Raw genomic sequence first — 141,748 nt, 5'->3', positions numbered from 1 at the left:
CAGTCCTCATTGCCAGCATCAATTGATCTTTGGTAGCCAAGATGCAAGCATTACCCACCTGTTTCGCCATGTACACAGCTCTCGTCGCCAAGTTCAAAACATCCTCGAGAGCGGCCCAGATGAATATCTTTTACAAACTCCGGAACTTCAGGTTGGATCCGGATGGTCACAATGCTGGAGTGGCATCTGTTCTACGGGATCTTCATGCGGAGTGGATGGCGGTGAATGTCGTCTTTGGTATCAATGCTTATCTCGGTTTCGTCTTGCAAGCAGCGGTAATGGACTTGGGAGCGGCCTACAAGACAGCTTTTGAGCTACGGGTTGAACAACTAGTTCAGGAAGACAAGAAGGGAAGATGCCCAACTTTTGAAGCTATCATGACGGCTCTCGATATCTGCAAGGACCAACATAAACATGCGGTTGATGCGGCGGCGAATGCGGGCTCCAGTTTCACTTCCCCCAATCTACGGTGGGCCGCTAAACTAAACTACACCAAACTACACAAATCTACGCAAGTAAAAACTGCTAAAAAAGCTAGATGGGTGTTAGTGTAGCGCCACAAACATCCCTCTGGAGTAGTGCTTTGGCTGTAGTGGAGCACAATAAGGAACACTACGCTGGTAGATCTGTGTAGATTTATTTAGTTTAGCTTAGCGGCCCACCGTTGCCCCAATCCACCAACAGCCCTGCAGACCTCGGCGGCCGAAACAGATCACTTCGACGTTTCAGCTTTTCTCGCCGATGTGGACAAGTCCAAATGGGTGGACGCACTCGATTTCTATGCGCTGACTGCGCACAAGTGCTGGCAGTGCGGAGGCAAGAATCACTACGCCAAGAACTGCCCAGACCGCGCTCAACCCGGTCAGCCGGACCGAAGAGTAGGCCACCCCATTGGCACAATTGTCGGGACAATCTATGGACGGCTTCCCAGCGGTGTTTCACTTGACTCAGGCAGATTTCCGCCGACCAGTCTACCCCCCCTTGAGAAGTCAAGTCCATGCGCAAGGCCTTGCGGATCACTACCGGCCAAGGTATCAGTCCAGCGCTTGACCCGACAATCAACCAAGCCGCCAGACCAACTCCACAACGGCAGCTCAAGGCAATGGGGGGGTAACGGCCCACATCGTTGAGGTCAATGGTCTCCCGGACAATCTGGATGACCTGGACTTCCACTCTATGGCACTAGGTGAAGATTTGGTGAGTGAGGTTGTGATTTTTGACACTGGTGCCTCTCACGGTTTCACGGGTTCTAAAGCTCTTCTCCACAATTTTTGACTTCTCCCTAAACCCATCGGTGTATCTGTAGCTACCAATGGTGCCGGGTCATCAATCACCGGGGTGGGGAGTCTGAAATTTCAGGCTCCCAATGGATCTGTTATTGTCCTCCGAAAAGTGCTTTACTGTGAGCAAGCTAAGACCACGCTCATATCTATGGCAGCGCTCCGAAAGGCTAACGCATTTGTTAACTATGACAATGCAACAGACAGCTTCCAAATATCCCGTGAATCCGGTGTGGTACACAAAATGTGAAAAATCAAAAGTTTTTCTCATGTACATACAGAAGGCCTCAAGATACCATCAACTGGACACCATAAATGGACTCCACGGCTAAATTAACCCCTATTCCCCACTGGAAGCATCACTGGAGCCCCACTCCACTGGAAGTTAAACCCTTTGGACAACCTGTAGCACCCAGTCAACCACCTGTCAGGCGCCTCAAGTCACATTCCCTGCACCATTCTATCCCCACTACATATATTGGTTTGGTTTTGTTTGTTATGTATATTACATCATGCAGCACTGCCCCTGCAGGCTGTGCCCCTTCAACTGAATGGTTCCCCGCATTCTAGTTCCTTCTAACTCCGCTTTGTTTGGTCTTATTACGTCACCTGATCATTCCCTGCACAGCTTATGCACCTCTTGCATAAATTATGACATCATCTGGCACAGCCCCTCCTCATGTATGCACCCCTTGCATAAATTGTACACAGCCACTCCCTCTTAACTCCCTCATGTTGTACAGCCCAGGCCAGCTAAAATAACTCACTCAGGAGCTTCCCTGGAGCCAAAACCCCTCACATTTGTCTATATAAGGAGCTCTCTCCCCCCCCCATTTGTAGTTCCTCAGTTTATTACTCATCAAGTTTTATACTCACCCATCAACCAAAACACTTACGTACCCACTCAACCATCTTACTTACATATAACAACCCTTACATACTGAATAACAACCTTTTTATACTGTGTCACGAAAAACTTATCTTGAGCTAACCACTCCTATCACTTATTAAAACTTGCCAAGCTTACCTTGGTGGGTCTTGTAGCTGGTAGTATAGAAGGGCAGAGCTTGCACCTCCTTCATCCCCTTCTCCACTCAGCAAAAAGGTTTCACAACCACTTTTGAGTCTTACACCGGAGAACTACTTTTCAAATGTGTTTCCAAGCCAAAGAAGAATCGGTGGTGCATGCCATACCCAATGATCAGATTGGATAGGCCACTTCAAACTCAGACTCCGATTTGCCACGTTTTGTTCTCCAACGTCCAGCCTCCTTTTTCACCACTCCCCACCAATCTTTCTAGTCCCTGCAACCCAACCATTCCTGTCTCCAGTTCCTTTTTTCCCTCTGTCCCATCTTCAGTTTCCGTTGATAAGTCTCTTTCTCAAAAAATGCCGAGCTCTCCTGTTTTATGCAGCAATGACATATCCATTATGGCTTCCAGAACTAATGTGTCCCACCCAGAAGAGGTTTTTAAGGAACCACTTGGCCAGGCAACTGACTATCAGTGGAAACCTGAAGCGCTGACCAAAGATGAGCTATGATTGCTCTATTATCACCGGGCTTTTGGCCATGCAAGTCTACGCCACATCAGGAGGATGATAAAGCTAGACCTTGGCAATGGCCTACCACAAGATATTCCAAGTGGAAAGATTCATTGTCATGTCTGCGCGATTAGTAAGAGTACGAGAATTAACCCTTTAGCCTCTACTCTTAGGACAGTAGAACGAGTGGACGTTCTTGCAGCCAACCTGATGGGCCCATTCCAGGTGGACTCGATCGATGGAGGAAAGTACCTGCTGACCATGCGGGATGTTGCGACAGGTTACGCTTTCATTAAAGTGTTGAAGCAGAAGTCAGAAGCAAACCAACACATTATTGACACTATCACGCGCCTGGAGCAAGCCACCGGAAAACGTCTTCAAGCCCTTTGAAGCAATAACGGCGGTGAATTCGCCAACAAGAAGCTCAACGACTTCCTGACGTCCAAGGGCATTGCAGCGGAGAAAGTGCTGCCTTATCATCACTATCAAAACAGCGTCATCAAAAGATTCAACCGGACGGTAGCAGACACGGGAAGAACAATCCTCATCGACAGTCCTCTGCCGAAGGAGTTCTGGAGCTACCCTTTTGTCTGGGCTACGTATGTGCTTAACAGGTTACCTAACAAGGCAAGCGGTGATAAGACGCCATATGAAGCACTCTTCGGAAAGAAACCACAGTACAATAATTTCCGCGTTTTTGGCAGCACGGGCTACGTTCACATACCCGAGGAGAAGAGGAAGAAACTTGATGAACGCTGTGGAACTCCTAAAAGATCAGGAAAGAGCTGTGAGGGGAAATAGTCAACTACACTACTAATAATGTAGGAGAGGCTACAGGTGCTGGTGAGGCTGCCCTCTAGACTAACGCTGATGGAGAGAGGGTTACACTAAGAAAAAGAAAAGGGTGTGGCTGATGATTCTCTTTGACTTAGATGGCTTTAACACTTTATGAGTCTGAGGTGTATCAATCCTACTGAGTGAGAGAGGAGAAGTGAGAAGGGGAAAAGCAGAAGCTCTTGGGAGTCACTCTGAGATGGGTAATGAGATATATGCTGGGGGATATATTTCTATGGTGATGAAAGTGTATCTAAGTGTGATGTGTAAAGGTGCTACAGAGGGGATGTAGTAGAAAGTGCATGATGGGGATACAACATCTAGAGGGGTGTTTATATATGTGAGAAGTACTACAGGGGGGTGATACATGATGAGCACATAGTAACAATATCTGAAGATGAGCAGTAATGATGAAGGCGCAATGACCAAAGAGTGTACATGAAAGGTAACTATGTAGAAGATGAAATAATGATGAGCATTTGATAATAACTACAAGAGCTATGAAGGAATGTACTGCTGATATCATATGAAGAGAAAAATGAGTAATGAAGTTATGTAAGATCTGCAGTCCTATGTAGCTATGATACTAATGAATGATGTATGTAATAATGCTAAGGATATGTATGAAGAAAATACCTGCCAAAACTATACATGCCAATAACTGCTGATCCATTTGGAAATCCTAGGTGAAATGAGTGGGTGACTAGGGGTAAAATGGGGTGTAGAATCTGAATATGAAGTAATAATGAGGTATTTATGAAGGGTTTAGGTGATATGAGGGTGATAGTATGAACAGGAACAGGGTTACCACAAGCTCCCCCAACTTATTGTCTGTCCCCAGACACTGAGAGGAAAAGAGAAAAGAGATGAAGAAGAGAAATTTGGGGAAAAAAAAAGAAGAAATAAGGAAAAGGAGTTAGTCCAATCCAAGGAGGGAAGTAGTTATCCAACCAAAGAGGCCAAGTCCAAGAGGTCCAAATCCAAGGAGGGAAGTAGTTATCCAACCAAAGAGGCCAATTCCTGAGAGAGGTCCAACCAAAGAGGGAAGTAGTTATCCAACCAAGGAAGTCCATCCAGTGTCCAAAAAGAAGTCCTGAGAGTACAATCCAAGGGTCCAATGTCCACAAAGAAGTCCATAGAGTCCATAAAAGAAGTCCAAAAGTCCAAGTCCAGAAGAAGATAATTATAAAACTAATCAACTATATAAAACTGAATATCTCAAACACTATGAAAAACTAGAAGATCCACTATATAAGATAATACTAGAACTAAACTACTGAAAATCTAAGCTTATGAAGAAGAGAATTGAGATAGGGGGAGTGGACAATATACTAACTATGTGTAGTACACCAATTATGAAGACTAAAATCTAATGGCATATCCATAGACTAGTAAAAAAAGAAGACTAAAATCTAATGGCATATCCATAGACTAGTAAGACTAAAATCCAGTGGGTATCACTGAACTAGTAAGGGGGGAGTGAGGGATGGAAGCTTAGACCAGAGGATAGGCAAGTATGAAGATATATGATGAAGCTAATGATAATTCAGAATGAAGAGTTGAGGTATTTATATATTTAACCTGAAAGAATATCTACTGTTGTCCAAAGAAGTCCAGAAATCCAATGTGGCCATGTGACTTGAAGAGGGTTGAATACTTGAGAAGAAAGTCCAGAATTCCTAGAAGAAGAGGATTTTATATGGGGTCCAGAGTCCAAAGGTCCAGAGTTCAAAAAGAAGAAAAGAAGGTTTTTAAAGCAAAGGAAGGGTGACCAGATTTTATATGTATGAAGTGGGTTTTATATGTAGGAATGGTTGGAGTATCTGAAGTGAGAAGGAGTCCCAAAGTGGCAAAAAAAGGAAAAAAAGTAGACCAAAGTGGCAAGTAGAAGTAGTCCAATGTGGCCAGAAAGGTGAAGTATATGTTTGAAAGATTTTTATGAATGAAGAATAATCCTAGTGGCATAAAGAGGAGTGAGGAATTTTTATCTGAGGTAGTGCTCATGAAGAGAAGGGAAAAAAATCTGAAGAAGGATTGGGGAAGGAGTGTAATTTCCAGATGATAATAACAGAAAAAATCTTGAAGGGATATGAAGGAGAGTAATTTTTAGATTAATAGAAATAAAGGGTCTGAAGGGAGTTGAAGGGGAGTAATATTCAGATTTAATAGGAATAAAGGGTCTGAAGGGAGTTGAAGGAGAGTAATATTCAGAAAAGAAAAGAGGGGAGTAAGTTCCATCCATGATTATTTTATTTTCCTTGATCCATAATCCCTTATCAGGTTCCCCCCCCATTATGAGGTGACTAGAGGTCCTTATTTATACTAATTTTATTCCTGAGGATGTTGTTGATGCTCCATAACAACGCTGATCCAGTTTTACTTGATTGGGCGCGGCTGTGGCAAGTCTGTTCCTAGGCGCAACGAGTAGATATCGCCAATCTTCGTTTTAGTCATCCAAAACTCATGGGGTAAGGGAATAAAGAAAAGAAAAAAAAAAAAAAAAAAAAAAGAAAGGAAAAGGAAAAGAAAGGGAAAAGAACTCAAAAGGAAAGAAAAATTAAACCGGGTTGTGCACCGGCGTTGAAAAGAGAGTGAGAAAACAACCAATCCGGGTCGCGCACCGGCGTCGAAAATGAAAGTCGAGCTTTGACCTAACTTAACACAAGTCCCCCCTGGTGGGAGCGCTGTGGCTGGCGGCGAAGCCGCCCCTCCCGCAGGGAGGGACTTGTGCATTATCCCAAATTTTATGCGGGAGCAGAAAGTTCATTTGGCTGAGAGGTTTTTAAAAATTTTATAGCTCCTCCCCCAGCCTCTCCACCAATATGCCCTATCTGTACCCTATGCTACTTTTCTTTCTCTACATTTTGGTCTACTCAGATTTTTTCTATCTCAATCTGTTGACCTTTTCAAAAGATCAAAAATGCACAAGTCTTCCAAATGAGGCTCCACTTGTTTGGGACTCCAGGAGTTGTTTTTCTGGCTACAAGATAGATAAGTGGCTCAAATTCCTTGCAAGAACAGAACCTACAGCTCTGTGTATTCAGTTTTTCTATATTGGTTGGGATTTTTAGTGTAGCAGATCCTTTCTGCTCCTGCTTAAATCAAGACATAACTCATAAGCCTCTCCTGCGGAGAGCCCTCCGGGCGGGGTTCCCCGGACCCTCCGTTCAAGAGGCTTAGTTAAGCTAGAGCTTTGACTGCTCATAAAATCAAAACCGTCCGATGGAATTCGATAAAAATTTGATAGAATGAAAGGCCAGAGGGCAAGGAAAATTTGGCGCTAGAAATCAGCCCGAGTTGTCGTGTGCCGGTAACGTTCGAAAAGGAGAAGTCCGTAGGTCCGCGGGGCTAAGAAAATTCAATCCACGCCTTTTGAACGCTTGTATCTTTTGAACCGCTCGATGGAAATCCAAAGGTCCACCGCCAAATGAAAGGCAAGACCCCAGGAAAAAGTTTGAGCCATACGGCGGCTTTGGGAAATGAGCGCCGATACCTTTTCTAAAAGGATTAATGAAAATCCGGCCCGAGCGCGGCCGGAAGTAGAAAACCAAAGGAGAACCCGCCTGGATCGTGCACCAGAGTCGAAAAGAGTGTAGGGTCTGGGTCGTACACCAGCGTCGTCCATAGTTTCTTGAGCCCGTAGTCCTTGCAGAAATCGCCGAACTGCCCATTATTTTTCCCTAACTCGAAAACCAAAGCGATGTCTTATCTTAATCCTATTATAATTGAGGATAGCACTATTGAAGAAGAGCTGTTTCGTCCCCCAACTCCCAATTCCGAAGAAGACGCCGCCGGTATTCCAGTAGATAATTCTGATAACAGTGTTGATAATGCCAAAGACCCAGCCGAGTATTCCGACGACAAAGTTGATTATAATGGAGTACATACTCCTCGAATCCATCCCACCATGCCTGCTCAAGCCGCGTTTCCGGCCGAGAACATTCCTCTGCGTGGGGCACAGAACTTTTACCATGCCATGGAGCTTGAGTTCGTCGAATTTGCCACCGCTACTCATAGAGACAAGGACGCCGTTCGAGCCGCCAAGGAACGCTTCTTTGCTCAGTTCAAGGAGCACTACAACCGAGTAAGTTTTTATTTATTTATTTTTAGAAGTAATTTTTAATACTAAAACGAGTTAATTTCTTTTTCTTTCTTTTTTTTTTTATTTATTTCTTATGTGTAGATGATTGATTTATCCAACCTGCGTCCTGGTGACCGGGACGCCATTGCGAGATCCGACTTTGAGCGCCAAGTGCGCCAAGCTGATAATTTGCGCCTGCGCTGCCAAAGGAACCGCGCTAGCCGCCGCCTACGTCGTGAGAGGGAAAGAGAAGAGGCTGCTAGGAATAGGAGAGAGATGAATAGGGAAAGAGATGAAGAGGAAAGAAATAGGAGAGACAGAGAAAGAGCCAGAGAGAGGATTGATGATTGTGAATGATACTAATGAAATTTTATGTTGTGATTATATACTAATTTTTACTTATTTATCTTTTTTTTTTTTTTTTTTTTTTTTTTTTTTGCAATTAGCCTGGGATCCTGTAGAGTGGGCCAGATTTAGAAGGGAGGAAGGGAGATTTATCTAGGGATTGATATATATATATATATATATTTTATGGTATGTTTTCAGAGAAAGAAGTCCTAGAATGATACTTTTTGACATGTGTTGATGCATATCTTCTGGCCAATTCAGTTCCATCCAGTTCTTCCAAGGTGTAAGAGCCTCCAGGATTTTGAGTTTTTATTCTGTAAGGTCCATTCCATTTATTTTCAAAGAGTTTCCCAAATTGGGAGTCCAGAGATTTATTGTATACTAATACCAGTTCTCCAGTTTGTAGTGGTTTTCTTGCTGTCTTTTTGTTGTTCCAGTAATCCACAGAGCTTTTCCTGGTGTCCATAAGGTGCAAATGTGCCTGCTGAAGAATAGTGTCCCTGTTTTCCAATTGTTGAGTCCTGGCCAAAAGAAGGTCCTGAGTTGATTCCACTGTGGTCCAGTCTATTCCAAAGAAAGTTTCCAGTTCCAAGTCTATGGGTAAGATGGGTGATTGTCCAAGAACCAATTAATAGGGAGAGTAGCCAGTTGATCTTTTGGTGGATATTCTGTCTGCGAACAATACTAAAGGTAAATAAGACCTCCATTTCTTGCCTTCAGTTCCACACAGTTTGACCAAAGTGTCCTTGATTGCCTGATGTCCTCTTTCTACCATTCAATTAGCTTCAGGATAATAGGGTGTTGTGACTTTTACTTTGATACCTGCTTCTAGAAGTGAGTTTTGAAATTGTTGTCCAAATTCTGAGCCTCCATCCACCGTTACTGACCAAGGGGCTCCATATCTGTAGATCTAATTTTCCAAGAACCAGTGGGAGATTTTCTTTGCCTGTATTTTCTCCAGTCCAACAGCAACGGTGGGCCGCTACGCTAAACTATCCGTAGCGTGCGCTATCCGCTAGTTTAGCGTTGCGTAGTTCCTGACACATTGCCGTTAGTTGTAGCGCCCGCTACGGGACACTACGCTACGCTAACGGGCGCTAACAGCGCTATCAGCTTTTTTAGCGGTTGAATAGCACTGCTAGCGCTGATAGCGGCGATAGAGGCCCTGTAGTTTCAAGGGGTGCCTGTTAGCGGTAGCGGGCAATCACTGCCCGCTAACGGAAAACCCTGTCATTTGTAGTTTAGATCCGCTACGCTGCGCTGAACTACGGACTAAATGTAGCGTAGCGGCCCACCGTTGCCAACAGCTTCTATCCATCCAGAAAGGTCATCTCTAGCAATTACCAAGTATTTCCATTTACCTGCCTTGATGTGTACTGTGTCCAAACTAACTCTTCCAAAGATTGTTGATGATCCAGTGGGCTTCTTTGGTTCCATGGGTAGTACTGAGTTCCTCTTTTGGCAAGCTTCACAAGATTGGACCCACTTGGTAACTCCTCTTTTAAGTCCTGGCCACCAAAATCTGAGTTTAGTTCTTCTGTAGGTTTCTGAAATTCCTCTGTGACCAAGGGTTTCATGGAGAGAGCTGAGGATGGATTTCTGTGCTAGAGGGGAAGTGACCACTATTTGGGAGAAAGGTTTGTTGATCCTGTGTAATACTCCATTTGAGAGAAAGTAGTTGGCTGATTTGTGCAAAATTTGTCTGAATTCCAGGGTGCTGCATCCAGGAGGTTTGTTCATGGTGGCCAGGTAGTATTCCAAATGTTTCCAAATTCCTTGTTGAAGAGACCTTACCTCCTCCCCCAACTCAGCTGATGTCCCCAGCAGCAAACCAGGACAAGAAAGAATTCCAAAAGAAGATTGCTTGAGTCCAAATCCAGGGTGAGGTTTGATCCATTCTTCATCCTCATCAAAGCTAGGGCAGTCCTCCTCATCTGGGTCTGGAGGCCTCCTGGAAAGTCCATCTGGTAAGGTGAAAGGTTTTCCTGGGGTGTGGACCAAGTCAAAAGAGAAGAGCTGAATAAAGGCAATCCATCTGTTCATAGGGGCATTAGGTAGAGAAGGGTTGTTGATCATTCCAATAAGGCACTTGGCATCCACCCTGAGTTGAAAGTGTTGGCCCCAGAGCTTGATTTGAAGTTTCTTGAGGATTTTAGAGACCCCACAGAGTTCCAGTTTTGATTGTGAGTATTCTGATTCCCTTTTTGAAAAGACCACTGACTCATATAAAACTGGCCTGTCCAAATTAGCAGAATCCTCCTGGGTAAGAACAGCTCCAGCAGCAATATAACTAGAATCCACAGAGAGTTTGATTTGTCCAGCTTCAGGTCCAAATTCCAGTTTCTTGAGGGTGATATCCTTTCCAATAATCCTTTTAAGGTCCTCAAAAGCTTCCTGGCAGTCCTCTGTCCAATCCCAAGTAGAGTCCTTCCTGGTGAGTTGTCTGAGAGGTGCAGTGATGGTGGAGTAATTTTGGATAAACATTCTGACATAGACACAGATACCTAGGAATCCTCTGACTTCAGTTGGGGTGATTGGGGTTGGCCAAGTTTCTATTTTGTTGAGTTTCTTAGCTGAGATTTTCCTTCCTTCCTTGCAGACAACATGGCCTACTAGATCCAGGGCAGGGACACAACAGGCAAACTTTTTACCAGAGATAGTGAGTCCAGCTTCTTCAATCCTAAAGAGTATCCTTTCCAGAGTGATGGCATATTCAAAGATAAATTTTCTGATTTGGGGGTTGGCATCCAGGGTTTGTCCATTGTAGTCTGAGGTTGGTCCTTTGATTCCTCCATCATCAATAAAGATTCCCATGTGGTGAGGTAATTCATCCTGGAGGATCCACATCATCTGGGCCTGATAAACTGCAACTGAATTGGTGGCTCCTTGGGGTAATCTGGTGAGTTGGAATCTTCCTAGAGGAGTTTCAAAGGTGGTGAGGGGCCTAGATTCTGGTGCTAACTCCCTTTCATCATATCCTCCCATAATGTCTCCAAGTCCATAGCAAGCCCTTCCAGTGAATGAGTCAATGAATTCCTCTGGTGATGGTGGTAAGCCTGCATCCTTGATAGTGACTTTGTTGAGTTTCTGGAGATCATGGACTATCCTTAATTTGCCATCTTGCTTTTTGACACAGAAAATGGGGCTGGAGTAGCTGGAAAAAGATTGTTCATAGAGGCCAGTCCTGAGTCTTTCCCTTACTAATTCTATGACTTGGTCCTTGATGGGTCCAGGGATTGGGATAGGTTTCTGTTGCCAAGGTTCATGGGGAATAACTGGGATGGTGTAAGGTTGTCCATAGGTATGTTTGAGTAGTCCTCTTTCATCTTCCTTGAAGGCCAGGGCTCCTTGTCTGATGGTGATGACCCAAACTAATAATAAATATTCTTGTTCTGAAAGCCATCCAGGGGGTCCAAAGTTGATAAGGTCCAGCCTGTCTTGAGTAATTTTGGAGGTAGGAGTAAAAGGAGGTGGAAATGGAGTTAAAGGAGTTGCATAGGGATCCCTGGAGAGTGGTGGTCTGGCCAGAGGAGGATTAAGAGAAAGGGGCATAGGTTGGTTGACTGGTTTTATCTTTTTTAAGGTTGATTTATATTTTGAGGCATAGGTGGCATAGGTTGGTGATGTTGCTTTAGACAGGGTTCCAGATCCTATTGGGAGAAGCTGAAATCCTGTCCTTGGCCTAAAAAATCCCTGGTGACTAGATTGATTGGAAGGCTGGTTTCCCATTTGTGATGATTAGGCAGGAGGATTGGTACCAAGTAAGTTTGTCCTTTGTCCACCACAGACAGTGATTCCTCCCTGTTTCCATTGTATTTGATAGTGGCTGATGCATCCATTAAGAAGGGTTTTCCTACAATTAGCTGAACTCCTCCTTTAGCTACCCAGAAATGAACAGTCTTGGTGATTTTTCCTAGAAGAACCTCCACTCCTTCAGCAATTCCAGTGATTCCAGTATGGTGGCCTCCAATTCCTTTGAGCTTCATGGGTTTTTCAGTGATAACCAGTCCTATAGATTGGGCCATCTCCTCAGGGATAATGTTGACCATAGATCCAGTGTCCAAGAGTGCTTCAAAAGATTTTCCTCCCATGGTGAGTCTGACATAGGCAAGGGGGCAGGAGTAGTGAGTTTGTCCAGGAGTTTCCTCTTCTTCTTCCATAGCTGCAGAGTTGGCTGATTTGGTTGAATCCACAGAGACCCTCCTGTTGGAAATTTCCTTTTTGAAGGCTTCAGAGGCAGAAGGAGAAGAGGCTAGAAGTTCCCCAATGGTAAGTTCCACAGTAGTTTTGTTGAGCACCCTGTTGACTATAGAATCTTCAATCCCTGGGTATTCCTTGGCTAGTGGCTTTTCCAAGTGGGTTTTCCTAGATGGCTTGTCTGTACTGGGCTGGCCTTGGTCCTGGTTGTCCTGGAATTTAACTTTTGGGCCTGGTTTGGAAGGTTGGGCTGGACTGGGTTTAGGAGGAGTTTTGGAAGGTGAGGTTGCAAATTTGATTAAGTCATCCTGGTCCATATCCATTAGAGATTCCTTTTCATTCCTGGTCCTTTTTCCACTAGTAGTAGGTTCATCCTCTGGGTCCTGGCTAGATCTGGTCCTTTTTCCAATATCCACATCATATACAGTTGGAGAGTCCTGGGCTAGTTCCTCAAGTTGGCCAAAGGAAGAGATGGTGGTTGGCCTGGCAGAATCCTTGGAGAATTGGTCCACTATAGTTTTGATAGGTCTACTGGTATCCCAAGGAATAGGTGTGTTGTCTGGAAATTTGTATCTGTTTCCATCCCTGATGACTAATCCAGAATCCACATCATAGTTTAGAAGAGAGCAAGACCTGGTTCCATGGTTGTTCTGAAAGCAGTAGAAGCATTTGAAATCTGGTTTATTCCTAGGAGAAGGGGTGTACTGTTGGCCAGGGGCAGCTCCAATAAGGTGAGGTGGGGCTGATTTTCCTGCAGTAAGAGCTGCTAATTGCTGTGTGATCTCCTCTAGTTTCTGCTCTGTGGTTTTAGGTGCCTGGGAAGTGGTAATCTGAGGTGGAGGCCTGGAAGGAGGAGCCATGGGTTGAGAGGTGGAAGGAGGGGCCTTGGTTACTGGAAGAGTTGAGTCCTTTTGATCCTGGGGAAGAGCCATTTTGAAGAGTTTTCTCCTTTCCAGGACTGATGCTGAATGGACTTCTCTGATTATGAAGGAGCAGATGGTTGAAGTTAGGGGTAGAATCATTCCTCCATCCTCTGAGGCCAGCATTTCATTGCACTTGATGAGTTCCTTGGTGACAGCTGATTCCAGTTCTGGGCTAAGGGCATCCAATAGAAATTCTCTGAATTCCTCCAGGTGGGAGCACTGTTTCATTCTTAAAAGATAACTAGTAATGACTGAATATTTATTGTTGAACAACCTGAATTCTTCTGAAGTTTTGATTCCTCCAGCCTGGATTGAGTTGTTGATCAATTGAGTGAGGTCCCTCCTAGTATATCTGACCAAAGGGAGTGGGGATCCATATCTGTCCAGTAGCTGCTTCTTGAGGTCCTCCCAGTTCTGGTTCCTGTAAGCCTCCATTTGTTCCACTTCTTCCTTGATGGCCTCCCCTTTGAGAAAAGAAACAACCTGCCTGACCAAATCTATAGAAGAAGCTCCATCAGTTGATCCTACATTTTCATACCTGTTAATAAAGTTTTCAATGGTGAGGTTGGTTCCATCAAAGCAGAGTTCCTTGTCCAAGGGCTTGATTTTGACTCCTTTGATTGGTCCTTTGTAGGCTGGCATCCTGGTTTCCTTCTCCAAAAAGTAGACCACAGAGTGTTTGGAAGATACAGATGGGGCTGGAGGTGTGATTCTTTGTCTGAGTCCTAGGTGAGAGCTTTCTGAAGGATCAGGTATGTTGTCCCTGTACTGGTTGAAGACATTGGGGTGTTGAAACTGAGGATTGTTGGGGCCAGTGCTGCCTCTGTACTGATTGAAGTTGTTGGTAGGTTGAGGTAAAGGGTTGGTTTGAGCTGGATCTTCAGGAAAGGGATTGGCTGGTCCAGCAGGGTGAGTGTTGTTATCTTCTGGAGCAGTTTGGAAGGGGTTGTTGAAGAGAGTTCCTGGGTTGTTACTGGCAGTCTCTCCTAGGTTGTTGTTGATAGGATGAGCAGCATCTTGAGAGTGGATGGACATCTTGAAAGGTAACTGGCTGGGGAAGAAAAGAGTTCTGAAGAGGAGGGAAAAGAAGAGGGAGAAATAAAACTGAAGAAATTTGTTTTTATGGGTTTGTGGTTTTGGGATCTGATGCACTGAAGAGGAATGGAGTGGAAAGGGTTTGTGTAGGTGATAGAACTATGAACTGGTAGTGAAAAAGGTAACTAGGACTAAAATCTAAAGGTAATCAGGCCACTGTTGGGACACCACTTGTGGAACTCCTAAAAGATCAGGAAAGAGCTGTGAGGGGAAATAGTCAACTACACTACTAATAATGTAGGAGAGGCTACAGGTGCTGGTGAGGCTGCCCTCTAGACTAACGCTGATGGAGAGAGGGTTACACTAAGAAAAAGAAAAGGGTGTGGCTGATGATTCTCTTTGACTTAGATGGCTTTAACACTTTATGAGTCTGAGGTGTATCAATCCTACTGAGTGAGAGAGGAGAAGTGAGAAGGGGAAAAGCAGAAGCTCTTGGGAGTCACTCTGAGATGGGTAATGAGATATATGCTGGGGGATATATTTCTATGGTGATGAAAGTGTATCTAAGTGTGATGTGTAAAGGTGCTACAGAGGGGATGTAGTAGAAAGTGCATGATGGGGATACAACATCTAGAGGGGTGTTTATATATGTGAGAAGTACTACAGGGGGGTGATACATGATGAGCACATAGTAACAATATCTGAAGATGAGCAGTAATGATGAAGGCGCAATGACCAAAGAGTGTACATGAAAGGTAACTATGTAGAAGATGAAATAATGATGAGCATTTGATAATAACTACAAGAGCTATGAAGGAATGTACTGCTGATATCATATGAAGAGAAAAATGAGTAATGAAGTTATGTAAGATCTGCAGTCCTATGTAGCTATGATACTAATGAATGATGTATGTAATAATGCTAAGGATATGTATGAAGAAAATACCTGCCAAAACTATACATGCCAATAACTGCTGATCCATTTGGAAATCCTAGGTGAAATGAGTGGGTGACTAGGGGTAAAATGGGGTGTAGAATCTGAATATGAAGTAATAATGAGGTATTTATGAAGGGTTTAGGTGATATGAGGGTGATAGTATGAACAGGAACAGGGTTACCACAACGCGCGTTGAGAGGTTTTGTCATTGCCCACCTAGAGCAAAGCAAAGGCTGGCTTTTTTGGATTCCGGATCAGAAACGTTTTGTTTCTTCCGCAATGGTACGTTTTCCAGCGGACCTGGCGAATGTACCGGTGAAAGCAAAGGACAATACTACCAGTGCCGCGAACCCTGAAGACCCTCTAGCTACTTGATCAAAATTATCAGTAGACTACATCATGAACCTCCTCCATCTGGGAGATTTCTCACAGGAAATCGAAATCGAGAATCAGGAGCTAATAGTTGACAAGATCATTGATCTCTGTCAGTTCTACGCAATCTTGGTGCCGAAGACCTTCAAGCAAGCAATGAACTCACCGGAAAAAGAAGCCTGGTCCAAGGCAATTGCGGTGGAACTGTCAAACCTGGAACAGATGCGTGTCTGGATTTTGAAGCTGAAGCCAGAGGACAAGAAAGCGCTAGGCAGTTGCTGGGTTTTTGCGATGAAGGCGGACTCGAATGGTTCAGGGGTTCGTTTCAAGGCTAGATACGTGGCGAAAGGCTTTACGCAAGTGGAAGGTGAAGATTTCAACGCGACTTTCGCGCCGACGGCAACTTTCGTCTCTCTTCGACTGCTACTGGTCGTAGCGGCAGCACACGGATGGCCAGTTCAAAGTTTTGATTTCGTGGCGGCATATCTTAACTCACCGATTGACAAGGAAGTTTGGGTGAAACCGCCGGAAGGAATGGAAACACCGCCGGGCCACGCTCTCCTCCTGAAGAAAGCGCTCTACGGTACCCGGCAAGCCGCCTGATGCTGGTGGCTACATTTGAAAAATGTCCTGGACAAATTTGGATACTCACCGTTGCAGTACAACAACAGCCTCTATATTCTGTGTCATCCGGACAAAGCAGGGGTTTTGTGGCTCCATGTCGATGATGGTGTAGTCACTGCTTCCAGTCCAGCTCTCTTGAAGAAACTGGAGGAAGACTTGAAAGGGATTCTCAAGATCAAGTGGTCCCATAGTCTTGATTCAATTGTGGGACTCAATGTTACGCGCTCAACACAAGGTTTCCAACTGTTTCAAAAGGAGCTTGTGGAAGGAATCCTCTCTGAACACTGGGACGGATTGACGACTGCAACCACTCCTCTGCCGGCCGGTTTCAATGCAACGACGGACAAAAACGGTGTCCCGGCAGACTCTGGGTGGTATCTGTTGGTCATCGGGTCTTTCAGTTATCTGGCCGTGGGGACTAGGCCAGATATATGCTTCGCTGTGAATTACTTGGCGAGGTTTGCGGCCAAACCGGGTGCCGCGCACTGGAAAGGAGTCAGGCACCTGGTGAACTATTTGGCAGGGAGCAAAGACCAACTTTTATCTCTGTTCCCTTCCCGTGATGCTAAATCTCTTAAGACTTTTGCAGATGCCTCATGGGGGGGCGAATTTTCTAGGTCCCCGTACGGGGTGCTAATCACTTTCCTCAACTGCCCAATCCTGTGGGTGCCCCGGCGCCAGCAATCTGTGGCGTCTTCGACGTGCCACGCGGAGTATATGGCTCTGGGAATGGCAACGCGCCAGACACTGTGGGTTTGACACCTCCTGAGAGATGTTTTAAAAAAAGATTTTGTAGGTTTTTTGTTCTGCAACAATCAATCCGCCATAAAAGTTTCTACCGATGACGCGTCAAATAAGCGGACTAGACATACTGACCGTGATTTTTATATTACAAATGAGGCGCTGTGGTGGACAGATCTGTACACGCGTGGGAATCAGGCTTTTTGCGGCGCATGGCGCGCGCCAGGGACATCAAGGTTCAAGCCAGCAAGACCTCAAGCTCAGCCCTCAAGGCTTCCTCAAGGTTCAATGGCGCGGCGTGGCGCGCTTCCTCAAGGCGTTTCAGGTCTTCTTTTTTATTTCTTTTCTTTTGTTTCTTTTTCACGCTTCTGTTTTCCTGTCAGTTTCCTTTCATTATGTTTTGTTAAATTTCTTTTTTTCATTTGGCGCGCGTTGGTTAGGTTTTGTATGAGGAGGGTTGATTTGTTTTGTTTCTGTTTGTTTGGTTTTGTTTCTGCCTTTTGTCTCGTGTTGTTGTTGCGCGCGTGTGCGCGCTAGGTTGTGATGAGCTGTCTGTTAGATGTCACAAGCTCCAAAGTTTGAGTTCAGTTCGAACTCCGGCTTTGGAGCGGCATGGACCTACTCTGAACCAAAAGAAAAATTCAGTTCTCCATCGAAATTCAAAGTTAGAAGTCTTGGCGCTTTCCACCCGTATCATCCGTTTTTCACACGTCTTCTAAGTTCATTACCCCGCAAAACGCCGATCTCTTCCACTTTACTGGTTTAGATCACATCCCTCATCCCGCCGGCAGTATCCCCGGCTCCCTCTCAAACTCAAAACACCGCCGACGCGCATCTCCAGCCGTCAGAAAAATCAACCCCCCCCCAACGCTACACGACTCACCGCGCTCTTTTACGGCCAATCGTAACCGGAGGGCATACACATCTCAGATTCATATTTTCTTTTCCCCTCCCCGAACTGCTGCCGGCCTAGCACCGGCCAGAGTTCCTCATTTGGTCCCCCGAGCCGGGATCGAACCAGCGACCTCAAGATTTACAGTCTCGCCGATTTGGACGGATTCGAGACGCTTGGCGGTCTTTGTTTTCATTTAGAGTTTCTTTTCTTTTTTTTAGGGTTCAGCGGCGAGGGCAAGGAGACTAGAAGTAAGTCCCTCCAATTGTGCACCTCCCGGGTTCTATCTGCTACGAGTCGCAACATTACAAGCCACATCTGTGAGCCTCGAATCTAGTTCGTTTCGTTTCGTCAGGACATCGTTTTAGAGGCGCTAGCGATGGCCGATGCAACTGCGGGATCGTCGGTCTCAAGGATGGTTAAGATTAAGCCTCAAGACAAGACCTTGGGCTTTGACGGCTCTAATGTGGAGCGATTTCTTTCCGAGTTTCAATTCGCGGCGAAGCTGGACGGTGCGTCAGAGGCCGACATGGCGCAGCAATTACGGTTTTTCATTTGGAGCGCTGAGGTGAAGGACGTTGTGGAGACGTTAGACGGGTTTGATCCGCCTAACTGGGCGGCGTTGAAAGCGGCGATGTTGGCTCATTGGGGCAAGATTGATATCGCCCGGTTTACAACGCAAGATCTCGAGAACCTAGTTCAGGGGTGGAAGGAGAAAGGTGGTGTGGCTTCTGTTGTCGATTTTCAAGAATTTCGGAAGACCTGGCAGCCTATTCAGTCTTATCTGCTGAGGAAGGACCATATTGACTCAGTCGAGGAGATCAAACGCCTTTATTATCAGTCCTTCTCAGCTGGACTTCAGGAACGAATCCGCGATCAATTAATCAAGGATAAAACGATGATTACGACCTTGGATAATCGTTTTAAGCTTCCATCGTTCGAGATCTTGAAGACGGCAGTTGAGGAAGTAATGAAGACTCAGACTGCGCTTACGTTCGAAGGGTCTCGCGCGTCGGTTCCAGTCACTTCTGGCTCGTTTAAGGAAGCAAATGAAGTCATGCAGAAGATCGAGCTCGATCGTCGCCCAAGAGAAGCGCCCAGTCAAGCTAGGGCTCCGGCTACGGTGGACGAGATCGAGCGTATGCTGCAGTCGTTCGAACAGCGGATGGAGCAGAAGTTTACGACGCAGGCGAGGCCGTCAACGCCGCGAGGGCCGATGGTTTGTTATTATTGTCATCGAGAGGGCCACGGTCTTGGTCGTTGCGCTGAACTGCAGAAGGACAAGGAAGAAAAATTGGTAGAGCAAAGGGGGGGCAGTTTCTTTCTCCCCAATGGTGCACTTATTCCTGTCGATTCCTCGCGACCGATCCGGCATGTGGTAGCCTCGTACAACCCAAAGGCAGCGACGGCTAGCGTTCCAGACCAGGAGTTTCGGGCAGCGTGCGGTTCTCTGGACCCTTGGCAACCACCCTCAATTTCCTCGCAGTCGTTTTCTGGGACATATCAGGCGGACCCCGCGAGGAAGAAGCACGAGCCCCCTAAGCCTTTTAAGGCTCCTATGGTTCCCCCTGCGGCGGCGCGGCGACCTATGCGCAAGGCCTCAACACCGAAATCCGGATCGGATACGGATGGAATGGATGCGGAATCTGAGCTGTTTGAGCGGGTGCCTGCGGCTCCCTCTCCTGAAGATACGCCGAAGGACAGCCCAGCCGCTCCTGCGACGTCCAAGACAATCCCGCCGACTCCCAAGGTGCGCTTTGAGCGTGGCATCTCCAAGGACCACCCCAATGCGGCGGACGTGATACTTAAGAAAATGTTCGACGTCTCGGTGCCGAACGTCACGGTTTCGGAGCTCTTGGCGGTGGCTCCTTCGGTTGCGGAAGGAATGAAGAAGTGGGTCTCTCGGCGGCGCGTCGAAGTCGGTGCCGAGGAGATGAAGGTGGCGTCCGGGACCTTGGCGGAGGATTCAGAAGGAGAAGGGCGGATTGATGGGATGAGGCTTTACTCTTGCCCATTGGGTTACATGCCGTGCTTGGTCGGCGATGAGGAGAGTAACGCCCTTCCGCTAGTCGACTCTGGTTCCCAGTTGAACCTAATCTCTGATTCCATGGCTAATAAGTTTAATATCAGTCCGCGCGTGAATTTTAGCTCCGCGGTGTATGGGATTGGAAACCAGGCGTGTGAACTTGTAGGAGTTGCGGAGGATGTTCCAATTCGAGTTGGGAAGACCATCGTTGGCTCGTGTCACTTCTGGATCACGCGCATGGACGGGCCGCTCATCTTCGGTCGGCCTTTTCTCATGGACTTCAATGCTTCTCTCAATTTCGACAATCAAGTCGGCGAGAGGATTCTTCTACCAGATTCGACTGGCTGCAAGATTGAGGTCTCTTTATGTTCAGTTGATTCCGGGCGTTGGGAGCGAGACTTTCCCGGCCACGGACGTAAAGCGGTCCTTTCCCATAAAGGAAAGGCTTGTGAAGACCCGCTGGAGGGCCGTCATTTTTTGTAGACACGGTTGATCCGGGAGGCGGCAGATCTAATTTAGGGTTCCGAAATCTCGCCGCTGGATCAACTGCACATTCAGGAACTCAAGGCCGCTATTTTTCTTTATCTTCTCATTCTCACCAGAAAAAACAGTCAGAAAACATCAAAAAACAGTCAGAAAACCTTCAAAGCATAAAAAAAATCATTTCTTCCGGCTCCTCAGTTCCTTCGACGGTTTCCTCTCAGTTTTCTCCTTTGTCTTTCAAGTTATCTCAAGATTCGGATGCGGTTCAGGGCCCAGAGGCCTCCTTTGCGATGGATGATTCGGAAATAGTGGCCGGAAAGGAGGAAAAAGGTTTGGCGCGAGGATTGGGAGAACTAGAAGTAAGTTCCTCCCAGTTATGCACCTCCAAGGGCTCTACCGCACCGTCAAAAACATTACATGCCACATATGTGAGCCCCACCGTCGAATTTTCTCGCCTTTTCTTCTCAGCGGATCGTTCAGCCTGCCAGTCGAGCCTCCGCAATGAGGAGAAACTAGCGCCGGACTCAATTCATACTCGTCTCCGCGACGAGAATAAACTAGCCGCTATTTCATGCCTCCGCAATGAGGGAAAACTAGCACCGGATTCAGTTCTTTCACGGCTCCGTAATGAGAATAAACTAGATACGTCTTCTGACGTCCTCCGCAACGAGATAAAACTAGTTCAGCTCCGCGATGAGCCTAAACTCCCGAGCCTCCGCGACGAGGTAAAACTAATGACCCTCCGCGATGAGGTGAAACTAGCGGTATATCGGATGGCGGCAGAAGGAGGGTATGTGTATTTTGGGACGACGGAGGGATTGGGAGAACCAAAAGTAAGTTCCTCCCAATTGTGCACCTCCGGGCAAGATGCCGCATCATTGTCGAAAACCCTACCTCGGGCCACACTCGTGAGCAAAGCGCCGGCGTTTCTTTCTACTCTTGCAGAGAAGGCAGCTTTTGAAGATCCCGTGGAGCACCGGACGTGGCGACTGCTGGAATGTGGACTTGGTTTGCGTGCTCAAACAGCGCTCGCGGAATCATGGCGCGGTGGAGCTCTTCTGTCCTTCGCGGCAAAATACAAGCCGGTCGCAAGGAAGATCAAGCCGGTGAACCAGCCCATGCCTCAGAATCTCAACCCCCCTCTTCGTCGTCCGTCTCTCTCTCGTGACCCGTACTGCGGCCTCTCCAGATCATTAGCGGGGCCCTTCGCGCCACAAGGACGGGTGACTGAAGACCGGCTTTCCGTGGTAAACTTCGGTCCTGAGGGGTGGCTGTGGCCAGACGAGTTGAATCTCATCAAAAACGTGTTGGCTGAACGCAACCTGTCTATAGCATTTACGGAGAGCGAGCGCGGATTGTTGAAGGAGTCGTATGGGATGCCTTATATCATACCGGTCGTGGAACACGAGCCGTGGCAAAAAAAGAAGATTCCTATTCCCTCGGCTAAGCTAGAGGAGTTCATCCGAGTGGTTCGCGAGCGTGTCGCCACGGGACTCTACGAACAGTCAACGTCGAGTTACACTTCTCCGGTCTTCTGTGTTCTCAAGAGCAACGGCAAAATTCGGGTCGTCCACGATCTGCAGCCTTTGAATAAGGTTACGATTAAGGACGCGGGTGTTCCGCCCGCTACGGAGGAATTCGTTGAGTCCTTCGCTGGCCGCGCATGCTACGGCTTGGGCGATATTATGGGCGGCTACGACGAGCGCGCTCTAGACCCCATCTCTCGCCCACTTACGACTTTCGACACTCCTCTCGGGCGTTTTCAACTCACACGGCTACCTCAAGGAGCGACTAACTCCGTCGCTGTGTACCAGGCCCAAATGGTATGGATACTGCAGGACGAAATCCCGGATCACGCGGGGATTTTCATCAACGACGGCGGCATCAAAGGGCCCGTCTCTGATTACGACAACGAACTCCTCCCTTGGCACACAGGAATCCGCCGGTTTATTTGGGAGTACGCTACAATACTCGAGCGGGTTCTCTTCCGCATCGAAGAATCCGGGTTAACGGTGTCAGCTTCGAAGTTGGCCGCGTGTGTTCCGGCACTAGAGATAGTCGGACACGTGGTATGCAAGGAGGGTTGCAAGATGTTGGCGAGCAAGGTGAATAAGATCGTCTCGTGGCCAACGCCGGTGAACCCTACGGAGGTGCGTGGGTTTTTGGGAGTCGTGGTTTATGTGAGGATCTTTATACCTAAGTTGTCCAAGGTTTGCCTCCCTTTGCGGCGTTTGACGCGTAAGGACGCGGTTTGGGACTGGACGAAAGAATGCGAGGAAGCCTTCGAGAAGTTGAAAGTTATCGTCGGCAAGGACATAGTTTTGGTGAAGATTATGTACGGCTCCGGAGCGGGTCAGCTGAAGTTAGCGGTGGATTCTAGTTTCCACGCGGCCGGTGCGGTTCTTACGCAACAAGACGCAAACGGGCTTGATCGGCCTGCTCTTTACGAGTCTCTTCTGTTCTCAGACGTGGAATCTTGTTATTCTCAGCCCAAACTTGAGCTGTGCGGCGTAGCGCGGATTCTCAAGAAGATGCAGACTGTACTCTGGGGCCAGCACTTCGAGCTTCAGGTCGACGCACATTCTCTGATTGAGATGATCAACGCACCCAGTCTTCCCAATGCGCCCATGACGCGTTGGGTTGCTTTTATTCAGTTGTTTTCCTTCGAAATCGTACACCGGCCGGGAAAGTCTTTTACCATGCCCGACGGCCTCTCAAGACGACCTCGAGGTGACGACGAGTCGGACCCCCCTTCAGATTTCGACGAAGAGGCACCTCACATCATAGCACGACACTCCTACGCGGTGGCCGCTGAGGAAGCTTATACAGGCTATCAGGAAGGCTATTGGCGCTGCATGGAGCTGTTTCTAGCTACGCTGCTCAAGCCGGACGGGATGGACGCGAAGGATTTTCGAGCGTTGAAGCGCCGGTCGGCGGATTTTTTCTTGCAAGCCGGAAGACTGATGAAGAGGGGAAGTCCTCTACCTCGCATTGTAGTGACCATCCCGGCGAAGCAGCAGGAGATACTGACTAAGCTGCATGAGGATCTGGGCCATAGGGGCTCCACGGAGACGTACCGACGGGTCGCAGAGCGCTTTTGGTGGCCGTCGTTGAAGGAGGCGGTTGTCAGGTGGTGTCGCAGCTGTGAGGCGTGTCAGAAAAAGGACCTCAGGCGCCCGCAGGAGCTGCGCTATCCTACGGGGGAGACGACAGTTTTCGGGCAAGTATCCATGGACGCCGTTCACCTAAAAGCTGGCGGCGCTAAGTACTTGATTGTTGCGCGCGACGATTTCTCCGGTTGGGTCGAAGCCAAGATTCTCAATAATTTGACGTCGGAGGCCGTGGCAGCGTTTTTGCAGGAACATTGGACCATGCGCTATGGCCTCGCGCAAGCTTATTCCACCGACGGCGGCTCTGAATTTGGTGGCGCGTTGGTGGCCATGCTCCGAGCTCTACCCGGTCAACATCGCGTGTCTACGCCTTACTACCCTGAAGGTCAGGGCATGGTGGAGCGAGGCCATGGTCCTCTCAAGGCGGCCCTAGTGAAGCTGGCGGGCGAAAGCGGCAAGAATTGTCGCAAATTCCTGCCGTTGGTTTTGTTTGCCGACCGCATTTCAACAAAACGGACCACGGGCTATTCCCCTTTCGAGCTTGTCTTCGGCCAGCGGGCCGTTCTTCCTTTGGATCTGGAGATTGAATCCTACCTCGGGGTCGACTGGGATTCCGTACGAGACACTGCCGACCTGTTAGTTGCGCGCTCTCGGCAATTAGAGCGCAGTGAGGAGACGCGCGAACTCGCGTACAAGAAGATGATGGACGCGAGGGGAGAATCGGTACGGTATTGGGAGGAGAAGAACGCGTCACGGATCCGGGAGCCGCTCAAACCGGGTGATCAGGTTTTAGCGTACAACCGGTCACTGGAAGTGCAGTGGGGTCAGTTGTTTGCGCATCGTTGGAACGGCCCGTATCGCGTCGTGGAGCAGGTACAAGGGGGCTCTTATGTCTTGGCGGAGCTGGACGGCACGGAGCTCAAGCGCCGCTTCGCCGCGGATCAAGTGAAAAGGTTCTTTTCCCGGGAGGACATTGCTGACCACAAGTAAGTTCCTCTCCAAGTGTGCACCTCCCGGGTAGTTACTACCGCGTATCGTCAAAACCCTACTCTATGCCACGCTCGTGAGCCCCGCGGAGGCCCCCGGTTTGTTTTCCTTTCTTTCTCTAGGACTTGGATTTTCTTTAGGCACGGGCATTGGACGAGCAGTCTAGGGACAGACTGCAAGTCGTGGGTGGATGTGGTGGACAGATCTGTACACGCGTGGGAATCAGGCTTTTTGCGGCGCATGGCGCGCGCCAGGGACATCAAGGTTCAAGCCAGCAAGACCTCAAGCTCAGCCCTCAAGGCTTCCTCAAGGTTCAATGGCGCGGCGTGGCGCGCTTCCTCAAGGCGTTTCAGGTCTTCTTTTTTATTTCTTTTCTTTTGTTTCTTTTTCACGCTTCTGTTTTCCTGTCAGTTTCCTTTCATTATGTTTTGTTAAATTTCTTTTTTTCATTTGGCGCGCGTTGGTTAGGTTTTGTATGAGGAGGGTTGGTTTGTTTTGTTTCTGTTTGTTTGGTTTTGTTTCTGCCTTTTGTCTCGTGTTGTTGTTGCGCGCGTGTGCGCGCTAGGTTGTGATGAGCTGTCTGTTAGATGTCACAAGCTCCAAAGTTTGAGTTCAGTTCGAACTCCGGCTTTGGAGCGGCATGGACCTACTCTGAACCAAAAGAAAAATTCAGTTCTCCATCGAAATTCAAAGTTAGAAGTCTTGGCGCTTTCCGCCCGTATCATCCGTTTTTCACACGTCTTCTAAGTTCATTACCCCGCAAAACGCCGATCTCTTCCACCTTACTGGTTTAGATCACATCCCTCATCCCGCCGGCAGTATCCCCGGCTCCCTCTCAAACTCAAAACACCGCCGACGCGCATCTCCAGCCGTCAGAAAAATCAACCCCCCCCCAACGCTACACGACTCACCGCGCTCTTTTACGGCCAATCGTAACCGGAGGGCATACACATCTCAGATTCATATTTTCTTTTCCCCTCCCCGAACTGCTGCCGGCCTAGCACCGGCCAGAGTTCCTCAGCGCTATTCCAAAAAAAGACAGCACTAGAATGGGTCAGTACAAGGGATCAACTTGCTTATATTTTTACTAAGTGCATGCCGGCAGAAATCTTCACATTGTTGAGAGAGAAAATTATGTCTGCTTAATTTTCTTGGGTTCTATAAGTTTCTTTCTCTTCACGAGTTTTTCCTTTTTTTTCTCTCTGATATTGTTTTTTTTCCTTTTTTTTGTCTTTCTGTCTGTTGTTCTGCGGTGTTTGGGATACCGGGTCTACGGCGAGAGGGGGGGTGTTGTAGCCCAGAGGGCTACGCACTCCGAGACTCGCCGCAGTCGTGGTATCTTCTGCATCCCGGACTTGTGTCCGGGCTGGTGAGAGGGTGAATCCATCTATATCTGTCATTAGAGTTCCTGAGTCACATCAGTACTTAGCATCTGATAGAGAAATACATCTTTCAGTTTCTCCAAACTTTTTAAGGACTCATTGTAGCAATGATGGGTATATATGATACTTTTATTGTTAACGTAACAATTTTTGGTCTGTTAATTTTACCATTGTGAGAATAAAGGATGGTTAGTGGGTAGAAATGACCACTTACAGCCTTCTTCAAGAATATGTTTACCCAGGCTGAGTGATTATTGATGCCTCTGCTCTGCATTGCTATTTTCTGCTAGCCTTCAGTGTTCCGCAATGAGCCTGATCTATAGCATAATAATCCACAAGTGGTAAAGCTCCGCACTCCACAAGCACAATAATCCGCAATAGCAATCAATCAAGTAAGCAAAATAAGGGTCCTGTAAAACTCTTCTAATACTCTTGTACATCTATCAGTTGTAAGTACAGTGATGAGTAGTCCGTAAGATGATTAAAAGGAAAAATAGAAGAGAAACCATGAGCCTCCACCCCCTTCATTTTCCTCTGCCTAGCCCCTGCCAGTTAGTCTCCCACCCGCTCCACCCGCTTCAGCTGTCCAGGCTCACCCACTGGCGCGCTGCTGCTATCATTCCCCCAGTTTGGTCTGCCGCAGTCCAGCCCTGCCCATCTGCTCCGGTCCAAACCCCAATCCAATTTCCGTGGTCCGCAATCCGTGTACTTCCAATCTGTGCATTCCGTCCCCATGCAACTTTCTGTAAGCTTTCTTAATGTGATTTTCTGACATAATCCTCAGGGCTTATTTCACCAAAATGCACTCTGACCTCAGCCGCTTGTGCATTCCTGCCCGCGCTATTGCCAAGTGGAAATTCTACCACGCTTGCCCATATAAATCACCACACCATTAACAGTAACTGAGATGTAATACAATATCACACCTCAAGGAAAAGCAATTTTTTTAATTCTGTTAGGACATCTGCCATGTCAGAAGGACAAATATCAAACACTGTAGTAGCCAGAGTGGCCCATTTGCCCCACTTTACTCCATTACCAGCAGTTATTGTGTTACATTACTATTAATTTCAGTAATGTGTCAAAAAAACTGGCCCATTACAATATGTGCCTGGGCCCTTAATATGTGGTTACTAGTACTGCTAATGCGTGTAGATAGTAAAAACAGAGGTTATGTTACCGGATAACGCTGTTTATCATATAGTATTGTAACTAACCACCTCTGATTTGTAGATAGTACCAAATTGCTGTAGCTTGTTTGAAAAATTCTTTTTGTTGTTGTCTAAAACTACTCAACCAACGCTCTACAACCTTGCTTGATGCTCCAAAGCCTTGGTCAATTCAAAACAGCTTGCTTCAAGTGGATACCACCTCTAACAGCTGCCTACAGCATCCAGACACTGCCCAAGATCTAGATCAAAATCCAGCAACCTCCTACAGCATTGATCAACACTCCTTGGCCTTCAGATACTTTTCCAGCAACCGTTTTGACGCAACACTGGGCCGGTGTGGTAGAAAGAAAAGTGAAAAGTTTCTTTCTATACCATACATTTAATCACACAATACAAACACACATCTCCCCATCAGACTACCAATGGTGTATCCGCTGCGCTGCATATAGCGTAGCAAAGCGGTTAGCGCAGCAATTTTTTGGGTCGCTGCGCTACGCGCAGCGGGCAGATTGCTGCGCTACACGCTTTTTGATTTTCCCGGAAAAAAAATCAAAAAATAGCACGCTAAAGAAGCGATCACGTAGTGGTCAGCGCCGCTTTTCTCTATGCCATGTGGGATCCAAAAAAAAAAAAAGGAAAAAGGGTTTAACATACATAAAAACATGTTTAGAACATAAAACTGTTCCGCTATCCGCTAATTTAGCGGGTAGCGTAGCAAATTTTTGCTTTTGCTGCGCTTTTGCTAATGGCCCTGGGAGGGTAGCGGACAATCGCTGCGCGTAGTGAGTAGCGCAGCGGTGTTCGCTCTGCGCTATTGCTTTTTGGTCTGGTCACGTAGCGGTCAACCGCTGCGCTACGCTAAAAGGCCGCTTTTTTTAGTGTAGCGCAGCGGATACACCGTTGAGACTAAATTCATCACATAGTATCAAGTACCCTTCTATTTCCATATTATTGTGAGAATTCCAGCTTGAGTGAACGGCATCAAACTCATAAATTGAGCAAGACGTCGGGAGTCTCTACAGCTGCAGAATCAGGTGAGCAAACGCAAACCTTTTCCGCAGCTAATAATCAAGCACAGAGTTGTTGTGAAACTGAAGTCATCTTATTGATTTAAAAAGATCCGGAACTCGCCAGCAAGATTAGGCACTTGGAAAATCCTGTCCAGTGATCCCTCATCAAGAGAATCTCAGTTAGCACCAAAGTTAAGCAGCCGAGTTCTCAAGATGAGTTGACCAGATAGTAGCTAACGCTCTATATTTTTGTTCCTAGACAAAATTACTGTTGAATACAACCAGACCACCCGCCCTGATACCGCTCAAAGAGCAGGAAAAATTTTTGGTAAGAGTGTTTCATTGCAATGTCAAAAAGTATAAACAAAATGCCTTAGCTGATGCATTGCTGCCTGGTTGCAGATCATGTTGCTCAACTACTGCGCCGTTTCACTGACACTAAGTGAAGGACAACTCAAGTCAAAAGACTATCTCAAGTAAGGCCAAGCAGAAATATTGAAGAGGAAAGAAATGAACCAACAAGACTGACAGTGTCACATCCCACTCTCACAAATCTTTATCTGACAGATAGCGCTTGGATCTTTCATTTTCCTTTTTTCATTCTTTCTCTCTCAATCTAGTAGAGAGCGGCTCTGGTTCTGCTCTTAGGTAAATATCAGATCCTTAGTTTCTTTCTCATAAAGTAAAATGTAAATACCATTATTACAAAGTCTAATTGGAATAAACTCTCTTAGTTCTTTGGATTCTTTCAGATTTTTCAATTATTACACCAGGGAGGGATTTGTTGCACTCTCTAGAGAGTCCCAGACCATCATTTTGTCAGTTGCTTGGTATGATGTGAGTTCAATATCATCTTTAACTTTGTTAAACTTCCTCCCCAATAGAAGGGTAACTGTAGGTGAAGTTGTTGTGAAATGATCTGTCACTCAATGTCAACACATCATTATTGCTCTGTTGAATTTTTGTGTTTGGTTCATCATGATCACAATTTTGAACACAAGCTTCAATGCACAAAAGTTTTGCCAAGAATGTACCTATCCTTATGCTAAAATATAGCTTTAGCCAAGCAACAGGCAATATTTTTCATTGCAGAATTGTCTCAATTCAAAAACCAAACAACACCACATTATGAAAAATACTTGTCAAGTATAGCAACTTCAGAGGATCAGCCAAATGGTGGATGAATCCTAGTGAGTGACATATTTCAGCCATGATATTATTTGGGGAGAGTGGTTTGGTATCAAATTTATATTCTTAAAGAACAGGGAAAAAGGTAGGAAAACCTGTGTAACATGCAATTTGACTCCCAGAAATACAAAATGTGAAACTACTGGATTTAGTTTTCCCTAAAATTTTTACTAAGTGATGGAACATTCAAGAATTTTAGATTCTGAAGTGCAAATAGCTTATTATCATTTTGGAATGCACACCTTGTATACAGGACTACACATTGTACAATTATCATACCTTTGATTAAAACTTACTGAAAAATGCAGGGTTCAGAGCCACAAATAAAATTGTTCAACACAAAAGGGGGCTAGATTGGTGGATGTTAACGGGAACTTCAATATCCCCTTGCTTCTGAAAACAGCTGGAGAAATAATTCAACAGTTTGCCTGAGACCTCCAAGGCAAAAAGTCAATTCTTAAATGCTGACACACATCTTGGTTTGGGTTATGTATGCCTTTTGTCTTTTAGATTGATTGTCTTCACATATTTTCCATACATATTTTCCATGAATTTTCTCCTGCACGTAGGATTCATTAATCACAGGTAACTTTGTTTCCATGTGCATGGTGCAAAAATGTGGTGTTGATTGCTTTTATCACATGCAACTTAAGTAGCACGGGCTGCTAGATAAGCCTTTGGTACTGCAGACCTGCTGTATCCAGACCACTGAAAATTATTGGCCTTGGAACAGCAGGAGTGGCGCGCACATGTGAGGAAAAGAGTTAAAAAATTTTGTCTGGTGGTTTGAAGGTGGGAACAAGTAAACTATGGGCGCGCGGGTAAACTTTAATTGGTTTTGTATCCCCCTGCATGTCCCCCTGGGAGTGTTATTTTCTTATGTAACGTCCACCCTCAGGTTCGGGCGAACGTGAGGGTGGACATGGCAAGTCGCTGGCACATGTACTGCAAGTTGATGAACAGTGTGTACTGTTCATCGCACTGGGAAAGTCCCAGCTGATTCCCAGTACATGCTGGCAATCAAGCTGGGCGTATCCGAGCCTTGTAGGGAGTATAAACTGCCTACCAAGCTCAGATAGGCCCAGATTGATGACCAGCGTGTGCTGGTCATTGGGCTAGGGCTTCTCTGGCTCAACGACGAGCACAAACTGGTCATCAAACTGGCAGAGGCCGCGCTTGGTGACCAGCATGCACTTGTCATCAGCCCCCTGGCTCTCCGAGCTCAAACTCGGAGTACATAGGTCATCAAGCCAGGGAAGCCCTTGCGCGATGACCAGCACATGCTGGTCATCTATCTGAGATTTTACGAGCTCAGTAGGCAGTACATACTGTCCACCGAGCTCTTAAAAGCCCAGCTAAATGACCAGTACATGCTGGCTGTTGAGCTGGGATTTTCCCAGCGCAATGTGGGGTGCATGCCGGTTCACCAGGCTGAGAAAGGCTCTGCTCAACAACCATTATTTGCTGGTCATTGAGCTGAGATTTTCACAGCCTATTACCCTGTAATCAATTGGATGGTGTCTCCACTTGATGGCCAGTGCACACTGGTCATTGAGAGGAGAAAACCTTCATGTTATGGCCTTACAAACTGGTCATTGAGCAGAGGATGTCTCGAATCAATGGCTAGTAATATACATGGCCATCAAGTGAAGGTCTCCAATCCATTGCCAGTACCCAGGCTCATTGATTGGAGTATGTCTCAACTTGATGGCCTTCCAAACCACCATTGAGCGGAGGCTTTTGCCACTCAATGCATGTCCATACTGGTACTCAATTGGAGGGTGTATCCACTTGATTTCCAGTACACACTGGCCAGTGGAGGATCCCTGTGGGTGCCAGCATGAGCAATTGATTTGAGAAAACCAATATTTGAGTTTAACTCACTGGAACACACAAGATTGGATATGGAACAACTCAGTATGAGTTCAGTATAAAAATACAGCTGAACCACAATAAAGTTACACATGAGGGAATGGTTCACATCTGGCAGACTTCCAGTGAGAAATTACGGTCTGGCACTCTCTAGAGAGTGCAACCAATCCCTCCCTGGTGTTACATCATTCTACACTGACTCTGCAGCCTCAGACCTCACTTATGCACTTACTGCATCCATCTGTCAACTTATGCAGCCTACTGTCACTTTACACAGCCTTCATGCGGCCCTACTGCATCTTTCTGAAATCATTCATGTACCCCTGGCAGATTATGACATCACTTGTATCTACTCCCACTAGCTAAAATCTCTCAAACCCCTGTTCAGGCCAGCTAAAATGCCTCAACCAGGGCCCCCCTTGTTGCTAAAATCCCTCACATTTGTCTACATAAGGAGATCTCTCCTCCCCGGTTGTCAGGTCCTCAGCTCAGTACTCACCAGTTATTTACACACCACCTTCCAGCAATGGGTAGTTATGTTACGTTGTGTTATCCGCGCTATTTATGTAACATAACTACCTGTGTTATCCACCGCGCCCTGTTATGTTACGAGTAACCGGCCGTCTGAGTGGCATATGGATAGTGTAACGGGTCTTCTTCCAACACCGTTACGCTATGTTATTGCTTGGATAACGCAATAAAAAGCCCTCAAGGGCCGTTTTGGCGCTGCAATCAGCTCGTTATCTGGCGCACCGCTGTGGTGTTCAAATTGGTACAGGGCCTCAAGACTGTCCAAATCAACAAGTCATCAAGATCATCAACTTCAAGATTCCACCCCTCAAGATCAGCCATTTTCAGCCCTTCAACACCAGGAAAAAAAAATAGCCACTTGATGGCAAGTGACATGATGCAGCTTTGGTTTCTGCTCCAGAGCTACTCCAGAACTGCTCCACCAGCACTTGTAGAGCTTGCAGGACTGCACCAGAACACTCAATGTGGCACAGTCAGCTGATCCTAATTTTTTCCCAGGAACAGCTGATGCTCATCATAAGCTGAGCAGTAGGCATTGACTGAGCCTGGTCCAAAGCTGAGCATTGGCTGAGCCTGGGCCACAGCTGAGCATTGGATATTCCAAGCCTGAAACAAATCCAAGTGTCAGCTGGACCAAGAATATTCCAAATCTGAGCATCAGCTTAGCCAACAATGGTCCAAAGCTGAGCATCATCTTGGAAAAGGCTTGTGCAGAGCTTAGGATCAGCTGGGACAATACTGTTCCAAAGATTAACACCAGCTGGGCCAAAATTTTTCAAAAGCTGAGCATCGGCTGAGCCAATGCTGGTACAAAGCTGAGCATCGGCTGAGCCAATGCTGGTACAAAGCTGAGCATTGGCTGAGCCAAGGCTGTTCCAAAGCTGAGTATCAGATTTTTTGAGACTATTCAAAAGATTAATATCACCTGAGCCAAGGCTGTTCCACAGCTGAGCATCAGCTGAGCCAAGGCTGGTCCACAGCTGAGCATCAGCTGAGCCAAGGCTGGTCCACAGCTGAGCATCAGCTGAGCCAAGGCTGGTACACAGCTGAGCATCAGCTGAGCCAAGGCTGGTCCACAGCTGAGCATTGTCTTAGCCAAAGTTGGTCCGCAGCTGAGCATCAGCTGAGCCAAAGCTGGTCCACAGATGAGCATAAGATGTTACAGGAGTGGTCAGACTCAGAATCTGAGCATTGGCTGGGCCAAGATTTATCCAAAGCTGAAAATCAGCTGAGCCAATACTGGTCCAAAGCTGAGCATTGGCTGGGCCAATGATAGCCCTAATCTGAGTCTAAGCTGAGCCATGACTGGAATAAAGCTGAAAATAAGCTGGGCCAGGACTGGTTCTGATCTGGGCAACAAAGCTGAGCATGAGCTGGGCACCAAAGCTGAGCATAAGCTGGGAGCTAAAGCTGAGGATCAGCTGACCAGAAATGGGGATCAGTGGTGCCCAGCAAAAACTGAGGATCTCCTGTGGAAATTCTTAAACTGGTTAGATGGTGGGTAGGTGATGGGTAGATGGTGGGTAAATGGTGGGTAGCCCGCTGGAGCTGGCATGATGTCACTTGTCATCAAGTGACTATTTTTTTTTCCTGGTGCAAGATCCTCAAGATTAATTCTCTAGATTTCCATCCCCATCCCTTTTCTTTTCATTATTATTTAGTCCTCTTCCTGTTTCTTGGTCCTAACACATGTACTATGTGGGTTTATTATGATGTTTTATTTCTTCACTTTATCCTGTTTGGTTTCCTCTTTAAGCTTTGTTTATTCTTTTATTCTGCTTGTTGTTTGTTGAGTTTTGTTTTCTTTTCTTTCCTTGTGGTTTTGTTTTGTAGTTAGGGATTTGATGACATGTCCTGTGACATGTCACTCCCCAGAGTCCAAGTTCGAGTTTGAACTTGGAGGATGGGACGGCATGGGACTTGCTCTGATCCAAGAGAAATTTCACCACCCTTTTCTGATCCGCTGGCAGTATCCCCAGCACTATTCCTGATTCTTTATCCCTGATCCTGATCCATCATCATCATCTGATCCTCAACAAACCAACCACCTCCAACGGTATTCCATCCCTGTCGTCTCTCAAAAATGCCCCCCCAACACTATCACTTTTTGATCCACATCTCATTTGCCGGACCACCTCGAGGGCAGCCTCAACAGCACCCATCCCCTCAACGCTCTGCCTACCGCCTGGCACGGTAGGAGTTCCACACCGCGGGCCTGGATAATGTAAAAAACAAAAAACAAAAAATGGTCCAAGAAATGGCGTGATAACATAGCGCACCACCTTTACGAGTAACTGTAACAATAACGGCTTAAAAACTGTCACGTTACCATTACGTTACCGTTATTGGGAACGTAACTACCCACTGTTGCACCTTCACACTTACCATCACCACCATACATCACTACAACCCTTATATTTGCAAATAACCACTGAAATCACTCTCAAATCTCACATACCTGTCATCAAACAACTTCATCTGGAACCAGACCAGACCTATCACTTGATTAAAACTTTCCAAGCTTACCTTTGTGGGTCTTGTTATCTGGCAGCAGAAGGGCAGAGTTTTGCACGTCAAAGATCACCATTCAGCAAAATGGTTTCACAACCACTCTTGAGTCTTAAACCTGTACAATTCCAGGAACAGTATTGTACTGGTAACATATTAATTTTTAATACATTACTGTTACTGTTACCAGTAACCAAAGCGCGCTACCGTTAGTAAACTATTCTCCATTTTTTTCTGGGTTCTGTTACAATTAAAATTGTTATTTAGATTAAATTACAGTCTTATTACTTGTTACTGGTAACAAAAAATGTGTACATGAAGGGGTTTTGCCCCTATTTTTTGATACTTAAGATATGTAGCAAAACAATAGGGGTAAAAGTCAGAGGGTGCTGGGATAATATATGTTATAGGATGTTATTGTGAGTTATAAGGTTTTGCAATAATCAAATCCAACAAAAAACCCCTTTTCATGATAGAGAGAGGCCACAGAAAAGCTTCTTACTGCTAATGGTAACGTCTCATCAAGGTAACAGCAATTGATTTGATAGAAAATTGGGTCCAATTGGCAATATTGTATTGAATCATATTGAACCAGTTTTGGATGTAACTGTTTGCTAACACTCTGGTTTACTGTATATTTTTCCTTTAAAATCTCATTCCCCCAAGTGACCAGTCTAATTATTTTGTTGCTGTTTTCCTAATGTTTATCCTTGCAACTGTCAGAAATTAGCAACAATTGTTCTGGTAATGACAACTCCAGTGTAGCCTTATAGGTAGTTCCTCCCCTGTGATTTTTTTTCTGAGTTACTAATTTTTGTGTTTTTTACCTGCTCCTTGAAAAGGATGGATCTCTACCTTGGCTCATAAAATCCACTCAGGCAATCCTAACCAGAACACACATCTTGCTCTAGAGTTAAAACTCTCATCCACATAAATCCACTAGTGTGATCTCAATGAATTTGGCCATCTAGCATCAACATCTTTCCTACCTCAGAGGATATCTAAATAGGCAATGAAACCAAATATTAAGGAGGAGGGCAAAGACACTTTGAAAAAAGCAACATCTACCATCAGTTTCTCTCAAAAAAGTGTTGTATCAGTTTCTCTGTACTTCAATCCGTTGAATCTGGTGCTCTACAGCACATTCTTAGCGCTCACCAGGAAAATAAAATAGTCAGTTGATGACAAGTGACATCACACCAGCTCCAGCCAGCTACCCACCATCTATCCAATATTTATCCACTATCTACCCCAATCTCCCAACCACCTCCTCAACTTCCAAAGTTTACCAAGGAGGTCCTGTTCAGTTTTTGATGAGCCCAACTGATCCTCAGTTCTTTCCAGCTGATACTCAGCTTTGGTACCCAGCTCATTCTCAGCTTTTTTGCCCAGCTCATACTCAGCTTTTTTCACGCAGCTCATTCTCAGAATTGGAATAAAGCCTTTTGACTAGTCCTTGCCCAGTTGATGCTCAGCTTTGTACTAGTCCTGGTGCAGCTAATTCTCAGCTTTGTAGCAGTCCTTGCTCAGCCTTTTCCTAGTCCTGTCCCAGCTGATGCTCAGCTTTGACCCGGGACTGGGCCAGCTGGCCAGCTGATGCTTAGCTTGCTGAGTATCAGCTGAGCCAGGCCAGAGAAAAAGATGAGAACCAGCTTGGACAGGACCAGAGCTGAAAATCAGCTAGGCTAGGGCCAAAGCTGAGCATGAGCTGAGCCACGGCCAACGCTGAGCATCAGCTGTGCCAGGGCCAAAGATGATCATCAGGTGGCCGGTGCTAAAGCTGAGCATCAGCTGGGCCAGGTAAAAAACTGAGCATCAGCTGAGCCAGGGTAAAAGCTGAACATCAGCTGGGCCAGGGACAAAGCCAAGTATCATCTGGTTTTGTCACATGGAGTGCTTTGATCCTGACACCTGTAATGTGAGCCCTAGATGTGCTGGTGGAGAGGAGCAGCATTGGAGCAGTGTTGGAGCTGAAAACAAAGCTGTGTCATGTCACTTGCCATCAAGTGACTACTTTTTTTTCCTGGTGGCTCTTCCTTGATGAACAGAGCACTTGTCAAAATACACCTCTCTGTGACATACTGGTGAAAAGGCAAACCATCACCATTCCAAACCTAATTGATTACTCCCGCCCCAGCTTGCTCAACTTCAAACAGCTCTACATCAGTCTCAAAAACAACCCTTTCTTCCCTTGCTTCACCCTTGCCACTTGCTCCTTTTCCAATCCACCTCTCAAGGTTTCACAATCACTTCTGCTCAGTTTCAGGACACAGCTAGATCAGCTCTCCCAATCCTTTGGTGAAACTTTGACTTGGATTGTCTTTTTAGTTTCACAACTTGGTGAGAAATGTAACCTTGGCATTTCTTGTCACTCTTTCTACTTTCATCTTCTGTGTATTCATGATACTAAATCCTTTGTTTATGTTCAGAACATTTGTCTTAGACTATGCTTCTTATTAGAGATGGCAAACGGATACTCGCTGCCGGGTACCCGGTACCCGTTGGCAGGTACCCGTTTGGCCCTACAGGTACCCGCCGGCGGGTGCCGGGTGCGGGTGCGGGTGTCCAGAATTCTGGTGGGAAGGACGGCGGGTACCTGGACGGGTACCCGCCGGTCAGCCGGTCATCGAAGAGGATACCTCTCGATGACCGACTGAACCGGTCATCGAAGAGGATAAAAGCTCACGATGACCGTTCAGCCGGTCATCGAAGAGCCTACAACCTCTCGATGACCGCTCAGCCGGTCATGGAAGAGTCTACACTCTTGATGACCGGCTGAGCCGGCCATCGAGGAGGATAAAACCTCTCGATGACCGTTCAGCCGGTCATCGAAGAGCCTACAATCTCTCGATGACCGGCTGACCGGTCATCGAAAGGGATACAACCTCTCGATGACCGGCTGACCGGTCATCGAAAGGGATACAACCTCTCGATGACCGGCTGACCGGTCATCGAAAGGGATACAACCTCTCGATGGCCGGCTGACCGGTCATTGAACAGGATAAAAGCTCTCGATGAACGTTCAGCCGATCATCGAAGAGCCTCCAACCTCTCGATGACCGGTCGGCCGGTCATCGAGGAGGCTACACTCTTGATGACCGGTCGGCCGGTCATCGAGGAGGCTACACTCTCGATTACCGGCTGACCGGCCATCGAAGAGGCTACACTCTCAATGACCGGCTGACCGGTCATCGAAAGGGATACAACCTCTTGATGACCGGCTGACCGGTCATCGAAAAGGATAAAGGCTCTCGATGACCGATCAGCCAGCCATCGAGGAGGATAAAATCTCTCAATGACCGGTCAGCCGGTCATTGAAGGCGCTACAACACCTCTCAGCCGGCCACCGAAGGTGATACCCGGGTACCTGTGCCTGGCACCCGGGTACCTCCCCCTCTGCACCCGGGTACCTCCCATGGCGGGTGCCGGGTGCGGGTGCGGGTGTGAGGAATTTGTGAAAAAACAGGGGGGTACCCGCACCCGCCACAGGTACCCGGGTGCCATATGCCATCTCTACTTCTTATCTCTACTATTTTCTATTACTTCAAATTCCTATCATATAGTTGTTATTTCTTGATCATCCAACTTGTTCACCCACCAAACTAACTCCTCCTATCTCTCAGGCTCTCAGCCCGCTCTGCTTCCTTGTCCATTGTCCACTCTCTCTCAGTTGCTGTCCCACACACTAGGTTCATTTTTTATCTATTTCATCATCATCATTCAATTTGTTGGCATTCTGTTAATTGTCCATTTTTCAGCTCTGGTCATGCTCTTTATAAGCAATCAATCTTAGGTTTAACACACTCACAACCATATAAACCCCCATTACAAAAAAACTAGGTCAAATGACATGCGCAAACTCTAAGGAAGCTTGTGGTGTTACTGGCACTGCAACCTTTCTTGAAGTTTGACCCAACCCAAAAAGCTTCAATGTGCAGTCACTGTGCCAAAAAAGGTCATTGAGTAACCAGCTGGAGTTACTGCATCCTTACCAATGGCTAGTTTGGCTTACAGCTAACTAGTTTAGCTATAACCAAATTCAACCACACCGGGCTGAGCTAAGCCCAAGCTCATTAGCTGGAAGCTCTGAATACAGCTAACCATTGATACATTTAGCAACAGTTCTCACAAGCTAGCTATCTGCCCGCACATATCACAAAGCTGACACACTGATATGAATCTGATCAAATCACTCCTTGTTACTTTAGCTAGAAATAGCTGCAACTTGCACAAACTTAGCTTGAACAGTAAGGATGCTCTGACAATGGCAACTTAAGTTGGCTGGAGTATCCTGCGTGTCAACTGTATGCAATTGACTCAGTTTTTTTTGAAGTTCCACATAAAACATATTTTACGTTAAGACTTATTAGGAGGTTTCACAATAAGGAAACCCGGGAAGGTGTTTGAGTGCTTGCAAGTATTGTTATGAAGATGCTTGGGGTGATTTCTGGTGGGAATTCACACCAAATATTTAAGCAAGTATGTCACCTGTGAGAGAATTATGAAAACTGAAGTATTTATTTTCATAAGTAAAATTGTAACAATAAAAAATACAATGTATAAATTATGATGAAAATAATTTATACCTGAAGGCAGAAAAAATCTGCTTGTCGATAATCGTGCTAAGACCGGAATGAGTAGTGACTAAGAAAATAATATCTAGTATAAGAACTAGATTAATAATCTGTAGTAAAAACAGTTAAGAGTATCAGCATTGATAGTCAACGGTCTTTTCTTTTTAGATCGATCTTGTGTATAAAGAAAGAACTTTACTTTACGATAGATAGCTTAACGTGCTATAATCAGAAAAGATTTTTATCTTTTGTTCGATGGAACAATACCGGAACTCGGTAAGCTTATTCGATTGATGAGAGTCGAACTGCTAAGTCAAGAAATGATTAAGTTTCTTGCTTGTCTTAAGAACAATTGAATAACAAGTACTTACGATGAGATCAATAAGTCTTTGTTTTCTTTTTGATTGCTCGGTTCTTGATTGAAGTTGTAAGATCTGTTTTTTAAGAAAGATAAAAAAGTGTTAGCCTTTTTCAATCAGTCTGAAGTGTTTGATCTGGGTTTGCGACTGACTTTGAGCTTAGTGATCGCAAATCACTATGGTTTGAGTTGATGACGTGTTCTACATCATTGCGTTGCACAACAGCGCAAGGCTTCTTGTGATCTGGCTTGTGCAGTTTACCTGTCACAGTTTCAACACAATGAATATGAATATTCAGTGTGCGCTTTCTAGTGAGTGTACTTAAGTACTACTCACCGATGGTACTCCTCTTAAGAGAGGGACTAGGATTCCAACAACCTGCAAGTAAAGAAATTTAGTGCCGTGGGAAGCGGGAATCCCTATTGTGAAACCCCCTATTTCCATCATCTGACTCCAGACTTTTGTAAACCACTCAAACCATTTGTGCTGAATTCAAGTTTGATCCAGGTCTGATGCTACGTAGTACAAATTGTTTTCTCTATCATCAATTTGCCACAACAATATGTAAAATGAATTTGTTGTGATATCTCTTGTGTATAGTATCATAGAGGGGCAGGTCTTTCAAACACCCAGAACAGTTTGAAATATTCTAACTGGTATTTCCTTCTTGCAGAACTGCCACCTGTCTCCAAGGAGTTCTCACACCATTCATGACAATGTTCTACAATCCTAGATTTGTACATTTTTCAGCTTCTATATCAAATAACATATCTGCTCTAGTGCAGTTAAATGTTCAAGGAACATGTTGGGATGACAAAATGATTGTAAAATTCAACATCATGTGGTGTCATAAGAACAGCTACTTCAAATCTATCTGGATTTTTTGAATACTTCTCTGATTTATCTTGATTTTGATCAATTAATTTCTTGATCAATTCTATGAGCTTTGTGTTGTAAATTAGTGGAGGACTGCCCTTGTTTCCTCACACATGCCCCTCACTGCCATGACCCCCTCCTTTGCCGACTACCCACACTCCAAGCTGGAAGTAAGATGTAGTAGACCTTGGTACATACTGGGCTGTCTCTTGCTCCAAACAGGATGCACCCCGCCCGGCACCGCATGGTGATTATGTACCAAAGGGAATTCTCTGGCACCCGTGGGTCCGAGAGGACGGGAGGAGTGAGTGCCCTCAGACCACTCGATATGTAGTGCATCTCAGGCCGAGAGAATGGCAGGAGTGATTGCTGGCTAGGGAATTGGAATAGCCAACCGGCTTCTCTCGGAGCAGGGTGCCGCATGTCCGGAGCCTGTACATGCAGTGTGGGCTGTATCCAACCACTGCCAAACAAACAGAGCCAAATAAGAAAGCATTGCTGGCTTCGCCCCCGCCGCCCACACGTTGTTTCTCTGTTTTTCTGTTTTTCCTGGCTCCCATATTCGATATTCGCCATTCGCAGGCTGCAGCGACACTCAGGGGCCACACCCCCAGCACAGCACCAGCCCATGGACCCGCACCCTGCCCCCGACAGCCAGCGACACACCTTCACCTCCGCATACTCTGCGGATGCCAGGCGCGAGTCGGACATGGACCCCACCCAGCGCCCGGAACAGCACAGCCCGCCCGGCCCACCCGCCGGCAGCTTCAGCTCGTTTGCCGGCTTCGGCGCCTACACCCCCGGCAGCCCGACGATGATCGTCCCGGACGAGGCCGACCAGCTCTCCAGCGAAAGCCTCTCCAGTGGCGAGCGCACCAAGACCGAAAACTCCCAGCACCGCAATCCTCACCCGCCCGGGTCGGTGCCCGCTGACAGCTTCTCGCCCGCGTACGGCCGCTATCGACAGGGCTCGTACGCCACCGACGGGCTCGAGTCCGGCTGTGCTTCGACGATCGGCACCGACAGCTTCAACGCCGGGCCGTTCAACTCCTCGGGCACGGCGCTCAACCACGACTGGCGGAACAGCGATCTGGGCAGCCAGGACGGCACGACCTGCGGCGACGAGAAGTACGCCCCGGGCTCGTACCCCTCCAAGCACATCTCCGACGACCTCAAGGGCGCCGCAAGCCCCACCTATCTGCCCATCCCCCCCTCCAGCCCGGCCATCGAAGAGAAGCGCGCCCCGCCGCCCCCGGCCGAAGGGATCATCAGCCCCCCGCCCGTCGTCGTCAGTCGGCAGAACCGTCTCGAATGGATCGATGGCATCCGAGGGCTGGCCTCCCTGGTCATCTTCACCCATCACTTCAGCGATCTCACTTGGGCCCAAGCCCATCCCGAGGTGCTCCCTCTTGGCAGCATCTACGGGCTGCTCCGGAACGGCCAGCTGGCGGTCGGGATGTACTTCTTGCTCGGCGGCCGAGTGCTCGCCCACTCCTTCCTGCGCTCCGCCTTCACCCGGCCCCTGGCCCCCAAGGACTCGCACGGTGTCCCGATCCCTGGTGGCAAGGCCGCTAGATGGACCGGCCCCCGCTGGCTGTCCCTCTCGTCTTCCCTGTTCCGGCGATCCATCCGGCTGGCCTTCCCGGCGATCATCGTCGCACTCATCCAGTGGCGGATCGCCTCCCAGGGCATGCTCGGCGACCGGCCGATCAGGGCTGCCCAGATCCTCACGCCCACCGCGCTCTGGGAACCCACCTGGAACCAGATCGGGAACGCCGGAGGCCTGCTCCAGTTCTGTCTCGACCTGTTCACGAACCGGGGCCACCAGTACATGCTCAGCGTCGGATCGGCCCTATGGACCACCTACGACCAGTTCTGGGGCTCCGTGCTCGTTTACATCCTGGCCGCCTCGGTCGCTCAAGTCGGATGGGTCGGTCGATACCTGATCTACTTGGCCGTCTGCAGCTCGCTTTGGTTCATCAACAGCCCCAACATGCTCTACGTCCTCGGTCTCTGGCTCGCCGATCTCCATGCTGCCGGCTTCATCCGCAAACTTCAGGACCATTGGAAACCCACCATGCTCGTCGAGATCTCCGTGATGATCCTAGCTCTAGCCATGATCTCGGGCGGCACCAAAGTCGCCTCGCCTGCCGACAACCTGATGGGTGACATCACCGTTTACGACGGCAAGTTCGGCTGGGATCAGAGCGTCACCTGGCCCCAGTACATGTTTATCTCCAACTGGCTCCCTCCGCTCTGCATTCTCATCTGGGTCGAGGTTTCGCACGCGATGCAGTGGCTGGCCAGTTGGCAGATATTCACTTGGCTCGGCAAAGTCTCGTACGGATTCTATTTGATGCAATTCATCACTCTCTACAGCGTCATGCCGCCAGTGATCATCTACCTTAACGACCACGGCAAAAGCTATTGGGACATGGTCATGCCAGCCTATCTGATCTGCTTACTCTTCAACATCTTGCTGGCTTGGGTCGGTTACCATCTCCTGGATCGAGTCGGTCTCAACTTGGCCAAGTGGATCTGGGATGGGTTCTTCGTGAGCAAGCCGACCAACGCCGCCAGTCTCCCGCTCAAGTCCCTGCGCGCCTTCGGCAACATGCTCATCTCCGCTCCGGGTGGCTTGGTCAAGGCGATCGGCACCAAGACGGCGACCAAGTACACCAGCACCCGCAAGACCATTCACACGATCATGAACTGGAGGACGCCCTGCACCAGACCGGCTATCCCTGACCCCACCGACCCCGAGGTCATCAACCAGCTTCACTCGACTCGATGGACATCGGACATGAGCAGCGACGCTGAAGCCGTCCGCACGGCCCGTCTGCTCCGATTTCAGCAGTACACCTGGATCATTCACATCATCATTGTTCCCCTGATCAGTGGACTTTGGGTAGTCTACCACCCCACTGGTACTTGGACGTATGATGCCTTCACCGTCAGTGATCCCTTCTTTCCCTCTTGAGTAGTCGTCGATCTCATCGTGTTTCTTTTCACATCTAGTTCTCGACCTTGTGGCGGTTCATGTGGGTGCTCTCGGTGCCCAACTGTCTCTTCGCGTTTGCCGGGTTCTGCACGCCCGATCTTGCGCCCAGTCGGGCCACAATGGACAAGAAGCCCGTCTTCCGTGAGTACGTCCGCAACTTCTTCATCCTCTTGGTCACCAAAGGCTCGAATGAAAATGCGGTCAGGAGAGGATACAACAAGCTTCTACTTCTGGAGAAGTACCACCCCGCCGGTATGTCCCCCCACACATACCCCTTCTATTACTCTAAATGGGATCATCAGTACTCATTCCCGGTTCATTCTTGGCGTGCCCAGTCAAAGTCATCGTCTTGACAGACGAGCCGTACGTCTACCCCGATCTGCAAAACATCGTTTGTCCCAAGTCGTACGTCTCACCATTAGGGAAGGCCAAGTACAAAGCACGAGCTTTGGACTACTTCCGATACCACGTCTCGCTCGGTGTTTATGATTGGATCTTGCACATGGACGAGGAGTCTACCACAGATGGAGAGAGTTTGAGACGATGTCTCGAGTTTATCAGATATGTAAGTGGGATGATGCCCAATACCTTTCTCTATGTATTGGCGAGGCTGACTTAATGTGTGCAACAACAGACACCCCACCACTTCGGACAAGGAATCATCTTGTACAACGGGGAAGGGTACTGGGACAACTGGTACTTTACTGTTGCAGACGGCATCCGTGTCGGCGACGATCTGGCCCGTTTCCACTTCCAAAACACAGTGATTCACAGACCTGTGTTCGGCGTTCATGGCTCGTTCTTGATGACCAATGGAGAGATGGAGAACGAATGTACTTGGGATTTCGGATCGTGCGTCGGAATTCAACCTCTAGCTTCTTGATCGTGTGTGAACTGATGGGTTTTGGTTATTCAGGTTGGCCGAAGATTTCGAGTTCTCGCAAGATGCTTGGAGACGCGGCTTTACCTGTGGACGCGTCCACGGGATCGTGCGAGAACAGTCGCCCACCTCCCTGCGCGATTTCTTGAAGCAACGTCGTCGATGGTTCATGGGAATTCGAGATATCGATGGGCTGTAAGTATAGTAGTCGAGATTTACCTCCACCGCTCGCTGACCCCAGGTGTTCTTGCCCTTCCATGCAGATACGGCCTGCCGCATTTTGCGGTCAACTTATGGATAGTCGGGGTGTTCACGCTAGCGGTGACGATCATCAACATCCCGTTCCTGTTGGTGGACAAGTCGCTGACGCCGCTCTGGGTAGCGGTGTGTGCGGACTTCTGTTTCGTGACCTTCTATTGGCTCTATCTCTGGGGCCTGCTCTTCCAGGAACTCGACTACGGCCAGAAGTGGTGGCGTATCATGATCCATATCCCCTGTGCTGTTGTCATACAGCCCTTCGCGTCCATCGCCGAAGGCCTCTCGGCCATCTGGGCCATGAGCTCCGTCGACTTCGGCAAGTTTGAAGTCATCGTAAAGTCAGTCTCCCTTCTTTCATTTTCTATCCATATTTATTCCCCCTTGCTGACTCTTTTCTCTATCTCCCTGCCACGTGTGTGTTTCATAGGAAATAATTTGGTACCTCTTGGATATGGACTCGACTTTCAATTTTGCCCTATTGCTTCATCTACCATATAGCCTGGTGCTGATTCTCTCAGGATGCCCATTCCTTCGGGACGATTTCTTGGCTCCCAGCTTCCATACCTTGTCATGACTTGATCACGATGACACCCATTTGGCGAGACTGATTGCTTGCCAGTAATCAATATGCTGATTCTTTTCTCTGCTTCTATTCCTCTTTCACCTCTATATCCGCTGCGTGATTCTGGATTGCTCCAAGTGATTTATAGATAGCTATCTCATTTTTGTGTCCCCTTTTTGTCTCGGTATCCTTAGCTAGTTACAATCCTACCATACATCTAGAACAACCCCACTTTTTCTTCATACCCAACGCTTCATCTCCTCTTTTTCTTATGGATTATCACCCTATTATTCCTTCAGAAAACTGCTTACGAGCCGGAAGCCATGCCCATGAACCTCAATCCACTTCTCACTCTCTTGATGGTTTATTACGATTTGGACACATAAATATACACACACGCACAGACATGAATACGTATCACAAACAAATACTTTATTTATTGGGAGTTGCTTGGTTCGTTTGTTGCTGACTCCTATCTAAACCAAGAATCAATTTACAATAATTTGCTTACATCGATACAACACTTTTGGTTTTGCTGTGTGATTGTGTCTTCATCCAGGCCCCACGTGCACTGCTTGTTTTCAGGCAACCTGTGCCATTTATGTATTAGGGGGATTCAAAGTTGGCCATGCACGACTTGCATGCACTTTTGCAAGTTGGTGTTCAAGGCTTTTATTGAACATCAATATTCAAAAAAAACATTCAAGCAGGCTTAGGGTATGTAGTACAGTGTGGCTTGCATGCACTTTTGCAACTTGGTGTTCAAGAACAAACTTGAACACCGACTTGCAAAAGTGCATGGAAGTTGCATCTGGCCAACTTTGAAACCCCCTATTAACTTTTCAATATTTTCACAAGAGCACTGGCCACAATGCCAAAATCTAAACCAAGTGTTGGTGGTGAAGGACAACAACAGGGATTACACATGGAGCTTGAGTCTTGACGATGCCGGTTCACATGCATCATTCATGTCTCACTCAACCTTGGCCAGAGAATACAGCTTTTGGAATTTATGATTCTTACCAATTTCTATTTTCAAAACTATTTCAAAGTAACTTGAAAATTTCTTATTAACAGTTTATAAATACTGCCCATATGTACTAGATCTATCATCTGACCCAAAACCAGTTGGCACCTTTCCAAGGCTAGTTACAGGGTTCACAGTGGTTCTTTCTGTGCAAAGGCCCTTCTCCAACTATACTAAAAGAAAGTCCTGACTCCTAGATATGCTATTTATATATAAGTTTCCAACCAAAATCCTTCTATTTCTGTATAAGTGTCCAACCACAATCCTTCTATTCATATATGTTTCCAATCACAATCCTTGAGCCATGTACAACTTATGAAACCTGGACCTTCATCTTCTGTTGTTCTTGCAGGTAAAAGCTTGGGGATGCAGGATTGTGATTAGTAGATGAAGGATAACGAAATGAAAGAAGGAGCGGGAAATATGTTATCCAGAAGGAGCAGAAAAAAGGGGGAGTGCCAAATATTGGATGGCCAGTGGTGGTGATGAAAGATGAAAGGATTGAGCAAGTCAGGGCTATAATTGGTTGAAGTCTGGAGATGATCAGAATTGAGGAAGAGTGAGCTGAAGTTTAATGATGATAATTTTGCAGGCAGCTTAAAACAACTTGAGCAGAACATAGACACAAAGAAAAGGAACCAATAGTATTTTACATGTTCACTTTTTCTCCTGAATAGAGCTTTTGTTAATTTGATTATAATATTCCTGATGATGTTTGTTTATTGGTCCAACAGTGAGCAGAATGTGAAAAGAGAGCAGAGGAGAAACAAGTGGGCTAATATTTTCTTGAATTATACGTTTGACGAAGTTTAGTGCTGGTTGAAATCTTGTTACAACTTGGAAGGGATGATTTTGAGGAGGAAGATGAGATATGATGAAGGCCGTCGGCGGGCTTAGCTGAGGGGGAGGAGGAAGAGGAGGCGGCAGTTTGCAAGTTTTTCTCTCGTTGGACTCGTAGGCTTATGACCTTATCGACCAAATCAACTTCGTGAATATCAAGAGCAGCCAACTTCTTAGCTTCCTCCAAGATCTTCTCTGTCGTGATTTGCTTCGATGCATCCTTCTCTAATTCTTCCCAGGTCAAGCCGGACTCGGCAATCAACTTGTCTCGTCCATCTTCCAGATATTGGGCCACCGTGATCAGCCAAATCAGTTCGGGTACAAGAATGTCAAAGATATATTGACTCTTCTCGGTCTCTGACAATCTTTCAAACCTCGAATCTACCGTTATTTTGGCCGCCTCTTCGGATTCCTGGGGTCATCTTGTGCAGTATCAGCTCTGGAGTCCCACACATTAAAAAGAAGAAGAAAAACTGACGAGTTGATTGACGAGATACCTATCTCTCAAGTAATTTCCGACTCGGTGAATCAGTTCTTCACTGTATTTACCATACTTCACATCTCTGGGAATTGACCCCCGGTTCTTGAGAGAGGTTAAGAAGTCCTCGTGCTTGATGATCAGGTTGGGATCCTTTGACTTTCCGTTGATGATCAGATCCAACTCGTGTAATTGATTGTCAATCTGTGGGATCATCTCTTCGAATTTCACTTCTCGCGTTTTGACCTGGCCTATCTTTTGGAAAATAGGAGGGCGGGGATGGTCAAAGCTCAAGAACTCGATAAGAAGGATCATCTAAAACGAAGATTGTGTGTTTTTTTTTTTTTTTTTAAAAAAAAAAGAGAGGGTGAATCAAAATTTATGGCTATTTACTTTGACCCGATAAAATTCTTCTTGATCGATGGTCCAGAAGGACGATCTGGGGGCAACGATTTGACTACCATCACAGAATTGAATGCGATAAGTTTTCTCGGACTTTGCTGGTTTTTTGGAAAGTTTGGGAGGGCCCCTCTTGTTAGATTTGAGTCCCATATAGCTGATCACCCGAGCCGGCCAGTATTCTTGGCTCCTTGCATTCATTCTGCAGACGACTGTTTCGCCTGGGATGTCGAGCTCCTGATCTGGTCCATCCAGCATTTCATCCAAGTCGTCTACGTCTACCTCTGAAATCTCGGATGATTTGTCTTCCGGCGATAGCACGTGGGCAAGCACTGCCCTCGATTCTTGAGAAAGCGGGATCATACACGCAGAGACATCGGGTAGGTCGTCGTCTTCTTCAAAGGAGTAAATCACATGCTTCTCTCGTGCGATCACATATGCTTTCTCAAGACTTTTCTTTGTCGGATACTTTGATGCCGGTTCTTTCTGCTTGAAAATCGGGTTTAGTTGGACTGGGTCGAAGACCGAATGTGCTTTGAATGGCTTGGTAGCTTTGAGCGAGTCGAGTAATTTCGGAGTGATATCTACTCTAACGAAGAAAATAAAGTGATGATCAGTTTGGAGGATCAAGTTTATAATTACATGTTTTCTTTTGTTGTTCGGCTATGATTCTATGAGGGACAAGACCTTTGGGATACCTACAATTTGCTCTTCGAATTTGGCATTAGGGTCACATAAGACTTGAGATTGTTCTCATAAATCAATCCCGGCCACCAATACGTTTCCTCCGGATCAGCCCCAATGTCGACCCAGATGACCTTGTTGGAGTCCTTGAGGAGATTAGACGGGGGTGGCTCTTCGGGAGAGGATTTTGGTGAAGAGTGCGCTGACTCGATCGAGGAAATATCACTTGACGGATGCTCATCGGCGGGGCTGTCGCCGATTCTCCGCCGTTTTACTGGGGGCTGAGCGGATGGCGATGGCTGTTGTTCATCATCTTCTTCAACTTGACCACCTTGCCGTAAATCGAGTGATTTCCGTTTACCTGTGTGTATGGGAAAAGGATAGCTCAGCTCGAGACAGAGTGAAGGGTTCCTTGAACGGGCTCCACGTACCTGTTGAGGAGCAAGGATCTTCCATTTAAGATCTGATTCCTAGCGTGGCTCGTATGAGACTTGAGGTTAACCGCTGGTTCTGTGCGCGAGTGTGCCGATTGCTGATGAGGATTGCGGAGTGGTGGTCATAGACAGAGTTACATAAATTGCGAACTTAGCTAAGTCCCTCGATCGGAGGCGCGCGAGCGCTGTCGCAAAGCGACCCTCCGAAGGAGGGACTTATGCCCTACCTCGCAAATGAGTAGGCAGCAGATGTCTGTTTTCAGCCTTTTTTGCTTGTCCCTCCATTGAGGCTACGCAAGGACAGCTGGGGCCAAGTCAGCTGCTTCAAGAAATAGCCAAGAAGCATGGCTCTCTGCTGGTATCTTTCTTTTACCTGTAACACATGAGCTTGATTTTTAAAAAAATAAATAAGAGCTGCTAGGTTTTGACAGGTGTCAAAAGTATGGCTTTGACCGAGGCCTGTTTGAACAATGCCCTCCCAAAACCCATGAACTCCTTTTTGTTTCATTTGGGATTCAAGAGTGTTTTTGGAGGGATCCGACCTCAGGAAGGTGGAAAGTGAAAGGGCAGATGTAGGCGGACAAATCTGTCTTCTCAGATTTTCGATGGCTTTTACTTGGATTGAGATATCAAGAGTTGAAAATTTTGAAAATTTTCCCCAGCCAAATGGGATTTCTGCTGCCTACTGTTTTGCGAGGTAGGGCGTAAGTCCCTCCTTCGGAGGGTCGCTTCGCAACAGCGCTTGCGCGCCTCCAATCGAGGGACTTAGCTAAGTTTGCATAAATTGAGAGAATCCAGCGGAAGACTGACAATACCCCGGGCGGACGTCCCCACGTCGTGCACAGCGCGCTCGCGTATTCAGAATCAGGACCCTTTTTTTTGAAGTGCCGATTTGAAACCACCACACCACCTGCAATCACTTCATGTAGTGACCCAAGCGGTGGATGCCACCCAACTTTGATTTTCTAAACCCCGTTGGGGAGTTTCTATCCTGAGATCATACAGGATTATACAGACTTGGATTTAGAGACCCCCATTGTGATGCTTTTAGTTGTATTGTGCGCAGGGTGTGATGACATGTCCTGAAAGATGTCACTACTCTAGGGTTGGAGTTCTGCATGGACTCTCTTGAATGTATTGCTGAGAAAGCACACGGAAAGTCGGTGAAAGGGGACGAGGGGACCAGGGTTCCAGCCACGCTCTGGACAAGTGGACTTGGCGGAACGGTTGGAGTAGGCACTGCCAGCATATTTGGCTAGGATGAAGTCATCCCAGTTTAACTGGGATGCACTCAACCAATCTTAAAAGGGTTGATCTCAACCAATGAAATATAAAACCAAGGGGGGTCCCTTGGATTTGTGTTTCATCAGTTGAGATCAACCAAATTTAAATTGGTTGAGTGCATCCCAGTTTAACTGGGATAACCTCAGCCCAGCTAATTATGCCGGCAGTGAGGACTCTGGCGGGACTCACGGACGGACTGAATCGTGCGGACGGGCACCAGGTGAATTGGGGCAGCGGAAGCGGACGGCATTGAAGCAGATGATGTTGGGGAGGACACACCAGGTAGAGACTGGGGTTGGAGGCTAGTCAGAGGGCACAGGAGAACAAGTGTTGGAGATGTGCTTGGCTGGCAAGTGATGATGCGGAGTTTGACAAGTGCAGGAAAGGAAGGATGTGGGCAACATTGGCTGGGAGTGGAGTTATGCAAGTGGAGGGAGTGGAGGAACAAGCAATGCCGCAACAGCTGCGCTTTGCTGCAAAAAGCAGCAAAATAGTGCAGTGCAGCAACATCCCGCTATTCCTGGCACCAAAAAGCGATAGTGTCAGCGGCCAGACGCTGTTTTCAGCGCCAGCGAAGCGAAAACACCGCTGCTAGGAAATCAGTCTTTGCGGAGCGAAGCGATTTTTTCCCGCTTTTGCTGCAAAATAGCGCAGCTGAAGCGGCATAGCGGCTAGAGGCGCTACTTTCCGCTTTTTGCTGCCAAAAGCGTGGATAGCGCAGCTCCCCGCTGCATAGCGCAGCGCACCGCTGTGCTTTTGTGCGCTGAAAAGCTGGGTTCTTCACCCACAACTCCGCCCAACCTTTGCTAAGCTTATTTTGAGGGTCCCAAGTGTGGGTATCTTCTGCATTTTTTGTAGGGTGCTGAATGCCGGTACCTTCACCTGGCAGTATTTCTCACTAGACTCTGCCATCTTCCACTTGCACCCATCAAACTCATCAAAATGACTCGAGAAATCACCCCTGAGCAAATTATTGAGCATCCCCATGTAGACTGCACTCCTGCCCGCCCCAATCCCTCTGTCCCAATCCGTCAATCAGCTCGAAAAAAAATCCCATAATGAACCCCGGATTTGTTCTGACTGAGGCTGATTCCCGGCAAGCACTCTCAAATAGTAGTACAGCGGTAATCTCTAAACGCACTTCAGTCAATAAATCCACAAGCTCTATGCCCAGAATTGAGGTCAGTCCTTATTTACTTACTTTTACCGGTGATTTTCAAGATTGGAATGGTTTATGAATTGATGATTTGATCCAGGATCCTTTGACTAACCTGACTCAAGAAACTGCCAGCTCTGCGAACCCCAAATCTCTGTACGATCTTGAACAAAACTCAGACAACAAAAATGCAAAGGCATCTCGTCGCCCATTGAAGACAAATCCACTGCGGCTGCCGCTCATTGCCTGGTACTTGCTGCAACTCGCCGGCGTTGCCTTTGAGCCGCAGCAAGTGCGGGAGTAAAGGCAGGAAGGGCTAAAAGACCCTTTCTGGCCTTGACCAGGGAAAGAGACGCCTGCGTCTTGCCTCGTGCCAAGAACTCAGAGGTTTCGGGGATTCGGGTGTAAGCCCATGACTCAGGTTTTTTGGAGAGCCTGAGCCACGCGCAAAACCCCAAACCTCAATGAAAAACTTGTGCACACGAGTGTGACGGGCAAATTCGACTCTAAAACCCCGTCGAGCGGCCCGGGGCCGCTCAACTCCCGCTGAGGTGCCCACCAGCGGTACAAAAAGACAAAAGGTGGCCAATGGCACGCTTGGGTTGCAATCAGAAATCTACAGAAATAGCGACAAGAGCGGTAGTTCCGATCCGCGGTGTGTGACTAAGGCAAATACCCTGCTCGGCGGGAACCTCCCCGTCTTTGTAGCCAGAACACAAAAGGCCCGACGCGCGGCTGGGCGACGTGAGACAGGCGGCGCCATCCAAATCATCTTGCAAATACGACCCACTTCCTACGCCTTGTGAAGCTTCGCCAGGTGCTGACACTCCACCCGGGGTTAACGACTCTGCTACCGCTGCTGCGTCAGTGCCCGGGATTGCACTGGGATTACGGGGAATTGCCCGCGCTGTGGATCTCACACCCATAACTAAATGAACTGAAGCTAAAAAGCCACGAAAATATCAACCAAGGTTGAAACCAAAATTACTCGACCTGCCTGACAAAACCGTACGACACTCGAAAAGATAGCAAATCTTCCTGGCGTTTTCTTATACTCGTACAAAGGAACTTGGTTTGGGCCTTCTTCAGCCTAGTTCACGCGTGAGAGGTTTTGTAAAGTGGTGATCCATCTTAACTGTATTGAAGCTTGCCTCAAGAGAGCTTAATCCACGCTATATTTGGAAGGCGGTCTGGAGCTTACCAGAGCTTGATTCGCGCGATAGGAGAGTTATTCTGTTCGATCTGACAGTAGAAGATGCACTCGCAAATGAAAAGCAGACGAGTTGGAACTCGAATCAGCTGAAAGTTCAAATAAAAGTAGGATAAAAAATTGTGACAATGACGGCGCTTTGAAGATGATATTGCGTTCTTTGTTTGCTAATGCCCAAATGCATAGAAAAATTGTGTGTTTAGCAGCTTGCGACAGCGTGCATAGCGTGTTAGACAAGGATAGACAAGGTTGCGGTTAGGAGCTCAAGCAGGCTTGGTTCGCGCGTATGATCATTTGCGGTTTGGAGCCCAAGAGGGCTTGGTTCACGCGTAGGAAGCTAAAGAGAAACGTGCGACTACTAGTACTACAATAAACTATAGAAAGGACCATTCCTTTCTCTTACCTTTAAATCGAGAAAAAGAAGAAGAGCTTCGCGAAATGGTGTAGAGGGTGTTCTGCAGAGAACGACTCGGAGTGGAGATCTTAGAGAGAAGATAACAAGGCTGGAGAGAGAAACCGGAGGTGAATGTCAGCTTCGTGTTTGGATGCTTGGGCATTGCTTTCGCCGTACACCCATGTCAAGCAATGTAAAACTACCCCTATCCCGATTGTAGCGCACTTGAATTTATAGAAAGGACGCTAAGGGGTCTCTAACGAATACACAGAAGCTTGGTAAGTGTTTGGCTTCCGTACGTGGGAAGTTATTTAGCAATTCAGCGAGTGAATCTTGACTGCAATAAAAGCTACCTCGAAAGAGCTCAATTCACGCTGGTATTTCCCGCTGAGGGGCCAGGTCGGAGCTTACTAGAGCTATGATTTGGGCAATGGTATAGGACGCTATAGGCGCAAGATGCAAAAATGCCGGTTGAAAACCAGATCAGCTGAGAGATCAAACAAACATTTTTAAAACAATTGTAAAAGATTATGAATGCGGCTTGGAGCTCTTATTCAGGCTTAACGCTTGTCAAAAACATTCTGAATGCGGCTTGGAGCTCTTATTCAGGCTTAATGCTCGTCAACGCTCATGTGTGTAGGAAATTGCGTGTGTTGCGGGTTAACATTTATGAACAACTATTAGGGCGGCTTGGAGCTCTATTCAGGCTTGTGGCTCGCTAATGATCATGTGTATAGAAAATTGCTGCAGCAGCTTGAGACAGCATGTGTTGCGCGGTAGAAAAGGACAAGTTATCAATACGAACCGCGGTTGGAGCTCAAGGAGGCTTGGATCACGCGCTTGGAAGTTAAAGTGGAATATATGTTATCAATATGAAGCGCGGTTTGGAGCTCAATGAGGCTTTGTTTACGCGTTCGGAAGATAAAGTGGAATATATCGTGACTTAGAAAGGACAGTCGCTTTACATTACCTTCATTGAATACCAAAAGAGCTCTATACGCTTGGCAATAGGGAATGGTTAAAGCGAGATACAAGACGGTGAGGATCGCGGTCTGCAGAGCACGACTTGAAGTTATTTTGTGAAAAAGGTGAGCGGCTCTAGCTGAGCAGGCTCTGGGCAATGATGGGACGAGGAGCACTGAGGGACTCGAAACCATCAGCACTGAGGGTCATACTTATATGACCCACGAGGCCCGGGACCAAAGATGCGCATGACTTGGTGCCCGGCCTCTGCCAGGTACGCCCAGGTCTTGTCCGCTCATGCCGCCTCCGTGGACAGGGGGGAACTGTTCGTTCCTCACTCGCTCCCCTGCAAGGAAGAAAAGAAGATAGCTCCGCGCAAAGATGGGTTGGATAGTGTGATGATATATTTTGAACAAATTGACGATACTCTTTCCTATAAATGTATTTGGTGTTCAAAGACAGTCAAGGCCTCCGCTACCTCGTACCACAATCTCAAGGTCCACCGCGATGGGACCAACATCAAGGGATCCATCCAAGCCGCTTGTGCAAATCAAAGGAATGCCATTTCTGCTGGCCACAATTTACCACCAACTGCCTCCAAGATTGCACGGGCTGATTCTGAATCAAAGGAGAAATCTGGCAATACAATCTCTGCTTACGTTACCAAAGGCCGCTTTGACAACATGACCTTCAACAAGATGATGGTTTTCTGGCTGCTTGAGCACTCCCTCGCATGGGCTCGCTTTGAAGATCAAACCCTTTGCATCTGCTTTGATGGCTGGGATCCAAATAGCAAGCTTCATTCCCGAACTTGGGCAGCAACTGTTGCTTAAAACCTTTACCTTTCTCTCAAACGTGCAGTGTTGAGTGATATTAATGTAAGGGATGTATATATATATTCATCTTATTCAAATCTAACTGAACTTTTCAGACTTGTAGGCTGATTGATCTTCTTTTTCTATTTTCAGTGCACTAGAATTCTGATTCAAAAATAAACTTAGTGTCGGACGTGTGGACTACCAAAGGTGGCCACAAAGCCTTCTTGGGTATATTGGTTTGTTACATAACAAAGGAGTGGGAATATTGATGTCAACATCTTGCAATGAAATATATATCCTGGCACCACAAGGGCATATACCTTGCCGCTCCTTTTGCCAAGGTTCTCATCAAGAACAATCTTCATCAAAAGATAAGTCCACTTTCATCCTGATCCCATCTTCCAACAGATTGATTATCTTACTTGATTTTTTTACTCAACACATCCTTGCCAAAACAACAGACTCTGGCTCAAATAACTTCACCATGATCAAGGAAGTTTCACGTCTTATCGGAGCTCACAATGGGACTATGTGGGATGAATCAGCCAACCATCATTGCTGCTTCTGCCATGTTCTAGCTTTGATCTTAGGCGCAGGACTGTTGGCATTGAATCTATCAACATCCAAGGGCCCAATGACCCGAAAACCCAAGCAGTTTCCAACTCTGGAAACAATTAACGAAGAAGGCAAACTGATTGTGTTGATATCTGAGCTCTATCCCTCTAGTACTTCAGCCTGTGCCCGGTCAGTTCCTACAAGGTCTGAGATCAGTCCACTTGGGAATGACGTCACTCGAATCTTGCTCTCAGATCTTTCTTTTTCCTCCGGCAAAATCTTCGCTTGGTCCCCTTGTCATTTATATTTATAGCTGTCCCTCACTCCTCAAGATTCTCTCTCTTTTCTCGTGGATCCCGCAACAATCATAGTTGCACCTTATAGCTTGTTCTTACAAATCACTTTCAAGCTTTGGATTCACCGCTCTCGTCATTACTTACATAGACAAATAATCTCTCTACTCATATTGGTTCTTTGGCGTACATACGCTTTCCCTTCTATTCAACAACTCGCCGATCTCTAGCGCTTAGTTCGCTCATTCCTTCCATTCAACACTCCGCCGACTCTCAGAACATTGTTCTCGCTCACTGCTTATCTCGATAACTCGCCGACTCCGTCTCCAGAACATCAAGACTTTTCTCACCAGTAGGTTCAATCATTGAGTACTTCGGCAGTCACATCAATGTTAAACTAATCATTGTATCTTTAGTTCTTCCTTTGTTTCCTTCTTATCTCGTGTTCTCTCGTGTTTCTTCACCTGTGTCATCTTTGCCTTTAGGTACTTATTCCTTTTTCTTTTTTATTTATTGTATTTCATCGTTTTCTATTACTTACTCGAAATACACCTTTAGTTTGTTGATTAACAGATTTACAGTCTCGATTGGCTCAATCACCTTCGACCATATCAATCATTTCAAACAACTAAGGCAAGGACGACATGTCTGGAACCAAAAAAAATCAACACTCCTGCCGCTCACGGGATTCCTGTTCTCGATGGATCCAATTACACGTATTGGCAGTCAAGGATGTTCATTTTTCTTCAAGGAAAGAAACTCTGGAAGGTCTGCACCATTCCTATTGCAGCGGATGCTTCTGCCAAAGAGAAGCTTGAGAACAAGGAAGCTGGCCATAAAGCCATTTCCATCATCACATCTCGAATTAATCCCCAATGTTATAATGAAGTCGTCAGCTCGCTTACAAACTCAGATCCCATCAAACTCTGGAAGAAGATTGCGGCTCAATACGCTTCTCATTCGGTCATAAATCAAGGACGTGTTTTCATGAGTTGGTCGGCCGAGATCTACATGGGCAATCTTCAACAATACATTGATAACACTCGAGCTCACCTTCTTGACATTGATGCCGTAGGGATCACTCTCCCTGATGATATCATTTCCTATCTGGTTCTCGGAAAACTCATGAACGACAATAAGCTTGATCAAATTATTGACACCTGTGCATTATCAGAAGAATGCACCTCATCCCCTTATCTCGTTCTTGACGCCCTTCAAACCTGGTTAACTCACAAGAGTGGTAGAAAAGATTTAGATCGAGGAACTGCCTTGATTAATTCCTCCAGTGTTCCAACTCCTGCTAGCAAGTTTCCTTTCAAAATTCTTCACTACTGCGCAAACAGGATACACAATCCCGAGTTGAATCATGCCAAAGAGAATTGTTACGAGAAGTATCCCGGCAAACGACCAGCAGCCGCCTCAAGGAGCAAGAACGCCAGCGCAAGCTTTGCTCATGCATCAGTCTTTGTTTCATTTGCTTCTGGACAACCAACTGAAGATGTAGTGATTGATTTGGCAGCATCTCATCATATGCTTCGAAGTCGCAGCTTCTTTACGTCATTTGTTCCTGAGAAGATCTTCATCAAAACCGGTAATCCGGACACTCCCCTGGTTGCCTCTGGACACGGGATGGCTGCGATCTTCACTAACGGCCGAGTCATCAAACTTGCCGATTGTCTGCTTGTTCCGACCATTTCTCAACAACTGATTTCTCTTGTTTGACTCATCAACAAGTCCGTAGAGATCACGAAAAATAATCAATTCTTTGACATATCAGATGATTGCGGATCTCTTTTCTCCGGTGACATAATCGATAATCTTCTCCATGCTGAATTTATCCGTTGTCCCGCTGCTCTGGTCAACATGAAGGAATCTGATCATGAGCTGTGGCATCAGCGATTAGGACACCCTGGGAATCAAGTTATGAAGGCTATGGGATTTCCGACTTCTAAAGGCGACTTGCTGTGTGAGGTGTGTAGCTGCTCCAAAATGACTCTTCTTCCTTTTCCTAGTCATTTTCCGCCTGTTCAATCTCCTCTTTCACGTCTTCACATGGATCTCGTTGGTCCTATCAATCCTCCCTCCTTATCTGGCTTCAAATATTTCTTGACCGTTGTGGACCAGTACTCATCCTTCAAATTTGTTCAATTTCTAAAGGCGAAGTCGGATGCTTTTGCAGAGTTTGTGAAATTTGCCAATCTTGTTGAAAATCTTCAAGACATCAAAATCAAGGAAGTCGTTTCAGATCAAGGGGGAGAATTCGTTAATGCTTGTTTCAAAGAATTTGCTGAAAAGAAGGGCATTCTTCAAACATTCTCACCCGCTGAAACACCTGAGTTAAACGGCGTCGCTGAAAGAGCAAATCGGACAATTCTCAACAAGGCGAGGTGTTTGCTTCTGACAAGTAGTCTTCCCAAGACATATTGGGCTGAAGCAGTCAACGCTGCCACGTTTATCTCCAATATGTTAGCAACCCCGTCTCGCAATTCTTCTCCATATGAGTTATGGACTAAATCAACTCCTCCTTGTCATCGCCTCAGAGCTTTTGGGTGCAAAGCGTACATCGCTGTTCCGAAGCATCACAGGTCTTGGAAGCTTGGAAATACCGGGGATATCGGCATTCTCATCGGTTTTGAAAATGAGGGTTCTGTCTATCGTATCCTTTGTCTACGGGACCGCAAATTGATCAAAACTAGGCATGCAAAGTTCGATGAATCAGTGTTTCCGAAGATCTCCAATGATTCCATTCCCTTCGCCATGTCCGAAACTCTGTTTGAAGGAGAGTTCGCTCATGACTCTTTTGAGGCAGAATTGGTAGCTTCGTCTGTCTCTTCCGCCGACGGCCATGATCCAGCGGACGATCCGCCAGCAGATGATCCTGGCTCACCTCCTCTGAATGCTCCAAGAATCTCGGTAATTGGACCGCGTCACCCTACTTTGATCAATAGCAACATCTCGACCAACAACATTCTTCCCTATCGACGCAATCAATGTCCTCGCACTTTCACAACGGTAGTTGGAGACAAAGTTCCTAGCCATTACCATCAGGCTATAAAGGGGCGGGAATCAGTAGGGTGGCTTAACACTATCAAATGCGAGCTGGAGGCCATGGATAGACTTCATGTCTGGGAGGTGGTAGATTGGGTGCCTAGTGTCAAGACTGTGGGGACAACGTGGGTGTTTCGAAAGAAGAAGGATAACGATTCTGTTGTCTTTAAGGCGAGGCTGTGCGCTCAAGGCTTTTCACAAGTACACGGGATCAACTTCTCCAAAACATTCGCTCCGACTGGCCGTCTGAACTCGCTTCGGGCTCTGATTTCCTATGCGGCGCAACCGGTCTTGAGTTTCATCAACTCAATGTCAAGACTGCGTTTCTTAACGCCGAGTTGGACAAAGAAGTTTTTCTATCGGTTCCGCAGGGTGTCAACTTGGATAAGAAGACCAAGTGCCTTAAATTGAATAAGGCCATCTATGGCCTGAAGCAAGCTCCTCTGGCTTGGTACAACTGCCTTTCGAAGTGGCTAGTCTCAGTCGGTTTCGTCATTGCAGTTTCTGATCCATGTGTTTTTTATCGGCTGGGCGACAATCCAGTATGGATTTTTGTGCACGTGGACGATCTCGCGGTTTTTGGAAGAGATGTTGTTGATTTCAAGGATCAGATCAAGGGTGAATTTGACATGAAAGACATGGGTAGAGCAGATTTAATGTTGGGAATCAAGATTCTTCATGAACCAGATGCGATTGTTCTGTCTCAATTACACTACGTCAACTCCGTCCTGGATTTGTATGGCATGACTAATTGCCGCTCCGTCTCTACGCCACTGGTTCCAAATCTCCATCTTGACAAGGAATTGATTGAAGATCAAGATTGATTCAAGTGTTTGGGTGTGAATTACCGAAGTGCGGTCGGGGCTTTGAGTTATCTTTTGACTGCAACTCGCCCTGATATATCTTACGCCGTGAGCTCCTTGTCTCAATTTCTCGAAGCTCCCGGCATCCAACATTGGGAATCCTTCATCCATGTTCTTCGGTATCTTTCCGGCACTGCCGACAACGCTTTGGTCTATCAGCGTGATACTCCCATGCCTTTGAGGGGTTTCACGGATGCAGATTGGGGGAACTGTCTTGTTACTCGCAGATCAGTCACCGGTTATCTTTCCCAATTCAACGGTCATCTTATCTATATCTTGTGGCAAACCAAAAAGCAACCGGTAGTCTCTCTTTCCTCCTGTGAAGCAAAGTACAGAGCTCTCACCAATTTCTCTTGTGAGCTGCTCTGGCTTTGTCAATTTCTTGATGAAGTGAAAGTATTGGCTGCAACGGCTCCAATGGTTGTTCACAAGGACAATCAAGGTTGTATTGCTGTTGCAAACTTTGAAGCTAATACAAATGCTAAACGAATGAAACACGTGGAAATTCAGTTGCACTTCATTCGGGATGTCATCAAAGAGGCCAAATTATTTTTGAAATACACTCTGACAAACGAGATGCTAGCCGACTTTCTCACTAAGTCGGTACTGCGACCCACCTTGCTTAACTCCCTTCAAAAACTCAGCTTACTTTGTCTAGAGGGAAGGGGGGGTGTTGATATCTGAGCTCTATCCCTCTAGTACTTCAGCCTGTGCCCGGTCAGTTCCTACAAGGTCTGAGATCAGTCCACTTGGGAATGACGTCACTCAAATCTTGCTCTCAGATCTTTCTTTTTCCTCCGGCAAAATCTTCGCTCGGTCTACTTGTCATTTATATTTATAGCTGTCCCTCACTCCTCGAGATTCTCTCTCTTTTCTCGTGGATCCCGCAACAATCATAGTTGCACCTTATAGCTTGTTCTTACAAATCACTTTCAAGCTTTGGATTCACTGCTCTCGTCATTACTTACATAGACAAATAATCTCTCTACTCATATTGGTTCTTTGGCGTACATACGCTTTCCCTTCTATTCAACAACTCGCCGATCTCTAGCGCTTAGTTTTCTCATTCCTTCCATTCGACACTCCGCCGACTCTCAGAACATTGTTCTCGCTCACTGCCTATCTCGATAACTCGCCGACTCCGTCTTCAGAACATCAAGACTTTTCTCACCAGTAGGTTCAATCATTGAGTACTTTGGCAGTCACATCAATGTTAAACTAATCATTGTATCTTTAGTTCTTCCTTTGTTTCCTTCTTATCTCGTGTTCTCTCGTGTTCCTTTACCTGTGTCATCTTTGCCTTTAGGTACTTATTCCTTTTTCTTTTTTATTTATTGTATTTCATTGTTTTCTATTACTTACTCAAAATACACCTTTAGTTTGTTGATTAACAGATTGGTGCTGGGGATTACCATGGAGAATCGGCTCCTGAGGAAGAAATAGATCCCAACGATGTCTCCGACGGCAAGACAGATTACAATTCAGATGTGATTCAAGAGGGACTTGAAGTTGGCAAAAGGCAAGGGAAGTATGCCAACAGTGGTATTGGATTCACGTTGAAAAAGGTGACATTTATTCCCACTGACTGTATATCGTTCCATTTAACTGACTTTTCTTTTCTTTGAAAAAGATTGACTATGTTTGCCGTCACATTTGCAGCTTGCCGGCAAAACAAGCTGAGTTCAAGGTATGGGCGCGCAAGTTATGCTATGATGGTCCTGGTATCATTTGTGGCTACGTCATACGGTGGAATATTGCCTATGATAGCCAGAACCGAGCTTACCAGGCAAGAAAGGTGAATATTTCACTTCACAGTCTTGTGTTAATCATCTGCTTTTCTAATCATGTCATTATTCCCGCTCTAGTTTATCACCCAAATGTTGGTGAATGAGACCAAGAACGGGAAGGGGAAATACTTTAGCAGCTGTGAGTTCAGCACAGCGGAATGGGAGAATATTAAAATTCTCAACTTGGTCCTTAAGGTGCGATCGGACTATTAAAAACCTTTCAAGACCATCCATTCTAGGACTATACAAGCTGTCAGCCGGTGTCTCTAGTGCGACAGTCGGTTGATGATGTGAGAAATCCAAAGCCGGTGTTCTGACAGTGATTCGGATATTTATCGTGAACTGGCAATCTTGAGACAGTGATTTGAGTATGTATCTGAAGATGAGGAGGAAAGTTGATATGATGTTGTCTTATCTTGGATTTCTGGGGAACATAGAAATGAACAAGGTACAACTAATATAGAGATGATGAATTGACTAACTCTATACAAGCATATTATGACCATAATGAAGTAAAGGTAGAGTAACTGGGGAGATAACTATTGTAGACTGTGTAGAAAATATAACATTAACTTGCTGGAGGTATGTTGTATTTACTTGCAGGCTGACACAAGCTGATTTTATGATTGCTCTACCGCAGGAGTTCTTGTATTTGACAAAGAAAATGGAAGGAGATGGACGATCCTGCTTGATGGTCCTTTACAAATACAGTCGGCTAGTCAAAAACTTGGAGCAGTTGAAAAGCCATAGTGAAGATGGTCTCTTGGAAAATGAGTTTGATCCAATGATCAAGGTTGCTTTGAAGTACAAGGAACTTGCTCTAAAATCTGAACCAATCATTATGGCCACAATTCTGCATCCGGCTTGGCGCCTACTCTTGTTTGCCAACAAATTTCCCTCTCATCTTAGCTTGGCTGAAGCTCTACTCTCAAAAAAATTCAAGGAATGTCAAGCGCTTTTAAAACCTCTAACCCCACCAACAACGACGGATTCTTCCAATCGGATTGATGTTGAAGATGATGACAATGAATATAACTTTTATCCAGCCAATGCTGGCCTCGACAAAAGCAAAGACAAACTAAACCGTTACCACAAGGCTAAGTATTCCTTAGGAATCAAGGGCAACGTATTGCTTTGGTGGAAGGTATATTATATTGTTTTTCATCAATCCTTTTATTCCTCTTTGAAGTCAGATTTCACGTACTGACCAGAAAGCAATTCAGTCCCAAGCTCCATCGTTCCCAGTCTTATTGTCTCTGGCTAGAGACTATCTAGCTTGTGCCAGCAGCTCGGCGTCAGTAGAGCAAACATTCTCCGCGGCTTCCAAGATCTGTACAAGTGCTCGCAGCGCTCTCGCACCTAGAACAATCAAGCGGTGCATCAGTAGCCACCTTTGGATCCGCCAAGGAGTCAAGGCCCACAGTGAGTTTGATGACTGTCTGGCCGTTTTTGAGGCTGCAGACAAAAATCCAAAATTCAACCAGGCTCCAATTACTGTATCATAAATTGAATGAATCAGATCCCTTGCTGTTTCTCCTTCTTGTTCCCCCATGTCTCTCTTTTTCTTGAACCTTGGACTGCTCCGGTTGTACTTAGACTTGTTCTAGTACTTATCTAGTATCATACACGACTGATTGACTGCAAATAGCCGCCCCCCTCCCCCCGCTTTTTAGCAAAAATCACCTTGCTTTTCAGCGGTCAGCGCAGCGAATTGCCACTATTTCAGCGGTCAGCGCAGCGAAAACCCGCTGCCAGCCGCTGGAATCTATGATTTTTTCTCCTCAGAACGAAAAGCAAAAAGCTAAGCGGCCTACCCGCTGCTAAAAGCTCAGCGAAGCAAGGCCAAAAATGCTGTGATTTCGCTACGCTCTCCGCTATGTGCAGCGCAGCTGTTGCGGCATTGGAACAAGGACCTTTTGGGGGTCTTTTCTCTTCTCTTGATCATCTATCTTACTACTCATCTTATGGTATTATTTTAGTTAGAGACTTACTTGCAGAGCTTTTGTGTATTGCTACAGACAGAGAGTTTTTTACCACCCAAACACATTCTTACTTGCTTGCAGAGTTTTTCTACTTGCAAACAGAAGGGCTGAAGCTTACATAGACTAGACAGATCATATCAGGCTCATTGCAGAGTGCTGAAGAGGTCTGTATGTTGCGGAAAACCAGTGCCAATAACCATTCAAACCTGGAGTTATCTTAGAAAGGAGGTGCAGCACCTATTCTTATCAGGCAACACACATTTATCTTGACAACAGGATATAGACAGCTCATTATATTCAAAAAAGCAAAAGCAAATCTCAGACATGCAGCATTCATGACTGACTATTTATGTGCATTTACTTAAAGGCTTGGAAGAATTGGGTTGCTGAGGCCAAAAAATCACTGCTAAATCCATGAAAATGAAGCTTCAAAGCAACTTTTCACATGGAGATTCATCAAGTTATTTTTTTTTTGTGAGCAAGCATTGTTAAAGGTTGCTTTTGATACTGGGATTTTATTAGATCCTGCCTATAGGTTTCCAACCAAATACACACCCAATTGAACACTGTTAGTAGAACTGAAGTGAAGGGCAAGTCATTTACTTAGATTTTGTTGGGGTACTCACCGTGGCACCTCCTGTCAGCTTGTCTGAAGAACAGCAGCGTCCAATTCCATCACTTGAACCAGAACTGCTGAGAACCTTAGCTTGGCAAGACTTGGCCCCTGGTAGATAAAGAGTCACAGCTTGAAAAAATAGCAGCCGCAGCAGGCATCTTCAATAAGCCATCTGGATTCTTTATAATAGACAAAACATTTTTCTTGGTGAATAAGTCCCACTTACTGTCACCTTTTGATTGCGCGGGTGAGAAACAATAAAGTAACAAGCTGGGGGAGCACTCGGGGTCTGCAGAAATAAATTTAAAAGAAGCTGCAATCAAAATTGCTGCAGTTGAGTGGTGAAACTGCATGATAGCGCTGGCAAAAAACAAAAATCCTGAAGGTAAATCAAATTTGATGCAGAACTTCTGGTGCAAAATTTTTGAATATTTTTTGGAAGAAGATGATATTTTGGATATACTGAAGATGAGGGGAATGCAGCAATGAAAGTAGTGTGTCACCGTGTATAGTCCTTCATTTACAGCCTTATCAGCAATGAGTGGACTTGGGTGAACCGGTATCATGAATGGCAGGCAACCGGAGGACTGTATTACCTGGTGACCGGTGCCGGTAGGTCATGAGTTGTCAACCATGTTTTTTTTTTTTTTTTTTTTTTTTTAAGTGTAATTTGGCCGTTTGGCATTGCACACTATGAATCTAAGTAACAACCTTGTGAAATGAAGAAACACATGATCAATCTAACACAACTACAAATGATGCTAGTGTTATAAGGGTGGAGGGGAATTGAGGATAGGCAAAGAACAAAAAAGGAAAAGAAAGGAGACCGAAAACAAGATGTGTTGGAGAAAATGTTATTTGGGAAAGTGATCCGAGAAACGTCTTGAGTCTTGAAGGAATCTTGCCAAGGCCACTTCAGCCTTCCGGTTTCCAAGAATCAAATCGAGTCGTTCTGCCCTGAAGCGGACCCGCCGAAGTCGCAAATGTTTCCGAAGAGCCACCCTAAGGCTTTTAGCCTTTGGGCAAAAGTTCATGAGGTGAACAACCGTTTCCCTGGCCCCACAATTGGGGCACAGGGGATCAAAAGACCTGTGTATACGAAAGAGATGGTGATTCAGTGCGCAATGACCTGAAGCCAGCTGGTTTATCAAAGAGCTAAAAGCAATGTGGAGACCCGAGGGTGACGATCTCTTTGAGGGGAGGCCTGCCAGGGTGTTCCGATGAACCTTCTTAAAATTGCTCTTGACCACCATGCGTTGCGCTGAGGGGGACTCCAGCGCATCTTTTGCTAGTTCATCAGCCATTTCATTTCCAAGGATGTCCCTATGACCTGGGCACCATACAAAGGTCACCTCCAGATCACCCGGAAGCGCTGCTAAGGCTTCATCAATTTCCAAGAATAGTTGCTGGCCCGGTTTGGGGGCCAAGGGGTCGTTGATCCTTCTAATAACACCCTGGTTGTCAACAAAGATAAAGAGGAGGTGTGTGTCTTCCGAACATAACTCTTTAGCCAATCCCAGTGCCGCAAGGACTCCTGCCGCCTCACTCTCATGATTTGATACAAGAGAGTTGCCCCCTAACGAAACCGAACTGAACATATTCGCAGCTGGACAAACTGCCGCTCCAGCACCCCCTTTCTCCGGATGGAAAGACCCATCACTGAAAATGATCAAAGTCCTCGGGTCCCCACTGTGAGATGAAACAAGCGACTTAACAGAATTGATTGCGGCCTCCTTAGGGGCCTCCAAGTTCAAGAACTTCAGAGCCCAAGCTGGACACGCCCTAAAGTCAAAAGACAGATTGATTATTTCGGGATCCATCGCCAGGGCTTCCTCCACAATGCTAGATGCAAGTCCAACCCTTGCTGAGTCTGCAAACCGGGCCACTGTATCTGCCCTACTGCTTAAGATGAGAGAGCGTATGACATTGTTAGCCTTGGTCACAACAAGTTTTCTATAGAAGAAAGAGAAACTGGTCCTAGTTATTTCAACAGCAAAATCTGGCACTGTTGATCTGGTCTGGATGAAACTGTTAGACGTTGATCTGAAGACTCCGAGGGTGAAGATTCCTGCAAGCCGGTTGACTTTCAAGGCCAAGGCAGCAACCTTTGCTTTGTTAGGGTTGGTGGCCCACAACGCGGCCCCGTATAGAATTCTGGGGAATAGAACACAACGGATCAGTTTGGCTCTATCCGCTTCTTTAGCGCCCCATCGAGAATTGCCGAAGATTCTTAGCTGATTTATTGTCTTGTGGGCTTTCTCTTCAAGAACTTTGAAATTCTTGTTGAACAGGAGCTTGCTGTCAAGCCAAACTCCCAGCCATTTGACCTCGGATGCCGGGGTCAGAAGGTGATTACCAAAAGGGAAGTCGCCGTCGGGTGTCTTCCTCTTTGTCAGCCATAAAAATTGGGCCTTGGCCTGGTCAAAGATCGCCCCGTGGGCATAACCCCACTGTAAGGACCGATATCCCTCAGCCACCAACCCTTCCTTTGCCTCTTCCGCCGAGGCCCCTGCAACTAGATGGACAACATCATCTACATAACCTATTGAAACTGAGTCTTGAGAACCAGAAAAATCTTTGATCAGCAGAGAGTTGTTGTAGAGAATATACAAAATTACGGATAATGGGGAACCCTGCGGCAGGCCAATCTGAATGGGAAAGGCCTCCAATACATAATCGTCTAGCCTGATGGTCGTCGACCTGTCTTTCAGAAAATTGGCGATGATCAGAACCAGGTAGGTTGGGCATTTTGCTTGAAAGAGATAGTTGATTAGCCTGGTCGGGTGGACAGAGGGGTAAGCCGATTTCACATCCAGGAAAAGGGCCGCTACCACCTTGCCCTCCCTCCACTTAGCCTTGACCCAGTGTTCTAGCGCGAACAGGGCATCTTCGGTACCTGAACCTTTTCTACCCCCAAAGTGACCTTTGGCAAGCACCCCTGATTCCTCGGCCCAGGCCGTGAGGCGCCGGGCAAGGATGAGCTCAAACAGTTTGCTCATGGTGCTGAGCAATGCAATTGGCCGGTATGCAGTTGGGCTCGTATAATCGGGCTTTCCATGTTTCCGGATGATAACGGTGACCGCAACCTTCCAGGCAATGGGGAATTTGCTGCTTGTTAGTATATTATTGTACAACGAAGTCAATTTCCCGGACAAGGGCACAGAAAATGACTTAAGGATTTCATTGGCCAGGCCATCAATACCGGGAGCCTTCTTAGGGCTGATCCGCCTTATGGCGGACATCACCTCCGCCATCGTCACGGGTGGATAGCTGACGAACCTGCAGGATATGTCAAATTAAGCGTCTGATATATTGATGGGGACATTAGTGACAGAAGTGCCGTTGAACAGCAACTCAGCCTGTTGATTCTTGTCGTGAACTATAGCCCCGTCCGGTCCTTTGAGGGGAAGAACCTCTCCACCAGCCGATTTTGAGGAAAATCGAAGGACCCAATAGAGGTCGCCCTCCCCCGGTTCCTCGAGGAGCTTTCTCCAACTACGTTGCTTCAGAGAGTTCACTAAGGAAAGGAAATAATCATTCCATTGCCTGTAGCACTCGATGGATTCGGGGGACTTAGCTAAGAGCATCCATTTACGAGCTCGATTACGGGTCCGTAAAACCGGGTCCAAGGTTTTACGGCACCACCACGGTTTGGCCTTGGCCTTATTTGACTGGACTCGACGCCCTAATTTTTCCTGCGCGTTTTTGAGGAACAAAGTCAACTGCTCGGCTTGGGAATCAGGGGATTCGTGCGAGAGGATGTTTATAGATGATAACTCAGCTGCCAAAGTTTCCACTTTCCTGCGGTCCACATCAGGCCAGCAAGGGGCCCGCCAATGATAAGTCGGGGGAGGGCTCCTGACCGACAGTTGGGTATGGAGCGCTTGATGATCTGACCCAAAGTTTTCGCTTGAGACCGAGATTGTCCGGATTAGTTTGGAGCCTAGAAAGTTTGCCCAAATAAGATCAATTGTTGACCCTTTGTCCTTGACTGAGAAAAAAGTCGGGACGTGTTTCGGGGAAGACAACCGAAACCCAAAAGAGGAAAGAAAACTTAGCAGATTCCTAGCTTCAGGCTCAGCTTTCCGAACTCCGGGAGGGTTCCAATGCCGATGATGCAAGTTTGCATCCATGAAAATGATTGTCGGGTGCTGCCGGGAGTAATAAGACGTCAGCCAGCATCTAAGCTCTTCGACTGCAGCAAAGGAGGAGGGGGGATTATAGATATTGAGTAAGCGAAAAACTTTCCCGGTTTGAGAAATTTCAACTCCGACTAGAGTTTGGGAGCCTCCCTCTAGCAGTCTGATTGACTCAGAGGAGATCGACCTTCGGATGTAAATTACCGCCTTGTGCCGCTCACGCCAGCAAGTCGGAGAATGTTCAAAAGCTACAAATGCACGCCAAGCCGAGTGGCTTGGCGGGCATAGCTCAACTGGGTTAACCCACGGTTCTTGTAAAAGCAGGAAGTCAAAAGAAAGAGACGAGTTGAGAACACTTAGCGTGACTGATTTAGAAACATGACAATTGAGTTGAAGACTGGCAAGGGACTCGGAATCGAGATTGAGAGGAATTGAGGCCGCGGCGTCTTGACAAAGAGCGTCGAGGGCATCGGGCAAAGGTTGTGGAACTTGAGAAACAGCAGAGTTGAACGAATGTTGGAGATGTGGGGTGTGATCGTGGGTTCGGGTGGTTGTACCGATCATTGAGGCGGGAAACGTTTCTTCTCTAGCCACGCCTTCTTGAAGGGGCAGGCCGGGTCAAAAGGAGTGTGGTCAATTTCTTTGATGCCGTTAATCTTGTTCTTGAGTCCGTCCTTGCATAACACACAAGATTTGACGCCGCCGAGGCCTTCAGGGCACTCGTTCGTGGGATGGTTGTCGCCGCACTTAGCGCATTGAGCGGGTTCTCGGCACCATTTGCCAAAGTGACCCATCTTCAAACACTTGAAGCATTGAGGAGGGCGCGGCTTGAAACGTTCAGTTCGGTGAAAATCGAAGTTCAGAAAAACACCCGATCTTTCGACCCGGGAAGCTAAATCTTTGTCGGTAAACGATAAGACCAGAGACCCAGCTTTCTTTGCTGACGGTTCATTGGATCCCATCCAGCGGACACGCGCCAGGTCCGTGGCCTGAAAATTGTTCTCGGACGCCAGTTGAGCCAGACTAGTCGATTTGCCTATGTCAAAAGTCTTGGGGACCCCATGGGCCATCACTGAGTAGGTACTGGGTGTCGATTCCAAGTCCGGATGAACGGTTTTGGTCCATAAGTGCTTGTTGTCCATTAGACACTTTTGGTGCGCACGATTCTTCGTGTAGAACGACACGTCGCCTGAGGGCATCACGCTTGCCCCACGGATAGCCACCAATTCTCCCTCAACACGAGCGTCGAGTCCGAGTAGAGCCTCGTTTGCTTTTTGGACCAGGGCCCCGCTGGGCACCTTGAGGGTCGGGTTGGCGGGGTTCGAGTGTATGATCACGCGTTTCGGTTTCAACGAGGCGATGACCTGAGCAGGGGGGGGACGCGTCTTCGGCGCGTGAATGGAACCATCGAGGTTTGCCGAGGCGGCAGCCGCGAATGATTTGCTCGCGTTAGCATTGGGTTTGTGAACGGGTTGGGTGGGGGGTCTTGAGCCGGTTTTTAAGAGGGTTTCGACCTCGGCGAGTCTTTCGATCATGGGGTCTATCTTGGCATTGAGTTTGTCGATCGTGGCCTCCAAGCGTTGCACCATCCGGTCGTTGTTCGCCGATAGTTCCAGGACGAGATCTGCAAATCTGCCATCTAACAAAACCGCGCCATTGTCATCGCGGGACGTGTCGCCGAGCGCCTTGGTCAGCAAGATGTGTAGGCTGGATGATGGTGGTTGTATGGCCGGGCGGGGGGGGAGTTGAACTTCCAGGCTATCCGTCATATCCGAATCGTCCGCGAGGGGCGCGTCGGGCGGTCGAGATTGATCGGAGGGGCGGTGAGGAGGGGGCATCTGGCTGCCCAGGGAAGGGGGGGGGAGTTCTTTTCCGATGAGTGAGGGGGAGGGGGTGGTGAGTTTTGGTGTGTCAACGCGTAAATTGGGGTTTTTGGTGGTTGCGGACAGAAAAGTGACCATGTTGTCATTCGGGGAAGCAAGGCTTACAGCATCGTACGATAAGCAGCATGGGCTCAATTTGGCCATGTTGAAATCAGTATTGTTCCACTCCTGAAGGGTGAAGGATCGCCGAGGGAAGTTTCAGGGAAGGAATGAGAGAAATAAGAATCACTCGAAACAAGGGTGACCTGGCAACCGAAGCCAGTTAGTTTACTCAATGGGGTTCAATCACTTCTCGCACAAGCTCAGGCATTGGTTTGTTATAAGCAACCCAAGTTACCCAGGTCATTTATTATCATGGTTGAAAGTTGTATGAAATGATTTCGGGATGGAAAGGGAGTGACAGGCAAATGAAGTCAAATCTGGACACAGGTGCTGGTTGGCAGCAAAATGTCAGGCAGGCCTGTCAATTCTGGTGCAAATGGCTGAATAATCTACCTCGGATGACGACAACTTGGAAATTGCAGTCACATAAGTAGTCAGACAGATCTGTGCCACTGCAACCCCCCTCCTGCAGGACCAGTAGGGCAGCATCTGAGTCGTAAATAGCTGGATTGCTTTCTTTGACTCAATAAATCTGGTGGCAGTACTCAGGCTAGGCTTTTGGTTCTTGTGGATGAGTTGCAGGGTTCCTCAACAGACAAAAAGGTTATTCACAAACTTTTGATTACAAAACTTGATTCAGCCAATATTTGAGACTGAAAGTAAGCACACTCGGGATCATTGCGGCTTGTTGGACTGTGACACTGGGGCAACATTTTTTGGTACTCTGATCAAATTGACACAACGCTGCTCTTAAACTTTACATCTGGGCTGCAGTAAATTTTCAGACTGCACAGATGACACACGACATACAAAAACAGTGAAACTAAAGCCTAAACATACAGCATTCGACACTACATATATATGTGCATTGATTCAAAGGCTTGGAAGAATGGGATTTTTGGTGCAAAGATATCATCGACAAATCCATGACAATGAAGCGTCAAAGGAACTGTTGACACGAAGTTTCGTTTTGCTTACTTAGTGGGACAAGCATCGTTAAACTTTGATATTGGTGCTTCCCATTTGGCTTGAGAAGGTTGTGGCTATAGGTGACCAAATGAATGTGTACAAATCCAATTGAAATTTATTAGAACTGGACGGAAAGTGGGTTTCTAGATGTTGTTCGGATACTCACCGGTAGCTTGCCTGCATCACAGCAGCGACCGATTCCGTCACTTAATTGTAAGAACTTGAGAACCATAGCTTTGCAATCAAATGCGCTTCCTTTGGGGGATGCTTGATTAACAATCACGGCTTGAAAAAAATAACAGCCGCGTCAGGCATACTCGATCAGCCATCTCAATTCATGGTGGTAGACTAAAAATGTTTATCTTGATCAATTAGTGTCACTTACAGGCACCCTTTAATTGTGCGGCCGAGAAGCAATAAAGACCCGAACCTCTGGGACAGGTGGGGTCGGCAGCAATTACCACAGAAGCAGCTGCAAGCAACAATGCTGGGATTGAGAGGTAGAAGTTCATGATGTCGTTGGCGAGAAAGAAACTGATTCTGAATATAAAGGCAGCTTGATGGAGAACTATTGGCGCAAAATCGGTCAAATCTTTTGGACAAAAGATGGTCTTTCGGATGATGATAGGATGGATTGAGGATGGGGGAAAAGCAGCAGGCAAAGTTGCGCGAGATAAAAGCAAGTTTATGGAGGACTTCTACTGTGAAAGTTTCGAAGATTTTAGACAAGAGATGATCTTTCAAATGGCGATAGGGCGTATTGACGATGGGGGAAAAGCAGCAAACAAAGTAGCATGTGGGGTCCCATATTTATAACCTTGCTAGTGATAGGTGCACGGGTATCAGGTGAAGGCGAATGCAACCGGAGGACTGTATCACCTGGTGACCGGTTCCGGTAGGCTATGGGTTGCCAAACATGTTGTGGTTTGGGGGTAGCACTGCAGTTCAGGCGTAGCACTGAGCAGGGCATTACTACTACGACATCGGATGATAAGCAGCTTATACCAAATGTGGTCATATGTGAAGTCGGTGACCAAGATCGGGGGGTTGTAGGTTTCCCTCAGGTGAACCAGGTCGCCACCCCTTGCTCGTACAAGTTGATGACTGTTGATCAACTACTAGAGAACAGTTACCATGATGATTGACACCTTCACGAAGGGTGAAACAATGCGAACTTAACGCAGGTCCCTCCGAGGTTTAGTTAAGCTCGGAAACAATGCAAGGCGAAGCCAAAGGAGGTACCGGCAGCGGGTAACAGTCCAAATTCAGATACGCACATGCACCAAAAAATCCATAAAATTACAGAATGTTTACAATGACACAAGAAGATTTGAGATGGAACTGGTGAACTTCGTCGATTGATATTTTACTCTTTTCTAATAAGAATAAAAGCAACCAATGCAGCCACAGCCGCTGGGGCATTGAAGCAATGGCCGAGAAGATAGAGAGAATGGATTGTGAACTTCAGCCACAGTAGCAGTGGTAGCTGAAGAAGAGAACGAATCGGGCTTCCGACTCAATGCATTCATGCTTTCAGGACCAGGGTGGTAGTTCTGCGGAGCTTCTAGCCCAAGTGGATGAGTCGAAGGGTTTTGCGACGGGTCTGCTTCCTCTTCAGTTGATTTAGATGTCGTGTTAGTTTTGATCCTGTTTAAACAATTTGAATGGATCCCATGTCCACACTTCAAGCACCATATCAATGGCTCGAACTTAATCGATTCATGGCTGCACGTAAATGTTTCGTTATTTTCCCAAAAAAGAAGCAGATGACAAAACATCAGGACTCGACGTGTTCAGCGAAATGCAAGCAATGTATAAAACTGACCAAAAACAACATTTCAAGACATTAACTTGACATTTGTCGCATTTCAAATGTCTATGGCTATTATTAGTCTGATTCTGATGATTATTCAGTAGCATCTTCTTCTTATGATTGTTTAACATCATCATCATCGTTAGGGATTGCTGATTGCTATTACTGTTGATGGATGGTAATGGATGACTCGGTAAGACCGAGTTCATCAGGACCTTGCCGCAATTGCCGCATGTTGGATTCAGCTTCAAAATCCTCTATTGGGTTTTTTACAAGCGAGGCAATAATTTCTAGTTTTAGCAAGGTCCAAAATGATTCTTATTCATAATTCGACGATCAGTGGTCACTTACCAATGATTGATCCTCGAGTTCTTTGGAAATCAAGCAGGAAAACTTTTTTTTGATTTCCGAGGCGACCACCAAAAGCGAAGGATGCCGTGTCAAAGACTTAAGATAAACCCTACCCCAACTTTTGAATCGATCTTCTAATAACTCTTTTTCAATTCCAATCACCCGCAACCCGTTTTTGGTGTGGTTATTGTTATTGTGATGATTCGACTCTTCTTCGTGAGTCTCGTGAGCATGATGATAGCCTTTCAGGACTCCGATGACGTAGACTCCTAATTGAACATTCCCGTTGAACTCGACCTCATTTTTAACAAGCTTTAAAATCGATTCTCTCATCTGGATTTCTACCGACATTTTCTCCTCTTGATTCTTCCAATCTTCCCCCTTCTTCTCAGATAACAGTTTTCCTACTCCAATCGCTTGGATCAAGCTACCGAGTTCATTAAACGAGGCTCCTCTAGCATGCATCTTGGCTGCAATACGATCCTTCGACATGCTTCTTCTCCAAGCAGGGTTGAGACGCCCGTCTGGGGTTCTCTCGATTCCCCGGTGGGCAATTGATCTTCTAGGTCCTTCAGTATCTGGAGATGATATTGGTGAGTCGCAGTCAATGGCTAGAGATCGCAACGGAGCTGGTCGGCGACGAGCTGGATCCGCTGAGCCTTCAACGGCAGTATTTGAAGTGACATTGTTGAGGAAGGAACGCATCTGAGCCTTGGGTGTTGTAGCTGAGCTCGAGCGGTTTAATGATTGTCCTCCCCGCAATAGTTCACCGGGGTCGAGTACGGAGGGCAGGGCTAAACCTGACAACGAAAGCTTTGGGCGATGCCCTTGGTCGTGATCAGTTTTTGGGAGAGGAGAGCGAGTTTCGGATCTGTCAAGGGACTCTTCTCTCTTAGAGCGCATATCTCCACTACAAGTTCTACTTCCACCAGTTGAATTCTGTCGAGACGCTTGATCTTGACTGGGAGAACGTCTGCCGCAGCTGCTTTCAAAGTCACCGCCAGATTGATTATAATCCATCTCGCCCTCGTCGCTACTTTCCTCTTTCAAAACTCTCCGCATTGCCATCGCAACCGCACGTTCGTCATTCCCATTGGCACCTAAAGCCATGTCGTGTGCTACTATAAGAGCAGCCGATACTTGAGGGGTGAACCACAGTTTGATTGCCATCCATAGCTGCCACAGCTCGGGTTGGCCCACTCGGCGGCAAAGGTTGGCGTTGTGCTCGCATACGCTTTCAAAGGAGTCATCTTCAAATTTGTAATTTAGAGCGAGGAACTCGAATTTGTGGGGAGGTTGGAGTTCATCGATCGAGTGGACCATAGCAGACCCGGGTCTGGACCAGAAAAGGCAGAAGATTTCAGCCAGGTTTAGTCAGGCAAGAAGTTGGGACGTGAAGTTGAAAACTCAACTCTTCTTCAACATTTGAGCGGCTATCAACATTGTTGCTGCTCATAGAAAAACATAGTGACCCTTCCTTTGAGACAGCCATAGCCTGCGAGGGAAGTTCGTCGGCGTACTTGGCTTGGGATTGGCCTATGTCATGTTGCACAATGGCTGAAGTTCGTTTATGAATAGTCAGCAAGAGATCAGCCGAGAGCCAAACATTACCTAGAAAGTGAGGAGTGTCAGTTTCGTTTGACGAAAAGATTGAGAACATCAGACTACATAGAGATATTGATTACCGGAAGCAGGCCCGTCACGGCCCCGAATAATCATCTCGGGAACATATGGGCGCCTGATGTCCCATAGTAAGATTTCACTATGTCGCCCCCCTCCCGCGTGGTTAGATTCGCTTGCAACATCCGACACTGAGCTAGCACCGGTAGCACTTAGCCCTTTGTTGAGGATCAGATCATCTGAATAATTCGAGCTGATGGCCGAGCTGGGACCACGCTCGTAATCTAGATAGCCGTGTTGTTCCAGATCGGCCATGACTGAACTTGGAGTGATTGCCAGCTGTGTAGAATATCCTGGACGCCACGCCATACCACAAATCGACCGTCCAACCACTAGGGTACGCATCGCGGTGCTTGGAAGGATAGACTCGGCCATATTCCAAATTTTGACAAACCCGTCGGCACCAGCCGATGCTAACATGCTATTGTATCCATCACTGAGCCAGTCTAGTCCAACACCAGTAGACGCATGGGCCACTCGCCGAGTGACGCAACTCTTTTCTTGACGTAGATCAAAGTGCGAGAGGGTTCCAGAGTCTGTGAGCACGAATAAATCGAACGGATTGACGGTTCGGTCCGGGAAAAACCTAATCTTGTAGACAACTGGTGAATTCCAAATATATATCACAGCAGGAGCATCTCGATCAGCTCACCTCAACTGACGCACAGGATCGGTGTGAGTAGTGAGCGTCATCGTCGGCCTTGAACCTTCGCGGATATCCTATATAAGAGGAGAATGGGGACCAAGGGACAAAGCGTAAGGGAAGTGATCGACGATATGAGCTTGATGCTATACTGACCCAGATTTTAACGAGGCTATCTTGACCGCCCGATGCGATCCAATGGCCAGTTGGTCCAGCAAACGTAATTTTGTTGATTGCGCGATTGTGCGCATGATCGAGAGTGAGTGAACGGTGACGTTGAATGGGATCCTGAGTTATGGGATGGTTGATATCCCAGATGACGATAGAACCATTCGTACACCCGGTAGCCAAATGGGAGGCTGTACTAGCATAACCCCAGCCCAGATCGGAGACCCCATAAGATGGCCCAAGTTCAGCATTGGTCTTGATGGCAAGCCGATCCTCGAACGTGGTACTTGAGTCAAGGGAGCGGGAAGGAAACGAAGGCCGCGTTTCGGCCCTGGTATGAGCACCTGGAGATGGACTAAAGCTAGAGTGGGGGTGGCGACGGGTGTATTCAAAAGGAAGAGAATGATTCTGATTGATGAGCTCAAGAATTCTGATCTCAGTCCTACTGGCGATGGCGACGAGTTGCTTGAGATGAGAATGGTGGTGCGAATCTGACCGATGGTGGTGGTGATGACGATGAGTAGGCTGATGTGCACGAGCAACGCAAATCACGGGTAGGCCGACTCGGAGGGGCGGAGTTGGGTTTGACAAGTGGTGATGAGTATTATATGATGATCTCGAAAGGGAATGGATTGAGTTTGATGGTTGAGAGGTTGATGGATGATGGGATGGATGCGACTTCTGATGTTTGAACTGCTGCTGCTGCTGCTGTTGTTGTTGTTGTTGTTGTTGTTGTTGTTGCTGATGATGATGATGATGATGATGATAATGATGGATTATAGATGAGGAAGATGAGTCTGGGGTCGAGAAGAGCAGATGTCGGATTAGTCTGGGCCTTGAGAGGGAAGGACTGGTTGAGAGATGACTGGAAGTTCTTTGCGATTGATGATCGGATAGATCGACGGCCTGATTGATTGGGGTGGGCCGATGAGCAGAAGGGAATAGCAACTGATCGAACGATAGCTGACGATTAGTATGACTCCTGCTGGGCTGTGTGGGGGTGCCTCCGTCCTACCTGTGGGTTTGTTGCTGTTGTGCCGACTGAGTTTTCTATGTTGGAGGAGGTGAAGGAGCGGGAGTGATGGGTGGACCGGTTGGGGCCGACTTGGTAGTGAGAAGTCGAGCAAGTCGGAGCAGTGGTTGGTTTCATTCTTGGCCGAGACCGGCACCGGAATACCAGTGGAACCTGATGGCGAGGCCGACGGAAAGGCAAAGAGTCTCAAATGTTCGAATATGTACTCCGGCAAACCCCGCACCTTCACACATGAAGCCTCTGCTTCGGCCACGGATTCAACTCTCAATTCAGCTACGAAACAATGATGTGCCTCTGGAAAAGTGGAAAACCCCTCATGAATTGCTATGATTTGATAAGATAGAACAACGTCGTAGGCAAAACCAGATAAGTTTAGATCAAGTGTTGCCTTGAGAAGAGCTCGGATCGATCAATCGATCAGTAATTTTCTTCATCTCTGAAATCGCAAAATCCTAGGAGATCAGAGCAGGAATACGTTTTTTAATAGAGGCGAACAAGATAGATCAGCGCTTTATTCGACTTGAGATATACTTTATCGCAGAGCTGAATCTAGTTACGCAGGCCAAAAAAAACTTGAACTTCTTGAGTACTTACCATACGGTCTCGTTCTGTAGCTGTTAATGAGTGGAGAATTCACTTGTTAGAACGGGGGGATCCTGAGGGAAAAAAAAGGGCCGCAAGAGCAAACCGACCAGCTTGGGTTTCGAGGAAATGTATATCCGACAACTTTTCCCTCAATACTTTCTCCTGACGGACCAACGAATCGACCTGGTATATACAGCAAAAGGTCAATGGATTGAAAATGTGCGCGTTGATCGGCTGCGTTGAAACACTTGCAGCACCAGCTTCAACCCAATCGCTGAAGTCTTGGGCGATCTGCTGGTTGGTGTTCATGAGCTCTGTCGGGCAATGGATTCAACGTTTGATCAATGAGGAAATTCAACTAGGTTGTTGACGGTACAGATAAAGATGAAAATAGACACCTTGGATTTCAAGGAAATCGGCCCTGATACCAGCCAGCCAATCCTTGCTAAGTGAATGCACTTTGTCATGAATCAGATCATTCGGACGACTCCGGTCGTCGATTCTAATCATACGCATGATGGTTGAGGAAGACTCAGGAAGTCAAGATTGAAAACCTTGACCATTCTCCTCCAAAATAGTCAATCAGAGGTAGGGGAAGTGTATAACCTTTTGGTTTCTGGAAGATTACTGAGACTGCCTTGGTCTCGCGACTTGGAATCCTCGGTGTAGGTTTGGTCGGAAGCAGGCGGAGGAGTTTGCTTGAGAGGGGGAGTTGACGGGGCATCTTGGATGGGTGGACGATGAGAGTCCGAATGAGACATCTTCTGTTGGGTGATGAATGACCTCAAGGGATACAAGAGCAATGCCAATCGATGGGTTTGGGCAAAGTATTTATGTATCGAACAGGTTGTTGACCGCCATCCTTGGCAGCACCCAGGTTTAAGAAGATCGACGGCTGCTATAAATGTATGCGTAATGACGTCAGTGTCGACATTTTTGTCGAATCCAAAAACGACCGGTGAAGTAGGAGATCAATTATCTATTCAGAGCATAAGGTGTTTCGGAGCTTATTCTACAGTGAAACCATCGGCATCATCGAAGCAATAAAAGAAAACAACAAGAGGATTATTCCAGGAGATTGAGAGGAAACAAGAAAGAACGGATTTCGTTCTATAATTTGGATTCTGATCGAGTCTGATCAGCAGGATCAACAGGCGGTCTTTTACCGGTAGCCCTTTGACATAAACTTCGAATGGCAATCAGGGCTGAATAAATATGGTGCTTGAATTCACTGGCTGAGGTTCGGGGATCCGAGTGTTTGGTTTCGATTCCGAATGTGATCCTGGATGGAGCAACGAGGTCTATTTGATGATGATCGATCAGAGACAATTCCCCAGAGAGCATCCATTTAACACTCAACAGTTGATCCCATATCCCTTTCCGTAGCATCCAAACCCGGTGCCTATAAACCTTTCGCCGGCACTGATCCCACTAGTGCTCAGTTGCCATTCCGAGCTCTCGGCAAAGACTGGATCGGTGAATAGCTCCGGCAAGTCGCCATCTTCTGAGGGCCGATGCTGAAGACGAAGGCCTAAGAAGTGGCGATCAAAGCCACGGCCAAGGCTGGCCTGCTTGGAATAATGGTTGTGTGCTGAAATGGCTTGAACGAACAAGTTATAAACCACATGACACTAATCAAACAGGATCAGCTCGTGCTTTGCGAGAGACACCCAACCTAGATCTTATAACATACATCTTCCTCACTATCCATCGCTTTTACCCATGCATAACTCTCTCTACTGAGGGTCCGGATCGTTTCCGTCCGCCCGTGCTTAAACAGCCTCGTGAGTCCAGTCTCATAGGTTGAGACCACCGTGTACATTTGACGAAACCATGCCAACTGAATAGCCATTTGAATGTAAGCATCTGGAGAATGTCTGGCTGGGTTTCAAACCATTTGACCTCGTGTCAGTACACCTGGTTTGGATCTAAGTGCGCCTTCCAAAAAAAAAAAAAAATAGTTACCAGAGCGTTTGATATACTCAGCTCCGTAGCGATCGAAAATGAGCACTTCACAATCGCTGTCCTTGGAGATCGCTTCGACCGTTGACTTGGAATCTTGAATGAATTGAGATATCCTCTGATCGGTTGACCATTCGAGTTTCTTCCACCTGAGGTTTTCTGAATCGTGGCTAACAGCTTTCACATTGGGGTCACAGAGGCCGGGACCGACGCCTTCGGCTAGGACGAAATCGGTGATGACAGCGGAGATCAGGGCATCACTGGGAGAATGTTCACCAGAGACGGAGGCCCTGGAATTGCTTTCGACGATGAATGAGAAGGATTTATCGAACCAACGATTAAATCCGTCGTAGTTCGTCGAGGCTGTCCGGATGTGCCCTTTCAAACCTTCTGGTCTGGTACGATCATCGAGACACACGGCAAACAATCCATCTTCGATCGTCGACAGCGAGTCCCTATTCAGCGACGTGCCAAGACTTAAGAGGTGTTCTCGAGCATCGGTCCATCGATCGCGATCCAATCCGGTCAATGAGCCGATGGGAACTGCGGCAGGATGAAGAGTGACATGGTTGACGATCGACCATAAACTGGCCTCGATTTGCTGGGCCGGAAGCAAAGAATAATCGGGGGCAAGGATATCGAGAGAGTAGATGTGGCCACGAGCAAGGATGAGGATGTGACGAGCGGATCGCTTGGGTATATTGAGATGGTCGTGTGGTTTGTTGGGTATTCGAGTGACTCCATAGAGGCTATCGAGGATCCAATGACGTTGCCAACGAGCTAGAAGTCAATGTGGGATGTGAGTTGGGAATGGGAAGGAATCAACGAAGGCCTGTCAGGCTGACCCACCAATCATACTGATGCATACAAAACCGACCTGAACGGGATGAATCTGGAATGATTTCTTGACTTGAATGGTTCGTGTGATCAAGAGATCCAGAGGATTCAATAAAAAGAACAGTCCAGCTTTCCGCAAGCAGAGTTGAGGGAGGTTGAGGAACACAAACGAAGCAATCTACTCACCGATCAAGCATTTGTTTGAAAAGCATGAATCGATGGATTAAGGTCGCAGCCCGACGGAGCTGCCAGTCGGTGAACCGGTCGGGTTCAGGGAGGCTCTCGATCACAGAATCAGGGATATCGCGGTCATGCTTGAGTAGGATCCACCAATTCGAATTGACAGGAAGAGGTGATCTGGCGGAATGATAGGCCACCTTCATCCAGTAGTTATCGTCCAGCCAGTTGTTGGGCGAGCTCCTGTCGATGTCGATCAGACGGTTTTGCAGTCGTTCACCGAGGCCGCCGGGTGCGCATAGTTGGGAGGCCCACGCTTGCCGACGTTGGTATTCTTTCTCAAAATCGGCACCGGCCGATTGTAGCAGAAGCGGGACGATGGAACGCAGATAAAGCTTGACAGATTGCTCCAAGGGCGGGACCGGCAGCCGAGGCAGCTCGCGCAATCGAGCGGACTCAGAATTCAGGGTAGCTCTTGCTGTGCTCATCCGGCGAGCTGACAGTGAAAAGTGTTGGAGACCAGAGCGCGACGTGCAGGAGCGGATAGGTATTCGCAAAGCGGACATATAAAAAATCGAAACCAAGACTGGGGTATGTATTCCTCTTCAAGCTGATATTGCAGAATCGATTGGCAAATAATATACGAACACACCACCGATCAGTCACCGTCAAGTATGCAATCGTCAGAAGTACTCACCTACTCAAACCAAGCAATCGCTGTTGTATTTTGATGTGGTCCTGGTGCAACCGCGAGGCTACAGGACTCGGTGGCTAAGAAGGGCTAAAGGCTGCGGAAAGAGGCTCAGACTTTGTAATGCAATGCAAAGGCTGAAGATGTTGAAACTGTGTGACAGGAAGCTACAACTGCTGAGGAAAAGCCCAACAAAGAGAGAAAGGAAAGAGTTTTTGTATGTTCCCGAAACTCAAGCTCTAAACACACATAGAGCAGATGACGCGGAGAGCCGCATACAACAAGACCAGCTGGTCCAGGCGAATGAAACGCGGGGCTGAAACCAGGGCCAAGGGGCCCGGCGCCGCAGCCTGGCTCAGGGCTGGTCAGGAGGCGGGCAACCTCACCGCGAACATGACACCACCCCACACAAAAACCACAGGTGCTGAATTACATCGTATATGTATTGATCGGGGAACAAAGAGAATCGTAGACACAAGAAAGCACAACGCAACGAAAATCTAAACAATAGGCAAGCGATGAGAGTGACGGGGAGTTATCTGAGAAGATAATAGGGTCTGGGGAAGGAAACAAGGGGTGGATAAGGCTGCGATAAGGATAAGTGTTCTGGATAGATAGAGCAGGGAGGAGCTGATAAACAAGGCAGAGAGCCGAACGAGCGGGCTAAAGGGAGGCAGTACATGAAGGGGTAAGGCTAGCAATAGACAGTATTCAACAACAGCAGCCGGTCATTCTCGACGCAGGAGGATAGAGGGGGCTGGTTCAAGAGGCAAGTTCGGCGCCTGGATCACACAAGACGACAGCCCGAGGAATGCGCGTTAAACGGTCTGCGCGCCGCGGGCGGGGAGCGGGGCCACACAACGCCCCGCCCCGCCAACAAAAAGACAAACGACGACAGCCAAGCGGATGAGGAAAGGAGGAGGTCAGGTGGGTTTGCTGCGGATGAGCACGCTCCCGAAGCGCGGGTTAGCAGCCAACGGCGCCGCGGGTGCGGGTGGAGGAGGTGAGAGATCTAGAGAACAGAGGGGGCGGTGAGCAGCGGATAAAAGGCGCGCGAGGGAGGGATGAGGAGATGCGCACCGATGGGGAGCGCCGGGTGCTGGGCCGCGGAGGGTGCGGAGACGGGCGCAGCAGGTGGCGGCGACGCAGCGAGGTCGAGGCTGAGTTTCTGGGCGCCAGCCTTGGAGGGCGGGGGCCTGAATGCCGGCGAGCCGGGCGGGGGCCTTGTGGCGGAGGAGGGAGGCGCGGCGCCGCCGGCGATGCGCAGCATGCTGGCCTTGGTCATCCGGGGCTCGATCTCCGGGCGCCGGGTGGCGTCGACCTGGATCTTCTCGAGCCGTTTATGGCCGGGGACGCCCTGGAAATAATCTGTGGCCGTACACGTCAGCGGCAATAAAAGGGGAGAGGGGGGGGGGGGGGGGGGCAGGACTGACCGACGGATTGGCGGACGGCGTGGCTGGGGATCTTTCCGTTGGCTGGCGTGGTGGAGATGGGAGGCGAGGAGCCGGTGGAGGGCCCGGTTCTGAGGGCGGAGGCTTTGGTCGGCCGGGGCTGGGTCTTCGGGGCGGCGATGGAGGCGATGTTGGTCTGGAGGTTCGCCCGCCTGAAGCCGTGGCCGGGGGTATTTTCAAAGATCTGGGACTGGGTTTTCTTGAGTCTGGGTGCGCTCTGCTGGGGGCTGGCGGGGGGCTCGGTGGAGGGGTTCGTGCGGAGGGTGGAGGCCTTGGTGGGCCGGGGCAGGACCGCGGGCGGGTTGAGGCTCGCGACGGGGGCGAGGGTGGTCCGGGTGGTGCTGGTGGTCGAGCCCTGCGAGGCGGGCACCGGACGCGCCGGCGGGGTCCATGCCAGGCCGAGACGCAGCATGGCGGCCTTGGACATCTTCGGGGTGACGATCGGCTCGGTGACCGCAGCGGGGATCGGCCGGGCCCGGAACACGTACCCGCTCGGCTCGTGGGTCTTGATCATCCCGGGCGACTCGGTCTTGGACGAGCGGGCGGAGTCGGAGACCGATTGGGGCAGGGAGTCTGTGGGGAAAAGGGTGAGTGAGTGAGTGAGGATGGTGGAGGCGAGTTGTGATGGTGCTTACGGTCGCTGGAGGTGCGTCTGTTGGACATCGGAGACGAGCCTTGGGATGAGGAGGCGAGGGTGGAGGATAGGGAGGAGTGACAGGAGGAAGAGTCGACGGGGGGAGGCTGGAGAGTGGTGGTGGTGGTGGTGGTGGTGGTGGTGTTGTGTTGGGAAGCAGCAGCAGGGGTGAATGAGGTTGCAGTGGGTTCCTGCTGGACAGCGAGGGAGTGGGTTGGGGTTGATAAGCTGGTCTTGTGTGGGATGCGGATGAGAGGCTGTTTGATGGAGGCGTGTTCCTGTGCGGGCTGAGTTAGTCCGATCACTTCTGAGGGTTCGTCATCCCCCCGCGACGGTTGAGGATGTTGTTTGCTGGCTTGGGCTGGTTCGGTTGCCATGGAAGCTGTGGTCGTCAGGGGGACGTTGAGCTGTTTAGCCTGAGTGTTTGAGCTCTGCCGGGGATTTTTAGATCGACTTACGCGGACAGGCTCTGCTGAATTTGAAGACCCGTTTGGCTGAGCTGGGAGGTGTTTGGAGTGGTGATGGTGGTGTGGGTGTGGGTGTGGGGAGGGGGCTGAGTTGTCTGAAGTTGGGATGGTTGAGATGGATTGAGTTTGGCCAGAACTGCTGGATGAGTTCGTAGACGGTCTCGGTGCGGTCGGGTGCCCAGAGGGTGTGTTCGCCGAAGATGAATCGGAGTGAGCCTGGTCTCGGGGGCAGGCTGGGTGGGCCGAGGAGGTCGTTGCATGCCTGGATGGCGCGTGAGCGGGAGAGCAGGTAGATGGTGTTCGTTCCCGGCTGGAGGGCCCTGCTGGGGGGTGCGGGTGGACAGTGTATCTGGATGGCGTGTATGAGTTTGAATCCGGTGGTGGCCAGTCTGTGCTGGATGGTTGCCTGGATGTCCTGGTGGTCGTGTGCGTTGTGGATGATGGCGATGGTGAGTTCGGGGGGGAGTGGGCTGGGCTCGTGTTCTGGCTTGGCTGGCTGTTCGTCTTCTGCTGGAGGTGGTTGCTGCTGCTGCTGCTGTGGTGGTTGTTCAGGGGGTGGCTGGGGTGGGGGTGGTGCTGTCTGGGTGGTGGTGGTGGTGGTTCTGTGCTGTTTCCTGGTGTGTGTTGCCCATCTGGCTGGCAGCTGCTTGAGGTTCTGCAGCAGGGGCATCGTCTTCTTCTTTCGATGGGAGCATGCACCCTGCTGGGGGAGATGCTGGCTGGCTGGCTGGGGAGAGAGCAGCAGCACCCACTCGGGGCACCCCGGGGAGGGACAGCCCCACGGCACTTTAGCACGAGCACTACATACCACCCCCAGCACACCACCAACGATGATCGACCTCGGCCAGCCCTCGCTGTTCATCGCAGCCGGCGCAATCCTCTTCAACCCGCTCTTCTGGAACTACATCGCACGCAGAGGCAAGCAACCCAAAAAAAAACCAAAAACCAAAAACCAAAAAAAAAAAAAACACTAACCAGCAATCCATCCACAGAACACGCCACCCGATTCCTCTCCTCCGCCTGCGGATCCCCCCATCGAGCATGCTACCTCCTCGGCGCAGTCATCTTCGCCATCGGACTCATCAGAGACCATCTGTCCGTACCACCCAGCCCCCATCCACCCATACTCACGCACCACTAACACACACTCTCAAACCCATCAACCAGCTTTAAGCAGGCACTAGACAACCAGCCCAGCCACCCTCTCCTCAGCCACCCCGCCATCCAGCTCCTCGCCAGACTCGCCTTCGCAGCCGGCGCCACCCTCGTCGGATCATCCATGTGGGCACTCGGCATCACCGGCACCTATCTCGGCGACTACTGCGGCATACTCATGGACCACGTCGTCCAGGGCTTCCCATTCAACATCACCTCCAGCCCCATGTACAGCGGATCCACACTCTGCTTCCTCGGAACGGCACTCAGGCCAGTCTCTCACTCCCTCTCACACACACACACACACACATCACGGCTCACACCCTCCCCTAATACAGCTATCGATCACCGGCTGGCATCCTCCTCACAGCGATCGTCCATCTCGTCTATCGCATCGCACTCAGCTACGAAGAGTCTGTCCTCTCCCGCTCCCTCCTACTAGTCTGCCATCCATCCTGACTTCCGTCACAGTCCATTCACAGCCAACATCTACCGCCAACGAGATCTCAAATCAAAACATCACTAGACTCAACTCCTGACTCAACCATCTGTATATTACACATCAACTGGCCGGTGTAAGACAACCTCGGGCCCAAGAATCCCTTGACTGCCAACACTCCACCCAATCACGGAGAAACACGGAGCCTCCTTACACAAGACTCACCTTGGCTAATTTCATCAACCAGCTTCCTTCCCAATGACCATCGAGCAGATCGCCATGGGCAGAATCTTACAAGAGGGAGATGATCCTCATTCATCCAACCAGCCCATACAGCCTCCACTGTGCAGCAGTTCTCAAGCTGGCTCACATTCAAAAAAAAAAAAAAAAAAAAGCAAAAAAGTCTATCACTAGGCACAACAGTGGGCCACTCTGCCGCAGAGCCCTTTGGTGTTAGCGGACTGGCACTAACAGCAGCCCTGTTCTAGTGTGCTGCTACACTGTGTTAAGTTGCACTACAATGCTTCTAGCAGCAAGAAAGTGTTTGGTGCCATGTGACTGTCCCTATCCCCCCCAGTCCTGTAATTCAACCCCCAGCCTATATTCTCAACAACCACCTCACCATCAAATTTATAGGGGGGGGGGGGGGGGGGAGAATGTGAACCCCCCGCCTTGGGGGTTTCACAAGAAGGATCACAGGATCCCCCTTGGCCCTTGACTTAGTCAACCAGTCCCCCACTCCTCCTAGCTTGGTAGAGACTGTTTGACATCTCTCCCAGCTAGGTGAGCTCCCACATTTCCCTTCCCTTCCTCTCTCTCCCTCTGTTTCCCCTATCACAATTGTAAATAGAACTAGCAGAGAGACTGTTTTATATCTCTCCAAGCTAGCAATACAAGTATTGGTTCTAGAACCTGCCTGGCTTTGGCCTTGATCCCGCTTTAGGGATGACCGCGGGTACCCGGTATCTGTCGGCGGGTACCCACCAGCGGATACCAGGTGCGGGTGCGGGTGTCAGGGCCAGCCAAAAATTCAATACCCGGGTACCCGCCTATCTGACCTGTCCTGTCCGTTTGCACGCAAATGGACAGGCTGCCGATGTTTTGTCCTGCATGCAAACGGACAGGACACCAATATTTTGTCCTGTCCGTTTGCATGACGGAGTACTTTTTGGGGCTGTCCTGTCCGCATTTGCGTGCAAACGGACAGGACAAAACATTGGCGTCCTGTCTGTTTGCACGCAAACTCACACAAACGGACAGGACAAAAGATTGGCGTCCTCAAACTTAGCACAAGTCCCCTGCTGCGGGGTGCGCCAGCCATTTGGCTGGCTGGTTGGTTCGCAAAGCAAAACTCCCCGCAGGGGAGACTTGCCCCTTAAGTCAAAAAACTCGCGTGATGAGTTTCCCACCTTTTGGTGGGAGGAAACTTCATCCTCAAGTTGCTCACTTTCCTCAAAACTTTGAGGATGTTTGGGCAGGGTTTGTAGAAGAGCTGCATCTTCCTGTTCATCCCACCCAAACTCAGAACAAGTACATAATATTGTGATTTTATAATGATTTTTATAAAATCACACTCCAAACTTTTTTTTGCTCCAACAAGCGGTTGCGCACACCAAAACAAGTCCTCAAACATTGAAACATCACACTTTTCAAAAATCACTATGAAAATAGTGAAGAGTCATAAAAAAAGGTACATAACACCAAAAGAAAGACAAGAAGCAGGTCTTTATGGTCTGCGGAAAGAATTCAGTCGAGACATGGAAGGAAGCAGCTACAGGAGGAAGAAGACGAAATATACAGTTTTCCCGCAAAATTGGGAAACTCATCACGCGGGAATCCCGACTTACGGTATAGGACTCCACTGGCGTGGACAGCTCCACTGCTTGCTCCCGCTCCCGCCCGGAGGCCTAGTTAAGCTTGCAGCCTCCTGTCCGTTTGCGTGCAAATGGACAGGACAGGCGCCACACCCCTAGGGTCTATGTGAGCCGCAGCGGCGCAACTCTGAACCCGCTTTCTGGCCCTTGGGCACCCCAGTACTGGCAACTTGCACCCGGGTACCTGCCACTTTCACCTGGGTACCCGCCACTTGCAGCTGGGTACCCGCTTCGCGGGTGCGGGTGCGGGTTTCTGATTTTACTGAAATTCTGTCCGGGTACCCGCACCCGGGTGCAAAGTGCCATCCCTATCCCGCTTAGCCCTGCTCCACCCAGTCCCAGTCCAGTCCAGTGGAACGCTTACCCGTTTGATGAAAAAAACCCCGGCGGGTACCGCTGGTACCCGCCAAAAAGACCACTGGTACCTGCCCGGCGGTGCCGGGTACCTGATTTTGGTAAAAAAGATGCGGGTACCGGCGGTCCAACCGGTACCCAGGTCCATTTTGGCATTCTCTACTCACGCAACACTTTGTCCCAATGTCCCGGGCAGCAAAACAAAGCTAGGGATGTCAATGAAAAAATCAAGTAGGCTCACAGCAGTATCTGATGCACTCCTACTTGGGAAATGTGTGGTCAGCATGAATTCTCCTTTTGGTGAGGTCAACCTCATCAAAAAGAAACTAGCAGAAAGAGAAAATCTAAAGAAACAGGTTACTGATCAGATTAAAGCGGCTAAGCCTGCCAAAAATGTCAGACTTACTAAAAGAAATAAAGTGTGGAGCTGTACATAGATTCATTGGGGTTTGGCATGGTGAGATTTGTGGTAACTGAGAAGCGGATAGGGGTTCGAGTTGTGAGTGGCGCTGGTGCAGTCAACATTCTCTGTTGTAGGAGTGTGCCAAAGCACACTCTGTAATAGGAGTGTGCCAAAGCACACTACACAATAAGAGTGTGCCACAGCACACTCTGTAATAGGAGTGTGCCAAAGCACACTACACAATAAGAGTGTGCCACAGCACACTCTGTAATAGGAGTGTGCCAAAGCACACTACACAATAAGAGTGTGCCACAGCACACTCCGTTGTAGGAGTGTGCCAAAGCACACTCCGTTGTAGGAGTGTGTCAAAGCACACTCCGTTGTAGGAGTGTGCCAAAGCACACTCCGTTGTAGGAGTGTGCCAAAGCACACTCCGTTGTAGGAGTGTGCCAAAGCACACTCCATTGTAGGAGTGTGCCAAAGCACACTCCGTTGTAGGAGTGTGCCAAAGCACACTCTGTAATAGGAGGTGCCAAAGCACACTCCGTTATAGGAGGTGCCAAAGCACACTCCGTTGTAGGAGGTGCCAAAGCACACTCCGTTGTAGGAGTGTGCCAAAGCACACTCTGTTGTAGGAGTGTGCCAAAGCACACTCTGTTGTAGGAGTGTGCCAAAGCACACTCTGTTGTAGGAGTGTGCCAAAGCACACTCTGTTGTAGGAGTGTGCCAAAGCACACTCTGCTGTAGGAGTGTGCCAAAGCACACTCGGTTGTAGGAGTGTGCCAAAGCACACTCTGTAATAGGAGTGTGCCAAAGCATGTAGAGACTGTAAAATGAAGATGTGTCTGGTGAGAGTCAAACTCACGACCTCAGCTATGCTGAGACACATACTAGAGTGCTGCCTTTACCAACTAGGCTACAGACGCTTGTGGCTGCCAGCTGGGTGGTTGGTTGGTAGTTCTCATGGGTCAATCCGACAGCCCTCCATACTGTGGTGATACATCATGGTAGCAGACTAACAGACAACTCAACACCCCCCCTTGCTACATGATGGGAAGTGGGGATTGACCCCAAGAGAGAGTGGGAATGAGACCCAGGAAAGATTATCAGTGTAGGGATTGAACCCGTGATCTAGATGTAGGCTTATAGGGGTTTGTGTGGTCTTACAAGTTAGCATTCACAAATTCATCAAGTCTCTATTGTAAGCGAGTAGCGCTCAGGTAGCTCTGGGCTCATAACCTGTAGAGACTGTAAAATGAAGATGTGTCTGGTGAGAGTCGAACTCACGACCTCAGCTATGCTGAGACACATACTAGAGTGCTGCCTTTACCAACTAGGCTACAGACGCTTGTGGCTGCCAGCTGGGTGGTTGGTTGGTAGTTCTCATGGGTCGATCCGACAGCCCTCCATACTGTGGTGATACATCATGGTAGCAGACTAACAGACAACTCAACAAAGCACACTCCATGATAAGAGTGTGTGAAAGCACACTCCGCAATAGGAGTGTGCCAAGGCACACTGCCTTAGCACCAATTCTGAAGAATTGCACTAACACTGTACTAAGAGTTAGCACAATTCTGCTATGCTAATGCTGCAGTTAGCATAGCTGGCCCACCATTGCTAGACACAATGTTCTTTTACCGGGAGTGCAACGGGAGGTGGGATTGGCCCACGGGCCGCTACACCACAAAAGCAGGCCGGGTGGGGACCTGTCCCCATACTGAGAGTAAAGCGAGGCACTAGAGTGGCCGAGTTGTACTAGAGCCTGCCACATCAATCCAGCACTTGGGCGCTGCCGTAGTGAGTACAGGGAGGAGCCACCCTAGGAGAGGCTCGGACTCAGACCATAGTGTCTGCTACTTCCCTGAGTCCTCCTCCCCTTCATTCTCCCCAAGATCCCTCTCACTCACCACCGACTCAAGTCTAAGAAAATTTTCCACTCCATCACTCTCCATCCGACCGAAAAAAAATTTTCCAATAAAAAAAAGCAGAATTTAGACTCTAGTAGCAGTGACGCGAGAGATATCATCCTGCATAACAAAGCTCCACCATTCAGACAATCAACGTTACCCATAATCCATCTACAGCATCCAAACTATCCCATCAATTTCCTTTATCATCCGTTATCCGCCGTTCTCCCCTATCACCCATTCCAAACATCATTTAGACCTCCAAAGAACCACCTCACAGCACTACCTCACACATAATGTCTAACCCCACCGCCAAGATTAGTAATTGACTTAAAGAATCAACGGAACTTGCTCTAGACCAGACCCTTAATCCATCCCCCAATCCAATAACTACCGATGATACTTCCCCCAACCCATCATCCAAGGCACCAGCAGCCCAAAGCGCACAAGCTCCAATAAAAACCAACCCCCCTAGAGCGGCAAAGAACTCAGCTCCGAAGACGATGTCTTGAGCCCCAGCCAAACCTCAAAAGAAAAGCAAGGGAATCCAGGACCAAGAAATCACAGAGGTGACTGCCGAAAACAAGCAGACAGATACAGAACTCGCAAGGGCATTAGGAGCATCGCACAGTAAGAGCCCTCCAACAGAAATCTAGATAAGATTAAAGAGCTGACAAAAAAAAAAAAAAAAAAAAAAAAAAAAAACCCAAACTGCAGCAGTAGAAGACGGGAATTGTGAACCAGAAGATGAAGACGTAATTGTCAAACTGGCGGAGGACCCATGCGAAACAAAGGCCTGGGCAGCGGAGATGATCCTAGGGAAGGCTCTTAAAGCGCAGGAAGAAGGAGATGAGGCAAAGTCGGATCGGCTCCTGGTCATGTGGGACAGACTAGTCAAAACGGTCAAACTTGCCACTTTGACCCAAAACCCAACCCCCAATCCCACTAATCTTGTCCCACAGAAGCGAGCGGCGGCAGATCACGCAGAAAACAAGGTGGGGGACACAAGGTTTGTCTGGGGAGTCAACAACACCCATGACGATGGAGGTTTCACCCCGTATTTCCACAAAAACACCTCCGAACTCAAGGGCCCAATCCCCTTCACCATCTTCAACAAAGAGTGGCAAGAAAAAGCACCGATGTTCCAATTGACTAACCACCCAAGGATCAACGAAACAGCCGCTGAGAAAGGCCTGGGGTACCATGGCTACCCGGTGCCGGACAAATGGCTCCAGACATTCATGGAGTGGACGCTCAACCACGCTTCAGCTCGAGAAACCTTGGGAATCAAGTACAAATACAACACTCTAGGGCAATGGCTAGTGATTCACAAGGCAAGCTGCGACAAGCTCCTGAAGAAACATGGTTTCATGGTTGCGCTCAGGTACAACATCCAAATCCGCAACAACGCCTTTGCTTTCCAACCCAAACTCAAAGGAGAGGAATCCTTCTCCAACATCTCAATCTTCAAACAAGACACTGCGGACAACACATACGCCAAAGCCAAAGACTTTGGGGAGGTAGGGTAGAAAGATAACCCTTATGCGCCCAGGGGATCAAGATTAAAATGGGATGTGCACACAGGGACAAAGCACACAAAAACGGCCCCAGCCCCGCCAAAACAGCAAGCAGCTCCAAGCACGGACAGAGGAAAAGCCTCCCTTCCAGCCAAACCTCCAACCGGTCCAGCGAACGGCCCAGCCCCGCCCAGAACCAACAAAGGAGGCTACAAGGGGAAATGGTACGACCCAAACTATGTGGATCCGAGATTGGTGTACAACGGAGGAGGCCCAGGAAACGGCCAGTTAGTCAAGGATAGGTAAATGAGAAGACCAATTTTCCCCTGTTCCATTTCCATTCCCCCTTCTTTATTCCACCTCACATCAGAAATCCCCAGACCCTTCCTCCCATATCTTCCCCACACTCCTCGCTCTCTCTACACTTCAGACCTTTCTTACTTCCTTTTCTCCAAAAAAAAAAAAAAAGAAGATGTATGTTTTGTACTCGGCCAAGAAGATGTATGTTTTGTACTCGGCCCGCCACAAGTCCATTCCCCCCCCTGCCAAGCAGATAGCAAAAGAGACCAGTTTCTGACTAAACTCAAAAATGATTGTACATACTTTTAGCCAAACCCATGACCCAGGCAATGAACTCCCTGAGATTGAACCTGAGAAGACCAACACAGGGCAGCCTGAATGGCCAGAAGAGATCAGATGTGAGATGAACGTTTGTGAGTGGGAATACGGATGGCTGAACAGATGGAAACGGAGAAACAAGGAACTCCCAATACCAAAAGGAGTACTGGTTCAAGACCCTGCTCCACTTCAAAGAAACCAGAATGATTTGAAACCCAGACCCAACCAAAATTGGGTGGGTGGGTGACCCATCAACAAGCTACGGGATAGGCATCACCATAGGCCGCTGATGGGCCCAATTTAAACTGCTGAATGGATGGGAAAAAGGACCAGAAAAACTGAAGGACATAGCGTGGCTAGAGACAGTAGCAATACGCCTAGGCCTTATCAAAATTGCCCAACTAGATATTTGTCCCGGGAAGACCCTCATTGCATGGACAGATAACACCACCACAGAAGAGTTATCACCCGGAGGAAGTCGAAGCACGTGTGCGTCAACAAAGAATGGAAGAAGATACAGGACTTACTGGTGGGGATGGAACTCAACCTGGTGGCAAGACGGGTTTGCTCTAAGGAGAATGTTGCAGACGCACTCTCGAGAGGGGATAAGAGGGGTTGTGACCCCCAATACATGCTAGTAATAACTCTACCAGATGATTTAGCTTCACGCATGTTTCAAGATTTCTAAGAAAGCTCTTCCCCCTCGGGCTAGGCAGTTGTAGATACAAATAAGAGCCACTTTTTCCCTAGTCTCCCCTACCCATACTCCTGTTTCTGTCTCTTGTGAAAACAATTCCCACTAGAACTGCCAGATGCCATCACAACTGAACTTGAGCAAACTGTCGTACTTCATCCGTGATGGTTCGGTCTCCTCTGAGTCTCTAACCGGGTGGCAGAGCCACTTCCTCAAAGGATATCTCTGGAACACCTTGCTCACTTACAACACCGCTGTAAGGAAATATGTGAAGTTTGCGCAAGCTACCTGTAGAATCCCTTTTCACCTCCCAATATCAGCTGAAGATATATACGAGTTCTGCTACTGGGCTGGGAGAGTCGACAGAGCGCCCACCAAGCAAGACGTGGCAGCTAACACTCTCTCCCAATACCTATCCGGGCTGCTGACCTGGCACCTGTTTCACCGGGAAAATTACCCCAACAACACCAAAGCAATGGTAGTGGTCCTCTTGAGATCATCTGCCTACATTGACTCAGCCACCCCCCCAAGACCCAGGAAAGGAGCCATCAAGATCCCCCACCTTGTTGCACTGGCTCACGCTCTAGTCGGGAGATCTGCTTTCCACAAAGCGGTATTTGATTTGGCGTTAGTGGCATTCTGGGGAATGGCGAGGTAGGCAGAGGTGACTTACTACAAAGGGAACGGGGCCCTGGATCAAACAGCAGAACTCCTCACGGACGATGTCATATTTGGCCTCGCCAATGGCGCCGAGACAGCTACACTGACCATTCGAGGGGCAAAAACCGCAGCGCCTGGGGAAGCCCAGTACATGATCCTGAGAGGCCTCGGCCACATGCTATGCCCTGTGGCAGCTATCCAATGCAGAATGAGAGAAGCTTCATCTGCAACCAGCACACCGCCTAGAACCTCCCTTTTTTTGGGTACTATGACTCCGACCACAAGCGGACCCACTTAGTCAAAAGGGATGTATGTGATTTCTTGGCGCAGACCTGGAAAACCCTTGGTTATCAAGGAATCTCAGGCCATTCATTTTGGGTCGGAGGGGCTTCCCTCAGGAAGTCAATGGGGGTTTCCAAGGAAGACATCTGCAAACTAGGTCGCTGGAAATCAGAATGTTACAAGCTATACATCAGTGACTACACAGGACCAGAGAAAGTAGAAGCATTGAGAATACTGAAGGAATTGGCACAGTACTGGCAGAAGCATTAAATCATCCCCCTTTAGAGCACTCACTCATCAGGGCGCAATGAATCACTTATCTTGCTAACTCCCCGAGCGACCCTTGAGAGATAGTACGGCAAGTACCGCAGCAGGCACGGGTTTGGCTCTAAGTTCCCCCCAAACTTAGAGAGGTGGGTCTTACACCCTTGCCATCACACTCCCGTGTGTGCTGCTTGGGAGAGGAGGATTTTTGACCTCTCTTCCCCTCCCCCCCTTTTCCGGTGTGTCGAGGCGCTAGGATTCTCTACCCAAGATGATCAGGCCCTCACTCTACCGCGGGCATAGGTGGAAGAGGTGGGACAACTCCTCTCTGCAACTTTAAGTTGCAGTCCTCTCCCTCAACCCGTACACAGGGATCTTGGGAAGCCACTCCCTGGCGTCCAGGATCCCCTAGATGCAATGAAGCATTGAAAATGTTACACAGCGCACCAACCTAGAGAGTCGTGCGTGAAGAGCGCGGAACCTCCGTGCAGCGGGTCCTCCCAGCACCATGAGGCAGAGTGGACATTGGAAGACTCAAAAGTGGTTGTGAAACCCTTTTGCTGAATGGTGAAGGGGACGATGGAGGTGCAAAACTCTGCCCTTCTGCTGTCAGATAACAAGACCCACCAAGGTAAGCTTGGCAAGTTTTGATCAAGTGATAGGTCTGGTCTGGTTCCAGATGAAGTTGTTCAATGACATGCATGTGAGAGTTGAGAGTGAGCTCAGTGGTTATTTGCAAATAGAAGGGTTGTGGTGATGGTAAGTGTGAAGGTGTTGTGTCAATAACTGGTGAGAACTGAGCTGAGGGGCTGACAACTGGGGGGAGGGAGATAGCTCCTTTCATAGACAAATGTTGGGGATTTTAGCTACAAGGGGGCCCCTGGTTGAGGTATCTTAGCTGGCCTGAACAGGGGGTTTGAGGGATTTTAGCTGGTGGGAGTAGATACAAGTGATGTCATGATATCTCAGGGGTACATAAATGATGTCAGAAGAATGCAGTAGGGCCGCATAAAGGCTGCATAAAGTGACAGTAGGATGCATAAGTTGACAGGTGGTTGCAGTGAGTGCGTAAATGAAGTCTGAGGCTGCAGAGTCAGTGCAGAATTATGATGTGATAATAAAAATAAAAGAGTACTTGATACTACGTAATGACTGTAGTCTGATGGGGAAATGTAAGTTTGTAACCTGTAATGTGTATAAGCATAATACTGTGATCCTTGACTTGAGGCTTGTGATCACAGGTTGGTGACTGGGTATTTTGAACATCCAGTGGTCCAAAGAGGTGTAACTTCCAATCCAGAGGGGTTCCAGTGGTGACTGGGGGTGAAAATTGCTGTAGAATCCATTTCTGAGGTCCATTTGATGGTATCTTGAGGCCTAGGATGATTAAATATATGTTATAGAAAAAACTTTTGAGTTTTCACTTTTCCGTCTACCACAGTGTCAAGGTTTTTGTCTGGCCAACTGCATCTTTCACAAAGTTAACCAACAAGTAAATATGGCAGGCGCGTGACAAAGCAAAACTCCGCACTGTCAAGGGGGTTGTATCCGTTACAACCCCCCTCCCTCCCTGCAATAAGGTCAACTGGGGGCAGCTAATGTAAGATAGGTCTCCCAGACCAAAATTATATTGGTGGGGCCCACTAATAAAGTAATCAGTATCCCTTTGTTTTAATGTATCAGTGGGCCCTGCCAACATAGGATTGGTTGTGGAGACCGATATTAGGGGGTTTCAAACTTGGCCAGGTGCAACTTACATCAACGCTGAAACCGCTGCACTGAACGCATTTGCAGCAGCCAGTAGTGTAACTTAAAAAAGTGTGGTTACATTCCAGCAGTAGCCCATTGGTACACTAGTGATGTGCTACAAATTTCCAAAAATACATGTATTTTTTGCCAATTGCAATGGCCATTACAATACATGTATTGTAATGGTTTCACCGTTGCTTGCATGCACTTTTTGCAAGTTGGTGTTCAAGTTCATTCTTGAACACTGAGTTTCAAAAGTGCATCCAAGCTGCATTGTACAAAACAGGCTGAGCCTGCTTGAATGTTTTTTTGGATGTTGGCAAAAGTGGGTCAGCTACACTAACAATAGCTGTAGTGTAGTGTAGTGTTAGCTTTTTTCAGCTACGCTACAGAGAAGTTACTGTTAGCTTCCATTTTTTCCAACTAACACTAAAGCATTTTCTTGGAAAAAAAAATTGCTGCTAGTGCAGTGTTAGCTGAAATTGAAAAAGAAAGTTAACACTATTCAAATTCTTTGGAATTATCTTTTTAGCAATGTCAGCGTTCCAAAAAGCTACACTAACTGGAGGACTTCCCGCTGCCTAAATGACTTGATTTAGCAGGAGGTGCTAAACCTTGTTTGCTGGTGAAAACTTGATCTCAATCACTTTTCTAGCCTTTCCCTCCAGATCAAGTGTTTTAGCCAACGGGAAGTCCTCCACTGTTGGCATGGGGAGTTTTTTCAAAGCCTCTAAATGAAAAAAACACATGAGTATTGATGAGAAAAAACTATTCAGATTTTTTTCTTGGCTGGAATGTGTATGAACTGCCCCAATTTGTCTTCAATGGACCATTGTGCGGTGTGATCCAAATTGGAAGACCTTGAAGTGACTTCAAGGGATTGCCAAGTGACACTTGGAGGCCCATCGTTTTGAATATGCAAGATGGATATTTTGCATGCACAGTTCAAAATTGGCGAAATTTCTTGGCACAGGTGGGCCGAACCATCTGACACGATTGACAACACAAAATGGCGACGAGTGCGATAGTGTTCTCAGGACTACCGGGATCCGTGGAAGGAAGCCAAACGTTATCGTTCCACGAGCTATCGACATCGAGCCAAGTGCACCAGCTCAAGACCGCACCGAATGCAGCCTTCAGCCTCTCAGGAACAACGAGCCAGAGTGGTGCTGGGCTGCCTCCCCGGAAGACGGTGGCCTGTCTGCCCTCGACCAACTCGCTCGGCTCGACGATCCTCTCGATCTCGGGAAGAGACGGCAGGAACGGCATCCTCCTTTGGTCATCTCTCGCCGCTAAACCTACTCCTTCGCATCGTCTCATCCCGGCAGGTCGGGTCATCGTCGTCTCCCTGAGTCCTTCCGGAACCTATCTCGCCACCGGATCTGCTGATGGGCTAATTGTGCTATGGGAGGTCTGTCTTGTAGTTTTTTTTAACTAGTCTTCGTATCTTGTCAAGATTAATCCCTCCTCGCTCCATCTTGCTCAGATTAGCTCAGTACCGGCACCCTCCTTGCCAGCTTCGATGGCCATTACAAGTCGGTCACCTGCCTAGCTTTTAGTGATGATGAAGCGGCCCTAGTTAGTGCAAGCGAGGACTCGATGTGCTCCGTTTGGTCTATCCCAACGTTAGTCAGCTCTCTCTGTTTTACTCACAATTGTACTCTTGTTGACCCTGTTTCTGCTTTGCGTTTGTTTAGGCTAGTTGACGAGGCGCTCGATTCCAATCTTTCACACACCCCCTACTCCATCTTCTCAGACCACACCCTGCCAATCTCAGATCTTTGCATTTCCAGAGGATGTTTCCCTGACCTGAGGATCTTTACGGCCAGTTTGGATCAAACCATCAAGGTATCACAGATTTCCCTCTGTTTTTTTGCTATTTGTATCTCAACAAAACGAAAGAACGAGAATGATCGAGAACTGAGGTTTTTTTTTTCGAACAATCAGATATGGTCGCCCCTTTATCCATCCTCGCCATTGCTTTCTACGTTTGCCGTCCCTGGACCTGCCCACCACCTGGCAATTGACCCTCTCGAACGGTTCATCATCGTCTCGTATGCCACGATGCTGAAGAACGAAGCAGAAGAATCGGCGAATGACACCACCGCTGCTCAGCCGCAACAATCGACCGCCATTCCTGCCTCGACGGTCAGGATTATCCCGCTTTTCTCTCGACCCAGCCATTCAGCAACTCAAGGCGGCGTATCGCGGGTACATGGGCCTGGTGGACTGGTCCAGCAGATCGAATCTGGAGACCAGGAAGTGACCTATACCAGTCCGCGATCCACTCAGATCACCGCGCTCCATCTGCCCTCACCGATCGTCTCGAGCTCCGTGGTTCTATGTGGGCTTTCGAACGGGAAGATCGTTCATCTGTCGATGCCTTCTCTCCAACCACTGGGTCAGACCGTGCCCCACCCGAACGCCACCGGCGATGTGAAGGACCCAGTGGTCTATATGAACACGTTCGCCCGACCGGTCGACCTACTGTCGAGCTCGGCTGCTGACGCCTTATCAGGCCCTGACCTTGCCGGCTCCTCTGTGATCTCGCCGCGCCCAGTTGGCGTCCTGGGTCGCGTCGTTGGCAGGAACGGCGATCCCCAGCGCGGCCCAGGATCCCTGCAAGCGAGCCACACTCAACAAGCCTGTCGTGAGATGTACACGATGTTGAAGATCGAGCAGGCTAGCGACCCCGGGCTAGTCGAGGACGATCCATTCAGCTTGCCCAGTCGTGAGACCCGACCGGACAACTCGGCGCTCCATGCCCTGCCCGACCACTCCCACCAGTCCATCGTCCAGGACCACCAACAAAATTCCCAAACCGACTCGATCGAGAAACTCACCGCCGAGACCTCCCATCTTAAGGCTCAACTCAAACAGGCTTTGGCATTCAATGACAGTCTGTGGGCAGGAATCGTCGATGGCACTTTAACTTTCAAAGAAGGTACCCTCCCTCCTACTTAAACACACATTTCACTTTTTCATTTCCACCTGAGAAGCGCGGCTTTGTTTTTGTTCTCTATGTCTCTTCATTCTCTTCTAACCAATCCCATTGTCATCTTGGAAATTTTGAACACATAAAAGGGGCAAGAAATAACTCCTTTGATGGGCGTCGAACGGAAAAGGCCGTTTACATATATGCAGATACTTAAGCTCAAGGTTGTTTGTGGACTGAGGAGATACAAGTTCCTGTAGTATTGAAAATGATACATACTAGAAAGGATCCAGATGGCTTATCGAGTATGTCTACTGTGGCTGTTCTGTTTTCAAGCTGTGACTCTTTATCAAGCAGTAGGTTACAGTTGCCAATTTGTGGTTCTCAGCAGGTCTAATCCACCTCTACGTGACGGAACGGGTCGCTGCTGTTCTAAATCCAAGCTGACGGGAGGCGCCCCGGTGAGTATTCAACCAAGTATCTAAATAACCACTTCTATAGCTAATGATTTTCAATTGGATGTGTATCTATGTGGCTGAAAACCTGTAGATAGCGGCTGGCACAATGAACGTAAAAAAAGCAATATTCAATGATGCTTGTCCCAATTCCCAAACCTAATTAACATTTCAAATATGTTTTTAAGATTCCCTTTGACACTTCATTTTCATGGATTTATGCGGGATTTTTGTCCTCTGGACTCCTTCTTCTTCATGCCTTCTGCCTCGTCTCCCTTCCACTGCTGATCTCTCATCCAAGTTCCTTGTATCCTGTGTCCACATCCATGCTCTTTTCCATACATAGGAGTGCCTTTTAGTCATTGGTCATGTTGCTTTTCTTGATGCTCTTGTATAAATTGATCCCTGCTCAGAATAGACTGTTAGCTTTCCTTGGATACTGCCTTCCTCATATGTGTGCGTGCTTTGATTGTGACAGACACCGGTGTGATGAACGAAAGAGGTCACTGCGTAGAATTGGTGGGACTCCGCCGCTCCAAGATGATTCCCGGGTAAAGTCGGGTGATCTGGAGAAACTCCGCTCCGCAGCTCTGCCGCGTTGTAGGGCTCTGGGTGGGATAAATAAAGTAAAGCACTTAAAATAATGAAGCTCTGCCAATGTAAACCATAAAATAAAGCTCCGCTCATAAAGAAGATAACTCCGCCACTTCCAGCACAATTGGCTGGGTTGAGGTTATCCCAGTTAAACTGGGATGCACTTAACCAATTTAAACTTGGGTGATCTGAACTGATGAAATATAAATCCAAGGTACCCCCCTTGGTTTTATATTAAATTGGTTGAGATCAACCAAGTTTAAATTGGTTGAGTGCATCCCAGTTAAACTGGGATGACTTCAACCCAGCCAAATATGCTGGCAGTGCGCAAAACCACAAGAAAACAGCCATAAAGCAAGCACAAAAGCTCTGCAAAGCACAACTGGAACACATAAAGCAAGTCTGCAACGTATGCAAAGTAAAAGAAGCACAACAATCCACAAAGTAAAGCAAAACCCGTAAAAAGAGAGTCTGTGAGGAGTATGATGCAGAATCCACCCTTCCCCACTGTGGTTTTATAGAGAAAAGGAAGAGAACTAAAGATATCCTCCGCCTGCCTCCCACGCACACAATCCGCTAACTCTGTTCACACACGCACACTTGTGATCTGCCAAGTGCTATACACACATGCACGTCATCCGCCAAGCTCTGCTCTCACGCTAACTCCTGTCAACATTGCCGCATGTCATTGCCCGCCGTCGGACTCCTCTTGCCCCTGTCTAGCCTTCAATTCCGGGATCCCACAAGCTGCCTCTGCCTGCTGACGTAGCCCTCTTTGTCTGCCACGGCTTCCCCCAGTCACAGCCTATACTATCCAGTCCGCGCCGGCCTGCTTAAGTTGAGTCCAGCTCCGCGCACCTCCACATTCAGTTGTGCGCTCCGTTCTGCACTGTTTCCGCACTGTTTTGGCACCGTCTGTGTGCCACACTGATTTCTCCATGGACAATTTGAAACAAGTTCCAGAATTGATCACCACACCGGTGTTCTTTGTGATATCTTGCTCTTGGTTCTAGCATCTTCTATTCATTTTGTTTCATATTCATTGTTTTTTTCTCCCACAGCTTGATCAATTGTACTTAGTCTATATAAGTTAGCCTAGTATCTAGCAATCAAGCCACATTGTTTCTTCCTCTCATTTCTCCGCGACATCCCTTGAGCCGCATCCGGTGAGCACATCATCCTCACTGCCCCTTCTTGAGCAACATCACCAAGACCATCCCAGTGTGTTGTGTGCCCAAGTCCAAATCTCAACAATATACCAGTGTCCTTTTGGCACAAACCCATTTCCTCCAAGCCTTAAGATCAATGCACATAAATATACAGACTTACTTCGCGCACTGCGAGAAACTCTTCGCGCACTGTGGGGGTCGTCGTCTCGACGTCCCGCCCCCAGTGCGCGCTTTCGCCACGGCTCTTCGCGCACTGTGCATTCCCCCCAAAAAACGGCTTGAATTTCTTGAGATATTTTTTGATGAATCAATAGAATGGCTTTTTATGATCCCCCTAAAAAATAATTAAGTCATTTAGGGGGCTCCTAGAGCCTAGAGAAAATTGACATGAAAAAATCATATTTTAACGCGGCAGGGACCTGTAATACCGCTTCCTGTGCCCCAGTAGCCCCAAAAATTTCACAGTATCATGGTACATGTGCAAATTCATGACCTGATAATTTTCAGAATTTTCACCAGCTTTCCTTTAGACCAAATAGGTATTGCGTTTATTATTTTGTGTATATGTATAACTTTTTTGTTACACACAACAAAGGTACAAAATTTTGAGAGCACAGAGAAATATGCTTCAAATTAATTCCCTGAAATTCCTAGCGATAGTGTGTCATTATAAAATGAGATATAAGGGGTGCGCAGCAGGCTTAGTAGGAAAATTACTGCTAACTGTATAGCTTTTTTGTTACACACCCAAACAGTCCCAAAATTTCAGAAATGTTTTCATTGTGAATATTCTTTGCGCCATAAATTTCTTGGCAATAGTGTGTCATGATAACATGAGATATAAGGGGTGCGCGGCAGGCTTAGTAGGAAAATGGCGGCTACATGTATAGATTTTTTGTTACACGCTGAAACAGTCTGAAATTTTCAGGAATGTTTCAATTTTGCATATTCTCCGCGCCATAAAGCTCTTAGCAATAGTGTGTCATTAAAACATGAGATAAGTTAGCATTCATTTTCCAACTAAGCCCGCCGCACTACATCTCATGTTATCATGACACACTATTGCCAAGAAGTTTATGGCACGGAGAATATCCACAATGAAAATATTTCTGAAATTTTGGGACTGTTTGGGTGTGTAACAAAAAAGCTATACAGTTAGCAGTAATTTTCCTACTAAGCCTGCTGCGCACCCCTTATATCTCTGGGAAAAATTCTGAAAGCTATCAGGTCATGAATTTGCACATGTGCCATGATACTGTGAAATTTTTGGGGCTACTGGGGCACAGGAAGCGATATTACAGGTCCCTGCCGCGTTAAAATATGATTTTTTCATGTCAATTTTCTCTAGGCTCAAGGAGACCCCTAAATGACTTGATTATTTTTTAGGGGGATCATAAAAAGCCATTCTATTGATTCATCAAAAAATATCTCAAGAAATGCAAGCCGTTTTTTTGGCGGAAAATGCAGTGCGCGAAGAGCCGTGGAAGAAGCGCGCACTGGGGGCTGGACGTCAAGACGACGACCCCCACAGTGCGTGAAGAGTTTTCCGCAGTGCGCAAAGTAAGTCTGTAAATATATATTTATGAATCCTTTATGTTTGTGCTTGAGCTTCACTGTTTCTGTATATCATGTCAATGTACCAAGTGTCTCCCAGAACATTGTGACTTTAGTACAGCCCAGAGGCATTTATTGATGGGTTTTTAAGCATACAAGGAAGCTTCAAAAAAATCCCAAAAAATTTGGAGGAAAAGAAAAGGCCTGTCTATTGATTTGTCAAAAATATCTTGAATAATTTGTGAAGGGATTTTACAAGAAGACTGCAGCACAAATAAGGCACAGAGATGAGCCTTTGGGCTTGAGAGGGGACAGTGAGGGGGAGAATGCTCACTGGATTGGCTCAGATAGGAGGCACGGAAAAATAGAGGAAGAACCAATGAGGCTTGATTGCTTGGTAATAGGCTGGCTTACATAGACTATGTACAAGTGATCAAGTTGTGGTTGAGACTGAAATGAATATGCGTAGAATTCAATAGAAACAGATGGAACCTCATGATGAGCAGATTGGTGAAATTCAAGGAATCACAAGCAAAGCGAGCGCACACAAGGAAACACAGTAGTTGGAAAGCTGATTGGGCTAATCTAGACAGGGATCAAGGTCACATGGCTAGTAAGACAGGAATGCATGACCAATATAAAAGAGAAAATCAGGTGTAGCAGGCGTATGATGAGATGAGAATGACAGCCAAGGACTCTGGGAGGGAAATGAGGCAGAAGGAAGAAGAAAGAAATCCAACAATTTGCTACCTTGACCCACAGGGTGTGAAGTGCTTGGAACTGCATGCACTGCACGGTGTAAGAATTCCTTTGGCATGGGTTGGCAGTACTTTGAAGGGAAAATATCAATATGATATTCCAGCTGAGTACTGCTTTGAAAGACGTGCCCCTCTATTATACTACACAGAATTCTGACAAGCAATTTATTTATTGTTGTAGCTCGACTTTATGACAGATAAAAATTTCTCTATAACGCATAGATCAGTTTTATCAATTACAAGATGGTTATACAACCTCTATACAGGGAGATGAGTGAAGAATATAATCTAGTGAAATCTGTTTTGTAATCCAACAGAACTTTTATTGGATGTTATGGTTTTAGCTGAGAGGAGTGATGTGATTTGCCGTAAAGCACACTGTTTCAAAGTTGAAATCAGGCCGCACAGGACCTTGCCCAGTTCCAGTTTCCAGGAAAAAATTTCACTTCCAAAAACCCCAGCCTGGGGGCTTTAGTTTGAACCCCCCCCCCCCCCCCCCCCCCAAAGGGCAAAAAACTCCTGATCTTGCATCAGGAGCTTCCAACCTGGAGAATCTTAGGCAGAAACCTTTTTTACATAACAGGTACCTCCCAGATTCTGGACTGGTCCTTCAGTGCGCGCACACAAATCAATGACTGGTATGTACCGGTCATTGAGTGGGCACACACAGCACTCAATAATCATTTGATGACAGGCCCGTACTGGTCATCAAGTGTTGTGAGTACTCACTTGATGACCAGAACAAACCTGAACAGCTGGCCATTGAGTGACACAACATACAGACCCAACCAACCATTGAGTGTTGTGAGTGCCACCCACTTGATGGCCGGTACAGACCTGACCAGCCATCAAGTGTTGTGTCACTCAATAGCCAGTACAGACACAACTGACCATTGAGTGTTGTGTTACTTGATGGCTGGTACAGACCCAACCGGCCATTGAGTGTTTTGTCACTCAATGGCCGGTACAGACCCAACCAGCCATCAAGTTTTGTGTCACTTGATGGCTGGTACAGATCCGACCAGGCATTGGGTGTTGTGTCACTCAATAGCCGGTATAGACACAACCGGTCATTGAGTTGCATGCGTAATCACGTGATGACCAGTTGAGTGTGTGCCAGCCCACACTTGATGACCGGAATGTGGGTGTGATTGGGGATGGGTTAAAACACCCTTGAAGAAGTGTTTCTGACCTTTTTCCTGCTACTGGAGCCTTTTCGAAAGAAGGAAATCAGGTCTGCAGGAGAGGTTCCAGGTCCATCCTTTCCCTGATTCCTGGTTCCTGGGCGACCTGATTTTCAACTTTGAAAGTTAAACCCTCTCATACTTTATTTCTATGCTGATGAGTTACATTGATCACTGAGCTGGGGTGTCTGGGTGACAAGGGGTGATAATCAAGACCACTGAGCTGGGATGGTGGGGTCATCCTGGCAAAATGGTGGGAGAGAAGCCTCCTTCTGTATTATTTTCTGAATCATTTTTGCTGGTGAGTGTTGCACTCAAGGTATTTCTGCTAGTGGTGAACCTGAGGATTGCACCACCATATGCAAACTTTGAATCAAAGGGTGCATAGATTGAACTGATGTTCCGCTTGGGAATCTGTGAAGTATGCTGATGTGAAGCCCCTGCTGTGATGGGAAAAAGTGACTGCTTACACAAAGTGCCCGTTCACATCCTCCGTAAGATTATTCCCAGAGAAGGTTGGGTTATTTGGAGAACTCCACTCCCCTACACATAGGAGTAGTGAGACACAATCTTCAACGTAAATCAGGTGATGTATGAACAACCACAAAATACGTAGAAAAACACCGTAAGTACAGTAGGGCATGAAAATTGAAATTTTCCAAATTTATTTGCCTCAAAATTTCTTGGGACAAAAACTGAGCCTGGCCAAAATGTAGGCTGGAGCCCAAATGTGAAGAATTTCAACATTTGAAACCTCCGCTAGTTTTTAATTTTTGTGTACAGGGCAAAAAAGTTGAAATTTTTCAAAATTGAGGCCCATGGTACAGGCCCTAATATCCACCATAAAAAGTAAAAGTAAAGAAGACTCCGTCGCAAGTCAAGTAATAGAAATACTCCGTAAAGAATCCATGTAGTAGAAAGTAATAATAAGAAGGAATGTCTGTAGAAGTCCTGGGGGGGGGGGGGCAAACTCCCTCCCCCTCCTTAGAAAATGGAAAAAAACCAGAGAAAGAAAATCATCATCCTCCGCCCACCTCTCACGCATGCAACACACCAAGCCACACTCCCACAACCATGCACATCATATGTCCACTCCGCTCTCACACAGATCTCCTTTCCACTTTGACCCACATCATCATCCACCATCAGACTCCTCTTTCCATAGCTTCCCCACCCCTGTCTAGCCTACAATGTTGGGATCCCAAACCCGCCTCTGCCCCAGCTACGCCTGCTGACGTAGCCCGCTTTGGCTGCCTCATCTTTCCCCAATCACCGCCGCTAGTAGCCAGTCTGCGCTGACCTGCTTAAGTTGAGTGCAGCTCCATGTTGTGTATGATCACCCCGCGCTCCGCCTCAAAGAACACCCTCCACACCAGCCTTGTGGAACTGCATTCCCCCCAAACTTTGGGACTCCTTGTGCCCCCAGTCACTTTGACACCAGCGGACACCTTGCGTCACCACACCGCCCGTTGCGGGGTTTCACAAGGAGTATCACAAAAGAATGAATCCTTGAATACATAACATGGCTCCCCTTTCACGTCCTAGCAGGTGAGATCCCTGACAGCACATCTCCCAGCTATGTAAGCGTTTTCATCTTTTTCTTCTTCTCTCATCAGTTTTAAATAGATTACAGATCCCTGACAGCACATCTCTCCCGGCTAGCCAACCTAACTGAGAGCTGCCTGGATTGGCTTTTTATCCTGGTAGAGGTTTTCTGGCCGCATGCATTGATGCAACAAAGGGTAGTTACGCTACGCGTAACACGTAGATAACGGTTACGTAACGGAACTTTTGCCATCATCTACGCGTTACGTGTAACATTGGTGAAATTAAATTATTGCACCACAGGAAGGCCCTTATTTTCATGTTATTTAATTTATTGGGGCACACATGGCCCCTGATAACAAGAAAATATCAAGGCAAAAACAGCATCCAATGGTCTGTTTTTGCATTGGCTGCTGATGTCAAGAAAATATTAAGGCAAAAACAGCCTTAATTGGTCTGTTTTTGCGTTATCCAGGAGATAACACAACAACAGGCTGCTTTTTTGATGCCCGTTACATTACACGTGGTGTAAGACTCAAAAGTGATTGCAAAATCCTTTTGCTGAATGGAGAAGGGAATGATGGAGAAGGGAATGATGGAGGTGCAAACTCTGCCCTTCTATACTATCAGATAACAAGACCCACCAAGCTAAGCTTGGCAAGTTTTAATCAAGTGATAGGTCTGGTCTAGTTCCAGATGAAGTTGTTTGATGACAGTTATGTGAAAGATGTGAGAGTTTATGATGAGTGAAAAGGGTGAAAGTTGACTTGATGATTCTGGTGGGGATTGAACACAGGTCCTCAAAAGGGTGATATATGAAGTTGAGAAGAGTGCCTAGGCTGAGAAGGGTATATGTCTCACACTACGGGCAAATAGGTGTTGTTGCAGCCCGCAGAGTCACCTGACGTTTCATTTGGGGTCGCGGCCGCAGTGACTGCGCCTACTTGCGCAGTCACGCGGGCTTGCAACGACAGGGTGACGCTGCATCCTGCAGCAACAGCTACATGCCTGTAGTGTCAGTTGGGAGTTGAACCAGGAACTGGGTAACTTGTGACAGGCATGTGATATGTCAACCAAGAGATATGAGAGTATGAGAATATGAAAGTGAGCTCAGTGGTTATTTGCAAGTTAAGGTATCTTATGAGGTGTTATAAGGGTTGCTATGATGGTAATGGTAAAGCTATGGATGGTATGTAAATAACTGGTGAGTATTGAGCTGAGGGAAAAACAATTGGGGGAGAGAGCTCCTTACACCAGGGGGAAATGTGTGGCACTCTCTAGAGAGTGCCAGACCGTAATTTTATCCTTCAAATGGTCTGATGTGAGTTCAATTTCAACTGTAACCCTTTGCTCAACTTTCTTCTCAATCCAAGTGTAACTTTAGGTGAAGTTGTTTCCAACTGACCTCCCTCAATGCCAACACATGAAAATCTCTCTTGTGAAATTGTTTTTCTGGTCAATCTGGATCACATTCTGGATGTTAACTTCAATGCACAAGATGTGGTGCCAAGCATTTGACTATACTTATGCTAAAAATATCCTTGACTAATTGACAAGGAATATTTTGGAGAGCTGATTTCTTTCATTCAAAACACATGTAAAATGAGATTGTGAAAAAAAATTGTAAAATGTAGCAACTCCAAATTCTCAACCAAGTGGTAGATTAATCCTTCCAGCATGTTTCTGTCATGCCTATTCCTGTAACAAATTGGGAGGTAAGTGATTTTAAAACCAAATGTCTATTCTTTGAGTATCAAACAGTGCCAAAGCTGGGAAAAGCTGTGTAACTTATAACTTTCCACATTGCAATGCCATGAAGTGTGAACAATAACAGGGGCTGTTTTCCCTACCATGTTTAACAAAGGATTGAATACTCGTGAAAGGTAAAGTTTGAAGTGTCATCAGCTGTTATTTTTTACTACACCTGGCATATGAGAATACACATTGCAAAATTTTCATAGTTTTACCGCCACCTGACTACAAAATGTGGCTAGTTGTGAAATTAATCAAGTTTCTCAAGAGAAGGTGGGTAGATTGGTGGATATCAACAGGTTCATCAATATTTCAGGGATCCTGGAACCAGCAGGCAAAAAATTTCAGAAACTGGTCTGAGAAATCCAAGGTGAACAGTGAATTCTGAAATGCCCATGCATATCCCAGCATTGGTAAAACCTTTTGTCTTGTAGATTGAGTATCTTCACATCTTTTCCCTGGAATTTTCCGCCAATTTGTTCCTACAGGTAGCATGCTTTCATCACAGGTACCATCATGCTGATGGGCATTGTGCAATAACATGGTGTTGATTGCTATTATGACATGGTACGTAGTTGCCAAGTTCTTAGATAACACTGATCCACTTTGTAGTAGTACCTGCTTTAACCAGATCAATCAACATAATTCACATTGGAGGACGAGCATTTGCACCCATGTATATGTGGTGAAAAGCACAAAAAAAAATTAGGGAGTTTCAAGGTGGGCATAAGTCAACAGCAGCTGTGGAGGGACGACAGAGATCAGCCCTGCATCCCTGTGTGCCCCCGGGGAGTGTTGATTTTTTTCTACAATGTCCACCGTCATGTTTGGCCGAACATCAGGGAGGACATTTGCAAGGTGCCAATGTACCCAGACTCGCCGAGCCCTGCTTGCTATCATCGAGCTGGGAAAGCCCCCACCCTCAACAGTGAAACACATACTGGTCATTGAGCCTGGCTTTCCCAGCCCCAATGACCAGTATGTGCTGCCTACAGAGCTTGGAAAACCCAAGATCAATGACCAGTATGTTCTGGTCATTGATCTAGGCCTCCTCAAACTTGATGGCCAGCACAAACTGGTCATCAAGTGGGGAGAGGCCGCGCTTGATGGCTATAATGCCCCAGTCATCAATCTGCGGCGTCTCCGAACTCAAAGACAATGGCCAGCACCTGGTCATCAAGCCAGGGAAGCCTTAGCCCGATGACCAGAACATTCTGGTCATCAAGCCAACCTTTCCAGGCATGGTAGGCATATATACTAGCCACCTAGCTCGGAAAAGTGCAGCTGGATGGACAGTATGTACTGCTCATTGAGCCGGGACTCTCCCAGCGCAATTTACAGCACTTACCTCTCTGTCAAACATGGAAAGGTAAGGCACAATGACTCCCATCTAGTGCTGGTCATTGAGGCAGGTTATTCCCAGCCCAGTGACCTGTCATCAATTGGAGGGTGTCTCCACTCAATGGCTGGTAGACACCAATCACCTAGTGGAGAACCCCTCCACTCAATGTCCGGTACACACCAGTCATTGAGTGGAGAATCCCTCCACTCAATGGCATTCACCACCGGTCATCAAGTGCAGGATGTCTTCACCTGATATGTAGCTGGTAATGTGCATATGTTAATTGAGTGGACACACCCTCCACTCAATGGTTGTCCAACAGTCATAAATTGGAGGGTATCTCCACTCAATGGCTGTACACCCCAATCATTGAGCGGAGGGTGTCTCACCTTGATGGCTGATACACACCAGTAAGTGTAGAATCCAAGAGTTTACCAAGCATCAAGTGGAGGTACCCTCCACTGAATTGCCAGTGTGTACACCATGGAGTGGATCTATGATCAGCCTTAATTGAACATAAGTTCAACATATTTGAAGCCTGCATCACACATGCTCACACAGTTGAAATCAATCAGCTTTCCCAAAAAAACATACGGCTTGGCACTCTCTAGAGAGTGCCACACATTCCCCCCTGGTGTTATATAGACAAATATGAGGGATTTTAACTACAAGGGGGACCCTGGATGAGGGATTTTAGCTGGTGGGCTGCATACAAGTGGTGTCAGAAGATACTAAATACAGGCAAAAAGTGGGGTGAGAAATGAAAGATGATGTCATACTAATGCAAGGAGTGCATAAATGAAGCCAGGAAATGTTCATTTCAGGGGTACATCATTCAAGGGGTGCATGAAGGATGTCATACTAATGCAAGGAGTGCAGAAATGGGGTCAGAAGACTGCATGCAGCTGCAAGGGGTGCATAAATGAAGCGGGGACCTGTCAAATACAGAAGAAATGGGGTTGGTCCCCTGCACATGCAGTGGAGATAAGAGGTATATAAAAGAGTATGTGTTTGGCTGGGGCTGAGTATGTGTATACCTGGGAAAGGTGACTTGAGGGGTGTGACAGGTTGATGACTGGGGCTGGCCGCGTCCATGGTGGATCCAAGAGAGGTTCCAGTAATGCTTTCAGTGGTGAATAGGGGTAAGATTGGACGTAGAATCCATTTCTGAGGTCCTTTTGATGGTATCTTGAGGCCTAGGGTGAGTACATATATGTTATAGAAAAAACTTTTGATTTTTCACTTTTCTGTCTACCACAGCGGGGCTTAAAATGACCCTGTTATTATTAAAGTAATGGGGAGCCCCGGGTAAAAAGGGTAGTTACATTACCCAAATTGTGTGGATAACGCAACATAAGGTAAATGCCCTTTGCTGATTGATGTAGTATCCGTATGCATCTTGCTGAGTTGTTAAGTGGAGGCCTAGAGAGGCCTAGCATCTGTGGTTACCAACAGCATTGGGTAGTTATGTTACTGATAACGGTAACCAACAAAGAGTAGTTGTTCTACGTGTAACACATAGATAACGGTAACATAACAGAATTTTTGCTGTTATCTACGCGTTATGCGTAATGTTGGTGCAATTATGTTATTGCACCACAGGAAGGCCCTTATTTTCATGTGATTTATGTTATTGGGGCACGCATGGCCCCTGATAGCAAGCAAATATCAAGGCAAAACCAGCCTCCAATGGTCTGATTTTGCATTGGCCGCTGATATCAAGCAAATATTAAGGCAAAAATAGCCTTAATTGGTCTATTTTTGTGTTATCCAGCAAATAATGCAGTAATGGGCCTCTTTTTTGAGGCCTGTTACGTTGCGCGCGGGGATTGAAATGACCCCGTTATTAGTAAATTAATGGGGAGCCCCGGGTAACAAGGGTAGTTATGTTACCCAAAAACATTGGATAACGTAGAGTAATGTAACTCCCCTTTGTTGCAGTAACGTAACGGTTTTTAAGACATTATTGTTACAGTTACTCATAATGGTGATGTGCTAGGTTATTTTGCCACGGCTTGTGCCAATTTTTTCTGCTTGTTACGTTATTGGGTCCCGCGGCGCGCCAGATAACAAGCCAATTTCAGCGCCAAAACAGCCCTTGAGGGCTTGTTATTGCATTATCCAAGCAATAATGTAGCGTAATGGTGTCCAAAAAAGGACCATGATGCTAACCATATGCCACTTAAATGGTGTCAAAATAAAAGTTTGTTGCCTGATAAGAAGTGGTGCTCTGCCTCTTTTCTAGATGACTCCGGGTTTGTATGGTTGTATAGTTACCGGCACTGGGTTTCCGGAACGTACGGACCGCTATGATCCTGATATGATCTGTCTAGTCTACGTAAGATTCAGCCACTCTGCTCACACAGAGCAAAACTCCGCACATAAGTTAAGAATTTGGGTGGTAAAAACTTTCCATAGTGTAGTAATACGCAAAAGCTCCGTAAGTATAGCAGTAACTCCAGCAATCCGTAAAGTGAGTAGTATGTCCAATGATAGAAGAAGAAGTGAGAGAAAAGTCCCCATTCCTCCACTCCCTCCAACCGCATAACTCTGCTCCCAGCCAATGTCACCCACGTACTTCCTTTCCCGCACTTGCCTAACTCTGCATGCATCACTTCCCAGCCTGGCACCTCTCCAAAACCTGTTTTCCCACACCCTCTGACTAGCCTCCGACCCCAGTTAAAGATGGAAATTGGTACCCGGGTGCCACCTGTTTTTTGGACTCAGATGAACACCAGGTACCGCACCTGGCACCGCCTGGCGGGTGCCAGCGGGTGTGGGCGGTACTTGAGGGGGGTACCAGCGGTACCTGGGAGTGTGCAGTGAAGCCAATTTGTCTCATCCCAGCCATCCTCATCCTCTTCTCTCCCCCTCTACCATGCCACACCTCTCTCGCTACCGGCGGCTCCTCCGCCAGCTCGCAACCACCCGGCTTGCCGGAGGACGACCAGCGCTGCAGGGTGTCCCCGGCAGCAGTCCAGCCGGCGCTGGGCTTGGCTTGTAAGACTTGTGTTGCTTGTGGGTGGATCACATGGTCAAGGAGTGGGCTGGTGAGGTGGTGATTGGAAGGGCCCGGAGGGCAGTGATTGGATATGAGTGAGCAAAGAAGGGGAAAACCCCCGGCTCAAGGCCCCCTAGCTCCCTGGGTATAAGGCAGGTACTGCTAGCGGTACCCGGGTACCCGCTGGTTTTGGAGACAAAACAGACACTGGACACCGCACCCGGCACCGCCCGGCGGGTGTCTGGCTGGTGCAAGCGGTACCCGCCCGCGGGTGCCGGGTACCCCCAAACGGGTACCGAATGCCATCTTTAACCCCAGTCTCTACCTGGCGCATCCACCCCAACGTCATCCGCTTCCGCTGACCCAGTTTACCTGGTGCTGGTCCGCCTATTCAGTCCATCCAAGAGTCCCACCAAAGTCCTACTCCAAACGTTCCACTAAGTAAGCGCGTCCAAAGTGTGGCTCAAACTAACCACCATTACAGTTCTGTCCTACATTTTCATGCTCTTCTTCAGTCTGTGATAGTAAACAGCCCTACTATAATTATGTATACAATGCTGGAATAAAATCTAGTATGGGGTCTGTTAGTCTTGAAATTGAACTATGATCCTCCTCAATGCTTTTGGGTCAAGGAATCAATTATCAATTAAAAGCGGGAAAGAACCAAGCAAAACATTCCAACATCAATAGGGGGGTTCACAATACGATAAAAATAAAACTTAGAGCTAATTTTAAGGCCTTTATGAACAATTTTTTGAAAAATGCAAAAGTTGCTCTGATTTTTAGGGGACACCCAGTCCTGTACATCTTGCCAGACTTTTAAAACTTTGTTGATAAAGGCCTTAAAATTGACTCTAAAATTTAATTTTTATCCTATAATATGAATGGAATTTAAAATAAAAATGGCACACAAATGGAATGTAAGATGTGCACATAATACTTATCAAAAGTCTACATAAACCTGAATTCTATGAACTGATTGGTTGAGTATGCCATACACAAAAGCCTGCAGATGGATTCCCAGTCTCATCCAGAAAAAAAGACATTTCTTCATTCTGCTGTCCTTCAATTTTTTCTTATAAAATTCAGCTAAAAGCTGTCAGAAACAATCCATACCAACCCAATCAGTGAGATTTTTGATACAGGTTGCCATTGTACCAGTTCCAACCCGAAATGTTGCTAAAAAATAGCATTTCACTGCAGAAATTTTGGTTTCCTTCTCATATTATGCTAGACTTACCATGCCAACAACTGGGGACCTAGGCTTTCAGCAGCAGTGCATAGAAACTCATTTTTCTGACCAACCAGAAACTCTACTCATATTGATTTGGAGTAAAATAAGAAATTGTTAATCATGTGACTCGAGTAAGATACAAGCAACCTAGCAATATAAGGGCCCAAGGGTTCTCATGCAATACCTTTTTGCTTGACTTGATAATAGTGTCCGGCCACTACCAATGGTCAGACAGATGGAGATAATGGCGAAGGTCAGCCCATGCGATTGGTACCGCCTCCAAAGCGTCGTTATGATCGGCATACTGGGGTGCTTGAAAGAAACACTTACATTCCGTCAGCCAGTCACTTTCAATCACTGTCAAGTCCCTCATGAACTTTTTCTTCGTCTCGGTGATTTCATGATAGACTACAAACCCAGTCTCGGGTTTGCGATTGAACATAACCGACGAGGGGTGGACAAACATAATCTTTCGAAATGGATTGAGATTTGCATAATGAAATTCAGCGTGGTTCATTTGATTTGTCCACCCCACCATGGTTCGGGGAAAAGCTGAAAAATAAACTCACATTGCCATCTCGACAACTCCGGTAACTACCGTCATCTTTCATCAAAGCCACGTTTTTGAAGTAGCCGCTAACGAGACACTTTCTAACTTTTTGCTCATCAGCACCGCAGCTCACCATGCCGATGCCGAACTTCTTAAGATACTTCACCAATTGTCCTCGAATATTGATCGCCCGACTGAGAGCTTTGAAGTTCAAGCGGTGCTTGGCACACCACTTCGCACTTGATCTTCCTTCCTTGATAAAGCTGTTGAAAACGTTTAGATAGGTGAAATGGTCACCTTCAGTCGCTATGAACGGGTGATGCAAAATTTTGTTGACTTCTTCCGAGCTTTCTCCAACAAAAACATTCTACAATAACATGTAAGATTAGTGGGCGCGACTGGGTTTAGATGCCATCTAGGAAATGAAAGTTACATCAATGCCTCACCTGGACAGATGTCATTGCCGCGATGGTTACGATCTCTTCAGAACAGCCAAATTTCTCTGCTTCTAAGAGCTTTATCACCACATATCAATGCGACGTAGCTGGCAGGTTGCTTATTGTGCGGAAACTCAAAACGCCACTTACAGTCTTCGCCATCATAGGCTCCACCGGCATTTCAGCCATCTGAAGACCCAGCTCAATGGTCAAACGGCCCGAGTCGTCCAGGGCTCCCAAGGCAAACAAAAACTCCAACGCTCTTTCTACCAGTAGACTAGATGGTGGGTCGACGAATTCAAAGCCTTTGACCACATTATCGATCCCCAGTGCCTTGAGTTGCAATATTACGGTGGTAAGTTCTGTCCGGCAGATTTCAGGTTCCGTCTGTTGAGCGAGAGAGTTGTAGTCCTCTTCGGTATAAAGTCTGAAACATTTGCCCGGTGAAGTACGCCCTGCTCGACCAGTCCGTTGAATGGCTGATGCCTTAGAGACTGGGCAGACCGTGAGCACATCAATCCCTTGATTGACATCGAATTTCCGCAACTGTTAAAAGCGAGGTAAATATCAATCGTCGGACAACAAGATCAAAATTGCAGGAATCAAGAAATTATGCTCAACTTTGACGAGGCCAGAATCGACCACATACTTAATCCCTTCGATGGTGACACTAGCTTCGGCCACATTGGTCGCTACGATGACTTTTCGGGCGTCCCGATTGCGAGCAGGTTGAAAGGCCCAGAGTTGTTCTTCAGGTGGCAAAGCGGCATGAAAAGGAATTATCGACATCTCCAGCGAACCTGGCCGTAGCTCTTGAGATCGTTCGAGAAGTTGAGAACATATTTCATCAATTTCCTCCCTACCCGTCATAAATACGAGGATATCACCACGCGGTTGCTAGACATGAAGCCAGTGTCAATACATATTTCAAGGATACGGTCTACCACGTGAAGAATGGGCTCACACCCAAGTGTATTTCCATGACTGTGGCCACAGCTGTAGTGATGTAGTTTTCCGTTGGTTGCTCGAGATAAGCAATTTCTACTGGGTACATCCTGCCCTCGATACTAATAATTGTTGCATTATCTTTCCCTGCTTGTAGAGCAGATTGATCATTGAAGTAGTCGCGCAGATGTTCGGCGTCGAGGGTAGCGGAGCAGACTACCACTCGCAGATCCTTCCTTATCGCTTGTATTCTAGATTATTAAAAGAATAGTGGACATGAAAGTCAGAAGATTTCATGTTTGGTCAGATGTACAGGATTTGTCCTTACTTCTTTAATACACCTAACAATAAATCAGTATAACAAGATCGCTCATGTGCTTCATCGACCACCACCACGCTGTAACGACTCAATAAGGGGTCTAGCAATAGCTCTCTGAACAGCATACCGTCAGTGAGATCTACATGTTCTGCAATTAAACGTTAGAGTCTTGAAAAGTTAGGTTCAATCTGGCAAGCGTATTGAATGAGTGCGCACATTTGATTCTTGTCCGTTTACTGGTGAGTTCTTCGAATCGTATGGCATAACCAACTTCTTCGCCAAGTACCCAGCCAGCTTCAGTGGCGACCCGACTAGCTAAGCTAGTTGCAGCAATCCTCCGAGGCTCGCATATCGCCACCTGGCGACCGTCAGCAGTCCAGCCAGCTTCATGAAGAAATTGAGGTAATTGGGTAGATTTTCCCGAACCGGTTTGGCCGATCAGAATAGTGAATCCGAATTTCTCGATCGCATACAGTAAAGCACGTCGGTGAGCAAGGATCGGAAGCTTCAGACCAGGTGCGGCAGTGAGAACAAGGGCTGGAGCTCGATCGGCTGCTCGATCTAGAGAACTACCTAGAAGTATGGCGCAGGCACTTTTATCAGTTTTCGGGATACAATAGATTTGAAAGAAATTGCGCGCTCATACTCACCTGGTGCGATAGTTCCTGGTTTCCAAAAGGCCATCGTTTTGGGTAAGTGCGGTGGTTCAAAGGCTGAGCCAGGCTGACCCCATACACACGACAGATTTCGCAGCGAGTCCGGGGCCGGGCATTGGTGCTGGGCCCCCGAGGGCATCCCCGGGGTTGAACCGTGGTCTAACCACTGAACCAGCTTCCTGGCGGCGAGCACGGGAGGGAGTCTTAGTTCGATGGAGGCTGAGCGCTGCCGATGCAAGGGCGAGTCACAGGAGCTGGAAGTTGAGGGCGAGGCCCATCCAAACCTATCCAAACATCTCCCAGAGACCTTTACGATGGGAAAGCGAGTCCACGGGTATGAGGCTGCAGCCAAGGGATGTACGTATGTAGCTTGAGCGTCTTGTGACCAAGCTGGGCGGGTCAGAGGGCGGCATCCGATCACATTGCCACGCCTCACACATCACCGGACTCACGGTTCTACTTGGGAGGGTGTACTTTGGTCTCCTGATCACCTTCAACGCGTAGTCCCGGCCGCCACGCTGGCGGCACCTGACATGACGAAGTTGTGGTTATGCAGCATACTGCACATACACCAGGGCAGGATGGCAGGACTCCACCGGTCATGAAAGATACATAAAATATCTCAACAAATAGAAACCTATCCAAGCTCATATACAAGGTTGACTCTGATCGACGAGGTGCATCAACCCCCATCAGTCCTCTTCGACTTTACAGCAACATTTATCCCAGGGGGTCTTTGACACCTTTGATCACATCAAGCATCCTCGCTAACAATTCTACCTCTTATCTTACATTATCTGGCTTTGAGAAAGTCGCACTCCTTTACCATTCTAAAATCGCTTTTCGTGGTCTATCCTCACTATGGTAAGTGGTCTGGTCACCTCTGGCGTACCCGTCCAGTCCGCGCCTCTATGTCGAGCTCAATTTAACTGAAATGGAAATCCACAGAAGGCAGAACTCCCCTCTTTGGACACGATCTTGGATTCCGCGACCTGCGCGCAAAAGGGATTATGCCCGGTTGGTAACGGTCGCACTAGAAAGCCCCGACAGCTTTACTACGAAGTTCATGGGGACTTGAGAGCTACTCAAAAGATGATCTTAAGTCAGTCTTTTCTAAGGAAAATTTGCCTTGGTGTGTATACAAACTGAGACCTAGCTGCTTTGTCTTCTTGATTATCTGCACCAGTCATGGGTATGTACTCGTTTTCGCCCGTTCAAGAACAAGCTCGGCTGGGTCTCATTCTTTATTCGTTCTCGATAATTGGCAAAACTATACACAGGTCTCAACTTTACCTGTTCTGCCTGGTCAGAACAAGTGCGCCATTTTGGAAGAAAACCTGATCACGCTGTTTTGGTTTATGACAATCGAGGGGTAGGAAATAGCGAGTTGAGCATATCGTACTGTTGCGGTCAAATATTCTCAAGCTGCAAGATTACTAATTGGAAATGCCCGTGATTCTGACCCGCAGCTGTGGAGCAATCGAGCCTTACAAAACCTCTGAAATGGCCAAGGATGCTTTAGACCTCTTGAATTTTCTACATTGGGATCAAGATCGTTCAATCCACGTTTTCGGCGTCTCCTTGGGTGGAATGATTTCGCAGGAACTGGTAAGTGTCCTTGCATGTCGTATGTGGAGCTGGAACTTATTTCCTCGATTCACCCTTCAAGTCTCTCCTGATCCCCTCACGCATCAAATCGCTGACATTGATAAGTACACGGTCCGGAAATGCATTTGACTTCCCATCTGTTCGTTTCATTTTTTTCTTATCTTTACGCTCAGATACATATTAATGCTAAGAATGTGTTTTGTTCACGTCCTTGGTTTTTATTTAAAATGTTTAGCTGAGTATCCTTAAAATGTTTTCGAAAGTCTCGATGAAGGCCGTCACTTACGAGGAAGGACTAGACTTGATGATGGACTTTTTGTTTCCGCTTGCGTATTTGAACAAGCAAACGGCGGAAGGACGAACTCGAAGAGATGACCTTCGAGATTTTTTCGCATCCTGGCACAATAGACCACGAAGACAGTCTCCGGTGGGAGCTTTAGGTCAAGTATGCGCTGCAGTAGGACATCACTGTTCGGATTCAAATCTTGAAAAAATCAGTCAAACCCTTTCCCCTGGCAAGATAGCGGTGGTCTTGGGGGAGAGAGATGAAATGATCTACGCAGTGAGGTCGCTACAATTGCAAGACCGACTACCAGGCTCCGAATTAATTGTCTTCAAGGACGGGGGTCATGCACTCAGCTGTCAATTTGGTCAAGATTTCAACTCGCTAATGGAGAGAATCATGATGGAAGGGAACCAAGCCTTCCCTCTTGAGAAAGAATCCAAACATCGCCCTTCCGACAATAATCTATGCAACCGGAGCTAAATGCATTACACCTGGTCACCTTTCTGCCCTTATTTTACTTCATTCTCCAATCTTTGCCATACTTTTAGCTTTATTTTCAGAGTTGGATACTCGTTCACCTTCAATATGTATCACCGCGACATCACGTTTCTTATGTTTGTATTTTTCTCGTTACATCATCAGGTTAACGCAGTACATTGAATGTAAACGCCCTTGAGAATGGATGTCTCCTGACATGATGCTCGGAACGCAGGAGTTAGCTTTGGTAAGAGAGTCCACCTAAGTATTAGTGGTTTAACATTAACGGGACCGACAGGCGCCCGCCAAATTTTTTTTTGGCAGTATTCCTCCCTCCTCGCCATTCAAAAAAGCTACAGGTACATACAAACTGTCCTGGATCGCTTGGCTCCTTAAGCAAGTGGCGCCGAGCAGGAGCCAAGCGATGACCTGAAATCGTCTACAGGCCGTGTGCTTTTATACTGTGGCACCAATCCTCATTTCATCAATGCTTTTTTAATTTTCCCTCCTATTATTGGTTGTGAAGCCTTCCGGATGAGGAAGTCGCTCCTTGTCTTCCGCTGAAGGTAAGAACCTCGGCCTGCTTCTCTCTCTGTATTCACCACTATTGGTCCCTGCATCCTTCTTTGTTGTGCCGACCTCGGCACCTTGTGTACTTATATGCTGCTCTCGGCCGTATCACTGTCTGCTGCAAATCACCAATTCCCTCTTATTATTGGTTGTGAAGCCTTCCGGACGAGGAAGTCGCTCCTTGTCTTCCGCTTAAGGTAAGACACTCGGCCTGCTTCTCTCTCCACATTCACTGCTGTTGCTCCCTGCTCCTTCTTTGTGGTGCCGACCTTGGCACCTTCTGCCTTATTTGCCGCTCTCGGCCGCAGCACTGTCTGCTCCAATATCACCAATTCCGGGATACTGAGACCGTGTCCCGGGATATGTTGTTCCTCCGTGTCTCGCCTTTTAGAGGACGGTCGCAAAACCCGGGAAGGTCAATTGTGTGCTGCGAGTTTGGAATTGAGGTACCATCAACCTTTTTAGTGTGGCATTACTAAGTAGTAGACCAGGCTCCACCAGGGGTCATGAAGCCACGACTTGATTCAACTTTTTTTGAACTATTCCCGTACTGATATGCGATTGTGTCGGGAGTTTTTAGATAACTTCTGCAGTTGACATGGAATTAGTGGTCACGCCCTAAACCCTAGTCAGTACATTCTTACGCGCAGGGCTGAACAAGACCAGCAGAAGGGACACCCAAACATGTAGCTGAAAGCGAAGGAGGGGGGCATCTGGGCTCTTATTATATTCTGGGGAGAGTGGGACCCGACAGGGGCGGATAGGTTCCATTTAGTACAACTTTCTATGTAGGGAATTGGCATAATACATGAATGGTGGAAATTTAGGAAAATGAGGAAATTGTCTTATTTAAACATTGATTCGACCGGCCACATGGCGCTGACTGCTCCGTACTTTGTTATGTTGGGCCGGTATGAGCCTGGTCAATAAACTTTCGTGGAAAGCACAAGAACATGTCAATTTAGTAGACCAGAAATTTGGCAAGGTGAAAACCATGAAGAAAAGTAAAATTTGGGGCTCACCTCGATAATTTTCAGAATAAGCAGCATAGAGTGGTACACCTGCCCCCATCCTACCAGGCTCAATCAATCGAGGGACAGGAGGGATTTCACCTCTGCGCTCGGCGTACTCTCGTCGAATGTTCTCTTGTCTAACCAGATGTCTCGGTCGATACATTTCGCTTCCAAGCAAAGTCGACATGTCATCGGCATCAATGAATCGAGGGCCTGGAGGGATTTCGCCTCGCCGCTCGGCGTATTCACGCCGTATATTCTCTTGTCTAGCGAGGTGGTGTGGGCTGAGATACATGTCGTTTTCGACAACCCAAGGCGAGATTCTGGCTCCAACACCAAGGCCACCGACATCCCACATCGGATACGTCGACATCAAAGGAGATGATAAGGGGTAATGAGGCCCATCTAGTACTCCCATGATCGGCGCTCTTCCATATGAGGACATGACTTGTTCGGCTAGTATTGGGGCCGCATATCCAAATGTCGAGTTGATTGGTAATCCACCCAACTGATGACCCCAGAAAGAGCCCATTCCAAGACCCAGTCGGCTACGTTCCATCATTTCCATCTGCTCCCAACGCAACCGTCTTTCGGCCAGGCTGAGTTCCTCCCACGCTAGGCGCTCTCGCCATCTTAAGATCCTTTCCTCCTCGTCGAGGGCGAGATCGAGACGGAGCATCATTTCGTAGAGGTAAAGATCGTCGAGCATCTGCCCATACTCGCGCGGTGGCGAACGAGCAGCCAGACCATAGTTTGTTAGAGGCCCGATCCTTCCGTACCCATAATCGTGGTCGATGCCGTGGAAGAAAGGATTCTGCATGGCGGCGTTGAGAGGAAGAGTGCTGCGGGTGTATCCGCACCCAGCAGTTGGGGGCATTTGATTCATGAAGTATGGATCTGAAAACATTGGAAGCGTCCGGGGCAATATGGAAGCCATCTGTTGATAATATGGATCAGCCATGACTCCGGGGTAATGTAATGTCTGGTTATAGTAGCTTGGGTGTGTCATGCCGGTAGCAGCATAGGGGTGAGCGAGGTCGTATCCGATCGAGCCGCCGAAATGCTCATATCCTGGAGCTAGAGCCAGCCCTTGCCGCAGCCGGTATTCATCGTCCAAGACCATAGCGCGTTCGGTTTCGAGCTGAAGGCCAAGCGAGTTCAAACTTCTTTCATGATTCATCAAGTGCATTCCGTCCAGTTCGCGATCCCGCAAGTGCATCTGCTCGTCGAGGACGTTGAGGGAATGTAAGTGGTGCATCTGCTCATTTTCGCGCTCCAGGAGGGCGAGCTCATGGATATCGGGAGCCGCCAGGTGCATTGCTGCCCGTTGTTCGGCTATCAATGATTCATTAAAGAGGTGAGGATCCGCGTGTGGCGGTAACAGATCGAGGCGGGGGTTAATTGAGGACTCGGCCATGAGTCGATTAAGGTGTTCCATTTCTCGAACCTCAGGATGAAAGGTCGCCGAGGCTTCAAAATCAGAGTAGATCATACCCGGATAGTGATGGAATCTCTCCATATCCTATGAGTTTCGAACAAGTCAGAACTTCAGCTTTAAGGCAACAACCACTGATAATGATGGAGAACGAACTTGAAGTTGGCAACTTACTGCTGGATTAAGCCTGATCTCGTCAGGGGGGTTCTCACCAGAAAGATTTTATCACCTCACCAGGAGAGATGCGCAAGCTGCCCAATTAAATTTTAGCCTCACACCAGGAAGGTTTTATGCTGTCGGAGCAATGGAAACAAACGTACTGGTGCCCATCCTTGCCCATCACACCATGAACCCGGGCGGGTCGAGACATCCAGACCGGCCATTGATCTCACATGTCTGTACTGATCATACACCTCAACCAATGACCGATCATGATCGGGTCAACCAGGACACACACCCATACATGCACCTCACTCAATGACCAACCTGGTCATCAGGTAGATACATGCTCTACTCGATGACGAGTGGATCACCACTACCCGGTCATCGAGTGGGTACGCACTCTTCTCCCAGACCCACTCGATGGCCAACCCCGTCATCAAGTGGACACATACTCACTCGATGACCGATGACCCGAAGGTCATCGAGTGAGTGGGTAACCAATACCCGGTCATCGAGTGGGTATGTATGTACAACTCCACTCGATGACCCGGATGGGTCATCCAGATCCACTCGATGGCTGGACCGGGTCATCGAGTTGATCGCTCCACTCGATGGCTGGACCGGGTCATCGAGTGGATCGCTCCACTCGATGGCCGGACCGGGTCATCAATGGTACACATTCCACGACCGAGTCATCGAGTGGATACGGTCATCGAGTGGATACACACTCCACTCGATGACCGGGTCCGGCCACACATTCCACTCCATGACCGGGTTGGTCATCGAGTGGAATGTGTATCCACTTGATGACCCGGTCCGGCCATCGAGTGGATGGCTACACACTCCACTCGATGACTCGGTCGTGTCATCGAGTGGAGTAGTTTTCCACTCGACTCCCCGGTCCGGCAGGACCCTGGAAACCCCCTATAGATGTGGGTAACCAAAAATCCAATATTTTGGCAAAATTCATACATCGGGGGGCACCGGGGAATGGCTTTTTTTGGCTGATTCATACATTTTCGTGCCTATGCCTGGGGCAAAATTACCCCGGGGAGCCCGAAATCCCCGAAGGCAAGCGGGGTTCTGCGGGTTTTAGGGGATTTAACTGAGTATCAGCAGAAATCCATACATAAATGCCATGTTTGGTGCGTACCCTTTTGGGTTCCAAACCCCATTCATACCGATTTCGTGCCTAACATTTTGAAAAAAAATGTAAAAATTCATACATTTAGGTCACCCACCTACATCGGGGGTTTCCAGGGTCCTGGTCCGGCCATCGAGTGGAGTGCGTATCCACTCGATGACCCAGTCCGGCCATCAAGTGGAGTGTGCACCATCCATTCGATGACCGGGTGACCGGGTCATCGAGTGGAGTGTGTATCCACTTGATGACCGAGTGGGTCATCGAGTGGGGTGTATGAGTGTGTCCGATTGCCGGGATTGGGGACAATGTGAGTTGAGCGTGTACTCAACCCGATGACCTGTGTTGACTGGCCATCCGATGGAGGTATGTGTTCCAGGGGATGACTGGTATGTGTTGTAGCTCGATTACATACAAGGTTACGTCTCACTACAGTTATGGCATGAATGACATACACAAGGACCCAGGAAACCCCCTGTAAATGACCGTAACAAAAACCTTGGCAGCACACCCCAGGTTTTTTTTTTTTTGCACACCCCCCCCCCCCCGTCAGCAGGAATGGTAGGCATGGAAAATGTATGAAAATTTGGCAAATCCTCAAAGTGTACGCACAAAACGTGTATGAATGAGGTCAAAAAATGTATGAATTTTGTCACAATTCTGGATTTTAGGTTACAGTCATTTATAGGGGGGTTTCCTGGGTCCTCATACACGATGGTCTCAACGCGACATCTCTCCGCTATCCCATGTCACTTTTACATTACATAATGAAGACTATATATAACCTTGTATTTCTAGCCTCATTATGCTTTCTCTCTCTCTATGCAATCTATCAATTAGTGTCTTTCTCTCGTATTTACATACTTGTGCCTCTTTAGTATGGACCGGGTACTGGTGTGTACACTCAGAGCATCTGCATCGGTTGCGGATTAAGGAGGGATTAGCGTAGCTAATCCTCCTCGGCATCCGCATTGGGTCCGATTTACTCGGACTAAACTCCTCCTTGGAGTACAATTTGGACTAAGGAGGAGTAACTTTACTCCTTGCTAATTCTGGGAGTAAGCCTTGCATGCATATTCCAATGCATGTGGGCACTGCTCCCCACTCAAATGTATGCACCAAACACAGCTGACATAAGCTGCAGGTGCATACACCTGTAAGAGCCCGTAGGCTCTTCACTGATCCATCGGGCTGTCCGTAAAACAAGGTTGAAAGTCAACCTTGAGGGAAAATTCTGGAACCGTGGTGTGTATTGCTAGCACGGTAGAATGAGATGAAAGGCGGTCCAGGAATTCTCCCTATCAGTATATACAAGTGTGGATCCGGAATGAGAAGGAGGAAGAGATGGAGAGAACAACAGAGAGTGCTTACCTAGCACGGTGTGGTGTTCTGTGCCTGTGTCAATGCCAAAAAGGATACAACAGAGGGTGGAGACAGTACAGTCATCATACAAGAGGAGGAGATAGTATCACATCAACAGTTAAGGCACATACGAACCAAAGAAGGATTTGTAGTAAGGAATAGTCTCAACCAGGAACAGAAGGAAGGAGCGCAAAGGAAGAAGGAAGGGAGGAAGGAACAGGAGGAAGAGGAGGAGAGGCCAAGACCCCCAGAATCCAGAATGGTCACGGATAGTTGCAATCTATACATCTGCTTGCTCAAGGAAGATTCTATCAGGAGGCTGTGTTGTTTGGAGGTGGAGTTAGAAGGTATCTATTAGGAGGCTGTGTTGTTTGGAGGTGGATTTAGAAGGTATCTATCCGGAGGCTGTGTTGTTTGGGAGGTGGAGATAGAAGGTATCTAACACAGGCTGCACAGCATCTTTGGCTGGAGTCTTTGTATTTGTTTGCTCAAGGAAAATTCTATCAGGAGGCTGTGTTGTTTTGGAAGTGGAGTTAGAAGGTATCTAAAACAGGCTGCACAGCATCTTTGGCTGGAGTCTTTGTATTTGTTTGTTCAGGGAAGATTCTATCAGGAGGCTGTGTTGTTTGGAGGTGGAGTTAGAAGGTATCTATCTGAAGGCTGTGTAGTTGTTTGATGTTTGGCTGTGGATTTAAAGTGTATCTAGCACAGCAAAGCTGTGTTATTTGTATTTGTGGCTGTGTATAAAGGCTGTGTAGGTGAGAACCTCTGCAGCAGAAATCCCTCACAAGGAGATTCCTGCAGCAGAAATCCCTCATCCTCCAACATAAAAGGAGGGCCTCTCCCCACTATAATTTTTCTTTTTCCCCATCAGCCTATAGAGGTTTGGTCACTGTGGTTAGTTTTTAGTTTGTAGCAGCCTAGGCAGGTCTGTTTATTGTGGTTATTAGTAGTGGATTAGTGTAGAGAACTGTAGTGTGTGTTAAGAACAGTAGTAGAACCAACAACCAACCAACGAACAACCAACATCCAACCCATATATATATATATATTTACTTTGTAACAGATTATTATAACCACATAGTGTCAGCAATTCAACATCACAAATTTTTACAACATATATCAAACTTCATCGCACCCACCACATTAAACCAAGTTACAAAAGATTTACCAAAACTATTGATGCAAGTGATCTAGGTCAGATAGAGATTACTATACAAAAGTAAGAGCTATCTTTGGAATCAGCCACACCATTTAAATATTGATTACAAGACTCTTGGTTATTTGCATAGTACCACCAGAGGGGCAGGTCTTTCAAACCACCCGTAAAATTGTAATAGGCTTTCAACTTATTCACAACTTATCTCCCCCTCAACAAAACTTTGATTACCACTCATCCATCCCTTTGGAGTCCCTACAACGGTAGAATGAGATGAAAGGCGGTCCAGGAATTCTACCGAGCTAGGAAGGAGAAGGAGAGCTGAGACTATGTAGGCTATGCTTATGTGATCTTGTCTTGTGAAAGCCCAGGGAGGGCGGGGGTTTCACAAAACCATACTTACACAGCAATTAAGCCCGCACCGATGCGGTTGACCACCCGGATTAGCGCTAATCCGCTACTCCTCCACCTGCACCAATGCGAATGCTCTTAGGAGTATAAATTTTTATGGCCCCTGTTTGATGACCAGAAATGGTTTACAGTAATTTTATGGCCCAAGTGTGCACCAGCAAGAAAGATTTTATGCACTTCAAACATTGTTGGATTTCCCATGCGGAATATCTGGTAGCGGTCACATGACATCTGGTAAATACCCGGAATATTGGGTCGGATTCTCGGATTGGGCTCCCCACGCTCACGCCCATTGGGCCCTGTCTCGCACACATCTAAGATCATGGATGCAAAGCTGCCAACTCTCTTGCATCCATTGGGCCCTGTCTCGCCCGCATCTCAGATTGTGATACTACCATAAAACCCCCAGTTGTACGTGCGACTTGCACCCAGACAACATGAAAATAAATGAAATAACAACAGGCCATGAACAGGTTAAGGGGCTTCTTTTTTTTTTTTTGAGTGCAGATTTGATTCAACATTGCGCACTATGCATATTCAACTAGCTTACAAATTTAACTACGTGGCAGAACCACACAGCCTTACAATTGAAAATAGAGGGGAGAACTTTAACGGGCTTTCTGGGAGTTTGCTTTTGAGAGTTTTTTTTTTTTGCTATTTATTTATTTAGAAGAGAAGAAAGAAAAAGGAGGAAAAAGATGGGTGAAAAAGGGAAGAACCCGTGGGGAGAAGTTGGGTCCAAAGAGCTGGAAGGGGGATCTCAAAGGGTATCCCCGAATTCCCTTTCCCGTCTGAATTGAGGGAGTCTGGCCAAGAGTTCAATGAAGGATTTTGTGGCCAGGAAGGCCAAGGGGTTGTGGAGGAGAGTTCTGGTTGTGACCGTGGTGATCCTCTTGTTGTGGAGGATTGTCCTGGCTACTGCCCTAGCCCCGGTGTACCTGGAACAAAAGACAAGGTAGTGATCCACTGTTTTGGGGACCCCACACTCCAAGCAAATTGGGTATGGAGCTTGACTGCACTTGAATTGGAAAGCATTCAAATGGACGTGCCCTGAGCAAAGTTGATGGAATGCCGCCTGGACAAGAAAGGTCATTCGCAGGGACCCTTTCCATAGTTTCTCCTTCCGGAGCAAATTGGTCTTCTCGGCTGACACACTGCCCCTGATTGACTCGTCAAGGAGGGAAGCTCCTCTGGCCTCCGCCGCTTTTCTGTCGGCCAGCTCTTTGCCCTTGATCCCAATGTGGCCCAGGCACCATTGGACCATAATCTGTGTTGAGATTGGGATAGAGTCAGCTGTATCCTGGATTTGAGAAAGAATGTATTGGCCTGATTTTGGAGCCCTTGGTTTCCTCAACCTGTCAATGGCCGCTTGGCTGTCCGTCAAGATGATTATTTGGGCCCCGGTTACTGGGAGCTTTGCCGTGCTGCCTATCTCCAGTCCAAGTCGTATGCCTACCAATTCACACTTGAAGTTGGAGGCCGTGCCCAGCGAACCTAAGAATGCAAGTTCAGACAGACTTCCATCTATGGAGACCACCGCTGCTCCTAGCCCTTCCTCTGGGTGAGCAGAGCCGTCAGTGAAGATAACCAGGTCAGAAGCGGGGTTTATTGTTTCAAGGAACAATACCACTGATTTTTTTGCCTCCTGCTTGCTGGCCCTGTCAACGACGAGCTCCATATGTTCTTTGGGTTGCCATGGGGGCCTGCTAACGTTGACAAAATTCCCCACCTTGAGCCTTTTCTCCGCAAGGCCAGCCATGAGTACCTCCCGGTTGAGGGAGGTGTGGACCGGGGCAGGGAAAGTCCTCGCCATCCACAACAGTTCAGTTTGAATCTGCTGCTCTATCGCTGTAGCCCTGTGAGTCACCCTAGTCAGCTTAGTCAGGTAAAAGTTTGTAATCCGGTTTATAGTGGTTGTTTTGATGCATCTGAAGGGCCGATACTTGTCGAGGTATTTGACCAGCGTGGACTTCAGAGCCCCTAACGCGAAACACACCTCCGAGCGTCTATGAGATCATGTTTGAAACTTTCTGCCTGTTCAGGGAGGTGAACCAGACCTGCACCCCGTAGAGAACCCTGGGCACAAGAACGGCCAAGATCAGAAGCCCGCGCTCCTGCTCCCGTATTCCCCACGCCGAGCTGCCGATCCTAAGGAGCTGGCCTAGAGTTTTATTGGCTTTTTTCCTAACCTGTGCGTGTTGATTCCCAAACATCAATTTCTCATTGAGGCAAAGGCCCAGACATTTGACGTCCTGCTGCAGGGCCAATTCCTGGTCATTAAAGAGGAAAGGGGACTTAGCCGCTTTTGAATGTGTGAAGATCACGAATTGTGCCTTCCGGCTATCAAAGATAGCCCCATGGCTCCTGCCCCACAAGAACAACTCCTCCCCTATTTGATTCAATTGCACCCTGGCCTCTTCTACGGTCCTTCCCGCCGAGAGGTGAACAACATCATTGATGAAGCCTAAAGACACCTCATCCCTATCAAAGTCAAATTGCCTCAGCAACAGATCGGAGTTGTAGATGATGTACAGGATGACTGATAAGGGTGAGCCCTGCAAGAGCCCCTTATCAACTTCAAACTAAGCTGATTTGTAATCTGTGAGGGGAAGTCTTGTGTGTCGACCTTCCAGGAAACGGCCTATGATCTTCCACAAATAGGTGGGGCATCCCTTCCGACAGGGGGAATGAACCAGACGGTAGGGGTTGACCAACAGGTAGGCCGACTTCACATCTAAGAACAGAGCCGTGACTGTCTTGCCCTCCCTCCATTTCTGCTTTACCCACATAGTTAGCGCCAGCAGAGCGTCTTTGCACCCTTTACCTTGGCGTCCTCCTGAGTGTCCTTTGGGGATGATGTTCTGCGATTCTGCCCAGAAAGTAAGTTGGTCAGCAATGGTTGACTCAAAGACTTTGCTGATTGTGTTGAGCAGGGCTATTGGCCGGTACGTCCCTGGGTTGGTGTAATCCGGTTTTGCAAACTTCCTGATAATGACTGTGGTGGCAATGCGCCAGGCAGCAGTAAACCAGTCTTCGCGTATGCATCTGTTGAAAAGGGTAGCAAGAGTGTCAGCCAGCTCTGCCGCGCATATGGAGAGGATTTCATTGGGAATGTGATCTAGAGATGGCACTTGGCACCCGCCGGCGGGTACCCGCCACACTTCAGCACATAATTCTTTGCGCTTGCAGGTACCCATTGCACGCGTGCAGCTCCCTGCATGTATTTTTACTAAAATGGAACCCTTGGAACCCGCCATGGGCGCCTGCAGGCGCATATAATTATGTGCTGAAGTGTGACGGGTACCCGCCGGCGGGTGCCAAGTGCCATTTCTAATGCAATCAGGCCCTGAGGCCTTCTTCTTTGCCAGTCTACTTAGCACTTTAGTTACCTCCTCGCAGGTGACAAAGGGGTATACCGCAAAAGAAGAGGCATCCACCGGGGGGACATCCGACAATTCACAGCCACTCAATACCACTGATGTGCCTGCAAAAAGGAGCTCAGCCTGCTCCTTCTTATTCAAGGTGAAGGTGCTATCCGGCCGTCTCAGCAGAAGGATGTCCCCGTCGCTTCTGGGTTTGGTGAACTGGAGGGCATGAAAAACCGTTGTTGTGTTGGTTGAAGCTAGGAAATCCTGCCAGTGTTGCTGCTTGAGTCGGTGAACTACCTCCCGAAACCTGCCATTCCAGTAGTTATATTGGTCAGCGTTAGTTGGCAAGGGGGACACACCAATTCTTGACTTTTCCTGGATTAACATGGATCTTCTTTCCCTGGCCCTGCCAAGCACCAAAAATGCATGAAGTGAGTTGTTCTTCCACTGAGTCCACATCCAGCCGTGATTATTCAAGACTTAGCTGGTTGAGCTTGCATTCCAGCACCCTCCTCAGTTTGTCTTGGTCTAACTCCGCCGGCCAAGGGGCCACCGTGTGGTATACCGGCTTTGGGGGGGAAAGCCTGAGAGTCGTAACAAGTTTCTGGTGGTCAGAGCCGTGGTTATCCAAACAAGTATTTGTCCTGTGGATCAGCTGGGAAGCAAGGAGGTTCGCCCAAGTCAGGTCAATCGTCGTCCTGGCGCCCCGGCTGGAAACAAAAGTGGGAGAATCCCTTTGAGAGACCAATCTGAACCCGTGCCTTCCACACAACGAGACAAGGGACTTAGTGTCCTTGTGGACATGGAAGTAGCCCGGCGGGTTCCAGGAACGGTGATGCAGATTTGTGCAATGCTAAGATCTTGCGGGAGCCATCCTTTTCAAAGTGCGCACGGTAAATTTTGAAGCAGGAAAAAAAAATTGACTTTGATTTCATGGGGAAGAGGGAAACAGATTTGGAATAGTCATTGACAAAAGTAACAAAATACTTGTACCCCTCTCGGGATTTTACTTTGAAAGATCCAATGTCCGAGTGGATGAGTTTGCCAGGGGAGTCGGACCAATAGTTGGACCAAGATTTGAAAGTGGATCAATGCATTTTTGACTGTACACAGACTGTTGTGGTGATCAATCTTGTGGCGCCGGTGGCACATTTAGTTTCCAATCATTTTTCTATTCCGCACGCAGTGGCAGCAAGATCATCAAGACTCAAGCTTCACTCTTGTTCTTCAAGCCTCAAGAATTCCCCCCCTCAAGTCGTCAAGATCCTCAAGATTCATGCACCCCATCTCTGCTCATTCCTCCAACTCTGCCCTTCTTAAAATTCTTTTCACTTTCCCCTTCCTTTTTCCCTCTTCTCAGATTTCCCCCCCTACTCCCTCTCAGTTCACCAGCTTTTGTTTTCAGCTTTTCTTGGTCTTAACATAGCGCCTGCTGTGGGTTTTATTTCCCTGTTTAGTTTTTGGTTTCTGCCCCTTTCTGTTTGTCATTGCCTGCCCTAAATGTTTTCTATCTTTTCTCTTTTCCCTTTTTGTTTCACTTTTTTTCTTTTCTTTCTGCTTCATATCACTGTGTTTTGTTTTCTTTTCTTCTGTTTCTCCTGGTTGTTGTTGCGCGCTTGTGCGCGCGGGTGTATGATGACTTGTCTGCAGCATGTCACAGTCCCTGGAGTCTGAGTTCAGTTCAAACTCAGATGATGGGGCGGCATGGACTTTGTCTGAACCATAAAGTCTTGTGTCAGATCATCCATCAGTGAGAAGAATCCCAAATCTTAATTTTATTGATCCTTTTATTTGCCGATATACTTGCAGAGCTTCTGAGTTCATCCTCTCAGCCCCGCGCCAATCCTCTTCCAGATCACCTCCCTTTAGATCACTTTTCCCCGGATTTTCTTTTTCCCCCAGATCCTCAACATCAAACCCACCGCCAACGGAAATCTCCCTTCCGTTGTCTCTCATAAACCCCCCCCCCCCAAACACACTATCCCTTCAAATCCCAGAATCCTCAATCTACCCGGACCACCGCGAAGGCAGCGCACAGCGCACTTTCCCTTCCAGTAACTGCCGACGGCCCAGCACCGGTCGGAGTTCCACACCATGCAGCGTTGGATGTCCAGCTCATTCATGATAGTGGGTTTGACGTTTAGCGTTTTCAGCAGTCGTTTGAGGGGCCGTAGGCCTATGTGTGATAGACGACAATGATAGCCCAGGAGAGAGCTGTCAACAGATGACGGTCCCAGGGTCTTTGTGGAGAGGGACTTTACCTCAGTTGATGGAAGATAGTACAGGCCACCCTTTTGGTAACCGTGCCCAACAGTGTCACCATTGATGGTGAGGGAGGCTGACTTCATTGTCTTGCACCCGTCTTTCTGAAAAACACAGGTCAGACCGGCATCGCGCATTGCCGCAATGGACAAGAGCGGCTTGTGTAGGTCGGGGACAACAAGAGTAGGAACGGTCACTGGAGAGCTGAGGGGAAGCAAAACGGTACCACGGTGGGAGGCTTCCACAATGGAGTGATTGGCTAGCCTGACGGAGGTGCAATTGAGTTTGATGTTGGAGACACCCGTTGAGTATGGAGTCATGCAGTTAGAGCACCCCAAGTCGAGATTGGCGTCTCGGGATGATGCTGAGACGGCATTTGCTGTGTGCTCGTTTACTGCGACAGCATTTCCAGCCCTGGCATGATGAGTACCCGGGGTGTCATTGTTTGAGCCTGAGTAGTCCGATTTGTCCTTATCATCTCCTCCTCCTAGATCTACCACGGTCGTATGACCGGCTTTGGCTTGCGGTTTAGATTGGTACCGGTTTCCAGATGGCTTGCTGGATTGATTGGGATTGTCCGGACAATGGGAGGAGTTCAAGTTCCGACGGTCGTGATCAGCCAGGATCCTGGCGGCGTTTTCGCAAACCTCTAGGTTGTGACCCAACCTCTTGCAGAAAGAACAGTAAAGAGAATGATCGAGGGGTGGTCGGGAATTCCCGGGCAGAGGTTGATGAGAGAGAGAAGTGCGTGCAACCGATTCAACCATCGACTGCTCCTTGTTCCTGGTCTTCCTACAAAGATGTTCCGCCTTCAGGGCATCCAGGATCTTGACAGGGGGAACTCTGGGGTTGTTCATCATTGCGGAGACGCATGCCAGCCAGTCAGATGGCAGAGAAGTGAGAATTGACGACAAGTAGATGTTGTCCAGAGTGAGCGGGGCATCAGCGGTGATGAGAGCTGAGAGGCTTTCAAACATTTTAGCCATATCGTCCAGGTGAGCGGGCAGATCAATGCCCGTCATTTGGGCGGTCGTGAGTTTGCAAAGGAAGTAGGTTATGCCCCCAGCAGATGAGTCTTGATGGGCTTCCTTGAGGGCTGTCCAGAGCGCTTGAGCGTCCGTTGTGATGTGACGAACTTTTCAAACATGCGCTGCATGGATTGTGCTGGAGATAGCTCCAAAAGCTGCTTTGTCATCGCGAGCCCAATTCGGGTTTGCTCTAGCCTTTGCGATGTCGTCATTGATAATGTACATGAAATTGGTTGTGTTGAGATGAGCCCGCATAAACCAAGTCCATTTGTTGTAGTTGGATCCTGGTCCGGGGGGCTTGAGTCGCTCGATGGTGGTGGTCTTGAGAGCTGGATGAGTCCAGATTTCCGGGTTGGGTTTAGAAGACATAGTCAGGATGGGTCAATTAGTGGACGAGTTTGTTGGTTGTTTGGGTTTGGGTGGTTTGGGTTCAGATTTCGGTGGTGATGGTGTCATGAACCAGAAGCTTTATCAAGAAGCGTACGGATCCTCCACACTGATAGAGATGCTGCGGCTTTAGCGGCAAATGGTGCTCATAACCTGTTGCAGTGATAAATCTGGAACAGCAGAAAGCAGAGATGATGTTCGCGGAAGGATTTATCATTGCATCAGAGAAAAGAAGAAAAGAAACAATGAAGAAACTCACCTGGAACAGCAGAAAGCAGAGATGATGTTTGTGGAAGGATGAGAAAAGAGCCTTCCACATCTGCTGCTCCAGGTGACTAAAACATGGAGATGTCACGGACTGTGATATGTACATGATAGGTTTGAAGCAGAGAAACATGAGGAAAGAGACAGAAAACACCATACAACCTCAACAAACACTGTTTGTGAAATAAGAGCAACACTGAGAGAAACCGAGCAGGAATTTGGCAGGGGATTGAGCACACCAAGAAGACAAGAAGAGTAGGGAAGAGGGAGCTTTTCAAGTAAGTAGAAAAAGAACAGACAGGAGAACAATTTTTGTATCACTCATTGTTGTTGTCATCATCTTCATTGTCATTGTCATTGTTGTTGTTGTTTTCGTCATCATCATCATTTTTGATGCTGTCATTGTTGGTGTCTTCCTCATTGTCATCATCCTCCTCCTTGTCCTCCTCTTCTTCTTCTTCATCATCATCTTCCTCCTCTTCTTCTTCTGAATCAGTGGTGGTAAGTTGTTTCCCTTTCTTCTTGACAGTCTTTGGTTTGACACACTTTGTGCCAGCTGTTGAACCCTTTTCCTTTTCCTTGACAGTGATCTGGGTCGGTACCCGTGTTGCTCTGGTCACCTTTCTCTTGTTTGAGGAAGTCGGATTGGACGGTGTCACTTCATTCGCACCAGAAGGTTCGTTTTTGTTGGGATCTGCACCTAGAATATCAGGAGCATCTGGAGCGGGCGGTCCAGTGAGTACGACTAAGTCCTTGTGGAAAGCTCGTAGGATCTTTTGCAGCTGCTTGTCTTGCATTGCTCCGGGTTTACCGCAAAATTGATTCACACCAATGTCAAGGTCATTGTCCTTGATACAAAACGTAACTCCAAGCTTCTTCAAGGTTGCAGATGTGGATTTGCCGGGCCACTGCTTCTGCAAACCGTGGGTGGCTTTGGCTGAACCAAATACTGAATCAGTAAGGAACATCATCACCATCCATGAGATATAAATAAAACTTACACATTGCTTCATTTAACTTCTCCCTTGCAGCCTGGTAGTTGGCCTCTTTATCACCTGAAATGTAAAAGATAAGTAAATATATCAGCAAGATTAGCTAGGATACTGAAACTGTTGGAGACAACTTACCAAAATTCCAAGGAGTTTTGGGAGCTCCAATTTTGCGTTTCCAATTCTTCCTGGGTTTGGCAACAGGAGCCAGCTTGCCAGTAGCTCTCCTAATGACCTCCTGTCCACTCGCAAATGATAGGAAGTTGGCCTTGATGTTGGTTTCCTTATCCTGTGAAAACATATCTGCAAACTGCTCGCCCATGAAGCTCCCACCACTGATGACTTTTCCTCCTGTTTCCTTGGGCTTGTACATAACCAGAAATCCCTCAACCTTGTGTGCAGCTCCAAGGTTCTTGAAGTAAAAGATTGGTGTCAGTGAATTGGATGAAAGTTAAGGAAATAAATGTGACTTACATCAAGTATGACCTTTTGGCTCCAGGGCTCAGTCTTGGCCTGCCGGAAAAAACAACTCTTCTTGGTTTTTTTACAGGATGCTTCTGAAGTTCCACCGTCCCGTCCGCTACAATCACCACGTCCAAACGGATTCGGTAAGGTTGCCAAAAAATCGATGTCCTTATACTTCTCTTGTGTGGCCTCATCGAGCTTCTTCCAGAGGCGGCCACATTCCTTTTTTCATTGCTTGTTGGTTAGATCATCTGTAATTGGTGTCATAAATGGAAGAATGGAAGATGAACAAGCAGACGTAACTGGAAGAGGTTATAATTAAAGCAGTAGCTCAAACAGGAACTGAAACAGGAACTTGGAGTTGTAAAATGATTTCCGAGCCTCCACATCATATTCACAAAAGTTGTTGTACATTGTTGACCCTCTGAAACAACTCCCGCTACCCAAATGCTTCAAGAACGGATTAATTTTCAGGAGCCGCTCCGCAGCAAGTACGTGGACTTCTTTCTGATATTTGTTGTAAGCATCAGTGAATATATTTCAATCATCAGCAGTAAGACGCTTGTATTGTGTGTGGGTCTGGACTTTTTGGCGCAGCTGATCGAGTTCAAGATTCTTCAGCGTCTCAACAATGCTTGAGTCTAGACGCATTCTACTTTTCTTGCCGGATGTTGGACCGTCAACGACTCCGGTTGCAGTCTCGCGAGGAGAAAAACAGGGCTGAGCAGGATGATTGAAGGGCTGCAATTCCAAAGGAGAGTGATCAGGATTGTAGAAGCCTCCGTCAGTCTCTTCTCCAGGATTTTCAAAGGCTCTGTTGGCTGTTTCTTTGCGAGGAGTCGGGCTATTGGAGGTCTGAGCTTGCGAAGGATGGGATTTATGTCCAGGAGTAAATTACCGAGTTGAAGGTAGATTAGGAGTGCTACACTGAGTCAAACGCGGAGTAGTGCACCAAGTATTGGTAGTCTGAGTAGAGCTAGGCTGGTTTGAAGTCTGAGTATTTGGACGCTTTGGGGGACGAGTACCCAAGAGCTGGCTGTTGGAAGGGGCTCGTTTTCTTGCTGTTTGGCTGCCAAAACTTGGTGGAATGATTCTTCCAGGTGGCGATTTTGGAACTAGAAAAAGGATGAAAAGGATGAATTGTCAGACTCACCAAGATGACCAAACTAGAAGATATAAATAGAAGGAATAATATACACAATAGCTTGGGAGCGGACAAAGGAGATGAAAAATATGGGACAGTGGGAGATGTTTTCCGGGTTGAAGAACGGTTTGCTCCAGGTTTCAAAGTGAAATCAGTTGGCGATATGGAACCAGATGAGATGAGCGCTGGGTTTTGATAAATGTCAATCGATTCCTAGATGATGGGAGCAACGGTTGGTTTTGATTAGATGTCAACCTAGACAATAAGAGCTGCGCTGGGGTTCGATTCAATGCCGATGATGGGTTTTGTGCTGGGTTTCAATTAGATTGGGGGGATGTTGATTTTTACATCCCATAATTTACATTGGATTTGGAATGTAAAACCCAATCATTTAAATTTGAACATTTCAAGGCAATCAAATAGTTTTACATTCATGCAGTAAATGAGTTACCATGTTAAATATGGTATGTAATGCGTGGTATGTAAAAGTGCACCCTTGGACATGTCAAGAAAGAATTTACACACCATGTTTTACAACCTCTGGCCAATGGAAAGTTACACAATGTAAAAGTCAAAATTCATCGCGAAGAAAATAAAATTACGTTGGTTCGATTCACCGCCACCCTCAATGTAAATTCAATGCATTGTAAAATTAACATAGTTTGTCTCCAGATGCAATTTTACATGCTACTGGCTTAACATCGTAAAAAGGAAAACACAGAAATTGATGACAAAAAGGTTACTCCGCAACGCAATAACCCCGTCACCTTGACACAAAAAAACAAGAATGTAAAAAAGCCTGGCCCTCAAGCACGGCAGGTCTTCCTACCAGTCACACTCTGCACCTTTGGTTTGATCGCCCCAGCCCCTGCCTGTCGGCTATTCCAATGAGCAAGGACTTTGCCTGCAGTTGTTGATGGCAGCTTGGCTGTTGAGTACACCTCCCGGTCCTGGCTCACAGTCAACTTCTTGGTCGGCCGAAAACGCTTGTTTCTGGTGGCCGGACTAGCTGCGGGGAGTGGCGCTGAAAATATGGCGGCCGATTGAGAAGGCACAATTGAGGCCGAGCCAGGCGCGCTGTTGTTGTCTTTCAAGTAAAGGCAACAAAACACACAAACAGAAGTAATTGTCGGTTCACCTGCAATTTGAAGGAGAGGAGGACGTTTGAATTCACCTTTCTCACCGTCTTGGAATGGATCACATCAATGTTCTTGCCAGGCCTCAGTTTGGGCCCGGATACGCTCCCCATTCACATTGGCCAGAGGTTTTGGCTTGAAAGTGACTGAGGTTTCGACCTTTGGGATCTTCTTGGGGCGACCACGCTTTGCCGGAACCGCCCGAGAATGAGGAGGAGGAGCTGGGGTGGGGGCCGAGGAACTTGGACGGCCACGCTTTGCTGGGGGTGCAGCAATGCTGGAGAAATGCCAATCTCCGGAGCCGGGGAGGGAGCGGAGGTTACTGCAGCAGCCATGCTTGCTGGACGTCGAATCCGGATCTTCAAGGATTATTCATGTACACGACCCTGAGCATCGCCAGCGGCAGCTGAAATGTCAAGTGAATGGAATGGTGGTTTTGGCCAAAGTGGTGATGTACGAGATAAAGGATTGTGATTAGGATAGAAGAAAGTAGTTAGCACCGAGTGGATCAATATCTGGGGGAATTGGAAAAGGGGAAAATGGAACAAATTGCGAGTGGGGGTTTGTGAACGTACAGTTGAATCCAATCCTGAGTTTATGGCAAGTCTGGTGTGATTCCGAGGTCAAAGCGGTCCAATGATGAGATGTTCCGCGGCCATTGGCCAAATCGGCGGATATCCAATGATGGTGTGTTCCGAAATAGGAGATTTTGTGCGAGCTTAACTCTGAAGATGACTTGGAGTGTAAAACATATTATGTAAATCTAATTTCACCCGCAGGGATTGGCGGATTTGCATGCCCTGCAGAGGTCAATGTTTACACTTGGGTGTGAAAGTGTGGCTGCGGCGCCACTGGATACGTTTTTGCAGGCTGTGTGTTACATGGCATAAGTTTACATGCGGTGGTTTTGCACGATCCAATGTGAATTTAATTTCACAAGCAGTCATGTGTACTTTTACATTGGGGTGTTTTGCATTGACCAAAAGATGTAAACTGTAGGTGGTAAAATTCCTCCACCCCTTAGATTGGGTGGTCGATTGATTCCTAGGGGGATTTCCTCTAGCGGAGGCATCAGAAGACAGTTGAGAAGATCCCAGGGTAGAGCCGGCGCCCTGAGGCGTGCGCCGCACAGGATTTTCAGCCGCGCTCCCCATCATAGCTCGTTGCCAAAGCTCCTGCATGAAATTCTGGTTCCCGCTGCCGGAGGTCCAGCCAGCCGGCTGGCCGGGCCGCGGCGACCCCAACAACAAATCTCTTAATCCAGGCATATAAGTAAATAGAATCTGAATAAAAATACAATTTCAATTGTGATGGACAAGTATGAGTAGTTTGAGTATTGGGTGGAGGAAATGGTGGAAAAGACGCTGATGGGAGCTATTAAATACCTTATCAGTCTGCTAAGAAATATATTACCTGATGCCAATGCTTGTCGGAGTGATTGATGCTAGCTGATCGGAGTACCCCTGAGCCAGCCAGTTATACCTGATATCCTGGAGCTGATTGCAAACATCTGTTGCCACCAAAAGGAAGTACTACCCCGGACAAAACATATTGCTCACATCAGTGAAAATTTTCATTGCTGATCGGAGTTCGAGTACCCTTTCTGATCCATCTGGGTATATCGGATGTCTGAAATTTTGGTTTCTGTGGAAACTTAATAGTTTGGATCAAAATAAAAGACTGACTTATGATACTACACCGGACTCATGATGCAAAAAAACTGATTCATCATATCAGTTAGTTAAAATTCTCAAATGCTAATTGAAGGACATTTTCTGATCCAGCTTTTTGTATCTGAACTTATCTGATATCCTGGTATCTGTGGAAACAAGGGTTTCAATCACAAGAACAATGGAAGACTGACTTGTGATACTACACCGGACTCATGATGCAAAAAAACTGATTCATCATATCAGTTAGTTAAAATTCTCAAATGCTAATTGAAGGACATTTTCTGATCCAGCTTTTTGTATCTGAACTTATCTGATATCCTGGTATCTGTGGAAACAAGGGTTTCAATTGCAAGAACAATGGTGAATTTTGATTGATACCCAACTGGATTGATGATTCTAAAACCGCAAGTAGTCTACCTTATCTTTTCCTAAATATTTGAGGATATCCAGTCCTACCGGGCCAACTCAAAATTCCATACCTGTTTATCATTCCTATCAGCACCTGTGGTCAACTCAAAATTGTGCGCTAAAGGGTTATGTATGTGTTGTCCATGTTGGGTACAAAAATTTAATAAATCCAAGTCATATATTATGGGTTTCCTTTCTCAAAAACATGAATCATAATTTTCGTGATGATTGATAATGACTGGGTAAGTGAGATACTCTGAATGCTATGTGGAGGCAATGTGTCACCGGTGTTTTGTGTAATCCTTAATATTAGTATTAACCTTTTAATAAATCCAAGTCATATATTATATGTTTCCTTTCTTGAAAACATGAATCAAAATTTTCGTGATGATTGATAATGACTGGGTAAGTGAGATACTCTGAATGCTATGTGGAGGCAATGTGTCACCGGTGTTTTGCGTGATCCTTAATATTAATATTAACCTTTGGGTTTCTTGTTTCTGAGTGTTAACCTTTATCTAATTACATTTCAACTCTATATCGCACTATCCCTACATACCAGCTCACCTACCCGTTCAAGATCTGTTTATCCACTTGGTTCAGATTATTCCAACTGACCGCAGTCCCATATAGCATCAGGTACGTATATCCAATTGGTTATTGTTTGGAATGGCAGCATAAGTCCCACATTTCCTGATTATCCCCTTTATGTTTTCACCACAGTAGCCAGCCTTTCTCGAACTCTAGCACCCACAAAACTAAGTTTGGATAGCTGTTTTGCACCAGTGCAACCTTTGATATCAAACCTCATCCCCTCTGTTGTATTTCTATCTCTTCCTTCTGCCTCATTGTCTTCCCAGAGCTCTTGGTTGTCATTCTCATATCACCTTATGCCTGTCACACCTGATGTTTCCTTTTAGATTGGTCATGCTTCCTGTCTCACTAGCCATGTGACTTTGATCCCTGTCTAAATTAGCCCGATCAGCTTTCGAACTACTGTGTTTCCTTGTGCGCGCTTGCTCTGCTTGTGATCCCTTGACTGTCACCAATCTCTCCTCCAGTTCCATCTGATTCCATCACCTTCTTTGCATATCCATTGTCATGTTGCCCACAAGTTGATTTCCTGTATGTAGTCTATATATACATAGCCTACAACCTGCAATCAACTCTCATCGGTTCTTCCTTCTTTTTACTCACGCCCCTCCAGAGCCGTATCCGGTGAGCTTTCCTCTTCACTGCACCCCCTCTCTCGAGCAAGACTTCATTTCTCATTCTTGTGCGCAGTCAGTTTGAGTTCAAAGTCCAACACCCTCTATGGCCAAGAGACGAGTAAAGCAAAAATCTTACTGCGTTTTCGCTTCCACTCCTCATCCTGCACGATTGCCTGTGGAATAATTGCAACATCGGGGCGCTGCCATTCACAACTGCTCTCAAGCTATATCTAGAACCTCAATTGGAGCGGCTGACGGTTAAACACTCAATTCATGTGAGTGATGACTGTTCTACGCAAGATACTCTAGTTTAATTGATTTCTAATTCAAATATTCAGACTCTTGACTTGCAAAAACCATTCTCCGCGGCAGTCAACCTGTATAGAGAGCTTGATGACCAAACCAATAGTGTGATCTCAAAAGTAATGTGCCTTGATGAGCAGACCACTCTGGCGTGCCGTACCTGTCCCGCTTGCTTTAGACCACCACCGTCGAACCTTGAAGATTATCCCCGATTAAAAAGCAACGAGCTGATTATTTGTCTTGATGGAAACTTCCAGCATCGGCATCATTCCAAGGCTAGCCAAGACTATCACCAACACAACACTCCGAGCATCTTCCTCACACAATCTGAAGTAGAAAAAATGAAAGCCGAGATCCGACTTATTGAGTTACGCAACAAGCCAAATGAAAAGGTATGCAAGGCTGATACTTTACTTGTGATTGATAACTGAGTAACTAATACCTCTGCTACCATGCTGCCATTACAGAAGGACTGTTGTACAGAAGCTCACAAGGCAGCCAATGACAAGAGGAACAAATGGAAAGGGTGCGACAATACTGGCCTCATGGGGTGTTGCTGTCAACACGATGCAGCAATTTACCTGGCAAACATCAACAAATCCGGTGAGCAGTGGTGCTTTCCAATCGCACTGCTCACAAAGGTACTGGACAATGTGGAGCCCAATTGTCAAGTGGGCATCCTATATGAAACAGGGTGTTCACTTGATAAGTATATGGCATTGGTAAGTAACCCATACTTTTAATATTTAGTATTATTGCTCGATTAGATTTTAATGCACTTGATTATAGCGCGGGTTACTGAAGGAGAAACGCAAGCGCCTTTGCTTTGGAACATTGGTTTTTCACTCCTATGTTAACTCATGGGGGTGTCAGCTTAAGTAGAATCCTTGATTAAACAAGTGTTGGGGTTTATCGGATGGGTAGGTACTTGAGCGTATGTGGTCGTATCTTTCTCCCTTGATCAGTCCCTTGCAATACGCTACACGTAATCATTGACTCTCCGCAATCTCTCTCCGGTTGAAATACCACAATATCAGAGGCATCAAGCAACTCTGTATGTATCTTTTCCTTTCTTGACCTCAACGCTTGACGCAGTTAGAGCAATATTTGATTTCAAGTTCTTTTTTCTCTAGCCCAATGGCTCAAAAAGAAGTTCCAAGCGGCAGTTTGCCGCCAAGTAGAGATGTCACTTCACACCCAGGTACCCGTTGGGTACCCGGGTACCTGCCTCAAATTTCCAGGATTCTGGACACCTGCACCCAGCAAACGTTGACGGGTACCCGGGTGCAAAAGGCAGGTACCCACGGGTACCTGCAGCCATCCCTCTTGATGACCGGACAGACTGGTCATCAAGAGGCTACATCCCTCCCAATGACCGGTACAGACCGGTCATCAAGAGGGCATCCAGAGGCATGTGCCCTTCAAGAGTGCACATAATCATCAAGAGGGTGATGCTCTCAATGACTGGTCTATTCCGGTCATTGAGAGGGTGATGCTCTCAATGACCGGTCTATTCCGGTCATCGAGAGGGATGTAGCCTCTCGATGACCGGTCTATTCCGGTCATTGAGAGGGATGTAGCCTCTCAATGACCAGTCTATTCCGGTCATCAAGAGGGATGTGTCCTCTTGATGACCGGTCTACTCCGGTGTGGAACTACTCTTGGGATGAATAGAGCTGGAGAGGGAATGGTGCTTTAATGGGCTGCCTCTCTGGGAACAAGAAAAAGATATAAGAGTGTGGACTCTTATGGAAAGGTGTGGCTATAGAGGATTCTTGAGGTACGTCTTGAGGGTTACTTTTCTACTAATCTAATATTTTGTACACAGATAACAAGCTTGTCCAATCTGATTCATTGGCATAAGCAAGGCTAATGATAGGTGACCAGTGATCTGAATTACTTTGACAGGATCTGATGGGGAATAAATGAAGAGGAAAACAACCCAGTTTATATACACAAGAAAGAGGAGCCATGAGGAAACAAGGATAACCTGCAGGGAAGCATAGAACATTCTACTTCTATAGGATGAAACAGCCATGTGGTCAGAGTAGTGGTTCAAGGAGTCACATGATGGTGTAATAGTGGGTGGGGATGATGCCATCTTCTGGGGGCTATGGTGCAATCTTCCTAGTTGGA

General features: G+C 47.3%; 14 protein-coding genes across 14 annotated transcripts; 6 read left to right on the top strand and 8 right to left on the bottom strand.

The window, feature by feature from the left end:
* Window positions 1-40,305: 40,305 nt before the first annotated feature.
* PtA15_11A66 (uncharacterized protein) lies at window positions 40,306-44,457 on the top strand (the record flags this gene model as incomplete). The annotated part of the gene is made up of 7 exons (XM_053161602.1): window positions 40,306-42,837; window positions 42,903-43,137; window positions 43,221-43,450; window positions 43,520-43,737; window positions 43,802-43,960; window positions 44,029-44,361; window positions 44,451-44,457. 7 exons carry the CDS (start codon window positions 40,306-40,308, stop codon window positions 44,455-44,457), a joined length of 3,714 nt encoding a protein of 1,237 aa, XP_053024934.1.
* Window positions 44,458-46,387: 1,930 nt separating this feature from the next.
* On the bottom strand, window positions 46,388-48,469 carry PtA15_11A65 (uncharacterized protein; the record flags this gene model as incomplete). Its single annotated transcript, XM_053161591.1, has 6 exons — window positions 46,388-46,504; window positions 46,580-46,864; window positions 46,931-47,185; window positions 47,324-47,918; window positions 48,032-48,374; window positions 48,445-48,469. The coding sequence occupies 6 exons, from the start codon at window positions 48,467-48,469 to the stop codon at window positions 46,388-46,390; spliced, it is 1,620 nt and encodes a 539-aa protein (XP_053024933.1).
* A 22,045-nt stretch (window positions 48,470-70,514) lies between these two features.
* Window positions 70,515-71,021, bottom strand: PtA15_11A64 (uncharacterized protein; the record flags this gene model as incomplete). The annotated part of the gene is made up of 3 exons (XM_053161580.1): window positions 70,515-70,583; window positions 70,676-70,794; window positions 70,895-71,021. The coding sequence occupies 3 exons, from the start codon at window positions 71,019-71,021 to the stop codon at window positions 70,515-70,517; spliced, it is 315 nt and encodes a 104-aa protein (XP_053024932.1).
* Window positions 71,022-71,885: 864 nt separating this feature from the next.
* Window positions 71,886-77,543, bottom strand: PtA15_11A63 (uncharacterized protein; the record flags this gene model as incomplete). The annotated part of the gene is made up of 12 exons (XM_053161569.1): window positions 71,886-72,234; window positions 72,335-72,579; window positions 72,674-74,009; window positions 74,086-74,284; window positions 74,359-74,939; window positions 75,006-75,073; window positions 75,153-75,866; window positions 76,016-76,470; window positions 76,792-76,811; window positions 76,886-77,096; window positions 77,181-77,284; window positions 77,389-77,543. 12 exons carry the CDS (start codon window positions 77,541-77,543, stop codon window positions 71,886-71,888), a joined length of 4,437 nt encoding a protein of 1,478 aa, XP_053024931.1.
* Window positions 77,544-77,892: 349 nt separating this feature from the next.
* Window positions 77,893-80,246, bottom strand: PtA15_11A62 (uncharacterized protein; the record flags this gene model as incomplete). Its single annotated transcript, XM_053161558.1, has 6 exons — window positions 77,893-78,083; window positions 78,143-78,413; window positions 78,476-78,663; window positions 78,748-79,524; window positions 79,622-79,653; window positions 79,768-80,246. 6 exons carry the CDS (start codon window positions 80,244-80,246, stop codon window positions 77,893-77,895), a joined length of 1,938 nt encoding a protein of 645 aa, XP_053024930.1.
* A 1,126-nt stretch (window positions 80,247-81,372) lies between these two features.
* Window positions 81,373-83,671, bottom strand: PtA15_11A61 (uncharacterized protein; the record flags this gene model as incomplete). The annotated part of the gene is made up of 6 exons (XM_053161547.1): window positions 81,373-81,461; window positions 81,530-81,817; window positions 81,883-82,473; window positions 82,536-82,916; window positions 82,993-83,033; window positions 83,139-83,671. The coding sequence occupies 6 exons, from the start codon at window positions 83,669-83,671 to the stop codon at window positions 81,373-81,375; spliced, it is 1,923 nt and encodes a 640-aa protein (XP_053024929.1).
* Window positions 83,672-83,831: 160 nt separating this feature from the next.
* PtA15_11A60 (uncharacterized protein) lies at window positions 83,832-84,735 on the top strand (the record flags this gene model as incomplete). The annotated part of the gene is made up of 5 exons (XM_053161536.1): window positions 83,832-83,919; window positions 83,994-84,096; window positions 84,169-84,426; window positions 84,495-84,569; window positions 84,639-84,735. 5 exons carry the CDS (start codon window positions 83,832-83,834, stop codon window positions 84,733-84,735), a joined length of 621 nt encoding a protein of 206 aa, XP_053024928.1.
* Window positions 84,736-89,432: 4,697 nt separating this feature from the next.
* On the top strand, window positions 89,433-89,648 carry PtA15_11A59 (uncharacterized protein; the record flags this gene model as incomplete). Its single annotated transcript, XM_053161524.1, has 2 exons — window positions 89,433-89,457; window positions 89,494-89,648. 2 exons carry the CDS (start codon window positions 89,433-89,435, stop codon window positions 89,646-89,648), a joined length of 180 nt encoding a protein of 59 aa, XP_053024927.1.
* Window positions 89,649-95,929: 6,281 nt separating this feature from the next.
* Window positions 95,930-97,884, top strand: PtA15_11A58 (uncharacterized protein; the record flags this gene model as incomplete). The annotated part of the gene is made up of 4 exons (XM_053161513.1): window positions 95,930-96,331; window positions 96,412-96,545; window positions 96,618-96,768; window positions 96,868-97,884. The coding sequence occupies 4 exons, from the start codon at window positions 95,930-95,932 to the stop codon at window positions 97,882-97,884; spliced, it is 1,704 nt and encodes a 567-aa protein (XP_053024926.1).
* Window positions 97,885-112,616: 14,732 nt separating this feature from the next.
* Window positions 112,617-115,763, bottom strand: PtA15_11A57 (uncharacterized protein; the record flags this gene model as incomplete). The annotated part of the gene is made up of 11 exons (XM_053161502.1): window positions 112,617-112,660; window positions 112,774-112,912; window positions 113,013-113,360; window positions 113,440-113,508; window positions 113,581-113,976; window positions 114,052-114,327; window positions 114,395-114,626; window positions 114,704-114,833; window positions 114,911-115,267; window positions 115,345-115,657; window positions 115,737-115,763. The coding sequence occupies 11 exons, from the start codon at window positions 115,761-115,763 to the stop codon at window positions 112,617-112,619; spliced, it is 2,331 nt and encodes a 776-aa protein (XP_053024925.1).
* Window positions 115,764-116,211: 448 nt separating this feature from the next.
* On the top strand, window positions 116,212-117,087 carry PtA15_11A56 (uncharacterized protein; the record flags this gene model as incomplete). The annotated part of the gene is made up of 5 exons (XM_053161491.1): window positions 116,212-116,214; window positions 116,299-116,452; window positions 116,537-116,542; window positions 116,631-116,736; window positions 116,820-117,087. 5 exons carry the CDS (start codon window positions 116,212-116,214, stop codon window positions 117,085-117,087), a joined length of 537 nt encoding a protein of 178 aa, XP_053024924.1.
* Window positions 117,088-117,208: 121 nt separating this feature from the next.
* PtA15_11A55 (uncharacterized protein) lies at window positions 117,209-117,724 on the top strand (the record flags this gene model as incomplete). Its single annotated transcript, XM_053161480.1, has 1 exon — window positions 117,209-117,724. One exon carries the CDS (start codon window positions 117,209-117,211, stop codon window positions 117,722-117,724), a length of 516 nt encoding a protein of 171 aa, XP_053024923.1.
* A 1,490-nt stretch (window positions 117,725-119,214) lies between these two features.
* PtA15_11A54 (uncharacterized protein) lies at window positions 119,215-120,823 on the bottom strand (the record flags this gene model as incomplete). Its single annotated transcript, XM_053161469.1, has 2 exons — window positions 119,215-119,222; window positions 119,314-120,823. 2 exons carry the CDS (start codon window positions 120,821-120,823, stop codon window positions 119,215-119,217), a joined length of 1,518 nt encoding a protein of 505 aa, XP_053024922.1.
* A 15,260-nt stretch (window positions 120,824-136,083) lies between these two features.
* On the bottom strand, window positions 136,084-136,411 carry PtA15_11A53 (uncharacterized protein; the record flags this gene model as incomplete). Its single annotated transcript, XM_053161458.1, has 2 exons — window positions 136,084-136,339; window positions 136,398-136,411. 2 exons carry the CDS (start codon window positions 136,409-136,411, stop codon window positions 136,084-136,086), a joined length of 270 nt encoding a protein of 89 aa, XP_053024921.1.
* Window positions 136,412-141,748: the final 5,337 nt, after the last annotated feature.

This window comes from Puccinia triticina, chromosome 11A (genome assembly GCF_026914185.1).
Source record: "Puccinia triticina chromosome 11A, complete sequence".
Lineage (NCBI taxonomy): Eukaryota > Fungi > Basidiomycota > Pucciniomycetes > Pucciniales > Pucciniaceae > Puccinia > Puccinia triticina.
The sequence above is the reverse complement of the archived record's forward strand: the minus strand, read 5'-3'. Positions and strand labels throughout refer to the sequence as shown.